The sequence below is a fragment of the Gopherus flavomarginatus genome, chromosome 5 (assembly GCF_025201925.1).
Source record: "Gopherus flavomarginatus isolate rGopFla2 chromosome 5, rGopFla2.mat.asm, whole genome shotgun sequence".
Lineage (NCBI taxonomy): Eukaryota > Metazoa > Chordata > Testudines > Testudinidae > Gopherus > Gopherus flavomarginatus.
This window is the reverse complement of record NC_066621.1, coordinates 53,434,282-53,563,819: the sequence shown is the minus strand read 5'-3', so window position 1 is coordinate 53,563,819 and position 129,538 is coordinate 53,434,282. Positions and strand designations below refer to the sequence as shown.

The 129,538-nt window shown below is 41.1% G+C and overlaps 3 protein-coding genes and 1 long non-coding RNA gene across 7 annotated transcripts; 1 reads left to right on the top strand and 3 right to left on the bottom strand.

Moving 5' to 3' along the window:
- Positions 1 to 22,805: 22,805 nt before the first annotated feature.
- Positions 22,806 to 28,202, bottom strand: LOC127052721 (uncharacterized). The gene is made up of 3 exons (XR_007774875.1): positions 28,122 to 28,202; positions 25,405 to 25,477; positions 22,806 to 23,774 (listed from the first exon to the last, which is right to left on the bottom strand). It is a non-coding gene; the product is annotated as an uncharacterized LOC127052721 (long non-coding RNA).
- Positions 24,212 to 41,814, top strand: LOC127052720 (L-lactate dehydrogenase A chain). The gene is made up of 9 exons (XM_050956626.1): positions 24,212 to 24,224; positions 28,367 to 28,403; positions 33,907 to 34,041; positions 35,205 to 35,322; positions 37,906 to 38,079; positions 38,598 to 38,771; positions 39,946 to 40,063; positions 40,641 to 40,764; positions 40,998 to 41,814. Exons 3-9 carry the CDS (start codon positions 33,916 to 33,918, stop codon positions 41,160 to 41,162), a joined length of 999 nt encoding a protein of 332 aa, XP_050812583.1. The 5' UTR covers positions 24,212 to 24,224; positions 28,367 to 28,403; positions 33,907 to 33,915; the 3' UTR covers positions 41,163 to 41,814.
- Positions 41,815 to 43,990: 2,176 nt separating this feature from the next.
- Positions 43,991 to 94,984, bottom strand: TSG101 (tumor susceptibility 101). 2 transcript variants are annotated; one of them, XM_050956624.1, is made up of 10 exons: positions 94,843 to 94,982; positions 86,492 to 86,576; positions 83,834 to 83,899; positions 82,999 to 83,162; positions 81,271 to 81,397; positions 74,392 to 74,458; positions 70,813 to 70,907; positions 51,776 to 51,978; positions 46,889 to 47,128; positions 43,991 to 44,295 (listed from the first exon to the last, which is right to left on the bottom strand). In XM_050956624.1, exons 1-10 carry the CDS (start codon positions 94,882 to 94,884, stop codon positions 44,206 to 44,208), a joined length of 1,179 nt encoding a protein of 392 aa, XP_050812581.1. In that variant the 5' UTR covers positions 94,885 to 94,982; the 3' UTR covers positions 43,991 to 44,205. The 2 variants fall into 2 exon arrangements, with proteins under 2 accessions (XP_050812581.1, XP_050812580.1); XM_050956623.1 differs by lacking the exons at positions 43,991 to 44,295; positions 46,889 to 47,128; positions 51,776 to 51,978 and adding an exon at positions 65,279 to 68,162 and having other exon boundaries at positions 94,843 to 94,984.
- A 792-nt stretch (positions 94,985 to 95,776) lies between these two features.
- Positions 95,777 to 115,345, bottom strand: UEVLD (UEV and lactate/malate dehyrogenase domains). Of its 3 annotated transcripts, none has more exons than XM_050956620.1 (12): positions 115,254 to 115,345; positions 113,817 to 113,901; positions 112,037 to 112,102; positions 110,136 to 110,299; positions 108,552 to 108,687; positions 107,455 to 107,579; positions 106,357 to 106,462; positions 104,935 to 105,105; positions 103,779 to 103,952; positions 101,051 to 101,138; positions 99,878 to 100,001; positions 95,777 to 98,744 (listed from the first exon to the last, which is right to left on the bottom strand). In XM_050956620.1, exons 1-12 carry the CDS (start codon positions 115,293 to 115,295, stop codon positions 98,577 to 98,579), a joined length of 1,449 nt encoding a protein of 482 aa, XP_050812577.1. In that variant the 5' UTR covers positions 115,296 to 115,345; the 3' UTR covers positions 95,777 to 98,576. The 3 variants fall into 3 exon arrangements, with proteins under 3 accessions (XP_050812577.1, XP_050812578.1, XP_050812579.1); XM_050956621.1 differs by lacking the exon at positions 115,254 to 115,345 and adding an exon at positions 114,248 to 114,959; XM_050956622.1 differs by lacking the exons at positions 95,777 to 98,744; positions 99,878 to 100,001; positions 101,051 to 101,138; positions 103,779 to 103,952; positions 104,935 to 105,105 and adding an exon at positions 105,117 to 105,965.
- Between the last annotated feature and the right edge of the window lie 14,193 nt (positions 115,346 to 129,538).

Genomic DNA, 129,538 nt, shown 5'->3' with positions numbered 1-129,538 from the left:
AAATTTTTCCTTTATCCTATGGGTGTGGCTCTAAACCCTGCCTAGTGGCTGTAAAATCAGACTTCCTATCTGATTAATGCTGAATCCAGCTTATCTTGATATGACTGAGCATTTACACTTCCTGGCGCATGCAGGGCATACAGAGCATGCTTATGCAGGCAGCCTCATATGATCCACTCTTAGGAACTACTCATCAAATGAAAAAATATCCTAGAAAACAAGTGGTCTTTTCCTACCAGATTTCAGCAGCCAGGCACAAACATTGCATGGGTGACAGCAGAGAATGGATACTACATCAGGGAAGCAGGGCTCCCAAAGTGTTCTGATTTTAAAAATCTAGCATGTCCCTGCATGAACAAGGCACCTGGCAGTGCTGTGTTGTTAGAGGTGTATTCCGTAAGGGCGGAAATGGAGACTTCATCAAATTATCTTGCTTTACTCAGAACTCTTGCTGTTAGCCCTATAAATTTAATACTCCCAGGAAATTGAATCCTTCAAGATTTTTCTGCTTTCTTGTGAAAGTTAAGTATCCTAGCAGGAGGAAAGTCTCTCGCTGCCACTTGTTAGTCCATGCTAACTAGAGATTAGTCACTAGAGTGAAACACCAAGAAAGACCAAAGAGAAATGGCTGAAGAGTTACTAGAGGAAACAAGAGAAAGCCTGTTCATTCCTATCTGTAAACTCAGTGCTACAATACACTGGAGCGAAATCTCAGGAATGTATTTGTAAATGCTACTTTATCCCTAGTGCAGTACCATGCTCCTAACAGGGCCTGGATTTCAGGAGCAGACCGATTGGCTGAGGATGGATGCTATTCTGAGACCAGCTCCATATGGTCAGGCTTCATTAAATAAACTGAGGCTCAATGGCTAACGGCAGCTATGAAAATTTGGGATTGGTTTACACAGGGTCAACTGACTCCATGTTTGTCCACACACGCCCAGCCAAAGGAGCTGACTCCTGAGCAGGCTGCTGACAATCTCACTGTTCACAGGCCACCCCATCTGCGTAGGAAGATTCTCCTCCCAATCCCCCTCATACTGTAGGTTGAGTAGCTAAGTGCATTTGGAAATGTCCCATACTCCTGCATGGGAAGGGGGTGGATTGCTAGGGGGAAGTCATGGGCAGGCACAGGGTATTGACCATTCCTTCAAGACGGGAAGGGAGGGAAGAGCTAGATGGGACCCTGCTAAATCTAGGATTGAACACAATCAAAATCATCAAAGTATCAGGGGACCAGAAGTCATCCTCCTGGGTGAGGGGACAAAGGGCAGGCACTGCTCAGTTTTCCCCCACATTATTCTGGGGAACTTAGAGGGGCGGTCACCTTTTGGGGAATGACCAGAGACTGTGGACTTGAGAGGAGCCGCAGGAGTTAACCTCCACATGCATGACACCCATGTGCTTTTGCAGCAGCTCTGGGACCTCTTGCCCTGACTCACCACCCAGCACAGGCAGCATGGCACCACTGCTTCTTCTGCAAGCTCTCCTAAAGAAAGACTCCACAGCCTTAGGCTAAGTCTACACTAACAGTAATGTTGGTGTAACGTACATCACTCAGGGGTGTGAATAAGCCACCCCCCGAGTGATAAAGTTACACCAACCTAAGCGCTAGTGTGGACACTTATGTCGGCAGGAGAGCTTCTCCCACCAACATAGCTATTACCACTTGCCAAGCTGGTTTTATTACATCAGCATAATGCAGCTACATGAGTGCTCTTACAGTGGCACAGCTCTATCAGTACAGCTGTGCCACTGTAAGTTTGTAAGTGTAGACATGACTTAAATCATCATTAATTTTTCTGGAATTACCTATAGTGCTCAGGGCAGGGGAGAATGGGACAACATGTCATCCCCATAGCTCCCTCCAGCCTCAATTCCCCTCCTCGCCTCAGGCAAAGTCTTAGGAGGAAGAACTGTGCCAAGCTGGGCTCTCTGTTGTGTGCTAGGGGGGAGGGAAGGAGGAAAGCTGAATTCAGATCTAGGAGACATGATCCACCCAAAAACGTATGAGAAAACTAAATCAGTCCTTTACTTGTATCAGTAACTGTTCTATTGTATTTGGAGACCATCCAAAATCTTTAGTGTTGCTACAGATTAGCTCCATGCAAATATTTACCATGTCATGGTGTTTGTGAATTTAAATATTTAATAATGTATGGTCCACTTACATAACCGTTTATACATTCCTGGGGCAAGACACTGCTCCCAGTTTCCCCAGCGCATATCCAGAGAAACCCTGCTGATTTCAGTGCATGGCTGTGTACAGCAGTTTTATGCACCGATGGAGCTGGGCTTGTTTTCCATACCCAAGCCAGGGATGGTGATGGTTATGAGGCACTGGCCTATATTTCTGAAATGGTTTATTCATTGGAGAGGCAACCACGCAAGCAGGAAGAGCTGAGCGATACTGACTTTGCACACGTTCCACTGCCTGCATCTCCACGTATGTACTAGCTTGGGGAACAGCGCTAGAATCTGTGGAATAGAGGCCATCACAGACACAGCCTCTTCCCCTCCCTCCCCCCTTCACATTTCTATTTCAGCTTTTCAAACAGCAGTCGTGGGGGTGCACCGCAGCAATTAGCAATGTCAATGGGACATGTGCCAGCCAGCTTCAAAGGGCATCCAGGGAGGTTACATATTTTCAGTGGTTTTAGAAGCTGGGTTCACCAAGCAGCCTTTTGCCACCCACAGACAACTCAGAATCAGGTCAATGTAAGCAGGCGGGGAGGACCTCTGGCCTGACCCCATCATTCTGCTGGAGGTCATGGGGAGACACCAGATGTGCAGCTAGGCACGTCAATCTCAATGGCACAAGATCTGGGCATGCTATAGATATGCATTCCTCACACAGAGATCTCTTACAAGCATTGCTCTCTGATGGGGATACTGCTCGTTGCAATATACTTGTGTACAACAGCTCATGTCCTAACTGGTCACACTACTCACGTGGCTAAGTGAGGGGTCATTTCATGCACTGTGGAAGCAGGTGGCACGTTGTGCTTGAGCCTTGTGTGCATGTACAGGCCACAGAAAGCAAATAGAAACACACAGAATCCATCACACAGATTTGCTTACGTCCCAGATGGACCCTTCGGACCCTTTATTATCGACTCTTGTCTTATACTAAATGGTACAAACTCTGTCCCCCAGATACACAAAATTAAAGGGTTATTCTCTTGCCTTCAGCTGCTGTGAGATCTCCCCCATCCCTCCCAGCTCTGACTCAGCACTCGACTCAGAAAACTGTCTCCTCCTATCATGTCAAACCACTTCACTTCCTCCCAAGAGATGCTGCTTCCCAAAGCGATCATTTGGTGCAAGGAGGAAACACTCTGTCAAATCAGCTGCATGTGCATGAGAGACAGACAGACACACACATTACAGAGATAGTGCTGCGGCTTCATACAAAGGCCGTGCTGCTTTTTAACCAGCCATCATCAAGCGGTTCAGTTCTATTCTCATTCTAGTCTCATTTTCTCCCTTCTCATCGTATTTGAAATAGGGTGACCAGATATCAAGAGTGAAAAATCAGGATGAGGGTGGGAGGTAATAGGCACCTATATAAGAAAAAGCCCCAAATATCATGACTGTCCCCATAAAATCGGGACATCTGGTCACCCCACATTGGAAGTAATAAGTAGCTGCTCATCAGGCATCAGTGTGTTTCTTAGAGTCTGATACTATATTAGGTACACAAGACACTTATTGTGATATCTAACCAAGAGCTGGATATCCCTGCACACAGTCACAGTCCTGTATAACTTAGGAATCTCAGATACTGTTGCTAGACACAGTGGACAAATCATTGGCACTGAATATATTTTGATTATAGATGGGCCAGACACAAAAATCTGGATCCAAACTCCCACAAACATTGCTGGTTGGCCCATTCCTGCTTTCCGTTCCTGTAATGCAGTAAGTTACTTCTTGGACTTGCTATTACGGCAGCTTCAGGTGGTCACTGAGCAGCCACAAATTAACAATTCTTTCAGATGAATAGACTGGACAAATATTTCGCATCGTTTTCACATGAAGCTTTTCCAGCTCATTAGCTTAACAACAGCTCCTTACACGAGTGGAGAGCCCACTTCAGCAAATACTGTTCAAAAGGCATTTGCTCTCCACCAGACCCGGATGGACAGGATAATACAACTGTCCCAAAGGGCTTTTCAAAAACAGCCTCCCATGGCGCACACTGCAAATCACACTCCTATAACTTTGCGCACTTATTTGTGTCTCTGTGGTTTCAGTGCGGACGGGTTCCATTTTGTGCCAAGTGCCTTTTTCTACCACTGATTTCAACAGGTGTAGGATCATGACCCAGGTGGGAAGCGTGGTGCTTAACTACCCTGTTTCAATGCACCCATTAATTATTAACTCATTAGCTATTTCCATGTAAGCACTTCAGGAAACACAAAGCGGTTAAATAATTTGACTTCACTTAGTATTTGTTAAGCTGATATTTCCATCCACCTGTGATCATAACACGTTATTCATAACCAGGAAATGGCCTTGGTGCGAAGTTCAAAACCAATTAAACCTCTATCGTTTGATCCAATGGGCTTTGTAACAAGTCATTAATGACCTTTCTCCTCAAGCTACAATTTAAAATATTTTGAGGATTAGGGGCATTGCATGGGAGTTTGGGCAGGACATTTACGTTTTCTGTAAAACAAACATTTTAAAGCCACTTCTCCAAAAACAAAGTAAATCAAATTCTAAAAACACACTCTTACAAAAATATATTTATGTACAGGCATTTCCATTGCACACACCACTACAGTATCCCCACACCGACAAACTACCTTCACATGTTAATGTTTGGATTTATTTTGAAATTCACAGCTCAGTATGATGGCCAAGATTTTCAAGTGTGATTAGTAATGTGGGGAGACAGCAAATTTGGGGCAACTGATATCTTAATGGGACTTGATTTTCAGAGACTGCTGAGCATCTGCCGTCTCAGAATCAGACAAAGGTATCTCAAGTTAGGCACTCAAAAGTGAAGACTGAGTCTCTTTTGAAAATCTTGGCTGGAAATACTCTCTCCCTTTTCCTTAACCATGATGACATAAGCAGCATAACTGTAATAGTGAAGCAGGTAGGGTGATTATGTGATCACTTTGGGATCCGAATTCTCCTCTTAAGTCCGACAATAAGGTGCTGTCCTGAGTCATGTGCACAACTCTTCTTGGGCCAGATTCATCCGTGGTGTAATGCCAAATTGACTTGAAGAGTCAGACCAGGGATTAATTTACCGCATTGACCTTAATGAGAATTTTGCATAAGTAACTTCTGCAGGATTAGATCTTTAATACTACTCTATTTTATTTCTTTTTAAGCTGAACTAGATGTGAAATGTCACAGATGCATGTACTGTATTTTGTACAGTCCCTGAACCCATCAAAAGTGTACATTAGCAACAATTAACCTGTTTGCAAGCAGGCTGAAGCAAAGCCATAGAAATGTGAAAGTCTCATTTCTAGCGGCCACTGATGGAGTTGCAATCCATAGTAATTTACAAGGATCTTAAGGCAGTGGTGCTCAAAAGTCTCACAGACACCCTTACCAGTAATGGAGTCTGTCCATTCCACCCTCCATTACTGCACAGTTGGCTCAGGAGAGGAGCTTGGGCTGACAGCAGAACTAGGGGCAGAACTGGAGATGTGGGGAGGAGCTGGGGCTAGAGTGGAGCTGGTCTGGGGGGCAAAGCGGAGCTATGGCTGGGGGTGGAGGTGGAGCAGAGGCTGGGCTGGGAGGTGCTCCCTCTTTGCTCCTGTAGGGACTGGCACAGGCCCTGCTGCACATGTCTAGTCTCCCCTCCTTCTCCCCTGAACGTTCCTCTGCACCCCAAACTGTGGGGCCTTAACACCCATTTCAAAATAAGACATTAATTATTTGTAAACTTCCAAGAAATTCCACTTAAAATTGTGCAGAGTCAAAAAGCTTAGTCCAAAATTAGACATTAAACTGCTTTTAAGTTGGTGAGAAATATAGATCAAGATTTTTCATATCTTCTTTGGTTTTTTGACTTTTTTTTGACCTACCTAATAACTAAATATTGTGCACTCCTGCTGCTGCCCCTGCAACACTTAACTAGCAAGCAACATTCCAGTGATGTTTTGGGCCATCGGCCTGCAAGACACAACCCATCACAGCCACTGAGTACAGACCTTGCCACATACATCCAAGCAGTAGCCGAAAACCACACTGTACGGTGCCATTGTTGCAGCTTATCACATAACCTGATTCCTGGAGGAAACACAGAGGTTTTCTCCTCTTCATTTTCTTTACTGTTTCAGTGCTACCATCTCATGCAATAGTTGTTTTTGTCTTAAAGCTCCAGCTTCCAGACTCAAGTGAATATGTAAGGAACTCAGCTTTCATTTGAAAAAACATGTCTAGCCTTCATGGTGCTGGTGAAAAGCTTAACAACATGAACTAAGTGCTTCCTACAGGTTCAGAAACCAGAGACGCAAATAAAATGATCCCGAGCTTTTTTATTATTTTTACATCTCTCATGATTTTGAAGCTAATCTCATGATTTTTTGCACAGGACTCTTGATTTTTGAATGCTCGTGGCACACAATGCTGCTCTTTTACCTTGCAACACTGACTAGGCATAGAAAAATCCTCCTGTTTCCCATGAGCAAATTATCAGTTAGGCTCTTTGGACAAATCACACAGGGAAATACAGCTGCCGGCAGGCCTGACAAGGAGGGAAAAAGAGAACAACTGTATCAGGGCCCTGAGTTCAGGGTAACCCCCAAAATATCTTAACTGGGGTGAAATGGGAGGAGGTGGAGCCCAGCAAACGTGAAGTACCAAGCCCCAAATTTCGTTCAGTGCTCTCTGCAGTGGCTCATTGGGGGGAGGAGGGGAAGGAGGAGGAGCTGTAGAGGCACAGTCCCAGGAATGCTGGGAGACACTGTGCCTGACTCAGGGTATGTGGCTGCCATGCCACAGTCACCAAAAGCGCATGGTGCCCTTGCTCCTGCATGAGGATGGCTGGGCCTGCTCCCTTTGGGAGGTTAGTGCCATTGCAGTGTGCGTACTAACTGCATGGAGTCCTTGTGCTTTCAAAATGCAAGGCCTCGGACTCCCATGCAGGGCTGTGAGGGGAAGGATCTTTGAGCCCCTTACACACCTACGTAGGCCTGGGTATAGTTGAGCCCAAGTCTCTAAGAACTCCGTCTTCACTGCTAAAAGAGCTCATCTTTTACTTCAGGATAACTAGTGTGTCTGAGCTACTCCTGAGTAAAAACAGCATTTTTAGCAGTGAAGCCAGGCCCTAAAACTGTTCCTGGCCACAGTTCATCGCACCCTCTGCTTGTTCACACACAAGCTGCTATCTCCTGGCTTCTCACAAGCAGGCAGTGCTCTTTTCAGTCTAGTTCAATTCAATACCTAATTGCAGCTCTCCAGAGCAGTCACACAGTCCTTCCCCATGCCAAAGTATATTGCAAAGAGGTATCATGCAGCAGAGCCACAAAAATTACAATACAGTAGATGCGATCAAGTAATACCGTAACAGTAACTTACTACTGACAGACAGCTTGACCTTGATGTGGTATAATCAAAGGTGTCAATGGAACCCCAAAGAGAGGATGCAAACAGTGCCGCTGTTTGGGCTTGATCTTCTCAAAGGGCTTTCAAATGAGGATGGCCCCAGCATTAATGTACGCCCTGGCCCCCCACACTATCTGCAGGCACGCATACACCTCGACCAATGCAGCACTCAGGGCCAATCAGAGGAGGGTCAGGAGCGCCCTTTGGCCTGGGCCTCAAGCTTGAAGGGGGCCTAAAATTTAGATGCGTGTTAATTTTTTTGGCATTTGATAAGTTTCGCAACTTGTTTTTATGCGCATCCCCATCAGACCATAATGTGACACACACTCAGCTTAGAGCTGCAAATTTAAGCAAATAAGATGTGATTTGGTAAAAGACAAATTTTTTTGTTAACTGATATAGATTTTGTCCTATTAAAGAGTTTAAAATGTTCATAAATATTAATAAAAATATATTGGTTCTGATGGCACAAGATTAGACGGTGATGAATGTGTCCTCTCAGATCAGCTGATTATATAAACAAACCACTAATGACTGGTGCTGGATTAAGTGCATGTTGAAAGGTAGAGAATTGTTAAATTTTAGTGTCTTTATAGTTTTATGTCTAGTTGACTAAGGAATTATTTGTGTGTGAGAATTCCTCATTATTACCTGTTGATCACTGATTACTCTCGCCCCTCGCTCCACCGATATGGTCACAAGGTGCCCGTTATCTACTGGGTAATGAGCGTTGGGATAGGGCGGAGGCTCGATCACTGGATGTCCTCGGGAGGGGTGACAAGTGCCCTGAAGGTAGCAATGGGGATAACGCAAACAATGAGTTGTGGGGTTAAAATTGAGGGTTTATTGAATGGGTCACAAGTGAGGATGAGGAACAACTTAATACTAGTTACAACTTGGGCCTACAATATAATACTAGAACAAATAATAAAAATACTGCAATTACAAACAGAAGCTGACTCTGGTACCGCTCTAAGTCCCAGTAGTTATTCAGGTCCTTCCAAGGGTTAGTAAAGGTGCTATTGGTGCTATTATTAAGCATAAATGCAATTACTCGTCTAAGTGAAAAAATGCAATAAGACAGTTAAAGATTGCCGTGAGACTCTGGTCAATCCCCCTTGCGTTCAAGGTTTCCTGGTCAACGGGTTTCCCCTAGTAGGAGCCTTGGGGCGGCTGGGATCGGCTTTCGTCTCCGGCTTACAACACGATTACAGGCTCAGTTAGTTAGCAGAATTAGCAGCTAGGCATACTTACACACACAAACCACAAACGTTTCATTACCACCGGCAGACGGGTAGGCTTCTGAGAACACGGAGCCGAGGGAGACTTCGAGTTGATCAGGCTCAGTTAAGGGTACGGGCTTCTGCGTTTCTTTCTCCCTGCCCACCCTTGCACGGTGGACAATTTATAAGGGTAATGACGTGTTCAGTTTTTTGGCCAGGTTTCTCCTAATTAGGAGATTTACAGGTGCCTTGTTACCACCCTCGGAGGGGGGGGGTTCCCTGGAAATGGCTGACCACAAAATTTGCCTATCCCCAATGGTAACTTTCGGGTAATGCTTCTCGCTTGAGAGTACGTGCATGCTCGTTTCCTGAACATGGAGGCCAGGGCAAAACTGCTTAGGGCTGCAGCACTAACATAGGCACTAACATTACCCTCACATGGTAGCTAAAAGAGGTGACTGGTTGGTTGGTTGAGCCCTAGCTTGGTAGCTTGGCCATCATCATAGGTTTTCTTCTCAAAAGATCTCAGTGACGAGTTCCTCCTTCTCAAACGAATATCTCCGTGAACTCTAAATTGGATTGCAAGCCGAAGGAATTGCTTTGACAAATACTTGGACTCTCTGGGATGTTTCCTAATATCACAATTGCATTGCATATTTCTGTCAGTTTGCCTGCATCAGTGGCTTCAGGTGAACGCACCTTCAACGTGTTGAAGCAGGTAAAGAACTATCACCATTCCATTATAGGATAAGAGCGTTTTAATGGGCTTGCCATGCTTAATATCAACTGTGGCATTGCACGAAAGCTAGCTTTTCCTCCGTAACTAGTGCATTTGCACAGAAAGGCTAGAAAAGCATTTGTTAAATAAAAAAAAAAGTTCAAATTATGTCTCACTTTTTTTGGTGCCTTATTTTGTTTTCATGTGTTGTCATTTTTTATTTTTATTATAGCTAGGGCCTGTCATAAACAGATAGTTAAGGGTTAATGTCTCTTTCACCTGTAAAGGGTTAACAAACAGTGAACCTGGAACACCTAACCAGAGGACCAATCAGGAGACAAGATACTTTCAAATCTCGGTGGAGGGAAGTCTTTGTTTGTGTGTTCTTTCTTTGTCCGTGTTCTCTCTGGGTTCTGAGAGGGACCAGACATGTAAGCAGATTCCTCCAATCTTTCTGAAAAAATCTCTTCTGTTCTAATTTTATTAAGTACCAGGAAAAAGGCAAGTTTAGTCTTTTGATTGTTTTCTGTATTTGCAAATGTGTATTTTGCTGGAAGTATTTTAAATTGTATTTTTGCTGGAGGGAGGCTTCTCTCTAGTCTCTATAAGCTGAAAGACCCTGGAATATACCATCTTGAATTTACAGAGATGATCTTTACTCTTTCTTTCTTTTATTAAAAGTTTTCTTTTTAAAAGATCTGATTGATTTTCCCCTTGTTAAGGCTCAAAGGAAATTGAGTCGGTACTCACCAGGGAATTGGTGGGAGAGAGGAGGGGCGGAGGTGGAATTCCTGTGTGTTTTAAAATTCAAGGAGTTTGAATCACAGTGATCTTCCAGGGTAACCCAGGGAGGGGAAGCCTGGGAGAGGCAATGGTGGGGGAAAGGGTTTACTTTCCTTGTGTCAAGATCCAGGGGATCTGGGTCTTGGGGTCTCCAGGGAAGGTTTTGGGGGGACCAGAGTATACCAGGCACTGTAAGTCCTGGTTGGTGGCAGCCTATTAGATCTAAGCTGGTAATTAAGCTTAGAGGAGTTCATGCTGTTATCCCATCTTTTGGACTCTAAGGTTCAGATTGGGGATTTATACCATGACAGGGCCCTCAAAAGCTGGAAGTGGCCCGGGCTCCTCTGGACCTCTGAGAGGGCTTGGCAGCACCCCAGCACTAGAATTGCACAGTACCTTAAGTGTTGCATTTGGGGCCGATCCTTCCTACATAGCAACTTACTATGGCTGCCTAATGTGTGTTCACTTCCACCTTTTGTGCATTTAGGAGAGTAGAGGATCTTGTGACCTTCTGAATAGTGCTGCTGTGTAGTATCAAACATGTAAACATGCTTTAATGCCATGGGCCCTGCACATATTTATTCATTGTTTAAAGTTCAGGCCTGTATCTGCCAATGTTCACATGCTCCCTTTGGAGGAGAATAATTCCTGCTTTTCCTTAACATTCACCTGGCTGCAGAAAAGCTCACGGTCTACACCAGTGGTCCCCAACATTTCTGTTGCAATAGCATATCCATATTCCCAGAAGAGTGTGGCGAGCACCGACAACCAGCCACCAAAATGCTGCTGAGAACCAGCATCATCAAGAAGCATTGCCGCCGAGAAGCAGCGGCATGTCAGCATTGCTGCTTCTCGGTGGCGGGTTGACCGGCTCCCTTGTCAGTAGGCGGGTGCACATAAATGCCCTGGTGGGCGCCGTGGCACCCACAGGCACCGCATTGGGGACCACTGGTCTACACTGTCAGCAAACAGAAACACTGGAAATGGTCACTAAATAATACGCAGCATGCTCCACTGCAACCGTGCCTGGCTAGATCCAAGCAAAGCATCGATAGTATGGCACAAAAGCAGGCAACACACCTGTGGTTTGGAGCTTCCTTACAAAACTAACATACAAGCCCAGGCTAAAATAAGAGGGAGCTTAGGCCAAGATCTGGAGCTAAGGGAAAGATTTGTGGTTTCAGGTGGAAGCTACAGGAATCTCACTAGCATGGCCTGGCACAGCCTGGAAGGTCTGGCTTTAAGTGTCAGGGTTTAGCCCTGAAATGAAAACTAACAAAAAATGTGCATGCATGCGCTACCCCTGCAAAACCTCCTTCTAAGTCTCAGCTCTGGTGATGCGCCCTGTCAAAGCTCTATCAAACAAGACCTTGGTGCAATAAACCCTTCACATTTCAAACTAAAGGAGAGTTTGGGCTGCAGGATTTGGATCCAGATACTGAACAGCCAAAAGCTCAGATACCTTGGACATGGAGCACTGAATCAAACCCTGAGATCAGAGCCCATTTGCAAAGAGCCTATCCACATTTGGATTCAGAGTTCCCCTGGAGCATGGGGCTCTCAGATCAGAAATTCTGTTCCGTTTCAAGACCATTTGTAACTAACTCCACTCAGTACACAGGTTTGCTAGGAACTCAGGCTGCCAGAAGAACCCTACATCCTTTTTGCAAACTGAAGCAAAACAAAGGTAGGTTAATGATGGTGTTTGTGAGCGTGCTGGCTCCCATTCATGACGGTCTCCACAATATTCAGGCAGGCTCATTTCTGACACACTTCCATTTTCACAGCCTCTGCCCAAATAACTGAGTACAGTGAGGCTGAAGATGGCATTGCTGGGTACAGGACCAGAATGTGCATGTTCTGCTGTGTAACCAGTTTAACTACCACAGGACTTCAGGATCTGGGCTCAGCCAGATGAAGTCAGGAGGTCCTACGCACCTTGCTCAATGCACAGACACATTGTTCAGCAAATGTGTCATTTGTTCTGGGTTAAAGAAAAATCCCTGTTAGTTAAAAAGCACACACAAACCACCACCAATGCTGTTCATGAGTCATTCTCAGACAGCAACATGTTAAATAAACCCATTTCACTTCAAGCTTCCTTCACTCCTGTTTAATCACATGATCCAGGAGACAAGACCCACGCATTTCCCTGTGTGGAAATATCTAACCAGCATGGATTTCAGGAGCCGAGCAGAGACCGGGGTGGGGGGCAAGTTTGATGCATCTCACTGTAATATCTGGAGCATGTGCAAAGTGAGTATTTGACCGTTTTGAAATCTTCTCTTTTCTAAACTGGCTCCTGCTTTAAATGCATTTAGCTCACTTTGCCTTGACGACAGGGACTCTTTGTTTTCTACCAATGCAGCATTCCGTTCCCTTTGTGAAATAGGATGCACATAACCTTGTTAACCAAGAGGAGTCGAGCAGGGTTTCATTTGCACAGAATCGCTGAATTCTTTGCTTTCACATTTGCTTTAGTATACTTCATTTATATGTTTAAAAAAAAAAAAGAAAAGAAAAAAAGCATCCTACATCAGATCTGAATAGGAAGCTTTATAAAGGCTCTCTCTGTAAACCTCCCTACCTGCACTGACACAGAGAGAACGTTTAATATGACAAGCTGAAATTCATCCCTAGTTCTGGGACCAATCAAAAGCTCGAATAACCTGAAAACAGATCAATATGAACTGCTAGCTCCGTTTTAAATATAAATATTTCTTGTGCTATTGTCCACCCAGTTGGCAAGCCAAGATTTAATTCCTAGACAACAAATCTCATCTGAAATATTTTCATAAAGGTAGACACAGGGCTGCCCAGAAGATTCAGGGGGCCTGGGGCAAAGCAATTTCGGGGGACCCTTCCATAAAAAAGTTGCAATACTATAAAGTACTATATTCTCGTGGGGGCCCCTGTGGGGCCTGGGGCAAATTGCCCCACTTGCCCCCCTCTCCTCCTGGGTAGACATGGGCTTTCTGTTTTACAAAGGGAAAGTCCCCAAGCAGAGAGTAGTTCACATGGGCTGGTCTGAAAATCCATTACACAGACTTGTTGGTCCTAGGATTCCCTCTACTGAATTGTATTTGGTAGCCTCTTGTGTTTCCTATCACAATAGAGTTATTTGCCATGACATACAAGGCTATCCTAGTGCAAAAGATGTGCTTTTTCTGACCTTCCAAGAGGTTATTTTTGACTTCTCTTATACGCCCAAGATCCCTTACACAGGTCACACACTGAATTAACTGACCTTTAAAAAACCTTTGCCTGAGGGGTCTGAAACACGGCAGATGATTCATTATTCTCCCTTTTAAAATATGTCCTTCTCGCATTCAAATCCTGCAGCCACCAAAGCCATGTGCATGAATATTTTATAGGTTGAATATTATAGATAAATGTCAACAGGCAAACAGCAGATTGCCTATGCGGATACATTTACTGCAGTACAGATAAGCAGCAGCAACAAAGATAAGTAACCAAAGGCCCACCCGATGGTAAGCACTGGCTCAGAGGTATGGAGTGCTCTCAACTTTCAATACTCTGCACCTCACAGGATCAAGTCCACTACAACACACAAGAAAACAGATTTGTGCATTTGATGTACTTCCCTCATCATAATCATGCACAACTAATTAGAAACAATGCAAGAACTGGTGGACGATGTCAACCAGATATATGGACCCAGGTCCAGAATTAAACAATTGAAAATAACAAAATACACCTTACCCACATGTGCCTGAATAGGGAAATAGGCTTTACATTGCTTTCTGATGGCCAGAGGCCTGGGCTCTATTTACCTAATGGCTGGAGCGAATTCTGGAGTCAATACACTCTCCTTACCTCAGTTTGCAGGGACTAAGTGTAAGGAGATCAGTTGATCCAGCTGCCACATTTGTAGGTGGGAAGGAAGGTGACTAGTCAAAGATGACTAGATGACCAGGAGCCAAGGCAAGGGACTTTACAGATCAAAGTCAAAATCCTGACAGTTTATTTTACATCTGAGTCCCATTGAGGATCCACAACAATATGGCACTAAATTGTGTCTGTAACTCTCCTTCCTTCTAACACAAAAACATTAAATATTAAAAAGCTTTTAATAGAACATTTAATGAATCAAATGCACCAGCATACACAAAGGGGCCCCAAAAGACAGAAAACAGTGACCAAATCAGGGTAAAGATGTTCAGAAACAGAATTAGCACCAATTAGCAAAGAACATTCCCAGCACACATGCATAAGGTAAAAACATTCCAAAGACAGAGTTTCCACAAGGCCAGACCATACTCCACAGCATGGAGCAGCAGTACCAGCCAATCAGGGTATTGCTAATTTTTTTTTGTTTTTGAACAATCACACTTATATCTATTTTAAAATATATTTGCATTCTTGGCATTGCCACACCTTGGTTGTTAGTGCAAGCACCAGCCAGCTGCTTAGTACATATGGATGTGGTGAACTGTATGTAAAACTGAGAGAAAAAGAACAAATGTAAAGAAAACAAGTTCTATAGATCCTGATCCTGCCTGGGAGCGAGTGCCCACATTTCTAGCCAAGACAATGGGAGAAGAGGGTGCTCAGTTCCTTTAAGGAGGTACATCCCAGATCAGGTCCTAAAATAAAGAAATCTAAAATCCTGTCAATGGTAAGATTTCTCTTTATGAGTCTGGAGTCAGATGTGCTATTTCCCTTGCGTAACGGTCACACTCATGTTATTAAGCAAAATTTATCAGGTCTTGCAAAGCAACATGGCTACACTGAACTTGTTCAGTGTGATCTGGATAAAGGCACAGGGGCCTGGGATTCAATGACCTCTGAGTTCTAGTACTAGATGTACCACTGACCCACTGTATATCCCTGGGGAAGCAGCAACTGTTCTGTGCCTTAGTTTCCCCATCAAAAAACTGAGGACAACAATCATACTTAATTACCTAGAAGGGTAGGGTCAGAGGGTTAGTTAATATTGTGAAATGCCTTGAAGAATGTAAGGCATTATATAAGTGTAACCTTGGGCAAGACATTTTGCCTCACTGTGTATCTGTTTCCCTCTCAGCCGTTGTCTTATTGAGATTTTAATCTCTCTGAGGTAGTCTCTCTTTTACTAGCACTGTGCCACCTTGATTTCAGTTGGGGCTTCTAGGCACTACAGTAAATAAAAAATGGCAGGTGCTAAGTATCAGTATCCTAGTACTTGTGATGCAAGCTAAAGCTAGTTAGTACCTGTCACCTGCTTACAGTTTGTTACTGATTTCAGCAGTGCTGCATGATGAGCCTGAACCGACAGATGAAGTCATAGAGAAAGCAATCAGTCATGCCTCACCCCAAGCTCCCTGCTCTGGCCAGTGCTGTTTTCCTCATTTGAAGACTTCCATCAGGTTAAATGATGAGATTGTGCACAATATCCAGAGCCGTACAGACAGATCTGTGCCTCATCCCAGTGAAAAGTATGGGAGAAGGGCTGTAAAAAAAAGCCCCTTTGTTGAGATGGATCAAAACCACTGCCCTCTAGACCTGAGCTGCCCCAAATTCTGGGCAAAACTGGCAGGGGATCCACATCTGAACTCTGTGGCTAACCTCTAGATTTACAATGGGCAGAACCAGATCTCTTAACTCCAAACCCTTGCCTCCCCCAGACTATTGGGAAAGTTCAGACCCCATGGCCTGCCCACCTCAAGCCCATACTGATAGTTCATATCATACACTTGCTGATTAACTTAAAGCCGGTGTGTCTCTGTGTAGAATAGCACAAAACCTCATCTCTAATTATTTACATAAAGCAACACTAGGTAGACGCAGCAGAAAGTGAAGGTGGCTTGACCAGTAAGCAGAAGGCTTTCTTACTATCTCCTTGTCTGGCTGGTTCTCACTCAAAGGCAGCAGAGCTGTTGAAGGGACAGGGAAACCCTTCCCTTGAAGATGGCTCCATTTTGACACTAGGCACCTTTTTTTTATTTTTTGCCAAGAATATATGCACTATGATTGATATTTAGCTGCCTTTTTTGGTTAGTTCGTTAGGGCAGGGACTGCCTGTGTTCACACAGACCCTAGCACAGTGGGGTCCTAGTCCACATTTAGGATCCCTATACGCTAACCATTCAAATAAATAGTAAGTAGCCTTTGCATACTGTTTCTCCAGAGCAGAGCCTTTAACTATGCCTTAAAAAGGTTCTGTTACCTGATGAAGAACCAGCGAGCCTGCTTCTCCCAGCTTGCTGTTGAAAGAGCCTGGCTCTGTGAAACAATCAGCCACTCCCTAGCCATTACTGCTATTAGGGCTGAGCCAGGCCAGCTGCAGCGCTTTTAAAGCACCTCAGGTGTGGCACTGAGCTCTGGAAATGAGGCTAGGATGACACCGGCACTACAATGATTTAGGGTCTGTAACGATATCTGTGATAAAGAGAACACTTTGAGCAGGTATGAATAAAAGCTATAGAGAAGTTACTTAATAGCTCTGACTAGCTTGTCTCCCATTTATTTTTGTAGTGACTTGACCATCTGTCTTGTGTCATGAAAAAGGGGTTATAAGTCATGCAATGATCTTCGCTATTTTTTAAATGCTGATTTCTAGGTGATTGTTGCCACTGGCAGTAATATTCTGCACAACAGAGAACAAATATTAGTGCCATTGCATGCACTGGGCCCAAAATGGCCTAAATGGATTGTTAATCTCTTTCCAGGACTCGGTGCACTGCCTTCCACCAAAGCTTGTAGGCATGTGAAATGCCCCCAAAGGCATCCTGCGGAGATGAAAACTAAGAGCTGCTGAATGTGATTACGAATATTAAAATAAGGGAAACGGGTTTCTTTCCTCCCTGTGGAGTATAGGGAGGCTTGGCAAAATTCAATTTTAATTTTTTAAATAATTTTGTTGGATAGGATGACCAGACATCCTTTTCTCAAAGGGACAGTCCCCTATTTAAGCCCTCCTGCAAGTGTCCCAGCTTTTTCTTTAAAACCAGCAAATTGTCCCATATTTTCTATTTCCCCTGCATCAGTACTGGTGGGTCCTGCTGCTGGCTGGAACCCTGCTCGTCAGCCGCCTGCCCACCTGCAGGGGGGGGTGTGTGTGTCCACTGGCTGATAGTGGGGGTGGGTGTGCAAGGCTGCTTGTGGGGCAAAGCTACAGCCACTCCCCCTGCTGGTCCATCAATGCAGTTCCCACGGCATGCCAGCTCTTGGCCAGCAGGGCTTTACCCCAGCATCTCGTTTCTGGCCAGCAGCGGCTGCACGCTGTGATGGCTGGTGAGTGTGGGCAGGTGGCAGCCAGTTATGTGTCGCCTCTGATGCCCACCCATTGGCCCTTTATGTGCTCCCCTTCTCACTGTCCTCTCCCTTCTTTGTCCCTTCACCCCTCCCAAAATCCCCCTGCTCCTCCATATCCCCACCAGCGGGGCAAGTCCGGCTCCCAGCGCTGTGCGGAGAACCAGACCCTGGTCTGACCGCTCAGCTAGCTGGCTCCTTCCTTTCCCCTGCCTCTGGCTGAGCTGGTGCCCCTGGAAAGCTTAAGACCCTCCAGGCCAGGGCACTGGCCCGGAGGAGCTGAGCACTGCATGTGCCAAAGCCCCGCACAGCACTGGCACAGGGTAGCCTCTCTGCCCCTCAGCTAAGCTCTGAAGTGGTGGAGGAAGCAATTTCCAGTTTGTTTGTGCCCTGATCCTGCAGGCTCCACAGCACCCTCTTCACCCACTCTGGGTCCTCCCCCTATCAGGGAGTGCAGGGCTGCTTCATTGCCTAGGCACCTTCCCCTGCTGAGCCACCTCTCTGGTCGGTTTGTTGAAGACCCTGCAGTCAGGTTCCCTGGGCCCCGGTACTCAATGCATCCTTAGGGCTTAACCCCTTCCTACCCATGCTGCAGCTGGAGGTGGCTGGCTTATGTCAGTGGCCAGCAGCAGCCTGGAGGTATTAGCTGCCTTTCGACACTGTGCGGGCAAAATAACCCCAACTATACATACAATATGATGGGGGCTAATTTAGCTACAACAAATCAGGAAAAAGATCTTGGAGTCATCGTGGATAGTTCTCTGAAGATGTCAACGCAGTGTGCAGAGGCAGTCAAAAAAGCCAACAGGATGTTAGGAATCATTACAAAGGAGATGGAGAGTAAGATGGAGAATATATTATTGCCCTTATATAAATCCATGGTACACCCACATCTTGAATACTGCATACAGATGTGATCGCCTCATCTCAAAAAAGATATAATGGCACTAGAAAAGGTTCAGAGAAGGGCAACTAAAAAGATTAGGGGTTTGGAATGGGTCCCATATAAGGAGAGATTAAAGAGGCTGTGATTTTTCCGCTTGGAAAAGAGGAGACTAACGGGGGTATGATAGAGGTATATAAAATTATGAGTGATGTGGAGCAAGTAAATAAGGAAAAGTGATTTACTTATTCCCATAATACAAGAACTAGGGGTCACTAAATGAAATTAACAGGCAGCAGGTTTAAAACAAATATTTATTTCAGAAGGTAGAGAAAGCTACTGGGGGGAAGCAGTTCTAGACTTGATTTTAACAAATAGAGAGGAACTCATTGAGAATTTGAAAGTAGAAGGAAGCTTGGGTGAAAGTGATCATGAAATCATAGAGTTTGCAATTCTAAGGAAGGGTAGAAGGGAGTACAGCAAAATAAAGACACTGGATTTCAGGAAGGCGGATTTTGGTAAGCTCAGAGAGCTGATAGGTAAGGTCCCATGGGAATCAAGACTGAGGGGAAAAACAACTGAGGAGAGTTGGCAGTTTTTCAAAGGGACGCTATTAAGAGCCCAAAAGCAAGCTATTCCGATGGGTAGGAAAGATAGAAAATGTGGCAAAAGACCACCTTGGCTTAACCATGAGATCTTGCACGACCTACAAAATAAAAAGAGTCATATAAAAAACAGAAATTAGGTCAGATTACAAAGGATGAATATAGGCAAACAACACAGGAATGCAGGGGCAAGATTAGAAAGGCAAAGGCACAAAATGAGCTCAAACTAGCTATGGGAATAAAGGGAAACAAAAAGACTTTTTATCAATACATTAGAAGCAAGAGGAAGACCAGGGACAGGGTAGGCCCACTGCTCAGTGAGGAGGGAGAAACAGTAACAGGAAACTTGGAAATGGCAGAGATGCTTAATGACTTCTTTGTTTTGGTCTTCACTGAGAAATCTGAAGGAATATCTAACGTAGTGAATGCTTATGGGAAGGGGGTAGGTTTAGAAGATAAAATAAAAAAAGAGCAAGTTAAAAATCACTTAGAAAAGTTAGATGCCTGCAAGTCACCAGGGCCTGATGAAATGCATCCTAGAATACTCACGGAGCTAATAGAGGAGGTATCTGAGCCTCTAGCTATTATCTTTGGAAAGTCATGGGAGACGGGAGAGATTCCAGAAGACTGGAAGGGGGCAAATATAGTGCCCATCTATAAAAAGGGAAATAAAAACAACCCAGGAAACTATAGACCAGTTAGTTTAACTTCTGTGCCAGGGAAGATAATGGAGCAAGTAATTAAAGAAATCATCTGCAAACACTTGGAAGGTGGTAAGGTGATAGGGAATAGCCAGCATGGATTTGTAAAGAACAAATCGTGTCAAACCAATCTGATAGCTTTCTTTGATAGGATAACGAGTCTTGTGGATAAGGGAGAAGCAGTGGATGTGGTATACCTAGACTTTAGTAAGGCATTTGATACGGTCTCGCATGATATCCTTATTGATAAACTAGGCAAATACAATTTAGATGGGGCTACTATAAGGTGGGTGCATAACTGGCTGGATAACCGTACTCAGAGAGTAGTTATTAATGGCTCCCAATCCTGCTGGAAAGGTATAACAAGTGAGGTTCCGCAGGGGTCTGGTTTGGGACCAGCTCTGTTCAATATCTTAATCAACGACTTAGATGTTGGCATAGAAAGTACGCTTATTAAGTTTGCAGACGATACCGAACTAGGAGGGATTGCAACTGCTTTGGAGGACAGGGTCAAAATTCAAAATGATCTGGACAAATTGGAGAAATGGTCTGAGGTAAACCGGATGAAGTTCAATAAAGACAAATGCAAAGTGCTCCACTTAGGAAGGAACAATCAGGTTCACACATACAGAATGGGAAGACACTGTCTAGGAAGGAGTATGGCAGAAAGAGGTCTAGGAGTCATAGTAGACCACAAGCTAAATATGAGTCAACAGTGTGATACCGTTGCAAAAAAAGCAAACGTGATTCTGGGATGCATTAACAGGTGTGTTGTAAACAAGACACGAGAAGTCATTCTTCCGCTCTACTCTGCGCTGGTTAGGCCTCAACTGGAGTATTGTGTCCAGTTCTGGGCACTGCATTTCAAGAAAGATGTGGAGAAATTGGAGAGGGTCCAGAGAAGAGCAACAAGAATGATTAAAGGTCTTGAGAACATGACCTGTGAAGGAAGGCTGAAAGAATTGGGTTTGTTTAGTTTGGAAAAGAGAAGACTGAGAGGGGACATGATAGCAGTTTTCAGGTATCTAAAAGGGTGTCATCAGGAGGAGGGAGAAAACTTGTTCACCTTAGCTTCCAATGATAGAACAAGAAGCAATGGGCTTAAACTGCAGCAAGGGAGATTTAGGTTGGACATTAGGAAAAAGTTCCTAACTGTCAGGGTGGTTGAACACTGGAATAGATTGCCTAGGGAGGTTGTGGAATCTCCATCTCTGGAGCTATTTAAGAGTAGGTTAGATAAATGTCTATCAGGGATGGTCTAGACAGTATTTGGTCCTGCCATGAGGGCAGGGGACTGGACTCGATGACCTTTCGAGGTCCCTTCCAGTCCTAGAGTCTATGAATCTATGAAAAAGGAAGTTCTTCACACAGCGCATAGTCAACTTGTGGAACTCCTTACCTGAGGAGGTTTTGAAGGCTAGGACTATAACAGTGTTTAAAAGAGAACTGGATAAATTCATAGAGGTTAAGTCCATTAATGGCTATTAGCCAGGATGGGTAAGGAATGGTGTCCCTAACCTCTGTGTGTCAGAGGGTGGAGATGGATGGCAGGAGAGAGATCACTTGATCATTACCTGTTAGGTTCACTCCCTCTGGGGCACCTGGCATTGGCCACTGTCGGTAGACAGGATACTGGGCTAGATGGACCTTTGGTCTGCCCAGTAAGGCCGTTCTTATGTACTTTAGTAAGATTTCAAAATGTGTGGAAATTTCCAGAAATGAGAATTGCATCAGCTAAGCCCACCTGATGACAGTGCAATCCCTCCCCCACTGCCAAAAAAAAAAGTGTTAAGATTTCAGCCAGCACCTCATTCTAATAAGTAGCAAGAACTCTAGGTCTTTGTAATTGGCTCTGCCACAAGGCTATTTTAATGGATGGGAACAGATAAAGAGACTAAATTATTTGGGTGCATAGAAATCTCTTAGTGCAAGCGAAGAGGGGATCCATTTTTAAGCCTTTGGTTCTCTTTAGGTAGGACAAACCTTTGAAGAGGAATATTGCAGATGACTGAAGAGCACAGGGGCATGTATAAACGTGATTATTTTATGCACGGTACAATGTATTTCACCCTGCTACACATGTAACAATTGCTAAAGGTCTTGCTCAGCCATACTTTGTTATTTCTGGTTTTAGGAACACAGGACTGAAAGGGACCTTTTGGGACATCAAGTCCACTCCCTGCCATCACATAATCAACTGAATGACAGTAAAAGACATTTCAATCCTTTTTATCTCTTTCACTCAGTCCATTTTAGGGTCTGGTCTAGTCTAATCGACTTAAGGTATGTCTAAAGCACCTAACAGCTTGGCATTTAAGTGCCAATCCAGAACCCCTTTATAAAAATAATTAGCAATTGTATAGGTTTACATTTTTTAACTATTTTAAAACTGTTAATTAAGTAACCCTCAGACTATCACAAGGAGGAGGTAGTTAAAAATTGTGATGATTCTATATGATTTTATGAAAATATGCTAATGAGTGTGAATGTAAGTATGCTTCATGCAGAAGGTCTGTTATAAGGTATCATTACATATCTTATAATCTACTGAGTGTGCTCATCCTATTTGTATAAATGTACCACTCTTGTATCTGAAACTAGAAATATGAATTATAACTCTGAGGGCCTATTGTAATTAGCCGAGGTGTAGGCCATTAATGGTAGTTTGGAATCTTGATGACTCCCATCAACCAGGACAATTGACTGCAGATGGCTCTGTATTACATACAGTACTTGCAAGTCTTCCTGTATATGTGTGTGCTGGCAAGTGAGTAATGAAGTCTTACAGTGACACGTGATCATGTCACTTGAACTGGAATCCATCTTTAACCTAGTGCTTTCCCATTGAGAAGGGGAAGAGGGTGCGGGTGGGAACCCAGAGGGACAAAGGATTCCCGCCTTATGCAAAAGATAAATGAATGAGTGGAAAAGAACAAAGAGGAGCAGCCATCATGAGGGATCCCCTAGCTACCACCTGAGCTGGAACAAGGGCTGTACCAGGGGAAAGGATTGTGCCCAGATTAGGAAGCCATCCAGTCTGTCAAAGAGACTTATGGAAACATCTTTCAGGGTGAGATTTTATTTGTATTCAGTTTCTTAGACATGGACTTGCGTGTTCTATTTTATTTTACTTGGTAATACACTTTATTCTGTCTGTTACTACTTGGAACCACTTAAATCCTACTTTCTGTATTTAATAAAACCACTTTTTACTTATGAATTAACTCAGAGTATGTGTTAATACCTGGGGGGGGGGCAAACAGCTGTGCATTTCTCTCTATCAGTGTTATAGAGGGCAAACAATTTATGAGTTTATCCTGTATAAGCTTTATACAGGGTAAAATAGATTTATTTGGGTTTAGACTCTGTTGGGAGTTGGGCATCTGAGTGTTAAAACAAGCACACTTCTGTAAACTGCTTTCAGGTAAACCTGCAGCTTTGGGGCAAGTAATTCAGACGTTGGGTCTGTGCTGGAGCAGACGGGAGTGTCTGGCTCAGCAAGACAGGATGCTGGGGTCCCGAGCTGGCAGGGAAAGCAGGGGCAGAAGTAGTCTTGGCACATCACTTGGCAGTTCCCAAGGGGGTTCCTATGCCAGCCCATCGCAAATATTATCTTCGTTTTACAGATGGAGAAACTGAGGCAGAAAGATGAAGGAATTCATCCCAGGGTGCAGAACAAATTAATGGGTAAACTAGGATGTAGATTAATAGATTCCTAGGCCAGAACAAACCATTGTGATCGTCTCATCTGGACCTCCTGTATCACACAGGCCATGGAATTTCTTCAAAATAATTCCTAGAACAGATCTTTCACAAAAACATCTCATTTGAACTCAGAATGTCCTGATGCTCAGTCTCCTGATCTTTCTTCAGAACACGCTGCCTGCTTCTGCAGGCAAAACCCAATGGAGTTCATTGGGAGTGCAGCCTGAGCAGGAACTTCAGAATTGAACCCCCAAAATGACCCTGTGCATGTCATAGCTTCATGTCTTTTCTCATCTTGGGGGTGGGATCAGCTTTGAGTTGGTTTCCCTGCAAGAAAAAGGACAGATGCAACTGACAAGAGACACCAAGATTGAATAATACCTTAAACTCTACAGTAAAGTATCAAAATGGACACAAAACCTCTTAATGCTGTATAACTGTTTTACCCAGAATACTGGAAACATCTGATGTGACGGTTAGTCTAAAGCCATGTTCTTATGCATAGTAGTGAGCCTTAGTTTACAGTTAAAGCTACCTCATATCACTCACTGAAAAAAAAAAATTCAGACTGAAGAGAATGTGGTGTAGGTAATTTCTGTTACTTAATCAGGGCCTAACTCAATGTCCATTGAAATAAATGGAAAGACTCCCATTGTTTTCAGTGGGCACTGGATGTGCTTCTAGCCCAGGGGAGGGTGAACTATGGCCTGGAGGCCACATCTTACCCTTCAGACATTTTAATCCGGCCCTCTAGTTCCTGCCAGCCGGGGAGCAGGGCCGGGGCTCCGCGTGGCTCCCGGAAACAGTGTCATATCTCCCACTGGCTCTTATGCATAGAGGCAGCCAGGGGGCTCCACACACTGTCCCCGCCCCAAGCGCCGCCCCCACAGCTCCCATCGGCCAGGAACCATGACTAATGGGAGCTTCAGGGGCATCGCTTGCAAACGGGGCAGTGCGTTGAGCTGCCTGGCCGTGCCTCTGCATAGGCGCTGGAGAGGGGGACATCCCACTGCTTCCGGGAGCTGCTTGAGGCAAGCACCACTGGGAGCCTGCACCCCTGATGCCCTCTCACCCTCCGAACCCCTTGGTCCCAGCCCAGAGCACCCTCCTGTACTCCAAACCCCTCATCCCCAACCCCACCCCAGAGCCCATACACCAAGCTGGAGCTCTCCCCCTCCCCTGCACTCCAACTCCCTGCCCTTCTTCAGCGCCCCTCCCGCATCCTGAACTCCTCATTTCTGGCCCCATCCCAGAGCCTGTACCCCCAGCCAGAGCCCTCACCCCCTCCCACACCCCAACCCCCCAATTTCATAAGCATTCATGGTCCGCCATACAGTTTCCATACTAAGATATGGCCCTCAGGCCAAAAACTTTACCCACTCCTGATCTAGCCTAACAATTTCAGCCACCCTATTTTTATTTTAACTCAAGGGGGTGATTTTTGAGGCTTGTGAAAATGGAGAGAGAAGGCCAGTCATGTTAGAGAGAGGACAAGCTTCCCCCCAGAGATATGAAGGATTTCAAAACACTTCAGTAACTTTATATATACACACACACACACACCTCACAATGTGCAGTGGAGGGCAGCGGCTAGGCAGGTAAGGTATGGGGGCCAGGAGGGGAAATGCGGGCCTACATCCAAATAAGCAAAGTCAGCCATTTAAAAGGATGACTGAAAAAGATTTGGTCTCCTGTCCTTGGAAGGGAGAATAGGAGAGAGACCATCCAAGTGCAGGAACAGTGTCCTTCATTAGCTCATTCCATACTGCTTGCATTGGCATCGGCCTCCTTTGTTTGAATCTCTCTGAGGCAGAAAATCAATGTCAATCATGCCTGAAGATTTCTCTCCTCTCAAGTGTGCCTGGTGGTGCTCTTGCCCCCACAATACACACAAGAAAAATGTTGGTATTTGCCACCTTACTTTCCACCAAATAATTTAGGGGAATTAAATACTAACCTCATAAAACCAGCCAGGTTTCAGCATGTCATGGTGTTCAATCTGCTGTATCGCCACCTTGGGCTTGTCTAGACTAGGATAAAAACAGTATCTATTTTAAAACATGTTAGCTAATCTATGTTAACTCAACTCTAGTGCAGACAGGGCAAGTTGTTTTTTAACCTGTGTTGGCTGCTTGAGGTGAAGAGAAGGAGTTATAAGCAAGAGAGATGATTTTGGTCTTTGTGGCAAATAGAGATTCCGCGCAGGTGCACAGAGCTGATATCATCGCAAAGGAAACACCGGGGTATATTGGAAACTATGCCTGTTTTTATTTTGCTTGGCTTACAGGATAAAAAGTGCACAAATAATAACCTTTTCTTTTTTGGGAACCTGGAGTTCACCTCAGCCCATTAAAGTGTTAAATAACAGCTTGCCCTCTCTGCTCTAGAGTTTTAAATCATCTAGCCAAAGGGGTTTTTAAAAATACCCCTTTTAGCTTAGTGTCAACAGGCCCCTAGTCCTACTGCCAAAATCTTCAACAGTGTATATGGGAAAAAATATTCTTTCCTGACCAACTCTCCTCCAGATGATAATTTTGTACCCTGAAGCATGACGTTTAACTAACTGTATTATTTTATAGACCCTGGTGTCTGGCACCCAACTCCATTTTGGTATGTGAAAAAATGCTAAGTCAGCAATGAGCTACTCAGATGCATACAAAGTTGCTGAAAGGGAAGATTCCAGGGAGGCATAACTAAACTTCCTGACCCCTCCTTCCAAGTCTTTTGCTCAGGATGCTCTGTGAACTGGGAATAATATAAAATGACAGCACGGTAATAAATCACTTTGTTTTTCCTACATTCATTCTACAGCAGATTTACTCCTCTCCTCACTAGCGCTTCCCCTCCCACATCTGCCACAATTATTGCAACTCCTTTGCTCCCCCAAGCCACACGTCACAAGCACCTGACAATCCTGATGCATCAGCAATGAACAAAGCATGTCTAGTCAGGGCTGGCTCCAGCTTTTTTGCTGCCCCAAATGGTGAAGAAAAAAAATTAAAAAACAAAACAAAGAATTGAGCAGCTGCCGACGAGTGAAGAGAGGGAGTGAAGGCCCCGCCCCCGAATTACCGCCGAAGACCCAGACCTGCTGGCCCAACAACGGACAGAGTGCTGCCCCTTTCTGTTGGCCTCCCCAGGCACCTGCTTCCTTCGCTGGAGCCAGCCCTGTGTCTAGTGTTACAGCCTGCAGGTTTTAGTATCTAATCTGACAGACGTATTTACAGAGAGAATGGACAATATTTCGTTGCTCTTCTGTCTCTGGATTTCATAAGTGTGCAGGCAAAACTCTTTCCTCCAATTGTGTATTTAGGCATCTATCAATGTTTGTGATGTTTTTCTCACCTGTGATTTTTCTCTGAGGCCCTATTACCATTCACAGCCATACCACTTTGGGCTACACTTCTCACCAGGTCTCCAGAGCAGGACTAGGCCATGGCAGCAGCTGCATGAGGGTCTTAAAGGAACCCCTTATTTGAGGAAATGGTGTTGGTAAGCATAAAAGCCATGATGGGAGGTTCCTCCCTCCACTGATAGTACAGAATTTAGGAGAAAAACATGAGTTTTGCATAGAACAAGGTAAACTTGAAGCTACAGAGACTGGCAGACTGCCAGAGTCAGGAACAGTTGAGAGCGATGCTTAAAGGAGACTGCAGATGCTGCACATATGGGGAGAAATCAAAATAGCAGTACAGCTTCTCTTAATTTGTGAGACTAACTGCAACAACCAAAGAGGCAAACCACATGAAGCGAAATTATGAAGTGGGATTCAATGGCATCACTATTGAATGTGGGAAGATGTGGTTAGGAAATATGTTAGCGATCACATGTGAGCATGTTTTTAACACTCAGTTTCGACGGAGACAGCATTTAAAAACATTATTTGGTTGGGAGTCCAACTGTTGAGCAAAACCAGTAAACACACACTTTTAAAGGTGTGAAGTCTGGCTACATTAGGTGCTAGCAACACACCTTTTAAACAGCACTTAATACATGCTAGCTAACGTCTTAAAAATATATTTTTCCTAGTCTAGACAAGGCCAACGTAGATCCTGACCTACACAGCTTAATGAAAGAGGGAGGGTCCGGGAAGGCATGAAAACATGGTCTTTTCTCCAGAATGCTAATTAATCACTGACATTAAATAGCTATTAACAAAAACAGACACATTCCCCTTCCCAACTCAATTACTCAGGTTTCAGGCTACTGTGCTATCCTAATTTCATTAATTCTTCAATTATCATAGAGCTTTCCAAAGGCAGGCAAGGCCTGCCTTTCTATCCTCCTTATATATAGATATATATCTCCAAAAGTCAACCTAAAAATCCTTCCAAGTCTCCTTATTCCTCATAAAGAAAGCTCCCACCCCCTTATGCAAGGGACTTTTAACTTGGTTACGGATAATGGTTGTAAATATTACGTGCCTCAGTTTCCCCCATCATAAAATGGGGCTAATTCACTTAGCTCCCAGGTAATCTTCAAAAACCAATACTCCTGCGCTGCACGTCCCCTCAGTGTGTGCGCCGCATGTCTCCCGGGCTCCTGGCCTCTGCATGGAGCGAAGGCCCCTTTGCAAATAGCCCGGTTTCCATGCAAGGCGGTAGAGCTCCCGGAGCTGCCTGGGCAAACAGCGCGGGGGTTCAGTTAGCCCCACGCCTCGGCTGGACTCTGCACCCTGCTAGCGCCGCGCGACACCGGCGCTGCCCTCCTGCCACACAAGCTCGCGCAGTTACGCCTGCCCCGCATCCCGAGGCGGCAGCACCAGCCTAGCCGTGCAGCTGGGCACGTCCTACTGGGGCTCTGGTGAGCAAGTCAGCTGGCCGAGCTCGCTCCGCCCTGCTGGCCGCACGTCAGCCGCGGAGCCCTATTTATACCCCGCCCCCGCGTCCCCCAGCAGTGGTACTGCAGTGGCGGCGGGCTTAGCACGGTGCGGTCTTTGCTGGCTAGATCGCCCAGGTAAGCCGCGGGCAGCCGGCTGCCGATGCGGGGGAGTAAAGCGCTGCAGCATCCCCTTGGAGCAAGGGCAGCCCCCCCGTGCAGAGACGCGGGGGCCGCTAGGATGTTTTTTTGGAGGGGGAGGTGTTGCATAATCCTCCGAGTCATTTTTATTTTTTGTTTTGGAGGGGGGGGTGAGTTCATACACCACTGGCTCATCGGTTTGTTTGGGGGGGGGGTAGGTGGGCTCTGTGCTGCGATTCCTGGGTCACGGGAGTGGTGCGGCTCATATAACCCCCTGGGTCACTGATTGTTTTGTGCGGGAGAGTCGGCTGGGTTATAATTCTTCTGTGCTCCCTGGGTCACTGCGATTTGGGTGTGGGGTGCAGAGAAGGGTTACGTAGCGCTAGTAGCGGAATTGCTTTTAGGGATAGACGAGTTTAATTTCTAGACCACTGTAAGTTTGGGGGTGCAAGGGTTCGTTATACAACCCCTGTGCACTGGGAGGGTTAGAGCAGCCCTAGGTAATAGCATTTGGGGGACGTTGTGGTGATTTTTGGCTGCAATCTCTGGGTCGCTGTGATTTCCAAGGTGGATTGGAGCAATGGGCACCCTGGCTACGTGCCCCGTGTTCTGAGTTCTTCCCCAAGCTGCAACATCCGCTTAAATAATCGATTGAGTCGTTGCTGTGGAGCTGTTACATGCAATTACCTTTTTTTTTTTTTTTTTTTTTTTTAACTTTTGCTGACCTTCGAGCCCAGTCAGGATGCTTCCTTGCTGCGTGATGGGCATGCCCCTGGGGATAATGGTACCACACTCGGACTGCAGGCTCCTGCTTACCTGATCCCCTATATGGGCTTGCTTAGGGTCTCTGAACTGCAAAGACCTGATCCTGTCTGAGGACACACCCGAGCACTTTCCTTTGGGCAACCCAGCATGATGAATTCTAGAAGGTGAAGGTGGGGCTAGCCTCTGCCTGTGGCTGGTGAGGAGAAGTGAAATCTGTGCCCAGGATGGGAGTTAGCTTGACTGGGCCTTGCCATTCTTCCTAGCATAGGAGATGGCTCGGTAGAGTAGGCATGCAAATGAAAGGAGGGTTACTATTGCATGGGGCAGCAGACCCTGACCTCTAGTCAAGCAAAGTCAGAACACCACTGCCCTTTTAGCACACTCTGAGGACTAATCCTCCTCCTAGCCGCCACCACCCCCTCCTCTAGTCACCACCAGCTTTGGCTAGAGCAGGACTGAACACACAGAGGATCTGAAACAGCACTAGGCTGCCTGAGGTGGTGCTCGGGCTGATCTTACCTAGATGAAACCAGGGAACCCCCACCATGATCAAGCAAAGCTTGCTGCAGACAGTAACACTGCAAGGGCTTGTAGGGATCAGTCAGGGAGTGGGTGGATGATGGCGTGTGCCTACTCCTAAAACGTCAGAGAGCTGTCCAACCTCTGAGCCTGGGCTGGGTGAAATTCGGGGACTCCCACCACCCCCAAGTCTGCCTCTGCTGATAGGGCCCTTTGCCATGCTCTGCTTCAACAGCCTTGGCTGGCATTCCGGTTACCGCTCCTTGGCGGCGGTGTGGAGCCCAGCCACAGCCATTTGCACTTGGGTCTGGCAAGGCATTAAGCTCTGCAACCTGACAGCCCGTTCTGTGTTGGATTCCAGCGACAATACAACATCCCACTGTGTTAATCTGATGCTCTGTGAGGAAGAAATACAGCTACGCAAACATGACACAGTGCAGGGGGAAAAACCCAATTAATATTTGTGGTGACATTTGTTTAAACAAACATGCCCAATGTTTCTACCATTGTGAAAAACCAAACAAACTCCCAACCAGTGTGTTTTGGGTCAGTATCTGCTGTCTTGGATAGCTATTTCATTTGATCCGTGAGGAAGGGAGCCAGCGCTGTTAGTGAAGTCTGAGACATGGGAGTCCTCGGTTAATTCTCTAGAGGTGGGCATTTTATAAATTACCACTGCTTTCTTATTACATGGCATTGCTTTCTGTAACTTTTTTGAAACCTTGTGGTGATAGCTCTGCTTTTAGCTCCTAAATATGCACTAACATCATTAATTTGCCTCGTGCTTAAGGAGACCCTTTGAAAAGCTTGTGGTTGTGCTTTGCAAGATGCATTTTGCTGGAAACGCTTTACAATCCTAAAACACAACCTGGGCACAGAGGCCCATATCAAATAGATACAATCAAGTATTGATTTCACCTGACAATGAATCTATGCACTTGCTTTCATGCTGTGCACAGATGCTTGATTCTTCATGACTGTCCGTAACTCCTTGGGTGGAATAATATCCCTCAAACGTATATTTCACGGTTGATGAAATACTTCTGTTGGCTCTTGATCTAAACATGATGTATCATTTTCTGTTTAACTTTTATCTTACTGAGGACCTGGCAGATGTGGAGATGCTTTAGAGCAGCAGTTCCCAGTCTTTACTGGTTCATGAACCACCTTTTTAAAAATTGGTTGTGATGTGAAGGGATGGAACATAGCATGGTGTGGGAGCCCCTGCTTTAAAGGACAAATCTGGCCTGTGGAGAAAATGTGGGTCTCTCATGTTACGCAGTGTGCTGGGAAGCAGAGATGTTCCATATCAGAGCCCAAGACTCTGATCTCTTTGCCCACTGAGCCATACAGCTACAGGCAAGATATAGGAAAACTGGCATTATTAACTTCTATTGTACTGCATAGAGGCCCTGAGGGGCCTTTCCTGCTAGACTCTGTACCACATGAACTAAAGACAGCCTGGTAGAGCTTACACTTATCATTTCTCCAATGCCATAACTGTAACCTACTTTAGACAGAGGAGACAGTGTGACCCTGCTGCTTATGAGATGCCATGTGATAGGAAGATGAAGTGACTCAGTTCCTTAGTCCTCATGTCATACTCTAAAACACCTAAGTGAGAGAGTCTGCTGTTTGTTTAAATAAAATCCCTATTATCTTTCCCTGTTTCTAGATTTCACTGGGCAAAACCTGTCCCACAGGCATAACACAGCAAGTCCTGTTTTCCCTCCCCATACATCTGGGCAGCTATTTTTCCTCACTCCCCTGGCTGCACTGAACTTGGCTAAGGGGGCAAATGGCAACAGTGGCTCTCCTGAAACTTAGAGCCTAAAGAGAGAGGCTGTTGGGCCACAGGGTGCCATTTCTGAGTCTGCTGGCTGGGTGGTTCCTCACTCCCACGGATAACTGCACCCTGCCTCTATTAGAAGAGCAGCAGGAGCCTACCACACTGGGAGCTGGAGTCAGTCCTTGTATCAACACCAGCAAGATTGGATGGGGTCTGAATTTGGAGGGGGGGAAACACCAAGGTGACTCCAGGCTGGAGTTTGAAGACCAGTGCTCCACACTGGGGTGCCTTCCTCCACAAACACCAGTTATTACTGATGCCAAGTGGAAGAGGAAAATTTCCGGTGCCTATCTGTACATACTGAGAACAGTGAAGTGCCTTTCACTTCCCAGGGTTGGTCAGGATTGTCCTGCCTGCTTTTTCCTCCCCTTGATGGGGGAGAGAAGCAGTTTATTTTGAAGTGTATGTAAGTGCCTCTGAAAGGGGCCAGAATCATAGACCCTAGCTACTGAATTCCTTCATCCACAGGACAAACAAAGCCATAGCAGTGTAAACTTGCACCTCTCAACGCTGACCCTGAGGGACATGCTGGAGCAGGGGGTTCATTGTTCTGGCCCATTCTGTGCCCTGTCTTTGAGGGATGATAGTGGCTTTGTACGGTTCCTCTGAAGAAGCTGCGCATGTCTCTCAGATATCCATGAATAAACATGGGGGAGGGGAATACTTTCAAAAGCTTGTAGGTCACTTAAATGCTTTTGAAAAGGTTGCCCTATATGTTACTGCTTATGTCAGTGGAATTTGAAATTGTGTCCTAAGCCTCTCCTAGACTGAGTTCCCACATCCCAGCCAAAGATATCCCCCATAGCCTTAAACTACTAGCAATTTGCTGCATTGGATTAAAAGTAATGGTTAACATTAAGGTTGTTTTCCAATGGGGATGTCTGACATGCTTAAATAAAGGAACCAGCCCCATAAGCTGTGGCTCAAATTAAGTAATATTTTAAAGACTTTCCCACCAAACAACTGACCATCTTTGTCAATCAAATGACATGTGTGGACCATATAGTGCCAGGTACCTAAGCAGCAGGTATGTGACTGAAGAATTGGATACATTACTAATGGTATATTTAAAACAATGTTCATGAATGCTCATGCTGCCTCACCAGACTCTGACTCCTATCTCTCTTGTGATACAACATGCAGCTGAAATAGTTATGAATGCAGAAGCCATAGGGAAAGTATTCTGCTTGTACAGCCAGAGGTGCAGTTTACTCCTCGTGTAAGAATAGTCTACCCAGGGGACAAAAATTAACTGGCTCATTAATGAAAATTCCTCAAATGCACCTTAAAACTAATTAACAAGATAATTTAGGGAGTCTGGTCACCCACTCCCACTTTCATGACTGGGAAGTCTAAAGTGAGCTTGAAGAGGTCTTTCCTGCTTGTATCCTAGAACTTAAGATATGGAAAGGCCCTAGTAGGTCACTTTAGCCTATGTCTACACTATAGCAGCTGCACCGATGCAACTGTGCCACTGTAGCACTTCGGGTGAAGATGCTCTAAGCTGCTGGGAGAGAGCTCTGCTGTCAGCTTAACACCTTCCTTCACAAGCAGCTGTAGTTACGGCTGCAGGAGAACCTCTACCACTGACATAACGCTGTCCCGACTGGCGCTTAAGTCGGTTTACTTGCCTCTCTCAGGGGTGTGAATAATCCACACCCCTGAGTGCTGTAAGTTACACAAAAGTAACTTGTAGTGTAGACCTAGCCTGAGTCTAGCTCTAGTACTAGCCTGACCTACCTTATACAATTAGGTCAGCATAACTACATTGCTTACGGGTGGGGAAAATCCAGGAGTGGTGTAGTTAAGAACTCTTCTGTCAACCTAGCTACTGCCTCCTGAGGAGGTGGATTTGCTGCACCCTCCCATCTGTGTAGGTAGTGGCTACACAGACAGGCTATTGCCACACAGCTGCAGTGGCACAAATGTAGCATTTTAAGTGAAGATCAGCCCCTTGCTGCTGGTGCAGTAGAATACCTGTTGCCAGACAGTGCTGTACTCTGAAACCCAGAGACATGATTTTCTTTAACTAAGAGAGTCTTCTCTCCCAATATTGGAACACGTTACTGGAGTGCTACATCAACTGTACAATCACTGCCCATAACACCTTATTGGGGCAAATCCTAATCAGCTTGCATAGTATAATTAAATCAATTTATAGTTATTCGTGACCCACAAATTCTCAACGGGAATGTACAGTTTGGGCCTCTCTCCTGCAAGCAGCATCACCGTCTTAGTTATGTGGTCACTCTTAACTTTCTTGCTTAGTAACAGGATCTATGATTATATGCACATTGAGTTCACTTCAGAGCTATAGTAATAACTCATATGCTTAGAGAAATTACATAACACTGCAATTCTTTTCAGCAGTACAAGATGTCTGTTAAGGAACTTCTCATTCAAAACGTTCACAGAGAAGAGCACAGTCATGCCCACAACAAGATCACTGTGGTTGGGGTTGGCGCAGTCGGCATGGCTTGTGCAATCAGCATCCTGATGAAGGTGAGTGTCAAGGTTTACCCATCCTCCATCTGGGACCAAAGAAAGCTGTGGAGAATAGCTAGAAATATTAATTTATCTGGCTGTCTTTTGCACCTTGTAAATGCCAATTGGAATATAGCTATTCACTTATCTTAGCTATACATGAGCTCACAAATAACATTTACTATTAGAATGTTTCTCCAACAATTGCCAGCTTTCTGACTTTCATGTACAGAACCCCATGTTTCTGATCTAATTGGGACCGGGGCCAGATCAGATAATGGAAGAATCCTATATAGTGAATAGGAAAATGTGAGGCTGCAGTGCCGTCTAGTGGCCACAAAGATCACCCGCTTCTGGACCTGTGCGTGCTGGTTGTTTGGTTAATACTCAGCCAGATAATGGAAGGTCTGATAAATGGGGTTCTACTGGTTATCTGCCCAGGGTGGATAACTACAGAACAGAATATATCTGGATCCCAAACCTTTATTTGTACTACTAGAATGCCTAAAGCTGTTTGGCTTTAAACAAGGAGAAAATTGAGCTGTTGAATTGTTTATTCCACTGTATACTGGAAATAATTCCAGTTTAGATATGAGAAATGCTGGACTGAATGTAAATGTATGTATTGCACAGAGTATGCAGTGCCATTTCTAGAAGTAATCTTTTCCTGGAACTTTTGGAGGTCGGAGACTGGTCTGTTGTAAATCTGAACTGCATTCTCCACATTGAATTACCAAACCACTTATTGATCATACCACAGATTACACCATGCTTGCTTTTTCATTATTGTAAGGCAGTTGTTTTTTATAACTGCTAACTGTTGGAGTATGCTTCATAAACCATTTCTTATTCAGGTTAACATGCATGGAAACGTGTACTCCACGGTCTAGTGACACTGTGTGAGGTGCAATACAAATAAGAAAATTACTGCAAGTTTCAATACTCCCCCCGTGTGCCCCCCCCCCAAAAAAAGCTATGACATTGATAGAAGTTCCAGCTAACTAAAATATTTGGTTTAGAATGAGAGTGTTCTGATCCTGACCAGCAACAGTTGGCTAACTACACTTAATTTATGCTGTTGCCATCTTTCTAAAGTCTGACTTAAAATGTTTCACTGTAATCTGAATTCAGAAATCCAGCACACAGATTTGGTCTTTAATCATGCTTCTGGCCTCCTGTAGGATTTGGCTGACGAACTTGCCCTTGTTGATGTCATAGAGGACAAGCTGAGAGGAGAGATGCTGGATCTCCAGCATGGCAGTCTCTTCCTTAGAACACCAAAAATTGTCTCTGGCAAAGGTTAGTCTTGAGGGTTTATTTTTTAAATACAGTTTCTAAATGGAGACCATCACTTCAGATACACAGTTGCTCATCCAAGTGTTACTTGATCTTTAAGGCTTAGTATTAAACAGCAGGTTCAATCTGTTTCTGTTCATACAGAACATAAGAATGGCCATACTGGGTCAGACCAGAAATGCCAGCTGCTTTAGAGGGAGTAAGCAGAATGGGCAACTTCATGTGATTGTCTCATCCAGTCCCAGTTTGTGGCAGCTGAAGGCTTAGGCACACCCAGAGAATGGGGTGGTATCCCTAACCATCTTGGCTAATAGCCTCTGAAGGACCTATCCTCCATGAACTTATCTAGTTCTTTTTTTAACCTAATTATATTTTGGCCTTTAACATTCCATGACAAGTTCAAAAGGTTGACTCTGCACTGTGTGAAGTACTTCTTTATGGATGTTAACTTGCTGCTTATTTAGGAAACATGGCACAAACTTCAGGTTGGTGGAAATCTAAGTCTAGAACTCAGTCAATCAAGTGTAAACTCCCCAAGCACAGGAACAGCCTAAACATGGAGTCTCCATTGAAGATCAGCCTTTCACACTAATTAATACGCCTCTTCTGTCTGACTTACAGAGGCTCACAATACAACCACTCAAATATGTCCTTACAATGTGAACTACAGATGTCAATGCACACAGCAACTCCCAAACACATTCTTGTAATTCTAATACCTCATGTAAACACACTGGTGAGCCAGATGACTGAGAAATGCATAGCTGGAATCATTCTGTTGACATGGAGACCCTGACACCAGTCAGCACCTGGTCTCTCAGCATCTCTCACACCAGTCATGATTTTATAAACCTCCATCCTATTCCCCTGCCCTTACTTGTCTCTCTTCTTAATTTCTCCTCATAGGCAAGTTGTTCCATATCGCTGATCAGTTTGTTGCCCTTCACTGTAGCTTTTCTGGGGGGCGAGGGGGAGAAATAGTTCATAGCTGCCAAATTTGAATTTTTAACTTCTCATTAAAGCTTGTGGAGGTGGACACTCCTGTGTTCTGGAATTGGCCACTGGGGCTAGAACTTGCATTATTAAAAATAAAATTCTTAAGTGTTTCAGCTTACCTGTATGAGCCTCCTAGATCACTTTTTTTTTTTTTTTCTCTGCAGCTGGGTAATCACCACCATGACTTGTGTTCTTGTCTACCACTCCTATTGGCTAGAAACAGCTCAGATCATGGCAGTTTAAATTTCACAGTAGCTAGTGACTATGGCAAGTGTTAGTGCATAGTTTAGTGATTTCTCAGCCAAGGAGTAATTTCTTTATCCATAGGCAGGTCCTCATCAGAACAGAGGCACTTTGTGTAGTTTAAAAAAAAAAATTGTAATACGTCACCCCATACTGACACTAGCCAGAGACGCATGCAAGACCACTACCTAGACCTCAGCTATTGTCCAGATAGGCTTCTCTCTCTAGGGCTACCATCAGCAGCAGTGCACCCAATATTTCCTTTAAAGAAAACACACATTCCATGGGATGTAACATTTGAGTCTTTCCAACAGGGCTTTCTTCTCCCTCCTTCCATTGTTGGAGTCTCCTGTTATAGCTGACATGAGTCCTTGTTTCAGTGGCTTACATTCACCCAAGAGCAATCAATTAAGGGATCTGCAGCTATAGCCACGTGGCAGGCAGATGTGGCCATATGTTTTTGCCACAGCCTTGTGCTTTCTTCACTTGTGCTTCTTTAGCTTTTTCTGTATTGCTATTCTCAGTAGCTTTTAACCAGAGACCAACAGGTCTGTCACTATCCTGATCTATTCCCAGCAGCTTCCCATGTGTTAAGGTTGACTTGAACAGCTTTTAGAGAAGCTGTGGGAGTGTTTTAATGTGTTAGCCTCTCAGTGTACATGCTCCCATTTTCAACTGTCCATAAAACATGGCTGTGAGGAGTTGTGTATCATCCATATGTATGAGGTGACCTGCCAAGTGATGTTGTACATGTATTATCAGGGATTCAATGCTAGTCATGCAGCACTGGTCCAGGACCTTGTTTGGTATCTCATCCACCCACTTGATGATACATGGGAGAGACAGACAGCGCATGTGAAAATGCTCTAGTTGCTTAAAGTGTCTGCCATGGTGTCTCCACGTTTCATAGCTATAGAGAAGAGTACTCACCACACTCCAACAAAGAGCTAGTCAGGAGAAGTGGTTAGGGCACTAGCCTGAGGCTCAGGAGACCTGGGTTCAATTCTCTGCTATGCCGCGCCCCAGACATCCTGTGCATGGATAGAATGGTGCTTCCCTATCTCACAGGAGTGTTGTGTTGACACATACTCATTTATGTCCCCCATTACTATAGCATGTATAGTAATGGCATAAATGAGTATCAGAGAAACTTATGCAGCAACACATTGAAGCTGATGTAACTCTCTGCATAGCAGAAGATAACTGATTATCAGGAGAGCACTATATTCCACTAACTATAGCCTCTCAGCACCTTCAGACTTACGAACTCTAACTTGAGGATGGTAGGAACTCTAGGCTTGTTCTGAGCTTTGTGGAAAGAATTAATGTTTGACACTTTCTTTGTAGACTACAGTGTGACAGCACACTCCAAGCTGGTTATCATCACAGCTGGTGCACGCCAGCAAGAAGGAGAGAGTCGTCTTAACTTGGTCCAGCGCAACGTGAACATCTTCAAATTCATCATTCCCAATGTTGTAAAGTACAGCCCTGACTGCACGCTGCTTGTCGTATCAAATCCAGGTCAGGCTTGTTAGGACTGCTTAATAAAACCCTTGGTTCCCTGGCTCTTATGGAATAGGGCAGCATGTTTCAGAGAGGGGGAAAACTGATATAGTTTACTGGGCTGGGGATTTGAGACCACTTGCCTCAAGCTCCCAGTTCAGCCCAGAACTTGAGGATGATGCAGTGACCCTCCACTTTAAACTTGCCTGTAACTGCTTCTTTAAAGCTCTTGAAGCAGGACTGTGTGTAATGGAGGCTGACACTTCTTACAGATCAATTAGTGTAATTTAAGCCTCTGTCATGCAGCTAAAAAGGTGGTTTTGCTAATAAGCAACTATATATATTGAGACAGTATATATCAGTTCTCTGCTCTATTCAGCATATTTAGTGTAAAAAAAAAAAAAAACACAACAAAACTTGCAGATAGAACCCTCACAAGAATCAGTTGGAATAGACTGTTTGTCAAACAAGGCATTAGAATTTTTTCATTAGTCTTTCATCAAGTCCTTTTACTAACCTGGCTATTGTATTAATAGTTGATATTTTGACCTACGTGGCCTGGAAGATCAGTGGCTTTCCTAAACACCGTGTTATTGGTAGCGGCTGCAATCTGGATTCTGCTCGTTTCCGCTACCTCATGGGGGAGAAACTGGGCATCCATTCTCTAAGCTGCCATGGGTGGATAATTGGAGAGCATGGAGATTCTAGTGGTACGTATGAAGCTCTTATCTTTAGCTTTATTCTGTTTGTGGCTTGTTTTAAAAACCACAAATTATGTAGTTGGGGGTCAAAACTAACTCTACCAAATTCCCAGGAAACACTAATATCCATTTTTTTTTTGCAAATAATTGCTTGTTAGGATCTTCACATGAGGCAATTTAAGGAAACAAGCATTGCCTTCCTTAACTTAGCTGTGGTATGCAGTAACAGATGATCTATATTTGACTTGGCTTTTCTGTTAGAAAAGGTCATTACTGTAACCCAAGAAGGGCCAAAACGGGCAGACTAAATTCTCCCAGAACTCTCCAGCAGGGAGCTGAAAGACTAGGAGGGTGAAGCTCTTCCTGGCAAGGGACTATTGAAAAATGCTGCTGTTGTCAGATATCAGAGGGGTAGCCGTGTTAGTCTGGATCTGTAAAAGCAGCGAAGAGTCCTGTGGCACCTTATAGACTAACAAACATATTAGAGCATGAGCTTGCGTAGATGAATACATACATCCGACGAAGTGGGTATTCACCCACGAAAGCTCATGCTCCAATATGTCTGTTAGTCTGTAAGGTGCTACAGGACTCTTTGCTGCTACCGGCCTTAGACTTTATTTTAATTCCAGTCATTGAGTCTTCATGCATTTTTGCCCCCACCCCCACCAAAACCTTTAAAGAACTTCAGTGCAGGTCTAGGCCAGGAATACCTAGGAGTGTTTTTCTTTTGTTCAACACACCTTCAAGTGATTGTTGAAACAACGTTGTCTAGGAAGGGGAGACTTCAAAATTCCTTTCCCTTCTCATCTCCCCAACCCCTCATGAAACTAAATAGTCCCTTATTGTCAATTCATTCCTTGACTAATTTAAAAAACCCAAACTGACCCCCTTTAACCTTGAGATGCCAAAGGTAAAGAAACAGGCTTAGATCCTCAGACAGGACTAGGTTCACAAGACTTATTTTAATCCTGTAAGATATACAAACCTTAATTTTCATTATTAAAAAAATGAAATTCTTACACCCAAGCCGCAATGGCACTTGTATAGCAACAGATTCACTCTACCAAGTGTTATGCTAATTGTCAGTTTATATTTGGGTGGAGTGAAATTAGGATTTGTCTGGTGGATTGATAAATGCTCTGTACTGTGAAGTAACTTGTTAATTTTTGTGTATTTATCTTAGTACCTGTCTGGAGTGGAGTTAATGTTGCTGGTGTCTCCTTGAAGGCTCTGCACCCTGACATAGGAACTGATGCAGACAAAGAGCACTGGAAAGAGGTCCACAAACAGGTGGTGGACAGGTAAAGAGCAATTTTACACTAGAACAAGTTGCTTTACTCTTAAATGGCACAGAACTACAGTGCGTAATGTCAAATGGAGCAAATGTTCTCTAACTAGCTATACTCAGTTATGGTATTACACTGATACTGCAGCAGATTTATAACAGTAACAAATGTGAAGATACAGAAATGATGCAACTTAATAGGGATGCCTTGGTAGCTAACATTCACCAGTCTAATGGAGAAAACAAGTTGTTCATTTCTGGTGAGCTGCAATCTTGTATGCCCAAGAACTCTTACATAGATGAGTAATGAACCTCTAACTTTTTCAGTGCGGAGAACCCAATACTTTAAATCTGGTTAACAGGTACTTCGGTGCTTGACTGAAACAGAATGGGTGGAATTTTTAGAAGTGCTTAATCCTGTAGAAGGGCACAAGTCCTGCTGAAAGTCAGTGGGACCAGTGCTGCTGAGTTGGGTGATATATTTTTTTTGGCACTCATCCATCGTTTTAAGATTTCATAATCCAAGTTATAATAAACTTCAGTTTAACCATTTTGTTCTTAGAAAATGTAAAGCAAGTTCTTTACCTTTGCAGTGCCTATGAGGTGATCAAGTTGAAGGGATACACGTCATGGGCTATTGGTCTCTCTGTGGCAGATCTAGCTGAAACTATTATGAAAAACCTAAAGAGGGTGCACCCAATTTCTACTATGGTTAAGGTAAGCAGCAGCTTGTTAACACAAGAATGGTGGCAGTTTCTCTGCTTTGAGAATCTAATTTACAGCTGTACATATTAATATCCAGAGCAGCCAAATTTCACAAGAAATTAGGCAAACAGTTTAGACCACTGGCTTAAAGGAAGTAACAGGATGGGCTAATACTTGAAAATAAAGTAAACCAAGTTTATAAGACACCCACGTAATCTAGTAATATCCTTCTATTTCCTTTTCAGGGCATGTATGGAATACATGATGATGTCTTCCTAAGTGTTCCTTGTGTGTTGGGATATAATGGCATTACAGATGTAGTGAAGATGACTCTGAAGAGTGAGGAGGAAGAACAGCTACGGAAGAGTGCAGATACACTTTGGGGAATCCAGAAGGAACTGCAGTTTTAATTCTTCTGTCCTAGCACTTCACTATACAACAGTATAGGGGATTTGTCTTTTGCACTTTTCAAGTAGGCCAAGTCCTTTGATGTAGGTACTGACTAGAAACATGTAAAGCTAAAATCTATGACCAACTCAGTTTCCTGAAATTAGAGTATGAAACTATTCTGTGGCTTTCTTTTCCTATTCACCAAAACCAGTATTGGTAGCCAGAGGTGGATCACAACCTAGTCATTTACAGTTAAGTGGTGTAAAGTAGATCTAGCACTCCTTGTAAAACACCATCACTTAGCAAAATCCTCTGCCTTTCTCTTAAGTCAGTTCAGAAGAATATAACTGGTTTCACAACTGTGTAGTAAATGTAGAGACCAACATATTTCTTGTATTACAAAAGATGGGGGCAAACCAACTCTGACCAACTTTCTCTGACTGATAGATTAAAGATCTCAACTTGTTGCAGGTCCAAATGTATTGTTTCCTAACTGCTTTGGAATCTGTGCATACCTTTTCTGAAGAACTTAATTTTTGTGTACTATACTGGAATAGCTGTAAATCTGGTTCCTAGAAATGTAAAAACCCAGGACTTCCTATACAACAAGTAAAGGCCACTGCAAGCATTCAACTGTACCAGCCCTAACCCCAAATAAACCATGAACTGCTACTTCTTTCCTTGTCTAATTTTACTTTAGTGCTCAAACATGGATCACACAAAGTTGCCCTGTTCAGAGTTGTCCCTCTGAAGCACAGCACTAGCCTCTTTCAGAGGGAGGATACTGGGCTAGATTGAAGTCAGCCTGATGCAAAGATGAGTACACCTCCACAAAAGCTTGATATTTAAATCCAGCTTCTCAGGATGAACACACCCCCTCTACCATTTCTATAGCCCCATTATCTCAAACCTTTAGCTATTTAATATTCAGTTAAAGTGGGGTTTCTTTTAGTAACTTATTACATAAAAATCCCAGTAAATGAGCAGAGACTACAGGGGCTCAGAACTCTTGAATAGCATGTCTTCTGTATTTTGACACCCACGGTTAAGACTAAAACACTTGAAGGTGTTGAAGTGCATGCGTGCTATTAACCTAAAATAAACCAATGCAAACTCCATTCCAAAGGAAAAACAGGATTTTTTCCTTACCTGTAACACTGAACTGAGAGTAACTCTGCCATCTGTGTTAATGGGATCCATCCTCTCTCCACAGGTGGTTGACAGGCAAGTGAATCAGAACAAAAGTATGCCATACTGGGAGTCTCTGCTGCTAGTGCATACATAGAAGCAGGCTAGCAGCTTCCCTAAAACTTCATGCACTAATAGAAGCAGTTAAACCATACAGAACAGCAATAAGAGTAATCCATTCCCCCACTATAGATATTCACTGAAAATCTTATTAAAGGGAGGGAGGGGAAAAAATCACCTTTTTGTAGGGAATACCTCCAAGTACTCTCTACTAATAAGGGCCCTAAACTGTAGTAGCAAGCTGACTTAAGGAGGAAGGAAGATACATCTTGACTGAAGAAAAAATAAATTGGATTGAGTTACAGCCTTTAACTTAAACAGACCATGAGTGCAGGATCCTTTGTCCCACTTTAGGTCCAGAAAGAAAGTAGGGAGGGATACACAGCTCCTGATTAATGTGAAAGCAGGGCATGTTTCTCAGGACCAGCTCGTTGGAGGAAAAATAATTACTGGAGATTTGGAAGGGGGGAGGGTGGAAGCAGTTTTTGTAATTGTGTGACAGTAAAAAAACTTAACCAAAACTGCCATCTTGAATGAAAGAAAACTTCAAGGAATAGCAGCTGTAGGTCCAACTCCTGAATAATAACAAAAGAATGACCGTACCGGCTCAGACCAAAGGTCCATCTAGCCCAGTATCTGTCTACGAACAGTGGCCAATGCCAGGTGCGCCAAAGGGAGTGAAGCAACAGGCAATTATCAAGTAGCTCAGGTCATCTGCATTAAAACTCCTCATGGAGGTGTCTTCAGAGTCAGACTCCAAGGATGAGGAAATTTCTCTTCATCAGACTCTTTTGGGAGATGCACATTGGTTTCTTTGGCCACTTACAAGAGGAAGGTTATTTCATTTAGCATAAAAACAGCAGGTTGCTTAGGGAAGTGAGTGCTGCTTGTTTTGGGCCCTTTAGAGTATGTGATCTCTGCACTTCATCTGAATGGGAAAAGGACAGGGAAAATTTGTTTTCCATGAAGGATTTGTTGAGGTAGCCCACACCAGCCCTAATCTAAGGAAACAAATGACCTCATCAAGTTGTTCAGACAAGGTAGTGGCAATTAGTCACCTGGGAAAAGAACAGGATCCATTAGTATGGATTATAGAAAGCAATTTGCACCATAAACAATTTAAGGAAATAGATTTTGTTTCAAGCTTCCATGAGGTGATTCTGAGTAAAAGTGTTATGTACCTAAGCATAATTTTTAAGGTTAACATTCCCTATTTTGTCTGTTTTTACAAACTGCAAGACAGTGATATTTGATGTAATATCTAGATAGAATGGGGGAAAAAAAAATCACCCGTTTTTGCTATGGTCACCTTGCAAGAAATCTCATTTCCTGAGTGACAAGCTCTAGCACAGACAACAAGCCTTTACACTGGGCATCCTGCTCTTTAATTTATAATAAACTTAAATGACAACAGCTATACTTAAAGCTATAAACTGTGTTTATTCTTCCTAGTTCTGGACACTGAAGAAAACATGTTTCTAGGTCTCAGCACTGTATTATCAATATGCATGTTTGTTAGGGAAATAAAGTTGCACAAACTAGGAAGATGTATTGTTTGCAAAGGAAGTATATAGTCTACACAAAAACATAGGAAGAAAAAAACTATGCAACAAGTTTTATTTCGCATTAATCCATCAACACAAAAAAGATTACAAGGAATAGAAAGTGCATTAATAAAAGCTAGTCTTTACCAAAAAGAAAATATATTGATTCAAAATATCTTACACTTTTGAATGGTGTAATAACTTATTCTGGTCACCTACTGATTTAAAGAAAGAGTGACTGTTTCATAAGGAGCCCTACATCCCAGAGAGGTCAGTACAGATCACTGAGTCCAGCAGTCTTTCTTGCCTTCTGCATTAGCGCCCTCAGCTGGAATTGCTTGCGTGACAGAAGACGTACATGCTGGGGAAAGAGAAGATACAATTTAGTGTAACCATCAACTTTATGGCCTTCATTACAAAGAGATTATCTGCAATCCAAAATTTTAACACTTTGCATAATCAGAGCCAAATGTGATTTTATTTTTGGAAATGAATATTTAGACTTTCAGGGCCACATTCTGATTTGAGTAAACACAGTAAGGACCTCAAAATATGTCCCAAGGTAAAATACTTTACACTTTCTGCAAACTGCAACACACAGTACACAGAACTTTCTTTGCTGGAAATAGCAATCAAATTCAATTAGGTATCATCCCCTATAGTTTATTTTTAGTGAATTAAGTATCTGGTAAAAATGTATTCAGATTTATGGAGAGTATAACAAATTAAATTGAATTACTGTAGATTATCATTGTGCCTCCCATGAGACACAACAATACTTGTCTGAAGCTGGAGTGAAGACCACACTGGTGAATGCAACAGCCAAGCTGCTTAAGGACCAGATGTTAAGCCATTATCTGGTCTCTCCATCTATGGGATACTAAAGATGAATCCCAGATTTGAAGTCTCAGCCTAAACTGGAATGTCAGTGAATTTCTATTAGAGAAAGGAATTGATAGTATTTATTTCCTGATTGATTGCCTAGGAGCAGACTACTAGACTTTTGAGTCCCTTAGGCGTTGTATTTATGAAATATAAAAGGAGTGAGTATTAACTAAGATGGGCACACAACAACTAGCTTTAAGAGTTAAATAGTTTTATTGAATCAGTTTAATTTTAAGCATTTTTAATACTTTGTTTCAAAATCACAGGATTTATTCAGCTGCAAAATAAAGGTGAGGAATCTTTTTGCCCACTGCATGGCATTTTTTATCCTGATCCTTAATTAAACATTTAGCCTATCAACTTCCCTTTAAATGCTTTGACCTATAAGTGAAGTTAAGATAAGACTATGATCAGCAACTCCAAACCCTCTATTTTCCTTCCTGCACCCCAAGACAGTCATTAAGTGGGTTGGCAAAACGTCTGGTTGCTCAGTTAACTGGTCAAAATCTGCTATATGTCTCCCATCTAATTTAGAAGGATTTCTTATGCACAGGGCCAAAAGATGTTTGAAATACTTGTGAATTATAATTCCAAAAAGTTTGGATCAATATTTCAATGCTACCTGTTAGGTTATAAATGAAAACAGACTCATAGGGATGAGGCCTTTTTATTGCACTAGCCATTAAAAAATATCTATATTACCATTCCATGCCGGAGATAAGTTTTTTAAAGTGTATCAGTGTGGTGTTAGCTACCTTTTTATGGAATGGAAAGCTGGTCAGATTTGTTACAATTCCTGTTTCTAAGTTGAGTGACGGCTTATAGGCATACCAAATGCAGAACACTACAATTTTAGTGTACCTTTATACCACTGGAAAGCAGAGAGATACTGAAAAAGAGAAGTGACTTCAGTAAACTATTTCCTAGATTTAGGCCTCCCCAAGTATGCAACTGGCTCCACATAGGTGAACCTCTGAATCCTTCACAACTTCACCCCATCCTTCTTAACCTAGTAACTTACTGTGACATATATCACTTCTTTTGCTCTGCCAGTGTCCCAAGCCTTTAATGCCCATCTGTCAGCTTCTCTTGTAAAAAGCCTCCAGGCTTTCTCCCACATGTACCTTGTCTTCCTGCAAATCCCTCCCTTAAGCCTCACCTCTGCTGTAATGCCTATAAAACCCAGCCTGATAACCACAGCTAAGCAGGTGACAAGCTGCAACTGTCCTCTTCCCCTTCTTTCCCTTTTCTATACCCCACCTATAAAAATAGATCACTGCCACATTGAGCTAATAAGCTGTGTCAAATCTTCACCATACTCATAAATAAATAAATCTATAGGCAGGCAGTGGTAATGAGCGGATTCTTTCATAGATGTGGCTTCTGGGTATCTCTTTGTCTATCCATACATATGGTTTGCTTGCGTCAGAATCAGACAGATAATCTCCAATAGCCAACTGAAGTCAATGCCTAAACCAGTGTTTTTCAGTCGGTCCTCTTTCAGTATCCGGCTATGTCTTGATCCAAAGCCACACAAGCATTTGAAACTCTGCTTGGAATAGAAAAATCCGATTTAAGGAAGAAAAAGATGAACACGGTGGAGCATGAGGCTATGGGTAGTGAGCTGGTGGTCTGTGTCCATTTCTGTATCCACTCTACGACAAACTCTTAGTTAGCCATTTCAGCAAAGGCACCAAGTCTAGAATGAGGGTGAAGACTGAGTGAATAACTGCTCACCTTTACACTTAGTTTCTCCACAATCTGGGTGAAGGTGCATTGATAAAGCAAGGCGGGCACACTGGCACAGCCACTATTACACCTGACCTAGTAACACAAGACTTTAGTCTACAATGCTGTTAACTAGGGACTTTTCACAAGCACTGACATTCCTTTTATTAATTGATGTTCTCTTTTTAAAAAATGCAGACATTTTTAAACCTACTGGTTCCCCTTTGGCAAAAAACACCCAGCAACACAATCTCGGGACAGACACAGGAATTTTTAGTGCCAAAATGTTAGTCAAATACCTAATTTTCAATGCACATTAAAAAATGTCTTGAGAAACTTACCTTTAGAAAGACATCTAGGTCAATAACCCCACGTCTCAATGCTTCTCCCAAGTAAAAGATGGTGTCTTCAATGGCATTTTCCTCTGCATATAAGTTCAGAATCTGTTTGTAAAGTGGTGCTGTTGGAATGATAACTTCATCTATGTCATTATTTTCTGACTGATTTTCCATTTTCTCCAGTGCAGAACTAAGTTCTTCATCTTTCTTCTTCAGAAGATCAATGTTCTTATCGACTTCAGCCTAAAAAAATATTTAAAATACTTGCTCTGTTAAATGACAGGTTTTAGAATAGCAGCCGTGTTAGTCTGTATCCGCAAAAAGAACAGGAGTACTTGTGGCACCTCAGAGACTAACAAATTTATTTGAGCTACAGCTGTAGCCCACGAAAGTTTATGCTCAAATAAATTTGTTAGTCTCTAAGGTGGCACAAGTACTCGTGTTCAAGTACTCCTGTTCTTTTTGCTCTGTTAAAGTTCTGAGCTCCAGAGGACCTCTTAAATTTTACTTTGATACACATTTGAAGAACTCTAGTTACAAAGAAAACACTGAAAAATGCTCCTTCCTTTCTGTAATTTTGTCCTGCTTTCCTCACTTTTTCTTAGGTCCCTCTTAGTTAAAGAAGCAAAATCCCTACAAGTTTCAAAATAGGGATTACACATATATCTGGATAATATCTTGGGCATAAGATACTTTTGATCTTGTAAAGTTAACCCACAAAAATAGTCATCCCCTTCATTCAAGATAACCTACAGTTACGTTTTGCCAAGATCAGCCTATAATTGTCCAGCTCTAACAGGTCCAATTCTCCATTCTCCAGTGCAGCAAGGCTCTCTTGCAGACTCACTAGCTCTGGCTCAACAGAGACCCTGTGGAGGCAAGATGGCAAGCAGGGGTTGGGGAAGAGATGTAGTTCAGAAGACATGAGTGGATGAGCAAAAATGTGGGTGGCCAGAGGCATAATGAGATATTAGCAAGTATGATGACTAGTTTAATAGGGATGTGTGGGCATGAGGGATGGAAGAAGCTTTTTGTTGTGAGGGGTAGAGGCCGTTGGCTTGAGGGTCCAGGGCTATGCAGGGAGACTGAGGTAGGGATGGAGTCCAGTGCCTCTATGCCATGACACTGGAGACTAAAATGCTCCCCAGTGCTGTTGCCACAGTGCACCAAAGAGCTGAGACAGTGGCAAGGACTGGGAACTGACTGTTTTAATACTTTAATGCTGAGGTACTGGCACATGAATGGCTCCTTCTGCTGTTACTGCCGCCACAGCTTCCTGGTATACTAAAGCAGCAGTACCAGGAGGAGCCTCTGATGTGCGGAAGTCTCAATGCAGAGGTTCCGGGCCCCATTCCCCCCTAGACTACTCTAATCCCCTCCCCTCCTGAAACTCCCGTTTAATCTCCCCGTGCACCATGGACAAGCACCACAGGTAGTTGAAGGAAGGTGAACAGCCACACAAAGTGAGGGCATAGTGTGAGTGAGGTTAAGAGCATAGGAACAGCCATACTGGGTCAGACCAATAGTCCATTTAGCCCAGTATCCTGTCTTCTGACAGTGGCCAATGCCTGGTGCTTCAGAAGGAATGAACTGCAGAGGCAATTATCTAGTGATCCATCCCCCGCTGTCCAACCCCAGCTTCTGGAAGTCAAAGACTAGGCACACACAGAGCGTGTGGTTGCATTTCTGACCATCTTGGCGAATGGCCATTGATGGACCTATCGTTCATGAACTTATTGAATTCTTCTTTGACATCACTTATACTTTTGGCCTTCACAACATAGCTGGCAATGAGTTCTACAGCTGACTGCGCGTTATGTGAAGAAATACTTCCTTTGGTTTGTTTTAAACTTGCTGCCTATTCATTTCATTGGGTGGCCCCTGCTTCTCGTGTTATGTGAAGTAAATAACACTTCCTTATTCGCTTTCTTCACACCATTCATGATTTTATAGACTCCTCTTAGTTGTCACTTTTCCAAGCAGTGAAGGCCCAGTCTTTTTATCCTTTCCTCACATAGAGGCTGTTCCATACTCCTAATCATTTTTGTTACCCATCTCTGTACCTTTCCAATTCAAATGTATCTTTTTTGAGATGAGGCAACCAGAACTGTATGCGGTATTCCAGATGTGGATGTACCACGGATTTTTATAATGGCATTATGATATTTTTCTGTCTTTTCTATCCCTTTCCTAATGGTTCTTAACATTGTTAGCTTTTTTGACTGCTGCCACACATTGAGTGGATGTTTTCAGAGATCCATAATGACTTCATGAGCTCTTTCTTGAGCCATAACAGCTAACTTAGATTCCATCATTTTGTATGTATAGTTGGGATTATATGTTCAAATGCACATTACTTTGCATTTAACAACACTGATCGAGATCTGCCATTTTATTGCCCAGTCACCCAGATTTGTGAAATCCCTTTGTAACTCTTCACAGTCTGCTTTGGACTTAACTATCTAGAAAAATTTTGTATCGTCTAAAATTTTGACACCTCACTGTGTACCCCTTTTTCCATATCATTTATGTGGAGGAAGAGAGGGGACACAGGATCAGAGAGATGGAGGGAAGAAAGGAATTCCACTGTAACCATTTATTGGTCATCAGAAACGTGATGTGCATGGGATGGGGAGCAAGGTAAAAAGTGGGATGGCGGAAGGGGGCCTGGAGTGGGAAAGGTAGAGGGGAGAGAAGATGAACACTGAAGAACCACCTAGCATTTGTCCATTTTAGGTTAATGCTGAATTCATTTAATACAACAGCCTGACATATAATCAATCAATCAGTTTTAATATAAACTGTTATTTCTAATATAACATTTTGAGAAGCTTCCAAAAATATTACCAAATCTTATTTATGAACCAGGAAGAACTAGATTAACTGCCGTATATACTCGTTCATTAGCCCATTCGTTTATAAGCTGAACCCTCAAGACAGTTAGGTAAAAACAGCAAAAACTGTATGACTCTTTCATAAGCCGACCCTATATTTCAGAGGTTGGAAAACTTTGGCTCTGGCCCGTTAGGGTAAGCTACTGGTGGGTTGGGAAGTTTTGTTTACTTGAAGCATCTGCAGGCACGGAGCCCCTCAGCTCCTAGTGTCCACAGTTTGCCGTTCCCAGATAATGGGAGCTGTGGGAAGTGGCGCCACTATTTGTGACAGTTCAAATGCATATTCCTTTTGATATTTTATAATAAAACTTTGGAAAGATTCGATTTTTAATTCCAGATCTCTAGGAAGCTTTTGTGCTATCTTTGTTTGCTGATGAAGATAGAGACCATCACGGTTCATGAAATGAGTACACCAACCCGCTGACGCAACAAATGTTGACACCTTTACTGACTTGTATTTGTTGTCTTTTGACATTTGCAGAGCATGCAGACCAATTCCAGTTCTAGTGACAATGTACCCATTTTGTAGACATTCAACAACCCAATTATTGAGATCTTTCTCTAGCTCAGGAAATGAAACACACCTCATTGGACATTTTTTCTTGTTTCATGGCATGTCTTCTAGTGTTTTCTTTTTTCACCATTCTCTTACTTGCTTCTCATTGATACAGAATTCACGAGCAGCGGCGCAATTGTTGTTTGCTTCTGTATATTCAACAACTTTAAGTTTGAAGGCTGCATAATAAGACAACCTTTTTTTTTTATTTCACCATTGTTCATTTTAAATACTAGTATGAAAATAGATTATTATTATTATTGTAGTTATAGATTTTGTAGGACTTTATACAGGAATGTCACCTGCTTTATCACTGTCAAATTATTATTGTTCTTTGTTTATTTCAAAGAAGCCCTGTAAATTGGCATGTCTGTAGGGATAAACAGGTTATTTCAATTTTACTAGAGATTCCATCGATTCTGCACGTTATATTTTCATATTGGCTTGAGACTTATGAGGGCCACTTCAAGCCAATCTAGTCCACTAAACAAAGCCTTTGCAACTTTAAAAGGCTGCAGTATTGACATCAATAAACGGGTCGGCAAACTTTGGCTCCCGGCCTGTCAGGGTAAGCCACTGGTAGGACGTTTTGTTTACCTGGAGCGTTTGCAGGCCTGGAGCCCCTCAGCTCCCTGTGGCTGCAGTTCGCTGTTCCCAGCCAAATGGCGCCACTTCCCGCAGCTTCCATTTGGCTGGGAACAGTGAACCACGGCCACAGGGAGCGGAGGGGCTCCAGGCCTGCAGACACTTCAGGTAAACAAAGCGACAATGTATTAGATATTCAAGTCAATGATTCCACAGAGTTTAAAATCATCAAATTTTGGTGTAGACCCGTTTATAAGCCGACTCCTGCTCTTTGATGTGTCACTTTTTTACCAAAAATATTGGGCTTATGACCGAGTATATATGGTAAATTTTTATTTTTTTGTAATGTCATACACCTGCCAGTTTAGTTGACATAGCTGCAATAATAATAATGTCTTGTATAGCACCTGCTTATTGAAAACGCTAACTAACTAATCTTCACATTCTCTTTGTAAAGATGGGTAAGGTAAAGAAGAGAGGCTAAGGTGACCTGTACAAGACCACGTGAGTCAGTGGTAGTACCAGGATATAGTAAAAATTGTCTCCATTACTGTTCAGAAGTTGGAGGCAGAAAGTTATACACATCCCTACATCAGCATCATCTTCAGGAATACACATCCTTCAAAAAAAGGAATTACAGTTTCCCTAGGGCTAAATAAAATAATAAAGTGGATATTCTGGACACTGAGTTGACTAGTCTTAACTCCATTTCTACCTAAAAAAAGGTGACATTTTAAAACTGACATACTAGAAGCCTGGAAACATCCACTATACTCAAAACAGACTGTACACATATATGATTCAGTTCACTACTGGAAATCAAGACATACGGCACTGATTTCTCAATCAGCTTACCACTTCCTGGTCTAAGCGAGTTACCATCTCTTCCAGCTTTTGGTGACCTTTTTTCAGGTCCTCTTCTGTCCGCTTCAAGGCATTGAGCTCAGCTTGTGCACGATCCATTTCCTCTTTCATCCGCCATCTCAGTTTATCACTCACAGCTGAAATGAGAGAAGCTCGAATGGTATCCTCGCTGATGGTACCATCTCTGCTGGGACCTGCAGAACAAAATTCACAGGCACAAAATTATCTCTCACTCTTTTGGACAGCTTTGTTACAGGGCCATTTGATAGAAAGTGATTGAATTCCTGCACCTTGCTTTAAGAAAGTAAGATATGAACATAAAATTAATTTTTCCACGTCAGTTAATTTTCAGAAGCAATGCAGAGGCCATAATGAAATGTAGAAAACCATATAGGAATTAAATTTAAAGGTGTATCCATGCACTCAGCTCACATTAAAATCTAGCCGTGCTTTCAATCCTAATTTTAAAAAGGGGCTGCCCATCTCATCACCAGTAAGTGCAGCTGAGACCCACAAAAAGTTAGTTTCAGTCTCTAACAGAAGGCTGAATTTATGGCAAACTCTGAAGGAGCTTAGTATAAAAGATAACATTCAAATATGTAACTATTATGACTGTCTAACAGCTGGCCTATTAATGTGAATTGGTCTTCAGATATTCTGTAGTTAGAAACTTTCTATCAACAAGGATGGAAAAACCTAGTAAACAGCCAGAAGTAAATGGATACACCCCACATGTGATATTTTAAACTTAATTATGAACAACACAGCAGACTGCTTTTCTATTAGAATAGACCCTTTGATTGGTGCTTTCAACACTAAAATAAGGAGGAAAGAATGAATGAGCAATAACAGAATCACATCCAAGACAAATGTTGGTTTATTTTTGATACCTTAAGTTATACACAGATCATTTCTTGAAACCTTTACGATTCTGTATCAGTACTTTTAAATTTCCTATATCCGCTTACATAGTAGATTCTCATCTCATTCAAATATAAATCCAAACATAACATTTCATTTATGCACAAAAATGTTCCCAATTGAAAGTCTCTTTCCTTATACGTAGGTAAAGAGCAGTCCTTAAAACATTACAGTCACAAACTCCCAACGTGCTTTCTAATCTGCAGTTTCCCCCATTGTCTTCATGCAGATTAGACGGTCTTGCACATGTCCTTTTGATTTAACATGGAATCTTTATACATACACATTCTCACACTTGATTTAACTGAAACATTATTTCCATTAACACTACTAAAAATGTTTTCATAAATATTTACATGCCTTTAGCACCAGTTATTCATGTCACAATAACATCAAAACCAACAAAAATTAGTAATAGTACTTTAATATGAAAATTGTATTTTACCTTAAACATCAACTCAAAGTGCCCCACAGCTTTCATATGCAGCCATCCATCCTTTTTCTTTCTCCCTTGATCTTTAAAATTAAAACTCTTCTTTCTGAATTACAATCTTTTCCAGGTTACTAGTCTTTTTTTCTTTAAGATGATCTGTGTATGATTAACCTATTTGGGTGACAGTGAGCATCCATAAAAGACATCATGACACTGGTGTGATTGGTCCATTCCAAAATTCAGCTGTTTTTATAATCTCCGGTCCACTGAACAACAAAGTAAACTGTTGTAAATTTCTGTCTATTCTTCCTAAAGTCTCTTGGCTGCTTTGTTCTATCGGTTGCTGTTTTATTCACTGGTTAGGGTATCCAGTTCCACAAGCCCCTTTGGAACACAGTCTCTGGTCCCAGTCTTTCCTTCCAGTTTCCTCAGATTTCACTTTCTGGTTTCGTCGTCTCTTGTGAGGACATGACTATTTATTTTCTCTAGTGATGTATTCATTTTTCAGGAGTTTTGCATCTCACCTTCCACATTTCTTTACTTGTTCTAGTGGCTAAATCTGACTGAAGGCAGGTGCACACAAGCTTCTTTACTTCAAAACTTGATGGTCAGGCACTGATTCATTCTCTTTCCTCCAGATGATGGAAAAGTCCAGTATCGCTCTTCGACTCGTTGGAATTTGCTGTTCACTATTGCAGCCAGTTTCTGACAAAGTTAAAATTAACAGTCCAACATAACATTCACCATGTTCACAGCTCCTCTCCCAAGAGTCTCGCCTCTTCTCTCTAAAAACGTATAGCTGAGCACATGTAAGGAAGACTGGGTAACTACCAACCAGAGTATTTCCTCTCCATAATGAGCTACATGTCAGTTAATACTCTTTGATCGATTCTTAACACGCACAGGCATATACACACTCGTCACAAAAGTCTACACAGCACTGAGTTTTAAAAGTTTTCACAATTCATTTTGTTGATCACAAGTATATATCTGAACAAAACTTCCCAAACATTGGCTCTATTTAGTTTTTCAAAATATCTTAAAAGAAAGCTCTTGAAAATGAAAAAAACTTAATAAAGCAATAATGATTGAGAGAGTATGTTTTTTTGGGATTACCGACCAGTTGGAATATATGCTGAGAAACACTTTGACCTCTAAGATCAATGGGTTAATCTCCAGGAAATGCCCTGCATTCACATCACTACTGTTATTTTATTAGTATTCTTTTCATTAACAATGTTTGTAAACTTAAGCACAAACATATTACAAAAGAGAAAAGCATAACTATATACAATTGTTTGGATCTGAATATAGTCCAAGATAAAAGTTTGTATGTTGCTCCTTTATATTCACCCCAAGCAAAAAGATCAAAACTAGTTTAAGTAAATTCTAGAAAGCTACAAAGGGATAGTGAGAGTCAAAACAACAACAAGCAGGAACAAGATCCATAGTGTATGGGATATAAAACAAGTAGTAGCCTTTCATAAACTATTAAGTTACTCAGACATACAGAAGAAGAGGTACAATAAATGAATATATAGCCTGAAGTTTATACAGCAGTCATTCAAAAGTTGCTATAATTGGAAAAGGATGAAAACAACTAGGCCTGGGATGTTACCTTTCTAACTGCAGGCAACAAATGTAAGATATTACATTAATGCTAGGACCTGGGATTAGACTATTGTTTTTTGTTATTACTGAATGCCATTTGTGTGTGGGGGAGGGGAATCGTCCAAGATTTCCTTTACACCCTACAGACATGTTGAGCATATGATGTACATGCATTGTGTAACTGCCTTTCCAGATAATTACTGCTTATATGTGTTCCAAATTGTAGCAAAGCTTCCAATCATCTTAATTAAAAATACAGTTGATTAAAAAAGCCTGTGTTAATTCAGGATTTTGTTATTTAATAATCTTATGGAAGGACTGTTGCTCAGTCACAAGACAAAAATCATTTTCCAACTGCAGAAGACTGTACAAAAATGTGAAATGTAAAACGTCAGTAGATCTTAGATAAATGTATTTGCAAAAATCAAACCCAAAAAACCTCTAAACTGAAAAACAACATATCATGAAGCACAACTGTACTTTTTATAGTTTCCTCTCATTTAAGTAACAACGAGATGCTGACTGGTTATTCTGTGTATTCGCAAACAAACATATATGTGAACGAACCTAGAAACAGGGCATTTGCTGACGACTAATTACTAGATGGGGCTAATAGCCTAAAGTTTTCTCTCTGGTCCTACTCTTCCCAGCTGATTTAATGATTATTACCATCGTTCAGCTAAAAATGTGTGTGGGGGGGGAAGCCTTATGTCACAGAGGATGCATTTTTAGCTACAACTCTCCTTTGAAAAGCAGCAGTTCTTACCGTAATTAACTGTTGTAGATCAGGAGTAATGTTAATCTTATATTTCAGTAGACTAAGAATATGTAGCAGTGTTATAATATGAAGTAACCATTCAGGGTCACACTAGGTATCTAATATTAGGTATTTACTTATAATAAAATTACTTAATATCTAGGAAAGTTTCAGAATATTTTCTCCTGGCTAAATTATTTTATTTGGCTTTAGCAGATAATCACTTTTGCTTTATACACACATTTAGAGAGATAAAGTCAGACAACTGTAAGAAGAATCTGTATAAGTTAATTATACAATTAACTTCTATTGTAATTCAGTTAAACTGGCCTAACTAGTCTGGGAAAACAAAAGAATATGGCTAGCTGCAGCTTGATTGCAGTTACTCTAATTCATAGGTTTCACCTGATACATATAATGTAAGAAACATTGATAGACTCCTACAGATTACTGGGTAACTACACTCAATTAGATCCAAAACCAATTTCCATATACTTTGCAAAAAGGTTAGATGATATTTCGAAAAAGATATTTTCCTTTGTAGCAAGCTGGTAAGTGCTATGTAATAATCATGATAATTAACTTGGGATGGCTAATCAACATTATTATTATTAAACAATATCAAATCAGATTACCACAGTAAAGTGGTTACTAGCTACACCTCTACCCCAATATAATGCTGTCCTCAGGAAATTGCGACGTTATTTATAGGTGAAACCGTGTTATATCAAACTTGCTTTGATCCGCCGGAGCACTCGGCCCTGCCCCACCCCCAGCACTGCTTTACCGCATTATATTCAAATTCGTGTTATATTAGGTAGCGTTATATTGTGGTAGATGTGTACGTGTGACCTGTAATTTACAGTTACTAAGCAAATACTATTTTCACATGGGATTCAATACTAGCAAGTGTGATATAAAAACTGTGATCATGTAAATCAACTCTCTGCCAAGATTTTCTTAGTCACTTTCTTTGATTGTAACATTAAATGCATTAGCCGTTTGGTGGATTAATAGAATTTTTTCTGCAGATCACATTTTCAGAGTGAGTAGCTATATGTCCTCTGCTAGACTAATTAATGTACGTATTAAAAAAAAAAGTAAAACTTTTCAATTTGTTGCAGCAAAGTGTTGTATGTCTACAATGCAGGAAACTTCAGTCTCTCCAATTTCATGTTGATATTCCTGCACTAAAAAAGTAATCATTCCAGTCTCCAGTATAAATCATCTATTAAAGAATAATACACAACTTTGCAATCTCTCTTATGCTTCTGGTTTACATGTAATTACTTTGAGATATACTAAACCTCAACTGCAGCAACAGGAATCACTGTAGTAACCTGCGTGGCTGGACTCTGCAACCTTTATATGGCTGAACTTTGTACAGTTTTGAAGTCCTGTCACTGCAAGGGAAACTTCAGAAAAGAGAGAATACCCAAGGAAGCCATTTACATAGGGATAAAGGCAAGTTGTTGAAATACAGAAGTTGTCAAAACATCATGCATATCATCCTTTCAGTGTATAGCCAAACCAAATTTTCTCAAAATCACGCAAATCACAAAGCAGAAAGAATTTTGTGAATTAGGCTAACTCCCTCAAGAGTCACATACTTCTAAAGACTAAAACTGAGAATATGTTTGGAAAGAAAGGTACATCTTCAAGATCACTTCCTTTACTTTATCACTATGGGCCTTTTGACTGATGACTGTATATCCTTTCAGATTCAGTCAAGGGATTCCCTAATCAGCTGAAATTCATCTCAGGGTAGCAGTGCAAGGCACATACCTTTCCCTCCTCAGCATTCCCTGCCCCTGTTAGCCAAAGTGAGCCAGTAACTAAGACCTAAAATGAAGCCTACTTTTCCAACACAGTGGTCCAGAGGGGAAACACTGTTTTAAACGCATAAACTATAAAAAAAAACAAACAATTAAATCTAGAGTAAATCAAAATAAGAAAAATGTTAGTGATTTTAATTTGTGGTTAGTGCATATCAAGTTACATCAAAGAACTTACTGGATTAGCCAACCGTAAAATAATTATTAAATAATTAAGTAAAAGGTGAATAGACTGCAAAAATTTCCATATCAAAATGCATCAGAAAATTTCTTCCTAATTAAGTGTGCAACACTTTCAATCCCGAACACTTTGTTGTACAGTAACTACCCCAATCAGTATTTCCTTACAGACATTTATTTCTAAAGGCAGAAGTGAAGAGAACATGAGTTCTCTGTGGATGGTCCTAAACTCTGGAATTCATTCTCAACTGTTCTGACAGAGTCTAAGATTGCTGAACTTGAAGGCACACAGCAAAGCCCATCTCCAGTTTCAAGCTTTTGCCTAAGGATAGGGTGGATACATCTGTGGTAGTTTCTTTGAAATCTGATCTATTTTGCACAAATAGTAATTTTTTTAAATTAAACAAGTGATTGTAGTCATGTAATTAAATATATCTTGTGAATCAAAACATAAAAAGTGTAACAGAGGCAGGATTGGGACAACAAAGAATGGCTGAACTGAAAGGAAAGGAACTGACCCACCATAACATTTCCAGGTGTTTGAGGAAGAACTAGAGTCCAGGATCCTGGACCTATACTGGCAGCACAAAACAGACACAACGCCATCTAAACTGATTGGTGAAGGATTCTTCCAACATCTCCCGCTGACATGGAGTTACGGAGGAGTGTCCAGTGCCACACATCTCCAGCCCCTGCTGCAGTAGGTGTGGGTCAGGGAAAAGCGGGAGTGGCCAGGGTATATCTATGCCCCAGAGATCCCCAGCTGCCAGAATAACTGATTAGGGTCACAAGCAGCTGAGCATAAATTAGAGCAGTCTTAAGGGTGCTCTAATGTATAACAGGGAATAGCCTGGTCCTTGACTGACCTCAGGTTCAGAGGAATTGTAAAGATGACATAAAACCAACTTTCTCTATCCCCAAGCTGTAACGATGGCTAAGTGTATCCTCTTGATTAACACGTTAAATTAATCAAAACATTCCAAACAAAGTTTTACAAGCAACTAAATGGCTCTCTCTCATACCAGTTTCTAATCTTGACTATTTCTCAGAAGCCTTACCCTCCCATACAAAAACAGCCAATTCTTCCAATCAAGAATGCCATTATAGTCCATGCAAATCAGCATTCAGATTGTGTGCAAAAGGAGTACCATAAAATTATCTGATCTCCTTCATAAGCAAATCTTGTCTCTAAATAATCAGTCTTTGAACTAGTACTTTGTGCTGAACCTTTTAAAATCAGAACTCTTGAGCCTTTATTTCATTTGTCAGCATCTCAGACGTAACAAAATCCTCAAGATAGTGCACATCTTTGTTGCGTCACAGAATGGATCCTTTTCTGAACATATTGTGTGTTCAGACTTATTTCTTTTTAAAATAGTTGGATTTTTATAGCATGGTTTTACTTGAAACTGTTTTGGCTATCTCTCTGCAATAGCATATGACAGTACCAGAAGAAAGTTTAAAAGCAGAAAATAAACCCACACAATTACAAGCTAATAGTTAATGGCCCAATACCTCAAGCAAATACTTCTGCTGTCAGCCATGTACTACAGAGAACACAAGAACAGGAAAGATTGCCCAGATGCAAGATCAAACCTAATCTGAGATTTTGAACTCTTGATTTCAGAGCATCAGAAAATACTCTAAAATGGGTATATCCAGATATTATTTACATCAGCAACCTAATATATTTTTCACATTGAGTTTTGCAGTGTTAACTCCAAAGAAGAAGAGACCTGGGTTTAGACCAGCATTGATCTCTACAGCTTCTGTGTCTTAAAGTTATTGATTAATATCCGGAATGTTGTAGGTAAAGACAATGGCACAAGTAATGGGCCAAGACGACTTACTCTGCACCACACTGACTATACTTGGGCCAAGAACTCAGTGTATCGCTACCTTTTTTTTATGCACAAGAGAATAACTGTAAAAGGAGGTCCTCTTCTGGGATGCATGTATTATTTAAACTTTTGGAAAAGGTTAAGACTGAGCTGCTACATCTGAAAATAATAAGCATCTACTCTAAAAATGATATGAACTATTAAAATTTAAGCCAACAGAAGCTGGAAGGCTTAACAGTGTATGTATTAGCTATGCTTTAAATCAGGTATTTGCATCTTTGTGCCTGTGTTAGCTAGCGTCATTTAGTTTATGACACTACATCTTCCATAACTGTACTCTAGCACACTTACTTTGAACTTCCTGGTTTTTCTAGTAATTTTGGCTTTAAAACAGCATTCTTTTTACAAGTACTCTGATGTTACGGATCAGTAAATTTCTGGGGAGTAAATCAAGCTTAACTATATTATTAGTATTGGAAATTGTTTGCTTTTAGAATGTTTTCCGAGAGTTGCTCAATGAAAGTCTACATGGAATTTAGGAGCTCTTCATTAGTCTATGTTGGGCTTAGAAACTATACATTAGGCCTCTGCTGTCTGTCCCCCATTCTGCTGCTACCCGTGCTCCCACAGATCTTAGAAGCTATAAACCAAAGCCCCTGGCTCTCCCCTCATCCTTTTCTCTCTTCTGCTCCCAACACAGAATGGCTCCTCCCAGCCAGTTATTTCAAAGCCTGAAGTCACCCAACTGAAACAAGGATAACTGAAAAAACCCATGCAAACCTATATCATCAACTCACCAAACTCTGCTAAATGAGTCAAAGGTACACAGCCTCATCCAGGTCAACAGAATAAAGATGAATCACGTATCTTTAAGCCAAGTAATTTTTAGTTACAACAAGCAATAAAAGAGAGAGTGTAGAAAACTTTTCAAGAAGTAAAAACTTCATTTTTAGAACTCTCTTCCCTTCAATGAATCACCGTATCTACCCCATAAATACTAGAAAAACGTATGGCATATCGTGATGTGTTTTACAATCACACACGTTCAAAAGTGGTTTAAAACTACTGAAAAAACGTTCCTTAAAAATGTTATCACCAGTATTTCTGATCATTAATTTTTCATGATAAAAAAATTATAACAGAGCAGTGACAGATTTTATATTTTCCACCAAGCAGTAATGGACTCTTTTAGCATGTGCTGCATGTTAATTGTTCTATGAAGGATATGTGGCACAAAGTTTTAAACCTAATGGCACCTATTCAGAGCCAGTAGGTAATACTGTTTTATTTTATATATAAAGTTTATACAAGCTTCTTGTACAATTCATCTATTAATAGACTAAATACTCCTAGTGTAGAAGCTGATAGATTATTAAAAAGATTACGTTGCCTGGTTCATAAAAACATATATACATCATCAATTTAGGTGTCATTTCTACCTCACGCCACTCAGGCACTTTACTGGTCCATAAAGACATCTACGATATTTTGTTAAAAGTTGTAAACATCTATCACATGTGGCAATGAAAGTATGTGAAACAGAACATAAACCAAAAGGAATTTCTCAAGGAGGTTTAAACATTATTAGCCCTGTAAAGGTTCCTAAAGGAACAGAAGAGTATACTCACTACCAGACAACTGTAATTATGAGAAGTGAATTGTAGCCACCCAGACACTCATATCATGAACGTGAGAGTTCACAAGATTCTAGTCACTTCTTTTATATACAACATAAATTTATAAAGCAAAACCAAAGTAAACGATCAATACTAGCTGTTTTCTGAAAGTCCTTTATTTAGGACACTTTTGTACAAGACATTTTAATAATAAACTAGGAGGGAACTATCAGGGAAGACATCTTAATCTTAAAAATGGAAATTCAGACGACAAAAAATGTTAATGAAACACAGGAAATGGTGGATTTCTACTAACTCCTTGCACATGTAAGGTTTCATATTGAAACAATCTCAATGTGACTCCTTACAGAGCATGAACCTTTAGCATTTTCTGTCACTTCTATAATTAGCCCATCTTTGGGAAGATTTTATGGCACATAGCCATTAATCCCTGGGAGCACTCAGATACTTAACCTTTACTATGCAGAGTCTGGTTTCACAAGTGACCTTACAGCAACTTCAGACCCGTAACAGAATCAGAAGGATAATGAATGGGACAAGACTGAAAAAAACCCAAAAAACCCTACTTTGAAGAAATGGAGATTAAGTTCACTAATCAAAAAGCCTATTTAAATGTCATGGTATAACAAATAAAATGATGTACACTTGATTCCTAATGACATACTTTATGTTATGCTTATAAGTGTGACCTAACAGGACATTGTAAGTCTTTCATCTCTACAAGCCTCAACACTGTAGCAGCAAGAAACAAAAATTCTTTATGCAAAAAATTAAGATTCGCAGTTCCTTCCTAAAAATGACTTGGGCCTATTTACTTGAGAGACCACCTCTGTTCCCCTGCCATTTGGCACAACTGTCCCCGCCAGCCTGTGAGAATATGCTGAGTTAAGTGTTGCTTTGGATGATATCCCAGCCAAGAGGGGGGAAAAGTTTAGCAGGGAGGAGCAGACTACACTCCCTGCCCTGGCAGCTGTGTTCCAAACCCTCCTTATTGAAGGTGAGGGCCAGGAGAGGCTCTAGCCTTTTTGCTGCCCCAAGCAAGGCAGGCAGGAGGTCCCCGGTCCTGCGGATTCAGCAGCTTGCCTGCAGCAGGTCCGCCAGTCCCGCGGATTCGGCATACCCGCCGCCGAATTGCTGCCAAATCTGTGGAGCTCCCGCAGGCAAGCCGCCGAAGGCAGCCTGACTGCTGCCCTCGCAGGGACTGGCAGGGCACCCCCTGCAGCTTGCCGCCCCAGGCACGGGCTTGGAGTGCTGGTGCCACCGCTGGTGAGGGCTGCAGTGGCCAGTCCCAGTGCTGAAAGCCCTCTTATCTGAGGAATGCAGGGAGACATTTCTGTGGAATAAGCAACTCCTTTACAAGGAATGGTTTTCCCCAGGAGAGACAGAGACTTGGAGTATCAAAAGACAGTTAGTGGTGTCCAAGAAATATTATCTTAAGATCTTAAACTTCTCCGAAGATATCCCTTTTTCAGGGCATCTGAAGATCCAGCATACAAAAGACAGGCTGTAGCATAATTTTTACTGCTCTGGAGTTTGAGGCATTCAAAAAATACTCAAAATATGTGATTCTTACCAGAAGGTGGAAAAAGCTCAAGAACAGTAAAGCAGCCAAGAGGTCACTACCTAGAGTAGAGGAACCTTTTTTGAAGCTGACCATGGATATTGTGGGACTTTGTAGTAAGGAGACCCAGACTGGAAAGAAATTCATACTAGGGGTGTTAGCAGGTAGCATAGTCTATCCTGCAGGACTGCAGCTCTGTCTTCCATAGAGGCAGAAACAGATGCTGATGGTCTTTTGCCAATTTTCAGCAAGGTGGGCTCCCCCTACCGCAAGTTCCTCAGGGATTCTTATTCATATTAACCCTTCATCAGGGCTTATGGGAGAAACATGTGGTCAGACACTTGTGGACCTCTGCACATCACCCTCAAGCCAAAGGACTGGTGGAAAGATTTAACGACACTTAAAATAATGCTGAAATGGTTGTAGATCAGCAGTCACATGATCAGGACAAGTGTCTACTGTCTCTGCTATTTGCCTATAGAGAAATTCACTAAGAATCCGGTTTTCCCCTTTTGCATTGCTCTTTGGAAGGAGGGTGTGGAACCCTAAAACCGAGCGAGAGCTTAAGACCTTTCCTGAGGGGGAAGTTTAGGAAAAGGTTCACAGAACTCCTGGATTTTGCTTAGGATAATCTATTAAAAGCCTAAGAGAGAAAGAGAGACTGTCTGGTATGAGCACATGGCACAGGCCAGGTCACAAGGAATAGGGAACAAAGTTATGGCACTCATTCCAATGTGGCAGAATAGACTCCAAGCTGCCTGGGAGGGGCTCTTTAAAATCATCAAGCAGCTCAGTGAGATAAATCACATTGTCAAGCTGGTCTAAGGCAAGATGCATGCAAGTGATCTGACTGCTCAAAAAATCCTACTCTCTCATTAAATGGTGGTGCATATACAGCTACTAGTAGCCAATGTTAAATAGTTGTCAGTTCATGCATAACCAAACCTGCAGTAATCAATCTAGCATAACATTATTCCCATCTCTACTGGCATGAAACAGGCAGATTAATTGTGGATCTACTCAAACAACTGTAGTGGAACTGGCAGACCACTATAATACAGATACTGTATAGAGAGTCTGAAAACACAGCCTTAAAATGAAGCACTTTCTCAGCCATAACTATAATGCAGTTAGTACACTGCAATGAAGAGCAAAAATCAAGTGTGATTACTTCGAAGAGCAATGTGAACTAAACTTTTGAACCATGCCAAAAAACATTATAAAAGATGGAGGGGAGGGCTCAAGGGACCTTTCCTCCCATGGCAAGTCTTGCACAAGTGTCAGGGCAATCTCAGTCCCATGCTTGGGGAAGCTAAGGGATTGTTGCTTCCCTGCGCCCTGGAGGGTGCTTATCGCTCCAGAGGATGTGCAAGTCAATGCAACACCCCCTCTTTGCCATGTACTCCAATGGTGAACTTCCCCTTCCTCTCATGTATGCTTATCCCCCATGTAGAAAACACATTGTTCCATTGGGGTGGGCGATGTGGGCCACAGGCTGGGAGAGGAAAATTGGTCACACCATCCTACGGGATAGTGCAGCCTCTGCACTCCTCCCTCTCTGTACCAAGAAGAAACTGTGCATGCACGAGGCACAATCCCTTTCTGAGCTCTCCCTAGGATGGGGCAGCAATGCACTGTCTTGTCTCCTATTAGGAATCTAATAGAAGGATGCTGTTATGAAGAAACTATTTGATCACCCTTGGATACGAACATCTCCAAAGCAACAAAGGCTAATGTAAATCAAATACAAAATTGCAAATTCATGTTCAGCATGTACGTCAGCAAATTTCCAATGACTATCTTCTATCCCCAGATCAGCTTCAAGTGTACACATTTACGAAAAGAATATATCAGCAAACAGGCCTATTGAGACAACTACATATCTTCATTAACATGAACAGAAAACTCAGACCATATATTTTTGATAAAACCAACGAAAATAAGAAAAGATGCAAAAGAAACTAATCCCAGCAATCAATACGTTAGCACCATCTTTTGAAATATTGTCTCCCTTGACTAGATAAAAAGGTTACTTACCTACAGACCAGAACAAGAACTCCAACGGAATTCTGCAAACTAAGAGAGATCCTGCAGAAGAAGTTTACATGCACAGTGCGCATACAAGCACTGTCAGGCAAACCTGAGCAAAAACACCCGACAAGACAATGGTTTCTGCAAACCAATCTCAGTAATTCCATGAATACCACCAAATGGAGAGAATACGAAAGAGAAGAAATCCTGACAACATATATTCACCACTGCTATCGCGTAACAGTAAACAACAAAATTTACAATTAATGCTATGCACCTTAATTACTATATTTTGACCGAAGGCTGAAATATATAAACGAACAGATATTCAACCGCAATGATTACTAAATACCAACTGACTGCCTTAACAAAAACTATAGCAACAAAGTCATATTCAGTCACAAATACATGTTGATCAGGCTGAACTATCTGTATTATAAGCTATTGCCTTTTTTAAAAGAAAGTCTTAAGTAAGGTATTTAACTTTCATGTGCTTTTAAACTTTTTGAACTCTACAGACTAAGTTAGAAACGGTTATGGAAGTAATTTTAGAATGTTTTAGTACCCACTAACATTTCAACAGGCTGTAGTTAATAGTCACAAAGACACTATTCTCAAAAAGGAATTTGCAAACTCACATCCTTCCATGTCATGTGTTCATTAAAACACCACAAGATGACTAGAAAGTAAAGGCTACAACTTTATTTGTAAAACACAATCACCAAGTTATACAAATTAAATGCATTAATCATCAAGATCGTCCAACATCAAAAAGGTATAAATATGACTGTAGACCTCGTCAGAGAGTAGGTATTTCCATCGGGGAACATTCTAATCCAAGTGTAGGGTACAAAACGTACCCATGCCATACGTGCTGGAAGTGCTTCTACGTACGTATTGAGCAGAACCTTTCCCAGTGCGTGAAGGCGTCAACCCCAGTTCCTCTAAAGGCTATAGATTTGCACAGGAGGGAAAACTTCAGAGGTATTCAAGAACTGAGATGAATACTCAAATAAATCTTTTCCAATGTCCCTATTGCAAGCTTCACCAAACTAACTTTTAGGCTGCACACTGTCCTATATTCTATTACTTTTGCCTTAGAGTCCTGTATACAGAGTGTGGTGTTTTCTATTAAACTGCAGCTTCCTTATTCCTCCTCCAAAAAGTTGGCGAGGCTGGGAATTTGAGTAATGTAAGGCCAGAATAGTGGAGAATGAACATTCCTCCACTCCTAATACTCACCTCTATCCTGTCTCTGACAAGTGTCCTTTTGCAGGCAATTCCCTCCATAACCAATATCTTTCTGGAAGAAGACTTGATTAAAGAGAAAATGGGGAGAAGGGGCTCTTGGTAAGGTTAAAGCAGTTCCTTTCTCAAGTCCTGTCAAACAGGGATTTCCAAATGCAAATTGCTGCATCAAGGAGTTATCAAAATACTGACAGGAGTCTTCATTTAAGAAAATAAAACAGGTTCCTTCAGTCCAAAACTACTTTAAATACAAATTAATGAACGTTATGTAATACATATCTTGACAATGGGAACTGAGACAGGAGAGAAGATGGAGATTTTTGAAATATTAAAATTCTTTTCTACAAAATTTAATTTTTTAAATCTTAACTACACGGAACAATATATTTGCTAACACATTTCACAATACTTCGATTTTTTTGTAGCTCAGCACTCCCAACTAACAAAATTAAATTATAGTGCTGGTTGGCTATATGCAAAAAGTAAACTGTAAACCAGGCCCAAAGCTTTATCCCTACAACAAAAATATAAATATACCGCAACAATTACTGGAAGGAAAATGCTGCAGTTTTCTACATGATCACTAAGTTAAAGAGACACTGTCAAGCAGTTTATAGCAATTTAACATTAGAAAAAACCTGAGTTTCAAGTGAATCAGTAAAGCAGTTTCAAAGAAGAAGAAAATCCACAATATGAGAAAGTTTTAAAAGGCCTCAATTCTGAAGGAGCAAAATAAAAGCAAGAATGCCTCTTACTGGTTCTGGAGCATCAGACACTTTTGCCAGGGCTATGTTGAAAACATCAAAGATATTGGGGCAAGCACAAAATTGTTAATTTTATGCTTTGTTAGAAAGAGGAAAACTGTTGGAAAGATGGAAAAGGACAAAATTGGTAAGGAAAGAATCTGTTTTCAAATATCTTAAAAAACCAAAAATACTATAACAAATTCAAGTCTTTAAAAATAGTTTGTTGTTTATAAAAAAGGACATTATGTCAAGAGTCTATACTTTCACAGTAACAAGACTGAACTTCTATAGTAACTGTCAAATACCCCTCTGAGGTAATTATTATGTATTTTACAGACAGGTAAACAGAGGTATGGAGAAGTTAACTGACTTATTTCCATAATAAATCAGGGACAGAGCTGGGAATAGAACCCCGAAGCCTCAACTCACAACATCCTGCTCTGCCAGACAACCTACCTCCCCATTTTACATACCTTTAAAGTTGCACACTGTGTTAGAAAATGTCATCGTGAATACGTCCATATAGTTCGTATTACTGTATCTCTAATAATGAAATGCTTCAAAAAGTTCAATTATACGTTAGGTCCAATCACAAAGCTGCCTACTACTGAATGATTTTACACAGAGAAGATAGTGTATTTAAAAAAGAGATAAAAACTATTTGGCAGTGTCCCTTTAAACAAGTTACATAAATTAATCAAATTAAGCTCAAAATAAAAAGTTAAATAGACCTTGCAGAACAACAAAGCTTAGCATCTGGGAATAACATTTCATTTTAATAGTGGGGTAACAAATATTATGTGCCAGAAACACTATTATCAAACTCCGAAATGTATTCAGCAACCAGTACTGCTTCTCCCACATGAGAGATGGCAACTCCAATCACTACCAAAGTATCCCCATATCATTAGGAATCCTCCTATGGTGTATTCCCTACCCCTGGTGAGGTTCCTACTTGTCAAAAACATGGCCAATAATGTCAAACTTCCTCCAAAGTCATATCAAAGTCTCCAAAACACTCAGTAAATCCAGGTTGAAGACATCAGTACCACTTTGAGATAAGAGGACACCATCTAGATGGAATAAACCCGGAGACTCTGGTACAAGGGAATCGTGTCTGATCACACACCCTCCGATAAACTTCATAAAGTTGCCAATTTCCCTGTTGACTTTTTTTCTGTTCTTATCCATGAATCTATACGTCTCTTCTTGGTTCCATGCCTTTCGGGGCACAATGTTTGACCAGACCAGAATGACATTCTTGAATGTGTGCTTGATAAAGCCTAAATCTTTCTTAATTCGGATGATAAGATCCACAAATTTTGTTGTCCCCAGATCATTTCCTCCCAGGTGTATCACCAGCACATCAGGATCTGGCAGACGCCTTCGTGCATGAAACAGAGTGGGTATTAACTGATCCCACATCATGCCGCTCTTTCCTATCCAGTGCAATTTGGCATCCTCCACTCGAATGCCCAGTTGTGGGCCAAAGCTTCTTACGAGTGCCCGTTTTTCTGCCCAGAAAACATACGAATGACCACAAATCCATACCTGCTTCTGCTTTCTTCTGGCATCTGCTATTAAGAGAACACAAACAAATATTAATGCTTTGGTCTGGACTCCACCTTTATAAACTGCATGTGGCTTAACAGCCCTTCAGCTCCCTTAAACATGGCTCACTCTGCCATACTCCATACTTTGGAAAAGCCAAGACCACAAGTGAGGCAGATGCATAAATCCTAAATGTGTCATACTCAACCATAATCTGGGAGACCAAGTCTTCTTCCAGTATCTGTTTAGACAAACATGTTCCCTCCACATGCATGAAGAAAAAATTACCTTCCTTCAGACGTCTTTGCTGGTAATTAGTGCCTGTACTGGATATAAAAATCTACAGAAGGTAATCCATGTTCATGTCTCTTTGGAATGGTCCCACAATGGCAAATATATATTCTTTGTGTCCTATAGGGATGAAGGTCTTGAAATACACTAGGTCAGAGGTTCTCAAACTGTGGTTCGTGGACCACCAGTGGTTCGCAAGCTCCATTCAGATGGTCCATGGATAGTTCCCTCTAAAGGTGCATGTCTGGGCAGCCGCTCACGAGCGACTGAAGGACCATCCACCTAATTAGAGGAGCTGCAAGGCGTGGCTCCACTAATTAGGTGCCTGGACACTGGAGAAGATGTACATGTAAGATGAGGTGGTGGCCTTGGGGGGACTAAGGGGTACGTGGGAGGGGGCAGTGGGGTAAGAAGAGGGGGTGGGGGGAATTTGGGATGTGCAGAACTGCGGTGGCCAGAGAAAGAGGCAACTTTCCCCAGCTCCAGGGCTGTGGCTGCTGGGGAGAACAGCTCTGTGGCTGCTGTGGCAGAGGAGAGACCCTCCCCACCCTCCTTCCCAGCCCCAGCTCAGGGGCTGCTGTGGTGGGGAAGAGTGGGCACATCCATCGCATTAGAAAGGTAAAACTACTGACATGAAAATATGAGTTGTGTGCTTTTATTTGTAAAACAAAATTATCATTAAGATTTTTTTAATATAGTGTTTTAATCCAAAGCGGTTTACAATAGCTACTTAATGGTACAAATGACATTTGGAAAGATCATTAAGTGGTCAGCCGAGACCCTCAGCAATTTTCAAGCGGTCCGTGAAAAGAAACGTTTGAGAACCATTGCACTAAGTCTTGCCAGAGCTTGAGAACTTTGCAGCCTTACTAAACCCCAGAACACCCTCCGCCCCAAATAAATACTAGCTTCATTGTTATTTTGGGAATACTCTTGTAAACTTTCCCCACAACTAACAGAGGGCCCAAAACAACAGATGTAAGGAGACCACTCCTACCAGACAGCTCTCTTTTTCATGGAGCTCATCCCCTCTTGCTAACCTATGAGACTAATATCAAATACTGGAAGTCATTCAGCTTTTCAAAGAATTGTAGTCCTGATAGCTGAGGAAGTACAAACACATAAGCATAAGAGCCAGCCTCCTGGGTACTGCTGCTCAAAAGGTTCAGGGCAAGAAAAGATGATCAAGTAGCCCATGCATTAAATCCCATGCCAACTTGTACATATCCACCCCACCCCCATCTCTTTCTTCATTCATTTGGCTGATGGACTGCATTACCTTCAGTTGCCACATCATCCCATAGTTTCTGAGTCTCCTGGTAACCAAAGTGAGCACTTTTGGTGCTGCCAATGCAGTCTGACATTTAAAGTGGTAATTGCTAGAGCTACTTCAGAGGCCAGAAATACTGCAACAAGGATGTAGATTGGCATATGGTGCCTTCGGAAAGAGATACAGTTTAAGCCCTCCATTTAAATGAAATATGCACCCCCAGAATGACACTGCTCATTTTCAAAAAATAAGCCTCAAACACACCACAGTCCCAATCCTTCACCATGAATAATATAGTTCCCATAACAAAGTGAAGAGCACAAAAGATTTTACAGTGCAAACAAATACACATCTTGTGTTGCAAGACAATAAGGTCAATTGCTTACCCTGAGTTATCAGATTAGATTTACATTTTCCTCAGGTACCTCAGTCAAACCAGTTTCAAGATATAATTTTGTTTGCCCAATACATAATAAATATACATGGGATATACAAAAAGATACTGCATTTCTAAATAAAGAGCACAAACATACTTAAAACTTGTTTGTCGTTTCTTGTTTTTAATTACGGTACTTATTTTGCAGGAGACAAAGGCTGTAAACATATTACAAGTGATTGCTACTTCACACACAATGTTTGGAAGGGACTGCTATCAAACTAGAGTTATAGCTCTGTATCTCCATTTACTAGATGGTTCTCTCGGATCAAATTAAATGAATCCAATAGATAACTAAAATAAGGACAACTACAATTTTTAAAAAACAAATACACAGAGCACTGCACATGCAATAAAAATATCACATTTTATCAAATGGGGATAGAAAAATGTAGGGTGGCTATATGCATTGTTCTTCAAAAAGTTCACAAATCGGAGACTATGAATAGAAGGAAGACAAATTTACCAAGTTTCTGACTGGAAGAAACAAAACGCAATGGATATTTTAAAATATATGTTAAATGGTATCTCTGCTTAAAAGTTCAGGTTTTAACTACCATACAAGTACGATGCAATTTACATCTGCTTCAAAAATGTGATTTTTTTCCCTGTCTACTTACGGCTGGATCCGTTGCTTTCTCTAGAACTCAGAAAGAGAGATACTTTCAAAGTTACTCACCAACAGTAGTCACAGGAGGCTGAGATGGGTAGTGCTGACCACTTGTTGTTGCTGGAAATGGACCACCAGGTGGATAAGGATAGCCCGGGTAGCCACTTGGTAAAGAAAGTTACATTAACATTACGCAAGAATTTGCGAAACGTCCATGTACATCAACTTTACACTGTTTTTCAGTGTTAAACTTTTGATTCCAAAACTTTTTACAAGGTTATCATACTAAAAGAAAGAGCAAGTTTCCTTTTCAAATATAAGCCACTTTTACAAGAAAAGGTACTGCTTCAAATTACAGGCCAGTAGAGACTTTACTTTCTTCTTCACAGGATATGCTACTAATTTCGCTTAAAGATGTCTCACAATTTCTCATATAATTTAAAATATCATAATATTTGTATCTCTGACAAGTTATTTGCTGGTCAAATGTCCTGAATGTTTCAAGTTCCCTTCAATTGGATTAATTTATTTTACAATCCTGAAGAACCACTCTTGGAACCATAAATATCTGAAGAAAAGGTATTTACATACTAAATTGTATTAGAGTTTTGATTGACACTATCATAGTAATTAACTGTAGTACAGCAGTTAAACACAAATTAAAAAGTTAGTATTTTTGTTGTGTAAAAAGCTAGTGTTAAAAGTTTATTTATCATGTAATAAAATATTATTATATTAAGGTAAAAAAAATCTTCTGTCACAGTACCATTAAGAATTTTTGTGGAAGGAGAGGGAGACAAAAAATACACAGATATTATTAACAAATTCATTCATCAAGGCAATTGACAGTTTGGGCAGATGACATTTAATCTGTTTTCATTTACCCTCAAAACTGAAACTAACTATTATCATTGGAAGTGTAAATGTTATGCACTAACTGCCAAGATTAGGCCTTACAGTTACTATACTGATCTGTACCTATCACTTACTTGTAATAAACAGTATTTTAATTATAATTTAAAAAATAATATTAGAGACTATTTCCCCAAAATATGATAATTTATGGCTCTTGACCAAGAGGGACTTTTAAAACTGGGTAATACATGAATATTTAATAAAAAGAGGCACACAAGATATTCATAATGATGTATTACAAGAGGAATTTAGCACATTTATTTTCTGAGACTGAATTATCTTTTAGGTCTTTTTAACATGCAGTAAGCCAGGGGTGGCCAACCTGTGGCTCCAGAGCCACACGCCGCTCTTCAAAAGTTAATATGTGTCTCCTTGTGTAGCCACCGACGCCGGGGCTGGAGCTACGGGCGCCAATTTTCCAATGTGCCAGGGGATGCTCACTGCTCAACCCCTGGCTCTGCCACAGGACCTGCCCCCACTCCACCCCTTCCCACCCCCTCCTCTCAGCCTGCCATGCCCTTGCTCCTTCCCCTTCTCTTCCCCCTCTCCCCCAGAGCCTCCAGCATGCCACGAAACAGCTGATTGGGAGGTGCGGGGAGGGTGATGGCTGGGCTGATGATGGGCGAGAGGCACTGGGAGTGGAGGGGTATGGAGGAGCTGATGAGGGGCTGCTGACGTATTACTGTGGCTCTTTGGCAATGTACATTGGTAAATTCTGGCTCCTTCTCAGGCTCAGGCTGGCCACTCCTGCATTAAGTGCTCATTGGAGAAGAGCATTATATCAGTCAGAAAAATAAATTCCAGTCTGCCAGAAGCAGTGACACGTGTGCTGCTCCTCCTAACAAGACACTACACTGTACTCTCTGCAGCACAATTTTTTTGATACAGTTATTCTATACTGTAGGAGCTCATCACTTGCTCCAAGACAGAAGTGAAATACGAGCAGAGCAATAATAAAAACAAACAAGTATTTCCCACCCAAACAGATGGAAGATAAATGACTGCATGGCATACATATGAAAAGGTTTACATTCAGTGCCACCCCATGCTCAAAAAGGGAGTGAATGAAAGCCCTCTGAAGTCAACGTGAGTCTCAATTTACTTCAATGGGCTTTGGATCATATCCAAAGTGCAAATTTTATATCAATACAATAAACTATTTCCTAATTCCTGAATTTAATTAAAATATTTAAATATTTTCAAATGTTTTGCTTAACAATGAATAGTTAACAAAAAGAAAGTTCCATTCTGATGACAGTTTGGAATACATAAATCGCAGCCCTGCAGATGAAATCATGAGAAAGGCAGGAGACACTAAAAATTGTAAGGCTAAACTGTTAATTGGTTTATAAAATATTTAAGTATTAGATTACAAATTTCAAACAATAAAATGGACTTAACAACTATGAAAACCTCCTGTCTGTGTCACACCCTCAAAATACTGAAATACATTTATTGGGTCAAAGTCGGCTTTCTACATAAAGTTTATTAATAACAGCACCATTCTCAATTAGGGACATTTAGAAACATGGACATATTTCTTACAATGAACTGTCAAAACAATTTTAAACACATTTATCTAGCTTAATATTTATTCTTTAGGTTAACATAAGTAATTACTTCAATTTTCTTTTAAAATTCAGTAACCAAATCCCTATGGTATCAAGTTTACTTATACTGGGTAGTAACATAACAAGAAAAAGGCACCATAAAATAGCCAGAGACCCCTCTGTTAGCAGAACTTTTAGAGTATAGATTGTGACAGAGGTGACGTTAAATACACTTACTTAAAAATTAGAATTTGACTGTTTAGCACATTTTCAGAAGACTGAACTAATGTGCAAACTACTTTTTCCTCCAACACTTAAGTCATTAAAAACATTACAGACATCTCTTATCTTGTGTTATTCATGGCTCATTTTGACTTTATATTGTTTGTGGATTGAGGGGAAAGAGAAGCGAACAAGGGGTATTCTATATTTGCCTAGAAGAGAGGTTTAAACAAAAAATGGTTTCTTACTTGAGCAATCAATTGCATGAACTGATATTGGGCAATACCTTTAAAAAGGAATAGAGTGACCTATCCCATTAAAACTGATCTCTTATATAGTTCAACAAGAGGAGCAATAATCCAGCAAGGAACACTTTGTAGTAAGCAAATTTTCTAACTAAACCTAACAATTGTATATTGTAATCAATTAGCACTAAAAGGCTTAGCCCTTTTCAAACTTTTCCTCTGCTATTGACAAGGATTGAATCCTCGATTTCTGAACACACTACCATAATACACCTCTACCCCGATATAATGTGACCTGATATAACACTAATTCAACTATAAAGTGGTAAAGCAGCACTCGGGGGTGGGGGGGAGGGACTGTGAACTCCGATAGACCAAAGGGGGAGGAATAGCTCAGTGGTTTGAGCATTGGCCTGCTAAACCCAGGGTTGTGAGTTCAATCCTTGAGGGGGCCATTTGGGGATTGGTCCTGCTTTGAGCAGGGGGTTGGACTAGATTCTATGAAAGCAAGTTTGATATAACACGGTTTCACCTATAACGCGGTAAGATTTTTTGGCTACCGAGGACAGCGTTATATCAAGGTAGCGGTGTAATTTAAAAATAAATCCAAGAATTCAATCTCCATCAAAAGAAGAAACAAACAGGGTGTGGGATTCTCAGAAGTAGCACCAGCACAGCAGATCCCCTTCAGTGACTGGATATAAAGCATAACTTACCTTGGGTTAGGAGGGTGTCCTGGTGGATAGGGAGAGATTCCACTTGGCATGCCTGGCATATAGGATGCTAAACAAAATAACAATTTTGTACCAGTTTTACTTTTCAAGATTTTGTTAAATGAGGTAGACATATTTATGCTATGATGAGAGATATTTCAATACACTGTTCAACCATGAACATAATACAATGCCAGAATCAAATGTCAGTAAAAAAGAAAAAAAATGTAACTATATTTTTTTCATGTTTATTCAACATTTATAGACCACGCTAGCTTAAAAAAATTCATTGACAAAAGCCAGAAAATTTTATGCAAATTCATTGCTTAATAAAACAAAGCCTGGCCAGGTTATCTAGTGGCAATGCAACCTGCTGCTGGGGGAACCCTCTCAGAATCAGCAGGGGCTGGGAGGCCTGAAAACGCAGTCTGACACACCACACTGGCACTTTCCTTTAGCTGATGTTCAAAGCTGTGGTGGCAGAATCTAGAGGCAGTCACATACAACTCTCATCAATCAATGAAAACCTGAGGAATAATTTTTCTTTCCATCATTTAGTCATTTGATTTCATACTAATGAGGGAAATATTCATCCCTGTGCTTTTTTACTTATACAGAAGTCCAACGCTGCAAATTAGGATATACACAAATTTTAAGTACATTCTTACACCGTATGTGTTTGAAAAATCACTAACTCATTTATACAAGTCTACTTATAATATGAGCTATTATAGGGATGATAAAGAGTTTGTGCCTTCAGATGCTCTCCAGACAGGCTCCCTCTAGTAATTATATTCATACAATCAGGCATTAAGATACCTGAATACACTTTTATCTTTAAATTAGGGATGATCCTGCACAACTATTTTAATTCTGCAGACATCTCTTTAGTACTGAGATTACCTTCAGCACAGAATTATTCAGTAGCCTTTGCTACTATCATAAAGTCTGCCAGCCACCATTTCCATTATAAATCCCTATTTTCAAGTTCATCCAACTGTGTCATAAAGAAATTGAAAAATACCGTATAAGATTTGTCATTTGTTTTCACCTCATTTCACCAAGTGGGAATCAACAGTGGTATAAGGAAAATGATGTTATGCTTACGAGATGAGTTATGAAAATTTTTAGTCTTATACGTACTCATATTTCACTAGCGACAAACAATACATAAAAAATGTCTATTTTAGTTTGAACCTGTTCATTTTAGCTATGCCTAGTACTTTCCTTTCCTAATAATCATTACAGGATTGCAAGTGAAGCAATTATTTATGTTATGAAACGATGCACTTCTCACTGTTTGATCCTAATTTAAGAATGAAGAATCTGTACTTCCATTCTTGTTTGTGATGGCTTGTGTAGCCAGAAACTCAGATGCTGTTTTCATCTACACTGGAGTACGGATAAGCACAGAGCTGCACCTTCCAGCATTGTTTTTCCTTAGCTTCTCTCTCATAGTTTGAAATATACTCATACACCTAACAGCACTCAGGTAATTAATCCCATTTATCTGCATCTTCCTTATAGACTGGTGGAAGGGACTCTTAAAGAAGACAATTAGTTGTGATGTAGTACACAAACAGCTATGTTTCTTGGGAGAATACATTTGGATAGTGGACGTGAAAAATACTAGAGCGTTTCTATTAGGTACAGTCATACTAGAAGCAAGAGAATCTGAATCATCATCAACCACCACCACAAACATTCCTTAGTAGAAAGAACGAGGAGTACTTGTGGCACCTTAGAGACTAACAAATTTATCTGAGCATAAGCTTTCATGGGCTAAAACCCACTTCATTGGATGCAGGCAGTGGAAAATACAGTAGGAAGATATGTGCACAGAGAACATGAAAAAATGGGTGTTGCCATATGAACTCAAACAAGAGTAATCAATGAAGGTGAGGTATTATCAGCAAGAGGACACAGACTAACACAGCTACCACTCTGATTCCTTAGTAGAGGTACTTTTCCAATAGAAAAGAAAATATATTCCAGTATCCCTTTCCCATCCATTCGCTGCATCTTTTTAAGTTACTTAATAGAAAGTAAAGCTAATTCAACATCTGCAGTTGAGTTGCTGTCTCAGAGAATTCAAGAAGTAGGTGTTTCTCTTGGCCATATTGAAATCCATGGTTGCTTTATCATTCATGGTTGTCTGCATAGAGTTTATCACATTTTTATTAATGAATATCAGAGTTAATATAGGAAAAGATAAGGTAAGATATTAGAAATTATGCTCACAATGAAATTACCAAAAACCAAATACATGTGTAGGTAGAGATTTTCAAAGCAGACTAGGGAATTTAGACACAGTCAATAGACTGCTCTGAAAATTTCAATCACATTTTCTTGTTTACTTGTCCTAGTATTATTGATATGATGTTAGATAATTTAAGAGCAAAAAGCAATTTTCTTCTTTATAAAAATCTATCCACTGTATAATCCCAACTTTTCACTAAAAAGGTTATATTTATTTCATAGCTAGATTATAGTTTCAAAATTTATAATTTATTCAAATGTTTCCTTAAAAGAAAGTTGTATCCAACACACTCAGGGCAGCATACTAGCCCTATCTGATTTATTTTTTTAAAGTCAGAATATTTCAGAACCTCTTGCATGCAACCAGTATACAAGATGACAACAGCAGTATAAGGAAAATACAAATCAAATTTCCAACCTTTTAAACACTGTTTCAACTAAGAATTTATGTTTAAATGTTTAAGCAGCACTTTTCTGAATGCTGGAAACATTGCATTAAATAGCTTACTACTAAATAAGCCAAGATTAGAAGTGCATCACCAATTTAAATAATTTGAAATTATCTAATTTTCAAAAACTCTGGTCCTTATACAGTACCTCTTAAATAATAAGTCCAGATCTTTAAAAAGTTTTATGAAGTTTCTCTCAGTCCCCTGGTGAGAAACTGACTGGCTGCCCCAGTGAAACAGACTATTACAAAGGGGCTGTTAAAGGCATACAAAAAACAAACCTGAAAAAAATATTTTGCTAGTTTATTAAATTATAGTAGCCCAAGGTATTATTTGCAATTATAGCAGGTAGTTTTCAGCTAAATCTGACTTTCAAGTTGACAATTGCCCGTTTAAGCATAGTGACAGGTTTCAGAGTAGCAGCCATGTTAGTCTGTAAGCATAGTATAGTTCATACTCTTCAGTAACTCTAGACTTGCACTGACACCTACTGTTAAAAATTAAAGTAGTTCATGCGGTTTGCTGAGTTATTGAACATTCTTACTACAGGTAGATCAATGATGCCAACTGACCCAGGAGAAATCCAATCTCACAGCTTAAAAAACTCCCAAAACTTTTGCAGAAGGAAGGATGGGAAGGGGATGGGGAAATGACTGATTTATGCCATCTTGAAAACAGGTTTCTAACGTCTTAACAGATCTAGCAGTGTCTGATTTAAGGCATGGAGAAACAGGAAAAAAGTAGATATACTGATATACTGTACTCTCTAATCTTATCTCAAATACTTTTACTGATTTTTTATATTTATGCAAAAATCAAAACAATGTGTTACATTTTGCATTTTTGGAGTATTTTTACCATTGACAAGTCTATTCCCGTACAAGTCAGACACTACGAATACAACAAAACATTACAAAATATGCTCTTGAATCAACATAGCTTCACTTATTCAGACCTGAGAAAGCATCTTTAACTGTGAGTTAAAATATCTATTGTCAAGTTATGCTTAAGAGAAACATTCTGTTTTAACTGCATCGGGGGATGTCCTAAGGAAACTAAATTATAAACTCAGACCTGCATTGTCACTAAGTCTTGAAGCTGATGAAAAATTCAGAGCAAGAGATACAGTTGGGATGGAATGAGAGAAAAGAACAGAGAAGTCAGTTCATTAATTAATTTTATTAATATCTTCCCTGCTACTTAGTCAGTTCTGCGGGTGTGACCGTTCCAGAAGAGAAACTGCCAAGGAATTCAGGTCCCTCAAATGCAGTATTTTCAAGGAGTCTGCTAATCCTAGTGGTGCTACTATAACCCCTCCCTTCAAGCTAGAGAAGCCCATCTATAGATTTACATTCCTTCATTAAGTTGATGGCACAAAGGGATGATTTCCAGTATGACCTGAGACTTCAGAATCCCAAACATTCTGTTAGTTGCACAGGCATAACTCCCACTGAAGCAAATGAGAGTTGTACATGCTAATGGTGATGAGATAATCAGGTCCCTTGCAATCAGAATGACACAATACGAATAATTTTAATGTCCTATGATAATTGTCTCCACGGGTGAAACTCAGCAATGATCTGTGCTACTTGGATACTATTTAAACATGAAATCTTAATTCCCGAAATTCAAATGTTGGAAAACCAGAAAATGCAGAATGAGAGTGAAGGCCAAGTATACGAGAGCAGGTCTGTGAAAAGGCACCCTTCCCCCATTAAACGATCTCAAAATACTGCCCCAACAACATACTCCCAACTACTCCACTTTCATGTCCCTACTACAGGCCTTTTTAGGCAGCAGTCCAACAACAATGGAGACTATGATCTCTGCTGATATGAACCTTGTCAGAAAGAGAGAGAAACTGATTCAGGGCTGGAGCTTCTAGCTCCAATCCTAAACCAGCAGTGTCAGGCTCTTCCTTTCTATTGTAGCAGGCAGCAGGTAGGGGGCACATGATGGGAAATGGCAAGGAGTGGAGCACAGCAGATGAGGCTGGTCTGGTAGAAGTCTGGTCCCTGAAGCAGCTTCCCTTTTTGGTGAAGATCATGGTCTCTGAGAGACTGGATGCTTTGCAAGCAGATACTGTTATCCTTAAAACACTTATATGACCCCATTACCATAGTATCTTGAGTGCCTGACAATCTTTAAAGTATTTATCTTAGCACCACCCGTGTGAAGTAAGGAACTGCTATTATCCTCATATTAGAGATGGGACACAGGCAGATAGAGACTTGCTCAAGGTCACACAGGAAGTCTGTGACAGAGCAGGGAGACCTGGGTTCAATTTCCAAGCTAATGTCCTAACCACTGTGTCAATCCCATCTCTCTAATAACACCAATCAGCTGCTGGAGAACACTTTTCCTAGGGAATGGTGAAGAGGGAACTGGGTTTCCTTTGAGCAGGCTGGGACAGGGAAGGCATTTAGAGCAAGGCTAACTGCCATGGGGGGGTATCTTAAAATGCTGTCACTACCCCCACCCCATCTGTAATGCTCCTATTTTGTTCCCTCTGCACTAGAAATGTCCTTCCACACTCTGCATTGCTGCCCTATGATCTCCACAGCCTTCCATAGCAAGCCTGGTCCCACAAACCAGGAATATGACCTGTTAAACTGCAGATGGTTTGTTGGTTGGGGCAGCTGCAAGCAGAAGGGACCTGATCACTGTGCTTCCTCCTGGCAGTGCTTCAACTACCAGTTCCCCAGCTAGGTGTAGAGGGGAGCTGGTTCCTTAGAGGCTGTGAGGAATGTAGCTCCATACTTTCTTCGATTATCTGACTACAGTCCAAGCCTGTGAACTCCCTGGTTGACCAACTAAAAGTCTCAGTTTGGTGAACCAGAAGGTTCTTCAAACAAGGGCTCACCGCAGAAGACCTGCAAGCAAGCAACCATAGAGGCTGGTGGAGTAATGGAGGTCGGTGGTAGACAGATCCCATCCTCTAACAATAATCTCTCCCAGTTCACCTGCACATCCCCCTTTCCTCCTCTGGTCATGCAAAGTTTTGCACAATCTTCCTATAACCCATCACATCATACCTATGAACACAATCCCCTATTAATATCCCTAGCAATTCATTTTGAATTATTTTTTATATTCCCCTTTCCAATGAGATTCTACATATTTCCGTGTTCCTATAGTCTCTAAATTTCTTCCTCCTGTATTTCTTGCTCTGTTTTCGTGTGTGTTTAAGGTCCTCACAGGTCTGAATCCTTCCCCTCCCCACCCAAAAAACATGAAACAGCCTAAAAGTATTAGGCTGAATTTGGCCCAGAACTCTGACACCGCCACTCGATGAACAAGTATGGGTCTGGTTTGTTAACCTCTTCCCCTCAGTCCTGCTTTTGGTTTGACTCTTCTTTAGTTGGTCTAATCTACCTCTTCATCCTATGTTTGATCCTCTGCTTGTGCAATCTTTTTGCAAACATTCTCATCCACCCCATCCTTCTGACATAGTGTAACAAAACAGTTTAGAAAGCCTTTAAAAAAAAATAGACAGTGCTTAAGGTAAGAGTTTAAAAGGAAGAACAACTGCTATGTGAAAGGAAAAAAACCTCAAAATTGAAGGGGAAAAATCAACAGAGTCTGAAAATCTACAAGGCAATACTGAATTTGAAAATGATTAAGAAGCCAATAAATAGAGAAAGGACACAGGTACTGTTGTCCTGGATCCTGGAGAAAAAGTTTTTAGAAAAATTATAACAAAAAGAATCATAATTGTCAAGACAGAACATGAGCAAGGCACAAAAAAGGTTATCAGAGGAAGCTGGTATAAGGTAAGAATGAATGCTGGCAATGTCTACAGATGGCAACAAACAGTCAAACTTAATAGTTTAATATGATAACACATTTCCTTCCATTAAAATATTATGAGAGCCAAAAGCCAAATGGTATTATGGCACAAAACAAAAAACTAACAGTACTAAAGAAATTGGGCCATCAGCTTTCAACACTGCAGAGTACAATAAATCATTTGTCAAAATATTGCATAAGGCAGCAAAAACACTTGAAAATGAATTGAAAATTTATTATATTATATATATAAAAAAATAAATTTTCAATTATCAAGTGTTTTTGCTGCCCTATGCAATATTTATGCGCACACACACATATATATGCACACACACATATGTAAGTATATGTATAAGTAAGTGATATATATATGCACATCACTTACTATTTGGTGGTCCTGTTGCTTGGTATGGTTGGTAGGATGATGAAATGGTAGGCCGAGAAAAGACTGGAGGTTCCTCTCCGAACACCACGATCATAATTTGAATCAATCCTATCAAGTCTGACTGCGGCTATGAGGGAAAGCAGATCAAAAGCTGTTTTTTTGTTGTTGTTGTTTTTGTACTAAAGACAGCTTAGTTGACTACTAACAATGACTTAGTACCATCTCATCACATACCACTGATCAGCTGAATATTTTTCCCTCCTATTTATAGACCCAATCTAGTAGATTCCAATTTAGTCAACTTGTCCTACTAGCATGATGTTAAACAATCAAGAGGGAACACACAGCAGGAGTAGTGCTGATACCGAGCTGAACTCTGGACAACGTACAGTTCCACATGAATTACAGTACTACAATGACTGAAGAAAGACTAAAACTACCATAAACGTTTAGTTATTTTAAAAACCTAACCAACACTGAGTCATGAAAATTAGATACAGAAGACGAAGCATTCTAATGGTTCCAGCCCACATAAGGTGCAGTCTTTCCTCAGTTTGACACAAAGCACAATAGTTAGATTGTTGCAGGTCATTAATGAGGCCATTAAAAATCACTCTTGGAGTAGCAGTGTCTTGTATTCAATAGCCTGATTTTCACTGCAAACAATATAAAAAGATGATCAATTACATTCAGTTTACAGCTCAATGTCAGGTAGACTTCAAATCCAAAGTTACCATAATGTGACTTGGAGGTAAAATTGTATCTTATTCCTAAAAGTATGCTTACCCTTATTGTTTCAGCGGCAGTATAAAAAGCAGTGTTTACTCACATTATAGTACACAGAGACCAGCTAAAAGTCTCAGTATTAAGTGAAGTGTTCTCCCTAATGAGGGCAGAATACCAAATAGCAGAGACGGACAAATACTCACAAGAGGTATCAGAGGAGTGAGCGGAGACCTGAGGATATGCTAAATTTTGCCCTCCCTTTTACACATAAAGCAGGAAGTTCCCAAAGAGCCTTTGCTGCTGTTTCTTAAATTAAAACTTTCAACATGAAAATACACTCCTTGCTTTTCAGGCAACATCTATAAAACAGTGAGTGCTCTCTGGAGGAGAGTTCAGAATATAAACAAGTTATAAAAACAAAGCCATTTCAAATGCCATTTTTTAATCATCTTTTCAATAGGTTTTGCTATGGTTTAAAAATTTGGACTGTTCTACAAACAGTTCACCTTCATAGTTTCACCTTAAGTTTGTCACAGTACTATAATTTAGTCCCAGGGACATCCCTGAAAATCCCTACATTGCTTTCAATAACTACGCTCTCCCTACTGCTCTCTTAAGGACCTATATTCAAACAAACCTGTCAGGAAAGGAAGCTTACATGGATTCCCCTTTTGAAACCACCAACGCTGTGCTCCTTAACTAGCCAGAAGAGCTGCCATCAAGCAGGCATAGCTAGCTGGTTAACAGTGAAAGTGATGTACCGAATTTATTAATTTAAGGCAGTAAAAGTGACATTCAGACAACAGTTTTTGATTAAAAGTTCCAATCCAATGTCCACTGAGTGTCAATTATCTTTCTGATAATGTGGTGTTTGATGAAAAGATCACCGCTGTTTTATTGTTCAAAGCCAAAATGACCAGAATTAGTAAAGAAACTTGATATAATAATATAGTGGAATTCAACAGTAATCAGTCTGAAGGATTTCAGATTAATCATACTTACATGTTTCCACTCATGCAGATAAGGAAGATATATCTTTCCATTTGCATCAACATGCTTCCCAGTTTTAATTGTCATCGAACTAGTTGGTTTAACAAAACAGATTGGGGGATTGAAAGGGTAGGTATCCAGTAGCCACAGACATATTGGGATATTGTATGTGTTACCTAAAGAAAAGTTTAAAAAGGTCTGAATTTATTCTTCCTCCTCAGCTCATTCTGACGTGAGATTTTTAAAATACTAATAACTACTCATGACTAGATTACACCACTATCGTGAGATCACAAAATGAATGCATGAACCAAGATTTGAATCACATTGAAGTATGAGTATCTAGAGTAAACTGAACTTCACCACATACATATTTAATGAAGAGTTCCTGGCTTAGCCATAAGCTCTGCCATTATAATTTACCACTAATAAAGTGTTTTACACAAATGCCGGCCCCCAACATGACACACAGAGTTCCTATCTCTAATTTATCCTTAGTCCCACTTGTGAGTTGTTTGAAGCCCTCCCCCTCAGTTGGCTGACAGTAAAAAACTGTTTAAAAATAAAAATGTTGTTGAGTACTGACAATAGCACTACTGTGAAATAATGATGTTGCTTCCCACACTATCAGATAGGCAGAGGCTGCCTGGAATAATCAAACAGCCATGAAACAAATACAACCTGTACACTGGAATTCCATAACACTGCAGAACAAACAAATCTTTCAAATGTTACATAACACAGTAAAGTCTTTTTTAAGAGAATAGTGATGATTAAAACTGAACATTCTACAAGCCAAAATAATCTTCCAGATGATTTGAAAACAAAAGAAAGACATGATGCATACCTCTATAAGGCACAGGAATGGTTCCAGTGAGGCTCATCAGGTCCCTGGATGAGCCATCATTAAAAACTGAAAGACAATACACAGTATTAAATGATTTTTGCTGAGTTAGCTTTGTGTTCCAGTTACCTAAACCTTTTTCAGACTGTGTGACCTAGAAAAATATTTATGCTGTTCTTAAAGAGTGTCTCTTTCTTGACTATTACATATCTAAAAACTGGTAAGTATTTATCCATAGCTGATTAACACCTAAAAATAACGATTTTGAGAGATGGGAAAGACATTAGGAAATTAGATTTCCTATCCCTACAAATGTAGGACTGTCTCCTATACTCAAAGCCCCATGTGAAGATGCATCCACATAAATTACCACATAACCCTATTCTGAATATAAGCTCTCTGAGGGAAAAAACCCACACTAGTTCTTATGATTGCAAAGATGTCCCTCAAAATATCAACTGAATGCAAATTCAATGCACCGTTGTCTGCATGCTTTTGTCTACAGACATCCTGAAACAACAGTTCTGAAAGACAAACTGCTTGTGCATTTCAGTAGGGTGGTAAATCTGAAGCACACTGAGGATACCTTATATGTCAACACTGTTAACTATTTCCCTGTGGGTAATTTCAAAAGAAATATCAAGCTAATGTATTTAATCATGGTTGGACACAGTGGCAGATACTGGCATGGTGAAGAGGAGCAAAAACAGCGCAACAGTTAGCTGGTGTCAAGGTTTGCTGAGGAGTGAGGAATACAGCCCCTCTTCCCTCTTTCAAATTTAAAGTCACTTTCATGCCTGCCCAAAAGGTGTGGAGAGAGATGCCTCTTCCTCCCCAGTTAAAAGCTTCAACTGTACCCTGATTGCCAAAAAACTAAATTGCCTCGCATGCCTTCCCATGTGCCCAAAGTGACAAATGCCCCCTTCCCAAGATTTCCCCCTGAAAACTTTTACAACACACATATATTTTTTCAATACATAAACCTGCAGCAGACTGAACATTTGGGGACAGCATACATTTAATGTACAACCAACAAGGGAGAGGTCCTGGGCAAAGCAGCACTGAGTAATTCTTGCTGCCTTAACTCTCAACATAGACAGATGCCTTGGCTACACTGTGTCTTCACTCTTAATAGGTTATCAAAAATGAATCTCTCCAGTGTCAATTATCTTTCAGATACAGTGGTGTTTAGAATTGAACACAAAAAATTCCACAGGTGCAGTCTCATCAGAGCAGTTTAGAAAAGAACAAAGTACCTTTATGCTGCAGGATATAAGCCTTTCCATTTGCAGCTCAAAATGGAATTGACATTTTGAGCACCATATCACAATACAAAATCATGTCTAGAGTTCTGTTCACTTTTCTCCCTTCAGTCTCTTTCAGGTTCTCTCTCCTGGGAAATGTTTTAGATTACTTCCCCCAGCTGTTGGTTTGCATTTTTTTTTTCAATTTAAAACTCGGTTATTTTCTGCCTGCTTTTAATTGCTCTAGGTCTCTTTGAATATTTCTCCCAAATTAGAGTTATCTGTGAATCTGTTTACTCCTTCATTTTGATCTTGAGCAAAGAACTAAACCCAAACCTCAAACTAGTTCCTGAAGTGCTCTATGGAACTCTCTCAAACTTAATACATTCCCATTTACTGCTACAATTAAAAAAAAAGTTAACGTGACAGCAGTTAAACCACTGATAGGTTAAGCAATTACAAATATTTACAACATGCATTACAAAAACTTTGAAACTGCTTTCCTACACAGATGAATGTAGACCAGGGGTAGGCAACCTATGGCATGCGTGCTGAAGGCGGCACACAAACTGATTTTCAGTGGCACTCACACTGCCAGGGTCCTGGTCACCAGTCCGGCGGGCTCTGCATTTTAATTCAATTTTAAATGAAGCTTCTTAAACATTTTGAAAACCTTATTTGCTTTACATACAACAATAGTTTAGTTATATATTATAGACGTATAGAAAGAGATCTTCAAAAAAAATTACAATGTATTACTGGCACACGAAACCTTAAATTAGAGCGAACAAATGAAGACTCGGCACACCACTTCGAAAAGGACGCCGACCCCTAATGTAGACTATTATTTCTACCCTAACAAATGTCAAGATGTTTCACTGCTAACAAGACACTTTTGGGGGGGGGGGGTGGTCGACTTACTGCTCTTTATAAATAAATATATCAGAATATCTTATACTACAATGGAGCTGAATTTTCCATCTTGACACAGATTCCAATAGGGCAACAGAATGACTATTGAGCAATACACAACAGTACAAGTCTGCAGGATCAAAAACTAAGCTGTAAGGAACAACGCACTTATTGTCAGCATTAGAGGGGAAAAAATTCTTGTGTACATTTCTTTTTGAATAAATGTTCTCTATAGGCATGCTTTTCCCCCCAAGGAAGATGCGATCCCATCAACAGAATTTATTTAACAGAACCTCAAATTCTATACTCTAGTTTCAGTTCTCTCCCATAAAAAGCTATTTAACGGAGTATAAAACAATAAAAATAAAAACTTATTACCAGACATAGGCACCAGTTGCCAACTAAATTTTACTAATTGCAAACTTTAAAACTGAGGAAATGCTGTGTAAATACACTACATATTTAAATCAGAAACAAGAGAAGACTTTCTTATGCACAAACTCACCATAGGCATCCATTACAGGTTTGAGGTCTTTGTACTGGGTAATAACACTGGTGGTTTCCTGCACCGTCAGATCTCTATACTTATACTGAAAAACAAAAGCATTTAATGCCTGTGCAGCCTTTAAGATACAAAGCCATAAGTTCTATAAAGTTTTGTCTTGCATTGGTTGTCTTGGAGACAAGCAAATTGGTCAAAAATTGCATTTGCAAGGCTTGAAGTGAAGCACTTATCTACAAAAGTCAAATCCTAAAAAAAATTTAAAAATCACCTTATAGTTTGCAAAAATCATGTATGTAATTTTATGGTTAAAAGTTCAGATTAGTTGTAAATCAGAAGAGTAGAATCAAAGCTGTCCCATGTGGAAAAGATCTAGCAAGTTATCAAATCTACTTTCCCACTATATTATGTGACCATACAAAAGCTTACAACATTTCTTCCCATTAAGGCCTTTCTATTTGTAGTATAAAGCCAAACAAAACAAAAGCAAAGGAAAATTAATGGGAAAAATGTTAAAAATCATATTTGGGGCTGGTGGTATTTGTGGTTTTAAGAAATCTCTCTCAACCTGCATAACAAGCATGATGGATATAGCAATCCCATGCAGTGTCTTTGGGGACCATGCTGTTCTAAATGTTTTGTATTACAGTGGGCTAGGGGGCTCGCATGCTACTCCTGAGGGAATCTTGGGACAAAAAAATTAAAAATTCTGCGCACAGTATTTTAGAATTCTGCAAAATTCTGCACATTTTATTTGGCAAACAACACAACGTAATCATGCCATTTTCAATTATTTTGGTAATTTATTTCAAAATACCTAGCAGCAACTACATCTGTAACAATACAGACAACAAAAAATTCAGGAAATTTTTTTGACAAATAGATTTCTTACAGGAATATTAATACAGAACTCTGAATAATAATTCATCTAAACAACAATACAGAAAGGTATTTCCTGCACCCCTCAAAAGTAGTGCAAAGGCTTGGGGGAGTCAGGGGTAATGGAGGAGCTGAGCAAGAGGGAAAGAATTGATGGGAAGGAGTCTGAATGTGAACCTGGAGGGTTGTTGGGTGTGGGAAAAGTATGGAACAGGGTTTTTGGTTTGTTTTTTGAAGGGAGGGGAGGATTGTTAGGGAGCCTCCCCATGCAGACCCTGTGTCTCCTAGCTTCTCTCATTCAGTCAGGCACATCTGCCCTGTCCTCATGTGCCCTGGCACCCCCACTCAGCCACCCCCCCTCCATTCCCACGTGTCTGTGGTCTACTAGGTTGTCATAAGACAGAGGGTAAGTTTTTAAGCATGTGTATAGAAACTTTTATTTTTTTTTTATATCATCTCCTCTGTGGTGCTGTTACTTTAAAGGTGCTTGCTTAAAAATGGCTGTGTGGTAACTTGTAACTTCTGGCAATACACTGTTCATTGCCCTCAGAGACAAAGCAATTCACAGGCACTGGGCTTTCGGTGGACTGGTTTTCTGAGGATACCACAGCGTAAGGCAGGGAGATGTGCAGCCTTAGAACCCTCAGCCAGACAGGAGTGGGAACAGGGCCCCTACCCAAGAGAGATCATGTCTGGGAACTGGAAACATTAAGTGGGTGTCCTCAAGGAACCTGGCAAGAGGAACAGAGGGTGCAGTTACCCTGAAACCACAACAAGTACTTGAACTTTTTTTTTTGATACTCAGCTATTTAACATTTGTAACTCATAAAATATGTAAATGAAGCTCAACCGTGTGACGTGAAATATTTGTTCAACATACAAACTTATGTAGAAAGTAACCCTATTCACAATTCCTACTAGGACAGCAGATGCGCTTTGCTGCTATAACATACGTATGTGCAGGGACATAGTGATGAAGACCACAAGAAGCATGTTGCCACCTCATTTCAGGTTGTGCCAGTGACAGCCCGATTTTCAACCAGTGCTAGGGGTGCATGGATTCAGGAGAACTGCTTATAGTGAAGGTTCAAACTGAGCTAGAGGCAAGTATTTTTATGTGTAAGTTCAATTTTTATTTGATGTGTGTAAGTGGCATTTGTAAGGAATACAGGAATACAGGGTGAGGCAGTGGTCCCCAACCTTTTTCGTCTGGCAGACACCAGACGATGAGCCACCAAGGACCGTGACGGGGTAAAAGCATCCACCGAAATGCAGCCAAGAAGCGGAAAACCCAAGGGGCGTTGCCGCCGAAGTGCTGCTGAGAAGCAGTGTCATCAAGAGGTGCCACCGCCGAAATGCCACTGAAAATCAGTGGCATTTCGGCAGCAACGCCTCTTGACGTTGCCGCTTTTCAGCGGCATTTCAGAGGATGCCTGTCTGCCGGCCAGTACACGGGCACAGACAGATGTCACGGGCACTGCGTTGGGGACCACGGGGTGAGGAATCCCCCTTTAGAGAGGGGATAATGTGGAGACAGGGTGACCTTAGTCTAATTGTGAGTGGAGGCAAGGATATCTTCTTACAAAAAAGTCAAGCAGAAGAGATGTCTACAAAGAGTTGTGGGCCTGGAAAGGGTACAGGTAGTCCCAGGCTCCAGGAGCACACCAAGTAAGCATAACAGCAGTAGTACTGCTGTCTCCTGGCCCACCCCTTTTGTACAGTATGGATGTACTCTCATAGCAGCAGGGAGAAGCTGATGGCATGGAGATCTGTAAAAATAGGCAGTCTACCATATAATTCAAAAGTTCTCAAACTAGGGTTCATGAATCACCAACTGTCAACAAACCATCTACTCATGGGCAGCAGAAAGCTAGCTTGGCACATGATTGTGTCTCGTTTCCAACTGCTAACCTATACCAAGGAAGGTATACACTACTTTTCTAATATTCTTCCATGTGAACAATTACAGTAATTGGTGTTCATATAACATCCCTGTAGCAATGTCAGGGAGGTATCCATGCAACTATAAATGGAAGGGGAGAGTCCAACGCTACGAAAAAGTTTCAGAACCCATGTGTAAATACCACAAAGTATTTAGTGAATACTATTGATGTTCAGCAGTCTGAAATTAGTTCAAATGTAGTCCCTGAGTAACAAACTTGTTATCTAAAGCAAAGAGGTATCTCCGGTCCTATAACTGCTCATACAAGTAACAACACTGAAGGACTACCTTTTTCTTATATCCCATAACAAGAGAATGCTGGATATGCAACTGCCAACCAACCCGAATCATATCTTACAAGAATAGAGATGGTAATTTCCCCTCTATTCACAACCTTTTCTGAGGAGAAGCTGTGACCTTGGAATTCTTTCCCTCTCTCTGAGCCACGGAAAACACCAACAGATATTGAAGAAAGACTCTGAATACTTATTACTCCTTCCTTCACCCTCTGGTCCACACTGCTTTGGATCCTTATTGAGCAGAACCCATGATCAGCATGGATGCATGTCCTCTGGAATGGTGGTTGAAGCATGAAGGGACATACAAATCTTTAGCGCATCTGGCACACAAATATCTTGCAACGCCGGCTACAACAGCGCCGTGCGAAGGCCTGTTCTCGCTTTCAGGTGACGTTGTAAACAAGAAGTGGGCAACATTATCTCCTACAAGTGTAAATAAACTTGTTTGTCTGAGCGACTGGCTGAACAAGAAGTAGGACTGAGTGGACTTACAGACACTAAAGTTTTACATTGCTTTATTTTTGAATGCAGGTTTTTTGGTACATAATTCTACATTTGTAAGTTCAACTTTCATGATAAAGAGACTGACTGCACAATAGTACTTGTATTAAGTGAACTGAAAAATACTATTTTTTGTATTTTTACAGTGCAAATATTTATAATAAAAATAAAGTAAGCACTGTACACTTTGTATTCTGTGTTATAATAATTGAAGTCAATATATTTGAAAATGTTGAAAACATCCAAAAATATTTATATAAATAATATTCTGTTATTGTTTAGCAGGGCAATTAATCACAATTTTTTAAATCGCTTGACAGCCCTAGCTATGCTTGTCAGATAAACATGAATGTGGGGAGACTTGTGTTTGCAGAGTGCTGAAAGGTGTTGTATGTGTACAGTACTATTTCAATCCTAGTTTTTTCTATGAAGATGGAGAAGAAACCATTTATTATCACGAAGAAATCTAAAACATCTTAATGACACACTGCTTAGCTGACTTGGAATGGTGCATTTAAAACAATGAAGTCTAGTTGAAGACTTATATAATTTAATTCAGAGTGTTATATCACTCCAATATGTATTACTCTTTATAGTCATTTCAAGTTTCTGGTTTGACATTTAAGGATACTTGAGGGGGTGGGGGGGGGGATTTTTCTTTTTACGCCGCACACAGAAAAGTAAGCTTTGGCAAAAGTTTGATTGTTTTCTTAGATTTAAAAAATACTGTTGAAGTGACTGCTTTATTATCCTGGTTGTTCAATAATTTATCATTCCTTACTTTCAAGAGATATGCAAATAAGGAGTGGCTACTGATGTTGCTATAAACAGAGCAAATGCTGCAACAGTCATTCTCATGCGATTTTTAAGATTATTCAGACAACTATGGAATACCGACAGACTGAAAAATACTGCACAGAAAAGAATGATATTTGAGGGAATATTTTGTGTTTCTGAAATGGAATTTCTCCAACTTTGAGTTATTTTCAACTACGCTGTCAAATTTAAAATAACTTCATTCAGCTACATCTCTGCAATTATGTAATATATTTGTGCCCTTTATTTTCCTTTTCATTCCAATTTGTATTAAATAAGCAAACAATTTTTTATCTAATATTTTATGGCCCTTGAATAATGGTTCAAAATATAAACTGTTAGTTTGAATAATGGTTCAGAAAGAGTCTCCAAAATCCTTATGAGAAAATAAGCAGCTATTGACTTCTAAATGTATTATCCTGAGCAAATATTTAGCTCTTATATATAGCGCTTTTCAGACTCAGATTTCAAGCCACTTTACAAACAACACTAAATACTTCCATTATAGATCAGGAAACAGAGGCACAGAGCCTAAGTGATTTTCCCAAGCTCACACAGTAAGTCAGTGACAGAAGTAAATACTTACTTGCAGAGGAAATAAATCTTTATGTTCACTTAAATTAGATGTCATTTACTGTTACAGTTTTTGAATATTTCTCATTAGAAATACCTAAAGATCTCCTCCTTATAGCCACACATTTAATATCTTTTCTGCGAAAAGTATATCTTTTCTGTGAAAGCAAGTCCAAAGAAGTGGAGAGAGGCTGAAGAAGACTATTTTCATCTGCTAGTACAGTGGTCCCCAATGTGGTGCCTATGGGCGCCATGGTGCCCGCTGGGGCATTTATGTGTGCCGACCTAGTGCCCAGCAGGGGAGAGAAGCCACGGCCCCACGCCTGACGAGGACAGAGAACTCAGGCTGCAGGTGCGGTTTTCTCTGTTCCCGGCAGGCACAGGGCCTGCCTAGTGCCCAGCAATGGAGAGAAGCCGTGGCTCCGTGCCTGACAGGGACAGAGAACTCCGGGGCTGCAGGTTGCGGGCGCCGGTGTTCTCGATCTTAGGCAGGCGTGGGGCCCGCCTAGTGCACAGCAGGAGAGAGAGAAGCCAGGGCCCCCAGCCTGCTGGGACAGAGTACTCCAGGGCCACAGGTGCCGGTGTTCTCTGTCCTCGCAGCTTCTCTCCAGCTTCTCTCTTCTTTTTTGATTCATATATTATGTAATATTATATATGATGTTTTTCGTATTATTTAATGTACAAATACAAAATAAGCCTTGAAAAATTGTTGGTGCCTGCCACACACTTCTGAAAACATGAATGTGCTACTGGCCACAAAAGGTTGGGGACCATGTGCTAGTAGGTGAACAGCAGTTTTCACTGAAGTCATATGCAGCAAATCAGGATGAATTTCTTTTATGTATATGATCTGATTAACACTGTTCCAATCCTCTGCATTAGGGGTTTGGAACGGGTCCCATATGAGGAGAGATTAAAGAGGCTAGAACTTTTCAGCTTGGAAAAGAGGAGACTAAGGGGGGATATGATAGAGGTATATAAAATCATGAGTGATGTGGAGAAAGTAAATAAGGAAAAGTTATTTACTTGTTCTCATAATACAAGAACTAGGAGCCATCAAATGAAATTAATGGGCAGCAGATTTAAAACAAATAAAAGGAAGTTCTTCACACAGCACACAGTCAACTTGTGCAACTCCTTGCCTGGGGAGGTTGTGAAGGCTAGGACTATAACAGCGTTTAAAAGAGAACTGGATAAATTCATGGAGTCCATTAATGGCTATTAGCCAGGATGGGTAAGGAATGGTGTCCCTAGCCTCTGTTTGTCAGAGGGTGAAGATGGATGGCAGAAGAGAGATCACTTGATTGTTACCTGTTAGGTTCACTCCCTCTGGGGCACCTGACATTGGCCACTGTCAGTAGACAGGATACTGGGCTAAATGGACCTTTGGTCTGACCGTTCTTACGGCCGTTCTTATAACTTCCAAAGTGAAAAACAGAAACTCACTACCTCACCAATCACAATTTCTTTCTCAGGAAGTAAAACAGATTACTTTCCTGTTTTTTTATATACAGTCAAATTAGATCTAATTTTGTAGAAAGCTCATAAGCGTAACTTCAAAGATGAAACCCTGCCCAGACCCCTCTGAAACATGAAGCAATCAATATTGTGCACGCAATATGAAAAGCCTTTAAATATTACAATACAGTGCAACTTTCTAATGACAGTATCTGGTGGCAGGGACTAGCTCAGTAGGACTTTAGTGTGGGCCTCAGCTTCAACATTTAGGAGGAGCAGCTTTTCTTGCAGACACTTCAGTAGGTTTTCTTCACTGTTACTGAAGGCACCGAGCAAGTCCTTGTGTGGCTGCCAATGTGTTTGTTTTCCTATGTTAACTTGCAATACATAAGTGGTCACCTGACAATCTCAAAGATGTTCATCTGTCAATTTGATTGACCACGGGTAGTAAGTGACCACAAATACAGGTTGACTACATGTGAATTGATAAAGGTTGTCTCAAAAATCTAAAAAATGTTAATTACTGGCAGTCTCTGGTTTCTACAAATTTACAACCGTTAAGTTTATTAGCACTATTTTCTCAATTTTGTACATCTGAAGGATATGCACAACTATTACAACCCATTAAATATTGGTTCAATCATAACTGCAAAAATCAATTTTCAAACATAAATGTCTTATTTTTTGCTAAATATGCATGGTACAGAGAAAACCTTCCACAGTCGCCAATGTAATATAGAAATAAGTGAGTATTTTGATGTTAATTTGGAAAGCTCTAATACTGCAGTGCAAATATCCCACTCAGTACAGTTTTGTTCCATTTTCTGTGTAATAAGAGCCTCTGTTGTACAAGTGGTTTTGCTGGTCTCTAGCATGGTGGTTTTAAAACCAGTTTTAGTGAGGCAATAAGGGAACACAAGGCAAGTACTGTCTTTTTTCTTTGTATTTGTGCAGCGCTTGGCATAATGGGGGTCCACCACTAGGGCTCCTAGGCAATACAGTAAAAAAGTAGTTAAACCCCGTTTAGCTAAACCCAACCACTATTTTAAAAGCCCTCTTAGAAATGGCGATATCACCACACTTGCTAGTCTAGTTACTATAATACTTTACATTTATATAGAATTTTTCAGCCAAGGAACAAAACACTTAAACACGTTCTGCGGAAATAGAAGCATAAAGGTAAAAACGATTTGCTCAAGGTCACAAAGAAAGTCAGTAGAACTAAGTAGTCCTGACTCCTCAGGGGCAGTTTAAGCCTATGGTTTGTTCAGCAGTTAACAGGAGGGCAGCGGCCGGACTGATGTCAAACTGAAGTGCTCAGAGCCAGCGAATTCGACGGGGAGCTACAATTATTCTTCTCTCAAGGACTCTGAGATCAGGTTTCCTTGAGCCACAAGCAAAGGGGGTGGTTTTTCCAGCTACTGGCGATGGACGAAGGCAGCCAAAGCAGCTAAATTCTGCTGACTCCTACATCACCTCGGCCCCAGGGGCGGAGACCAGGCAGGGCCGGCTCCTGTCCCAGAGACACCTATGCGGCCCCCTAGCCCGCCGTGGGGTGCTGGCAGCGGCAGGACTCGGCGCTGCATCTCCGCACGCGGGGGTGGGGGGAGGGGCGGCTCGCCGTACGCGTCGGCCGGGGACACACCAGGGGTGGGAGACGAAGCCCCGAGGGCTCCCTACACAATAGCCGGCGAGGGCGGGTCTCGTCGGGCTGCTCCGGGCTCCACCCCAGCGAGACGCCCAGGACGGGAACCCCCGGGAAAGGGTCGAAGGGGGACGGACCCCGGCTCTAGAAGATATTCCGGGGGGCCCAGAACGGACCGGACCAGGCCGCCCGCTGCCGGGGGCGCTTCCCAGGCGGCAGAGTCTCGGGAGCGGCCGCTTACCTTGGCGAGCATCTTCTTCAGCTGCGTCTCGGACAGCGCCATGGCCGCCTCGCCCCCCCGACTCGCCGCCGTTACCGTTGCCGCGGCGCAGAGGAGAGCGCGGCCTAGCGCGCGCCTCCGGCTCCTCCTCCTGCATAAACAGGAAGCTCACCGCGTTCCACGCTTCCGGCAGGACCCATCTCCGCCGGCCCTCACGTCACTTCCGAACGTGGCGGCGCTCGCCCTCGTCACGTGACAGTGGGGAGTACAGGTAATACTGGCCCGCTGCCAGGGATGAGCGCTTCGGAAAGGTCATGTGACTTACAGGGGCGCAGCAGGGCCGCGAGAACTGCTCGCGAGCCTGCAAGAGGTGGAAAGTGGTTCATGGGCAGCACGTCTACAAGCAGCTCCAACCAGCTTAAAAGCGACTTAGCTGAACCGATTCTGAACGGTTCCCTTGCAGGGACCTTGCCTTAAAGAGTGTGTCCACCCTGCAGCAACAGCAGACCGGGCCTCACCGACAGGGGCAGCACCACCCAGACTGCAAGGGGACCAATACCTCCAGCAAGTCCAGTTCACCTTCATCCATGCACCTGAGAACAAGAGGTGCCTCCAAGTCGTACTCACAAGCCCTTGCCAGCCACAGCACTACTACAGAGTATCATTTGGGCCCTGTTCTTACTGGGGTAGTCTATTTTTTTGTCAAGGTCCAAATTTCTTGGACAAGAAGAGAAGAAAATAATAATTAAAGGTAAGTATATACAAAGATTTTAGGGTCTGTTCAAAAGTCTAGTGGACTAGATTTGGGCCACACTTTGCCTCGACTACCTCCTCTTTAAGCCACAAGAGCAAATCAGGAGAGCAGCCCCTTCTGTAAACACCTGTGCATGCTAAATTCTACACAGAGAAATGAGTCCGTAAGATAGAATAGACTAATATATAGACAGCATAGGTGTCAAGTTCTGTATCCTTTATTATACCACTTTATAACAGCATACAGAGGAAGCTTATTGCTGACAGCTATAAGCAACAAGACATTTCTCCCATTCACTACAAGGGTAGTTACAAATGGCATTTTGTTTGATTTGTGATTAATATTTTAATACAAGAGCATAATTACCATAACATAGTATTAGAGTTAATGAGCATCTCCTATTATCTTGGTGCATGATGATTTTCTTTAGCTGAGATTCTTTATTATGGTACCTTGGACAGCGCATGATCACTATTCAAGTCCTATTGTCTACTGCATTTTTTATTAATTTTTCTAAGAACAGCCTTCACATAAGTAATTCATTTAGAGGCATAACAAGAATCATTAGATCTTGAGAACCACAAGGCACGAGAGTCATGATTTAAAACAGATTTGAATGAAAGTACAACAACTCGATACTTCATGACACCTTCAATGCATAAGAACCATACTTTAAATACAGAATAGTAGGAAAACAGTGCAATGTACGAGTTGCATGAATTCAGTATATCTGAACCTAGATATCAACTTTAAGAGTTTTGTTTTAGTATACTGGAAATGGCTGGCCAACTAAAATCCCCATTTTAGAGGCCCTTAATAGGAGGCCATATCTTACAAGTACTTCGTGCATTTAAAACACTATTTTTCCCACTGTTTCTGAAGAACAAGATAAGTGTCATACAATAGATGCCTTTTAGTGCCATTAGTCTAAAAGTGACTATAGACAATTTCCTTCCTACAACAATGTAAAGTGCCATGTAATGTATTTTTAAAGCTGCAATCTCTTATTTTTAAATAAAAATTGGAAACTTATGAACAATGGTATTTAATATATTTAAAAATTATGAGCACTAAGTACCATTTATCCCCAAAAGTGCCAATTATAGGAGGACTGCAGCTTTTAACAAAATAAGATACAGCATTAAGGTACAAAAATGATCTATTCTAGCTAAATGTAGCCCTCTTTATGAACAAGTTTACATGCACACTTTAAGAAAAGTTAGTTATTGCTCATTCAGGATGATTTTAGTAAGTTAAAAAGAAAACCAGTCCAGCTAGAGACTAGAGCTCAATTATGTTTAAACCACCAGCTCAACTGTTGCATCATAATAATCACTATGTACAAAACATCACTGATTAAAACATTAAGAAATTTTCAGGCAATATGAATGGCGATCCCATTAAAGAAAATGTTGTTTTCCTATTTTTGTTCTCAATCCTGAGATCACTCAGCATATCACAAGTCCCACTGAGGTCAATGAGCTAAATCTTGCTCCCATCGATTACAATGGAAACTGGACTTGTAAATGATACATATTCGGCCCAAAAGGTTGTGAGGGTAGTAAGCCTCTTCAAGACTGGGCCCTTTCTGAGGTATAAGTGTAAGGCACAAGAAGTGTATCATCAATCTAATTCATTCATACATTGTATCTTTACCAACATAAAGCTTCAATGGTATTTTAAGAAATACATACCAGCACTTTAAAGAGTTAGGTCCACATTTTCTCCTTTACTGTATTTGGTATTAGTATTCAATTTACTACTAAAGTCTACACACAAGATGAAAATACTACTTTTCTTTTAGGAGTGTAACATAATGAACAAGCAAAGATTATTTACGAAGTCAATAAAACTACTTTTATCAACATGCGTTCTTTTTTGGTTTATTTTAACACTAGTATCCTGCTTTTTCTGTACACCCCTCACCCTTGTCAGCCAGGGGTGTCTCCCTACTCAGATTCAGTTGCCTTTCCTCACTTTATTCCTTATGAGCCTGATCTAAAGCCCACTGACATCAATGGACTTTGAATCATATTTCCATGAATTAATTATGCCCCCAAGCCTTATTTACTTCTATAGTACTCAACTGTCAGATTGTCCTTTATTCCCACCTCCCCGCACACAAACACCTTACTACTGTGTACAGTATCTGTACCAGTGCTGTACTTGTTGGTTTACCTCTATTGTTTAAAACAAAAAAGTTATTTCTAAAATATAGCATAAAAACACCTAAAGTGTCTGTAAAACATACAAAACAATTAGAAAAGAGAAAAATTCTAGGAAAAAAAGCTCAGACAATTAAATGAACATACAACAGCATTCATATACAATGCCCAAAAGCTCAAGCTCAAAGGTGTATCATTAAAAAAAAATTTCCGTTTTTCCTAGCAGTGTTCTAGTGTCAAGTTCAATTACATGAAAACAATAAAGTGCTTTACCTTTATCGTGTCTGCTAAGCATGAGGATCATTTTAGTCAATGCTTTACTGCACTGAGTAGCTGGAGTGCAATGATGTTCTAGTCATGCCCCCTACATTGAAGGTTACAAGGGAGATGACATACTGCTTCTGTAGTGGCTCTACACCATGCAAGGATTCTCCCTACACTAGAGACGCTTCCAAATAGATTGTTAAGTCAGCTTTATAACCTATTTGTCCCAGCAGAGGGCACAACAGAAACATAGTGAACGTGAAAATCAGGCCTACATGGTGCATAGCTTAGTAACAAAGACTGCAGGAAAAGTTACTTAAATTTTGACAAAAAACATAGTTGTACATTATCCTCTTCGTTTTGACTACAAAAGCTACAGGATAAAAAAAAAACCTTTCCATTTTGAGATGTTCTCTTTGTTTCATAGTTTAACTAATGCTTTGAAGGAGTGACGCAGTTGTGAAAGGAAATGATAATTCTTCCGTTTGCAGAAACCTATATCTACCAGGGAAACATTTTTCTTTAGCAAACCCAGCATTTTCATGAGCAGATATTGGATGATTCCATTGTGTTTAAAGTTTCAATTGCTGTTGAAGGTCATGAATCGATGCTGCACTGCTTTGCAGTTTTTTTGCCACCACCTTATCCTCCTTCAGTGGTTTGATAATTTCTGTCACTCCATTGGTTCCAAGAACACATGGCATACTTAAAAATACTTCACTGTTTATATTGCAACACCCCTGAAATAGTGAAGACAAAAGAATGTACATAAAAACAACTCTAAGTACATTAATCTCCATTGCCCATGCCCACTATAAAATACAAAATTATGTACGTTAACAAATTTAAATAAGCAAGGATAATTCATCACAAGACATGCTTTGTTTAGCTGACAAGCATAGCTTAGTTTGTTATTTATAATACTGTATAGCAGATTAAATATTCTACTTCTTTTTTAAATTTTAGTAATAGGACATCAACATTCTGCAACTAAAATTAGTTGGAATTTTATAAGTCTTGTTTAACATAAAATTAGATTTTTGTTCAAATCTTGCCTAGTGTCTGTACAATTTACGTTCATCTCAAGACACTATTAGTCACTCCCATACCTGAGTAGCTATTTCACATAACAAGTGCTAAAATGTTCCCATGATGAGAGGAAGAAATTAAGTTTGTGTACATAATGAAACACAAATAAGCCTTTGTAATTTCAGGCACAAAATGGATCAGTCACCAATGCAGGAAGTTCACAGACTTTGTAAAGCAAAGTTATTGTTACTAAAGAAAAATGTTTCCATGCTGTGTTCTAATATAAACAACATATTGCTTTAATTAAGCTTTTTAGAACAAAGTTTAATTAAAATCTAGTCTGAGATTCTGTTGAGTCAAAAATAACCATATCCTCTCTTCCCTGATCAGAAAGTGAGAAACTAGAAGAGTTTGCCTCCTGATTTGACAAATACAGTAGTGAGAAAATCTACATCAGATTCTTGTAAATGGAGTTAAAGACGTTTGGCCTTTGGGGAGATCTGCATTCAACATCAAGCACTTTGAACCATGACATATCTAGCTGTTATTCTGCCAAAACTAACTGTGGTAATAGCCTTCATCAGTGGTGAGCTGGATACCAGTGCACATATTGCATCTCTCAACTCCTATATTTTCAAAGTCCACTACAGAGTGCAGTAATTGATTTTTGCTCATTTTCAGATGGATCCTAAAAGCTAGGTGCCTGTTGTAGGAAGAAAGTAACTAAAATAGTTTGTCTCAATAATGGCTGTTCAGGACTAAGGTCTATATATGGCTACAATTAACATAAGTAATAGGATTAAAGGCACAATAGAAAAATATATGAAATTAAAACTATATTTACCTTTGCCAGAGTTGATATGGAATGAACCTTTCTTTTATTTTTCAGTATACTTTCAATCAGATCAGCTATTGACAGCCCAACAGACCAGGACTTTTGACCTTTTCCCTTAAGAACTTCCATGGCTCTACATAACAGAGAAAAATGTGGTTTTAGAAATGTCTTCAGTTACCCATGTTTTGTTCAACACACAGTATTCCATAAACATACAAAAAGTATTACATAGCACATGAACACTGCTGTCTACTTCTCTAGAACTTGCTTTCTAAAGCAATTCTTCATTTCCCAGTTCTATAAAGATCACCATTTTTTAATTCCTCCATGCAAATGGTAAAATTTTGCTAACTTAATAAAAGTTATCATGGCAGACATTTTCCTAATGTCTATGAAAAGCAATGTTAAATATATACCCTGTTCACTACAGTGTATTCTTGATTAAGGAGTGCTTTGAAAACCTCAGTGAGAAGGTACTAAATAAGTGTCATGTATTAGGATTATGAACAGTTTAGCCTACTGCATCAAATAAATGCTGATGCAAGGCATTTTAGTGTTAGTGTTGCAAACAGTTTCAAGGAGCACACATTTATTCTATTAACATTACCACTTAACTATATTTAGCTACTGGAAAACAAAATTCAGAACTAAAAAATAGTTTTTCCCTATATACCCTAGGTCAGTGTTTCCCAAACTTGGGACGCCGCTTGTGTAGAGAAAGCCCCTGGTGGGGGCCGGGCCGGTTTGTTTACCTGCCCTGTCCGCAGGTCTGTCCGATCACGGCTCCCACTGGCTGGTTCGCTGCTCCAGGCCAATGGGGGCGGCGGGAAGCAGCGGCCAATATGTCCCTCGGCCTGCGCCGCTTCCAGCAGCTCCCATTGGCCTGGAGTAGCGAACTGTGGCCAGTGGGATCCGCGATAAGTGGGACCTGAGGACGGGGCAGGTAAACAAACTGGCCCCACCTCCGCCAGGGGCTTTTCCTACATAAGCGGCGTCCCAAGTTTGGGAAACACTGCTCTAGGTATACCGATGACCTGAAAGATTCAAAGCAGACTTGCTCATAGTAATAAAGAAAAGTCATATTATTGAGAGATTCTGAATTCTGCAGATTGGGGAAAAACACCTCTACTATTCTGGTAACGGGTTAGTGTGAATTTAAGTTTACTGTTGTAACAGTGTTACCTGTTCGCCAACTGCTCCTGAGAGTTATCATTCATTACTCCTTCAGTTTGATGACATGTTACTAAGTTAGAACCACGCCATGCAGGCACTAAATAAAATTCAAAAACTTTCGTCAATGTTATAATATATTGGAATGATAAAATTTTAAACTGATTTTCTGAAGTGCATTCTGCTACAGGCTCTGAGCTCAGTTTGGTGTCTTTTTGAGGTTCTAAATTCCATGGCAGAACTGGCCTAGAGAAATTGTTCAAAAAGAATGCTCCACATAAAGATTTAACAGAATTTGTTGTTACGCATTAGTAAGTACACTGTGTAGAATGGTGGAATGTGGCTCCTGTTGTCAAAGTTAGACACATATGGTAAAAGATTGTCTCATTGGTGCAAAGAAAGAAAAGTTTTATCTTAAAATTTCTCAGCATCTCTGTTTTTTTTTTGTTTTTTAAAAACAGCTTCACTCCCATCTCCTTTCTTAAATTTTAATATGCTTTTACAACGTTACCTACAACTTCAACTTTTGGATTTCATCTTTCCCCGCCCCCTTAATGCATGATGCTGCTACCAGCGTGGGTGGGTATGCGTATAGGCAAGGCTGATGATTATTATTGGGATGACAGCCTTATATAGCACAGGAAATAGCTATGTAAGCTTGCTCACGCTGTCTTGTCAGCATATCTAAACCCTCTAAAGGGACTAACTTTAAGGGCAAGAGGCTAGTTCAGTCTCCATTTCCATTTAATCTCTGTTTAAACCACACAGAAGGGGAACGGTAAGTGTCATGAAAAAAAATCACATTTGGTATGGAAACTTATCTGCCAAGAACAGGACTGAATCCACTCATTCATTTTACATATGCTGCCAGATAGTAGTTTCCTGTCAACTCAAGTTGGCTCTGAAGCAACTTAGAGGTGAAAGGTCCATACTATATTACCAATTCCCTTAAAATCAACCAATTCCCACTATCATAATTTCAAACAGGAATATTGTCGAAAGAAAAATAAATTTTGGGTAACACCTTTATGTTCAGTCCAATTATTGCAGAATTTGCGTATAAATATTTTCCCTCAGACTTCGCTGTAAAGTAACAGTGGAACAGTGGTAGAGTGCATTTAATTTGGCAAGCATGATGAAAGGCAATTCTCAACTCAAGATCTGAATATTAGGTTCTTAGCAGACAGTTATCCAAACTACACAAAAAATGATCACAGAAACTATTATATTCACTTTCAGGAGAGACCTTCAAGAATGAATGAGCATGAAGACCAAGCTACTCTCTCACTCTTAGATGTGTCCTGCACATCAGGATTGGCAGAGAATAGAGGGAACCAATGTGCCTCAATGTGTAATGCATCTGATGTGGTATAATGTTTTCAGTTCTTTTTAACTCAAAGACAAATATATTATTGTTTAGCCTAACATATAGAAGGAAAGCTGGGAATGACAAGTCAGTTAAAGCCACCTGCTACAATAAGCTATCAAGGATAGTTTGAAGTGTAACAGAGACCAGATTCATGAAGACTGACAAACCTACTGTACAAATTAAATCTATTATTGCTTCCTTATAAAGCAGTCTTTTGTATTTCATCTGGAAGTCATGACTTAAATGAGCCATACAGTGAAAACACTGATAGTGAAAGTTGTTCTGTGAGTCAAAGGTATAATAAAAATGCGTTACTGACATTTTTAAACAGACTTCTCATTAAAAGTTACTCTAAAGACAGTACATTTTTTTCTATCTCCCCTCCATGAAACACCATGGCCTATCAATATCTTTAACATCCAGGCAGCCGAGTTCACCCCAAAGTTTAGCTGCGATTTCCATTCTTCATATATACTGAAATCTCCATTACAGAATGCTTTACAGTTTACATTTATGATATGCCCATATTAGTTTTTTGGTTTTTTTTTAACCTAACTGCTTTTTCAAAAAATTGATTTCATTCTTCTGAGGACAACTTTTGGAAGGGGAAAGGGAGGTAATCCTCCTCTGAAGAAAAGACAACCTCTGCAGGGTTTTCAATTTAAGAGGACAAAAACCTGACACATAACAGAAAGGTAGCAGTAGCTGTGTTGTGTAGGAGCAAATGCCGCACAATCGTGAATTAAAGTTTGATGTTTCTATGTGGAGTAGCAGTTTAAGCAGATGTGATAAAGAGCCTAGTTTATTTGTTTTTTTTAATTACTTTATCCTTCATATGGTCACTTTTTTTAAATGTAGGGAGAAGCTAAATCTCACTGTATCCAGTTTGTAAAGAGCACTCAACTCAATTCTATTTTCCTCCTCTAGACCCAAAACTCCTGGGTTTCATTCTTGTCTCTGCTGTGCACTTTGGGAAGTCAATTACAGCCAGTTTGCAAAGGTGTTGACCAACCACAGCTACTGTGAACATCCATATGAGTTGGGGGTCAGCACCTCTGAAAACATGGTATTTTCTGAAGAACTGACAGCCCTCCACGTACTTTTACCCCCATGCATTCCCTTCCCTGAAAAAGGGATCTCCCTCTTCAATATCTTGAATGTAATTTAGTGTTATACCAATAAACAATCAAAGCTGTACTTCCATACATTTCTCCCCATTTGGGGGCACACAGAGAACATACTTGTTTGCTCCCACCCTGTCCTAGAATCTTGGGGGACACCCTGTAAACACTAACACTCTCCATAGGATGTGTCTTTTCCCCCCTTTCTAGAACAGTTCAAACTCTAAGTCAAAATCATGTATCTGTTTACCTTTGTCTTCTCCTCGTTCACCGATAATCCAAGCCTCTTTTCCTATGGTCTGTGCTTTCAACAAGTTTGTGATAATATATTGGAATCTCTCAGTGTCTAGATTACAGCCAATTCCGATAACTCTGCTTTTAGGAAATGCACTCAGCTTCCATGAGACATATGTCATTATTTCCACTAAACATGGTACAAAAGTATGTTGCGAACATACAGAATTACTCCCAAAATTCAACACAACAGCAAACTATAATTCACACTCAAGAAACAAGAGCCTGAACATTTTATAACTCAAAGTATAAGCATACAGGACAATAGCAGCAGCTTACTCATTTCTAAAACAATGAGTCAGGCATTGAAAATAATCATGTCATAGCTTGAGTGAAATATTAAGAAAACATCAGAAATTCAAACAATTTCTCTCACCATGACCACCCTCCCAAAAAACCAAGCCCTCACCTTCAAGGTTAGTTCTTTCTCCATTTGGCAAATGTCTCCCCTACTTTCCTGTTTTGCATGGAGCAAAAGGTAATCTTTCCAATTGCTCTAACATGTTATAGTAACATGTTTTAAGTGTGCACGGATGGGCCGGTTCATGTCTACTTCTTCCTTCCCTACTTACTTAGTATTCTGACACAAGATCATGGAATTATGATAGCTTTATAATTATGAATGTGTCTCCAAAGAAACAATGGGCTAAGTATTTACTGGTAACGTAAGGGGCTATCAACCAGAAGTTTTGATCATATTGTGTGTATATATCCTTACAGCATAGGTGGAGAGAGAGAGAGAATCTTGTTACTAACACATTTGCAAGGTGCTCTGACTACAGTAGATGGGCATATCTTAAGACTCTAGATAAAATGAGGTTTAAACAATAGACAAAAGCAAAACATATGCAAGAAGACTTCTGATATAAAAAATACTATCATTTCCCCCCCTTATCTAAACTATGACTAAGACAACATCTTACCAACAGCCTTTCCATATAAAGAAACACATGGATATAGTGGTTTGCCCAAGTCTGAAGAGGGAGTCCATCTCAGAACTGAGATTAGAATTTAGGAGTGCTGACTCCCTGCTCAGTAGAGTACGTCAGGCAATAGGATATTCTTTAAATAAATCAGAACAAAAAAAAAATACATGTAAAATACCAACAAACCTGGATGAGATGCAACAAGCAGCACACTATTTTGACTATAATGTGCTACTGCTGGGACAATTCCTCTGAATAGATCCACGTTGCTCTGTATGACACCAAGGTACGACTGAGCATTACCCAGAGAATTAACAGTGAGCACGACCACTTTTGAATCAGCAGAAGCAGAAAAATCTGATAAACATAAAAAAGTTATTTTTGAGGGTTTTTTTAAAGTCTCATTTTATCAAATTAGAGATATGTTAAGATAGACTTGGCACAAAAATGTTTTAAATGACCCATACTAAAACCAGTATATGTAGGTTCAATTCAACACACAACTATTTTGTTTGCCTTTCTGCAAGAACTTTTAAGTTAACAGCTTTTTTCCTACAGTAGAATTGAACTAGAAAGATATTTTTATGTATCATAATCCCCGATCTACTGTGTTGAAAGTATATACAGAGCTTTGTTTTGGAACTGCTTTGCCTATTACATAAGGGTACTTTGCATCCTTCTACAGTACCTTAATCCAAGGATCTCAAAATATCTTACAAATAGTTATGCCCCATAGAAACCATGTGAGGTTGATGTTATCCCCATTTATAGATGGAAACCAGAGAAACAGGCTGCAATTTGCCCACAATCATACAGAGCTTGCTGCATAGCTTGGAAGACAACCAGGAATCTGGACCCCTAGGCTCCTACTCTAACAACTGGACATTGCTACCATATATTACATTAGCTTGCTAAGAAACTAAGAAGCAAAAACTAACATCCTTCTCCTGCCATTATTTATTTGGATCTCTAAAAAAGAAGTTCTCTCCTTTTTCCAACCCCCATTTAGCTAGGTATTTATACTGGGGCCATTGCTATAGTATCAGAGCACTGCATCCTGATAATCCTGGATTCTTGGTGAAGATCTTTATCTTCATTTCTTTCTTTCACACAGGGGCTCTGTTCTTTTTGTCCTTCCAGCTCAGAGTCAAGGATGCTGACACTGTATCAAAGAATCTGTTCTGGTGGCTTGGCATGAGGTGGAAAATGGACAGCCACTAAAAAAAAAAATCTTAAAAAAATATATCTAGTAAATGAACTGAATGCAGCTAGAAGGTGCCTGATTGATAGCACAAGAGATCTAAACCTCTAAAAACAGAACAGATTAGAGTATTGGACAGGAGCAGTACCAGCTTCCCTGGACCATGCCACCCGTATATCACAGTCTTAATCTGCAGCCACCACTTCAGGAGGTGAGAAACTGTCAGAAGATAATGGGTGTTTAAAGACCCAAAATGAATTTAAAGGAATGACCCAGAGGTTAAAGTTTCTATCACTCCCTAGAGTGATCTGGTTCCCATAAAGTAAATACATATTTAAGTATACAGCTAAATAAAAATACAGAACATACAGTAATATGTTCCACTACATTATAAAAAAAATTAGTACCTTTGCTGATCTCTACATTTGGCAGAGCAAAGATATCCAGGTCCATTGTTCCTCCTTTTGCTGCACCTTCTGAGAGGTCCAAGAGAACTACCTGGTCTGCAGCACCCTGTACAAATATATATATTTCAGCTCTACGACAAATAAAATGTAGTTTATTCTGATAAAAATATGCTTCTGAGATTGGATCTCACTTTAAAAAGGATGTTAATTGTGTTGCAAAAAAAAAACCCCAAAACAGCCCACACCCAAATCACCAATGACTGTGTAATGTTAAATGGAAAATTGGACTTCTGTGTTAGTAGTTTCATTGCCAAATAGTATATTAAACCACATACACAAAACCCATTTTAGGAGGGCTGCACTCAGACATTCAAAGTGAAGGCCAAAACTCTGACTATTGTGCTCAAATACTGACCATATATAGAAATGCCCTATATTGTGAGAACTCAACAATATCTAGGGCACAATCTTGACAATCTCCCTTAACTACAAATGTATGTGCTTTGAAGAATCTGTGCTCAACATTAAGATGTTTTATAACTAACAGCTGACTGTCAGACCCCATAAAGGATGATTAAAAATAACTTTTACATATTTCAAATTTAATTTAATATCTTTAAATAGGAAAAAGGTAAACTAGAGAAGCAACATCACAAATCATTAAAAGTACTTAAAATGAAGTCATTGTTTTGAATTTTAAACACTAAGAACTAGGTTGGAGATCATTATAGGAATAGCACTAGAGCGGGGTAGGCAACCTATGGCTCGGGTGCCAAACGCGGCACACTAGCTGATTTTCAGTGGCACGCACACTGCCCGGGTCCTGGCCACCAGTCCGGGAGTCTCTGCATTTTAATTTAATTTTAAATGAAGCTTCTTAAACATTTTAAAAACCTTATTTACTTTACATACAACAATAGTTTAGTTACATATTATAGACATAGAAAGAGACCTTCTGAAGAAGTTAAAATGTATTACTGGCACGCAAAACCTTAAATTAGAGTGAATAAATGAAGATTCGGCGCACCACTTCTGAAAGGTTGCCGACCCCTGCACTAGACAATTTTAATAGCTATTCTATTAAAAATGAGAAAGTACCTTTGCTGCAATTGCTAGTACACAAGCAATGCCAAGGTCTCCTGCTCCAATTACAGTAACTTTGTTAAAGCCTCCATCTTTTTTCTGTCCATCCACCACAGTCTTTGAATTAATGTCAGTTTCACCTAAAATTAATAAAACCAAACAATCACAGCTGCTGGTTTTATAAGACAGTGTAAGCGCATGTACTGTATGTGAAAGATAATGCCCGAGTATGAGCAATCAAATTACTGTGTTTTCTCCAATACACTGATCAGGCTATGGAAACTAATTTTTCAAGGCTTCCATTGAGTAAGACATTTTTTCCACAGAATTATATTCTTACAGTTTACATTTAAATTAAGTTTTTCATCAGCAAGGAAAAAAATTCAAAGAGATATCTTCTCTATTAACCATCCTCCCCCAGCTCTGTACTCAGCTCTGCCACTGAAATGCAGTGTGACCTTGGACAACTCATTTAATTTCTGTACACCGTCCATTTCCCCTGCTACTCTTTGTCTATCTTGTTTGTTTAGACTAAGATCTTTGGGACGAAAACTCTCTCTGAACTGGTTTGTACAGTGTCTGGCCTTGAATACATGGAGCAGTAATGTGGATTACAGTGGGGGGTTACTTCTAAAGCTCAATAAAATGTTGCACATTAATTGGTCCATGTAAACCCCTGGTGGTGTGCACTAGGATTCCCTAGTGCTATGTTAGCACTATTTGAAACAGTACTAACATTAAAGCTCACTAAGCAATATTTAGTGAGCTACATATAGGTAAGCCATCTAGTACAATCTTGGTTGGCAACTGTAGGCATTACCACAATACAAATAATAATAATCCCTTTGATGCTACTACATGCACCAATGTATACTACTGCAGAAAGTGTTTTTAAAAGATTGAAAGACGGTTTTAAAGTTCATTATCCGTAAGAGAACATGTAAATCAGCTATGCCCTCAGAAAGGTAAAGGAAAAATAATTAGTTTTAGGAAAACGTAAGCACTACAGGTTTTAAGTAATATTTATTGTCCACCTTGAAAAGATAAAATAAAAATAGCTAAAAGCATAGATAAAACTGATATTGATTCAGATCTGCTAAAAAATTACATACCTGTAGTTATCTTTGCAATATAGGATAGCAGTTCTAACTGCTTGGCTTCATCAGAAGATGATACTGAATACAGAGGTAGCTCTTCCTCAAACTTTTCAATCATTTCTTTGATTAATCCAATGATAATTGACTTTGGCTGGAATACATACGTATAGGAGAAGACTTACAATCTTTACTAGTAATCATGATAAAACAGCATGCCCATAAACTGCAGCAATTTATTAGCAGGTATCAAGAATCCCTGTATACATTTAGCCCAACTATAAATATCAACCTTTCAAACCAACTTTTAAGATAGAGGAAAGGAAGCACTGCCAGTGAGTATATTTCTATTTTATTTTTAAAACCTTATTAACACAAATATAAATGTGTAACTATGGGAGTATGCATTAGAAAAGTGGAGAACAGAGAGACTGAATTAAAGATACCAAACACCAACTCAATTGGACATATGAAAGCCTCTGATACAGTAGCATCTATAACTAAATACAGGTTAAGGCTATATCTACATGGAGCACTTTATCGGTATAGGAATAACCTTACTGGCAAAGCACTCCCAGTGTGGATGCAGCAAACCAGCAAAGCCTTTGTTCCAGAATAGTAAAACTAACTCCCACAAGCAAAACAAGCTATACCATTAAAAGAGTTTTCTCAGTATAATTGTGCCTACACTAGGGGCTTCTGCTGGCACAGCTCTGTCGGTCACAGATCACAGATATTCACACCCATACCAGCAGAAGCCTGTAGCAAAAACATAGCCTACTTCACAGAAAGAAAAAAAGCAAAAAACTCATTAGATAAGATTCAGGCTAGGTGCATCAGAGCCTGATCTTGCATTCTTTATTTGGACAAAGCTTTCATTGAGGTCAATGGACTTTTTAGCTAAATAAGGACTGGGCATGAATCAGTAATTACCAGGTACAGATTCCCATTTCATTAAGTAGGAAAATGACACGCATCACCCCTTCTCCTCCCCCTCTAAAACTCAATAGCTTTGTTTTACTTATCTTAAAAAGTCAGCTGAAAAAAACAAAACAAAAAAGATTTCATTAAATTATTTTTTGTGGCTTCACAACCACATGTTTAAAGTAACCTATGTACTGCATTTCATAAAAGATATCCACTTGGTAACTAAAGTTGCTTTTGGACTTTCTATATACGTCACTCCCAGAAAAACAAACAATCTCCATTTTGCAATAATGTCCATACCTGAGACAAAGCTATTACATCAGTTACTGTAATTTTACTGAAAAACTGCACTTGCTAAATATAACCTCATCTTACACAATTCTGGACATTGTTCACAGCACTAACAGATGTTTGACACATTTTCTTTAACTGGTTTATTCTTCTTTCTAACAGAAACAACTTTAATCCCCTTTTTTCCCCTCAGTTGAAAATTATTTCCTTATAATAATATCTGACAGGCTGAAGGCTACTACTTAAAGGGAAACAACTTTCTGCTTCTGTCTGTATAGTCATTGACTGTACATTTAAGATTAACCAATGTAGGCAAAGAGAAAAAAATGAGCATTAATTTGTATGTAATATAATGTATTCTTCCTTCAATTTGTTTTTCCTTACGTGGCTCCAGTTTTGTAGATAGGGCAAGTATATCCTGCCATGTGCATCTACATGTTTTCCCACAGAGATTTCCATGTTTATAGTTGGTTTCAGCAAGCAAATGGGAGGAGCAAAAGGATGAGAATCCAAAATCCACAAACAAATTGGTATGTTATAGGAATTACCTGTTAGACACAGAACAAAAAGCATTATGACCTCCGCATTTTGAAGGCATGCTGAAAACATGATTGCGTGTTCAGTTTTTCTTAAAATATAGCACTTTATTTGCTTTGATTATTTATGCTATTGATCTACACTATCCCTACCAAACCTGCTATATTAAGTATCATTGATTGAAATCCTGTCAGATATAAAGCATTTCTTTTACAGAGCTCTGCCAGCAAATAAGTCTGTCAGATCAAAGGAACTTCTTAGAGCAATCTATTTACTCTTCTAGGGTTTATATAACCTTGGAAACAAAGAGCTAATGAGGAGGAGACTCTATTAAGTGCTTTATGATTAGACTTCAAAGATAGCAAGTTCAAGGAAGAGTCCTAATTATCTGGGAACATTGCATATCCAAGCACAGGGCATGAAGACTTTACCCAACACCCACCAGCCTGAGGACTAAGGGCTCATCTCCACAGTCTTGCACTTAGTTAACTAAATCACTTTTCTAATATGTAGTTAGTTATTTCAGGGAAAGTCTATGTGAGGGCACTCTTATTTTAGAATAAAAGTGGCTAATGTTGATTTAGGTAAATTGAGGGCTTGTCTACATGGTTAGTGTGTGGCAAGCTAGGGTATGAAACTGGGAGTATGTCAACTTTTAGGGTATCCACACTGCCCTGCAGTTTGGACTACAAAGGTTGCAACTCCTCTGTGTAGATGCTCCAGGCACAAACTAAAAGGTTTCTGGTTCACATTAATGTAATCCTGTTTGAAGGTGGCCACGTTGCCATTCCCACTACTAAAGCCAATCTGAGCAATTTAACCTCAGAAATGTAAATGAATAAAACATTGGTGTACAGAATTTACCTGTCAATCAACTTTACTTAAAATATTTTTAGAAGTGATCTCACACTCCAATCCTTTGGCCGATAGTAAGGAGAGGCGCACTCTTCCTTTCCATTTTCTCCCCTCTCACCTCATGGCCTCCTGCCTACTGCAAGAGTGAGGAGAGATCTCCGCTACTCTATCCTTTCCTCAGCCTTTGTTCAAGTTGTTCCCACCACCGCAGACAAGGGCTCTAGTGCCACCCACTGCTGTTCCTCAGAGCTTCTTCCTTCCCCCAAGACTCTGGACCAGGGATAGTCTATTTTTTTGTCAAGGTCCAAATTTCTTGGTCAAAGTATAGCCCAGACTCCAGAGAAAATTTAAAAAAAATGATAATAAGTAAATAAAAAGATTTCGGGGTCTGTTCAAAAGAGTGTGGCAGTCCAGATTTGGCCTACAGGCTGTCTACTGATTACCCCTGTTCTGGTGATTAGCAACTGCTGCAGCTTGACCAGCTATGAACAGCAGCAGAGGCACTGGAGCTGTCTATCTGCACATTTAGTTGGCACTGGATCATTTTACACTATGTTCACATATGGAAATTATCTTAAAAAACCAAAATAAAACAGTTATAGCTTTGACCCCAGACACTGATGACCAAAGCAAGTGGATTTTTCAAGCCCAGTCCAAGTTATTCAAAGAGAGATCTTAATCCAACTCTTGTGTGGTATATGGAGACTCTCCAGGTCACCCATCTTTGCAAAGGAAATAATGATATTTCTGCCTTCTCGGCTGTACTAAATTAGAAGCCTTTTCCAAGACTCTACGTGACTAATCAGGAAAATATACTGTTAAATGTACACAATGTCTTACCATGGTATTTGGCATTGGTATAGAAAATACAGTCTATCAGTTGTTAACCTTACCGTGATATTTCACTGGAATAGTGCCACTAAAATTCAAGAGGTCTTTAAGGGATCCGTCTTTGAAAGCTGAAATTGAGAACAAGTTTGTTTTTTTTTTTAAAGTGGTTAGAGGATTTTTGTTTTTAAAAATACAAAATTCTAAGTATTACCCATACTGCTTCATTCCACATTTAAATAACTACTGATTCCAACTCTAAGATGTATGCTGAAAATGGACACGTTCCAGTGAAATGTGACTGCAAAGATTATTTCCTTGTACTTAGATCAGGGGTGGACCAACTTTTTGGACTGAGGGCCACATCTGGGTATGGAAATTGTATGGTGCGCTACGAATGTTCACAAAATTAGGGGTTGAGGTGTGAGAGGGGATGAGGGCTCTGAGGTGGAGCCAGAAATGAGGAGTTCAGGGTGTGGAAGGGGCTCTGGACTGGGGCAAGGGGTTGGAGTGCGGGGGGCGGTGAGGGTTCCAGCTGGGGTTGCGGGTGCAGGAGGGTGCTCTGGATTGGGACCAAGGGGCTTAGAGGGCAGAAGGGGGATCAGGACTAGGAAAGGGGGTTGGGGTACAGGAGGGAGTCAGGGGTACAGGCTCCAGGTGACGCTTACCTCAAACAGCGCCTGGAAGCAGCAGCATGTCCCCCCCTCTGGCTCTTATGCAGAGGCGCAGCCAGGTGGCTCTGCATCTGCATGCTGACCCATCTGCAGGCGCCGCCCCTGCAGCTCCCATTGGCTGCAGTTCCTGGCCAATGGGAGCTGCAGAGCCGACAACTGGAGTGGGTACAACATACAGAGCCCCCAGGCTGCCCCTACGCATAAAAGCCAGAGGGGGGACATGCCGCTGCTTCCGGGAGCCATGCAGAGCCACAGAATATGCGGAGCAGGCAAGCCCCAGATCCTGCTCTCGGGTGGCAGCTTGAGGGTTGGATTAATATGTCTGAAGGGCCGGATGTGGCCCCCCGGGTTGTAGTTTGCCCACCACAGACTTAGATCGTACACACAGTAATTAAACTCACACAGGTGACCATCCCCCCTCCCTTTTTAAAAAAAAAAACCAGAATGTTACTTTATTTGTTTATTCCTTTGGTATCACTCTTTATTGGAAGAGTAATGACAGCTGCAAAACTAAGGAAACTTTATGTGCGTCTTGTTGACCTTCTCCATTGTGGTCTCAAGTTACAGTGCTTTATCAGCTTGCATATCCCTCCCAAAAGGGGCCTCTGCTCTTCTTCATTCTCTGTAAGGCTAGCGTCAATAGGACTTTTCTTCTAGCTGGGGGAGATTCAGGAAGGCAACTCCCATCTTTTCATGTACTGCGTGTATATATAGCTGCTACTGTATTTTCCACTCCATGCATCTGATGAAGTGAGTTTTAGCCCATGAAAGCTTATTCCAAAATAAATTTGTTAGTTTCTAAGGTGCCACAAGGACTCCTCTTTGTTTTTACTTTAACAATGTAAATCCATCAAACTATGTTTAAATTTGCTTAAGTGAACTGGAACAGTAACATGGAATCCATTAAATTACCAATTTGTATAATCACTGATGTGTTATAATTTATTCATTTTAAAAAAAACACTGATTAGTTTGGTGAAGGTAACTTACAACAAGTACTGTAGGAAATGAACTACTGAAAAAAAATCACATGATATCAAGTTAGGAAGACAAACTGAAAATGACAGTAATTTAGATAAATTTCAGTGTAGATAGAGAACCTATGAAAAGTCAGAGTTCCACACAATCATCAACTGTCGAAAAACACAAAGTAACTAGATCAGATTCTTACTGTATGTATTCATGGAAAATCTGAAGTTTGGGTAGATCTTAACAACATTCTTCAGTTCTTCTATGGTCAGATCCCGGAATTTATACTGTACACAAATAAAAGGATGTTTCAACTTGAAAGGACTACCTCTTTGGTTGCACAGGATAGGTGGGGAAGAATAAGAGAAGAGAAGGCAGGAGGAGGCAGCTAATAATTACCTATAACAAACAGTTTTGCCATTAAATTAATTCTCAAACAGATTGCTCCATGGCATGCATAATCTTATCTGCATACCAACATCTTCAATTATATATTTCTAAAATATATATGAAAAAGTTGAAGCCAAATAATTACATTGTTTGCTAACAGCAAACTCTATAATGGCTTTCACATTTTAAAGGGTTTTCATAACCATTTTTTCACAAACATATTAAAGTGCCTGGAAAATTCACCTTTTGGATTGAAATGTTAAGTGCTTAGTCTCCATCCGTAAGTCAATTATCTTGGAGAGGTCAAGCAAAATCCATACAGCGGTTGAGTTGGGTGAGGGTAGAGGAAAAACCCAAACATTTCTTTAAAAAAATAAATTTTAAGGCAGATTTACAGCAGGAACTGCTAAAGTTTGAAATGTGGTATGAATATAGTTATTGGTGAGGGCTAATATCTTTTCAAAACCAGACCTCAGATATTTCCTTTGGACCATTCCCTCTCCATAAGCTGCCCTCCAGATTCTTTATCCTCCCCAACAATTTTGCACATCTGGGACTGTTCACACTTCCAGGATTTCGATACTGTGCTCCAGATCATGGGAAATTTGAACTGACACCCCAACGCTGGCACCTAAGCATCATACAACTGCAGCTCAACTTTGGTTCAATGAACTAGTAGCTACACTGGAAAAATGAGAAAATAGTACACTTGGGCATCCGAGTGGGGGCGGGGGGGGGCTGAACAGAGGGTGCACTCAGGGAGGGGTGAGCAGGGATGCAGATGCACTAGGGCAGGGGTTCTCATTAAACTGAGGGTTGGGACCCCACAGAGGGTCAGGAGGTTATTACATGGAGGAGTCACAAGCTGTCAACCTCCACCCCAAACCTTGCTTTGCCTCCAGCATTTACAGTGGTGTTAAATATATTAAACAGCGCTACGTGAAAGGGGTCACCAGCAGATAAGTTTGAGAGCCACCGCACTAGGGAGGCTGGGAGGTGATGCGGGGTGGGGGGTGGGTGATCCGGCGGTGCGCGTCCACTCTGGGGTGGGGGTGACCCGCAGTTCCCCGCCCACTGATGCCCGCTCCCTCCCGCCGGCTCCCGGAGCGGCACAGGCCAGAGCCCCTTCGCCTCGCACAGGCGTGGCAGCGAGCCACGCGCCCCCACCCAGCCCAACGAGGGGCAGCGCGTGGCTGCCGGGGCCAGGCCCTGCCGCCGGGGGAGGCGGGAGCCCGGCGCGCGCGCGCACCTTAACCAGCTGCGTCCTGAGCGTCTCCTCGGAGAACTCCATCGCGGCGGCACCTCCGCGCGCTTCCTGCTGCGCCCGGCCTGGACGGCAGCCGCCAGGAACCAACCCCCCTGCCCCACCCCTGGGAGGCGCGCGCGCCGTGGCTCCGGCCGGTCACCTTATGTTCCCGGGCGGGAGCGATCGGCTGGTCCGGGCCAGCGATCCCGGCCCGGGCCAGGCTACCGCGGCTCTGCCCACGCAGGCTGAGTTCGGCCCACTCGTGCCAGGGTACCCCGTCCCACGCAAGCCGAGCCAGGCCCAGGCGAACCCTGCCCTGCAGGCTGGGCCTCCCGAGCCAGGCCAAGCCGTCGGGGTAGAAGGTGGCTAAGGACTCTGCCATGTTCAGGCTGGACACGTGCTGTCCAGTCCACATCCTAAGGGCCCAGCGCTGCCAGGCTTGGCCTGCAATGCAGCCCGAGGCTGCCAGCTGCAGCCAGAGTGTGGGTGCATGCAGCTTTCTGTTCCTGGGACATTACCTTGTTCGAGGCTCCCTCTCTGATGCTCAGCTAGTTGAACTCTGCCCACACTTGGGTACTGGACACAGCTTAACTGGAGAAGGGTAACTGGCACACTGAAGCCAGCCTAATAGTCCCCCCGCCCCAAACAGCAGATGTCAGAATACAGCCAACAAACTGAGCACCAAAGAACAGCAAATACCACCTTTGCCAGTGTTCAAGGATATATAGCAGGGGTGGGCAAACTATGGCCAATATCACTGGCCTGCCAGCTGTTTTAATCCAAACCTCAAGCTCCCTCTGGGGTGCACGGTCTGGGACTTGCCCCGCTCTGGCCCGAGAGCAGGGTCAGGGGCCACTCCATGCGGATCCCAGAATTAGCGGCATGGACCTCCTCTGGCTCCTACACCATAGGGGCAGCACAGCAGATTCTGCTCTGCCCGCTGCCCCTGCCCCAAGTGCCACCCCTGCAGCTCCCAGTGCCTGGGAACCGAAGCCAATGGGAGCTGTAGGGGCGGTGCCTGCAGACAGGTCAGCATGCAGAGCCACCTGGCTGCACCTCACATAGGAGCCAGAGAGCTGCTTGAGCTAAGGCACCTGGAGCCTGCACCCCTGAGCCTCTCCCTGTGCCCCAACCTCCTGCCCCAGCCCTGATCTCCCTCCTAGCCTCCAAACCCAGCCCAGAGCACCCTCCTGCACCCCAAACCCCTCCTCCCTAGCCTCACCGCAGAACCCACACCCCCAGCTGAAGCCTGCACCCCTTCCTGCACCCCACTCCCCCAGCCCCGAGTCCCTGCCTGCGCCTTGAACTCATTTCTGGCCCCACCCCAAGGCCCGCACCCCAAACCAGAGCCCTACCTGCTCCTGCACCCCAAGCCCAATTTTGTGAGCATTCATGGCCCGCCATACAATTTATATTTCCAGATGTGGCCCTCAGGCCAAAAAGTTTGCCCACCCCGATATATTGGATGCACACCTGTCATAACTATAAAGGGAAGGGAACAGCCCTCCTGTGTACAATACTATAAAATCCCTCCTGGCCAGAGACACCAAAATCCTTTTACCTGTAATGGGTTAAGAAGCTCAGGTAACCTGGCTGACACCTGACCCAAAGGACCAATAAGGAGACAAGATACTTTCAAATCTTGGTGGGGGTAAGGCTTTTGTTTGTGTGCTCTTTGTTTTGGGACTAAGAGGGACCAGACATCAATCCAGGCTCTCCAAATCTTTCTGAACTGTGTTAGTTTTATCTTTGTTTTCTTATCTTGTAAATGTTGCTTTTTGCTAAGAGGATTCACCTCTGTTTGTTGTAACTTTGAACCTAAAGGGGGTTCCTCGGGGCTCTATGAATCTGATTACCCTGTAAAGCTATTTTCCATCCTGATTTTACAGAGATGATTTTTACCTTTCTTTCTTTAATTAAAAGCCTTCTTTTTAAGAACCTGATTGATTTTTCCTTGTTTTAAGATCCAAGGGGATTGGATCTGGACTCACCAGGAATCGGTGGGGGAAAGGAGGGGGGATGGTTAAATTCTCGTTAAGATCCAAGAGGTTGGATCAGTGTTCACTAGGAACTTGGTGAAGAAGTCTCTCAAGACTATCCAGGGAAGGGAGTTAGTATTTGGGAGTGGTGGCAGCAAAAACAGATCTAAGCTGGTAATTCAGTTTAAGAGTTCACATGCAGGGCCTCATATCTGTACTCTAAAGTCCAGAGTGGGGAAGGAACCTTGACAACACCCTGCAAGCCACCAACTGCATAGCAGAAATCCTGTCTAGACAGTGGTGAACACTCTACCATTATCAAGAACTCCCACATCATCATCAGGAGGAATTGTCTAGATGCCTTTGGGCTCCCACCTCATCTTGGGAACCAGCTTAATAGATCCAGGTGTGGTGTGGTTCCCTGCACCAAAACAGACCATGCCTGGGGCATCCAGGACAGGGCAGGCCACTGTGCATCTGTGGAGGATGCTGCACACAAGCTGGATGGTTGTTCCCTTTGTTTTGGGCTCCTGGAAAATCTTTCCCAAGGTGAACATTGCTGACTCAGAGGCTATTGACTGACTCAAGACCATTTAGCTGTTTTTTTTTGCTTTTTTTTTAAAAAACAACCTAACAACATTGCCTTGCTTTTCTTGCCCCCATGTGATTGATTTTTTTATTACTTTGGCTGGTGAGAAACAGATAACCAGCATTCCAGCGCACAAACTCAAGAGCATGAGACCTAAAAATCCATTTAAAAATCAAACTGGAATGCTCAAACCCACAATACTTGTATCTTCTCTGCTAGATAAATAGTATTTGTTTGGTTATCTGTTTCTCACCAGCCAAAGTAACAAACTTGGTAACACTGAGTTTGTGCACTCCTTATATAACTACTGGTGAAGGGGTCATTCTGGAAGTCCTTGGGCTCACCATCAGAAATTTATTAAAGGGGAACAATGAAGGGCAACTCCCAGGGGTTGTTATCTTTCTGCTCCAGGAGATAATCCAGAATATACACTTTGCTAGTGCACTCACACCTATCTTTCATCATTACTGCAGCTGGGAGTCTGTTTATGGGGACAAAGTACATTCCCTCTCTCCAATAATATCATGATTCTGTAGGGTATAAAATAGGAATATTGGAAAGCTTACAGAAGTTACAAAATGAAATTGGTGTGGGGTATGTGGAATTCACTAGGCAGAAGTCCTGATTGCAGCACTAGATGCACCCCAGCCCTGGAATCTCTCGGCTGCTTATGAAACTTGTATTCAGAGACCTTGCAGATTTTATAAACACCCTTATGGAATCTGTGGAATAGTCATAGGTTCAAATATTCATAGTGAATTTCTCCAGATTAACAACCCAATCTTCCCACTCCATCCGCCCTCAGCCCCGGCCAAAGTATTCAAGGCTGTAGTAGTCACTGAGGCCAAATGAATAAAACCATATTTGGAATTTTTAGACCAAGCTGTATTTCATATTTCATGTTAAAAATAGAAGACTGTGCATAGACTTAGGACTTGCATATCTCAAAAATGCCTTGCCCCAATTAACCTCAAACTGTCCAGAAAGTATTGTCCTCTATCTAGAGGCCACATGATCAACATTTCAGATTAAAAGGGGTTTGGGTTATTTGTGTTTTTTGTAGAATTTACAGGGGGATCTCAAGAGTTGTACCTATAATGGAAAGGAAACATCCCCAAAACAAACAATAAACACACACTCTACCAGAAAATACACTGCTGCATACACATCTCCCCCTGGGGACAGGGAAAGAGAACAATTAATGACAGATGCTAGTCATGTCCCTTAATGCAATACCGGAAGATGCTCAGATATGATGGTATGAAGAATGTGGAATAAGAACCTATCTGAAATAGAATCTAATAATGAATGTAGAATTAAAGCACTGAATACTCAAAAGAGCAACAGTCTCAAATCTTTTCCCAGTGGGTGTTTTCCCCTATAGAGATGCTAACATGGATCCATAATATCAGCATAATCCTCCCTGTTACCACTGTTAGATGAATCCAAAGGCTGGTCAAGTCTTGCATTGACTATTGCTACTTGGTCCATTCTGGTGCCAGAGTGAATCCTAAATTCTATTCCCAACCTCATGATCTTCAGCACCTGCTTCAACCATATTACTTTTTCCTTGTATCTCTTCACTATTATTCTCCTCTTACTGCTTTAAATTCAAGTCCCTTACATTCAAGGTCCTGCAAAAATGCAGGCCATTTGACCTGACATAGCAAATTTCTTCCTCCTCTCCTTCATGCTTATTGTTCCATTCATCTCTTTCTCAAGCCACACCTTCTTCCACATTGCTATGCTTTGAACAGGCTCCCACTTTCTTATTTGCTAAGCAACCTGTCATTTCTCGTTCGTATCTTTACATAAAACCTACTTCCCTCTTCCAGGAACCCTTTTTAGTGATAAAGTGTTTTGTTCTGCCTGTGTCAGAGTAAGCTTTTGGAGGAAAGAACAGTGATATTATCTGTAGAGCACTGTATAACAGCCCTATGTACATTAAAAATAATGCCCTTTTGTCATCCCTATTACCATCAGTAAAAAACAGAACACATCATTCCTAGCAGGTGCAGAATCTGCATCTCTCACAATGAGTAAGCACAGGCATTTGTTAGCAGGGTCAAATGCTTTAGGGACTACTCAGAGATTAGTAGTAGAGGAATATATCTTAAAATAACATGAGGGAGTTCTTGAAATGAATAGCTTAGGGCAGAATCAAATAATTTAGATGTTTCAGGACGCAATCAGGATGAAGATCTCTTTCTTTTCAGAAATACTATTTTTTTTTTTTAACAAAATGTTTCTTCTGGTGCCTTCCTGTTTAGTGATCAAACTAATTTCTGGAGCAGAGTTGCTGTAGCCCTGGCACCTGTAACTGAACTCTACTCCTGCTCATTGCTGTCTGAGCTGTTAGCAAGAGTGCTACTTATCAGACTGTTATCTCTAAGCAATGCTCTCTTTTTAATGCTGACAGACGCCATTTCATAGAATCATAAAAACATAGATGGAATGAACGTATTGGATCTTCTAGTCCATCTCCCTGCCACTGCATTTGCCCACTGGACATAAGTTCAGGGTTCAGCATGTCTGCAACCAAAATAAATCCAGTTATCAGCAATTTGAAGGAAAGTACAGTAAACATAGAGATCTCTGAATAGGTATTCCCCACCTCCCCATTTATTTTCTACAGTTGCCACTTTTCTCTGTTTTAGACTATCTTGGAGGCAGGACCATGGGCCTGATCCAAAGGACCTTGTAGTCAGTGGAAAGACACTCATTGACCTTAAGCTCCTAGTCAGACTCTCCCTAATAGCCTGCATAAGATTCCTTGCAATTTCCAGCCAAGAATATGTTGCACAGGAAGCACTCGTTATACATAACCCAGATACCATAGATAGGTCCTGGGGGGTGAGGGGGGGACAGACAGATCATGTAAACTACAGAGAACCCACATTCAGACACCTGCTGGCTGATAACAGATGCATCCAAAAATAGCAAATGCCTACTTCTAAGCATACATTGAAATTTCCTATGCTATAAAGAGCAACCTTGAGGAAGATCATCAGTCCTTGGGATGAAAGAATGTTCTCCCCCAAAAGACAGGCCCTGAGAAAATTAATAGTTCTCTTGCTGCTCTTCTGCTTTCCAGTCCTTAGACATGCTGCTAGACTAAGCCTTTCAGTTATATCTGACTGTGTAATGAAAACAAAGCATAGAATATCAGCTACTAGGCCATGTTTAAAAAATACTCAGTGTTTAGGAAGTTCTTTCCTTTTGTGTTGATGGTACCATAGCATATAAAGTATTGATTTGCCTCTTTTGTTCTAAGCCTTTGACTGATAGTACACCGCCATGGATCTTTTAGCTATCAGAGGAGCATGCCTTTCGGAAAGCCAGTCCCCAGAGTCTGAGCACAAAGTACAGACTTAAAGCCAATTTTGGGAATCTGCATAGAGTTCTGTAATATAAATGCCAACAAATTCCATTCCTTGTCTGATGGCATATACACCCCCCTTTATCTACTAGTAAACAGCAAGATGGATCAGAGCGCAACAATGAATCAAACTGGGTAATTTCATAGTAACATATTCCTGCAGGGAACAGAACCTCCTTGCAAATCAGACATTTTGTGCATCCATCATGGCAGTTGGGAAGGGCAGTAGCCAAGATCAAAGGAAATGAGGAAAAAAGACCAATTCAGTTTTATAGCATATACAAAATTAGCCATCACAGCTGTTATTTTGCTGATGTTATTCTGTTTTCATGCTCTTTGGACAACTGTTATGTAATGAATTATGTCACAATTTACTTCAGTGTACAGTTCCCTTCAATGCAAAGTCCACAACTGTACAGCCACCACGTAAAACTGAACATGCTGGACTGCTTAAAGTCAGTTCTTTGAGAACTGGCATTTCAGCTTCAACCACTTAGCACATAACACTTGTCTGGCAAAAGCAGTGCATCTTTAGTAGGGAACCCCTGTGAGGAATTGTACAATGATTGTAGTTTTCTGGATGGTTTTTGTTCTGGGAATATCACTGAAAAAGAAGTTGCACCTGGCATCAGGTTGGGTGAGTATAAAACCTAGTGTGAACCTGTAGTGAAATGTTAGTCATCCCATACTAAAACAGATCAGTGGTGCTAACAGCATTCCATATTTCAGATATTAAGCACTTCTGGCGCATTTTACTAGATGACAATTCAAGCCCTGGTTTTGGCAGACCAGGAAGCAGATCTCTTCAGCTGGTATAAATTTCCATAGTTCAATGGACCAGTGGATAACATATACCAGCTGAAGATCTGCTTCCTGGTTCTTCCAATTTTCTCCATGAATCAATCACCAAGTCCATATGGAAAGGAGAAGTAATAATCCATTTTAGAGCCAAACCTGAATGTAGAGCTTATTCTTGAATAGGACCAGCAGCTTTGAACATCTGCCCCTCATACATAATGCAGCAATTAATGAAAGGAGTTGCCTGAAATACCAACTACTATGTACAAGTATATCAGGGAAATTAATGTAAGTTTGATTAGTTTCTAAAATGGGTTTGAAGAATGGTGACCTTTGGCTAGCTCCCAAGACTTTGTTGGCGAACTGCCTCAGAAGCATAGTGTGGTTCAGAGAGCCTCAGATAGCTTTTACTCAGTGACTAATAGCAGCAGATAGGTAGCAGTTGGTGAGTAGGGCAGACCAGTCCGCAGCCATCTCTCTCTCTCTCTCTCTCTCTCATGTACTGTTCTGACCACCATGATGCATGAGGCCTTTGTGACATTGATGTTAGATTGTGTCAAAGCATTCCGTTGTGGGCAAAAACAAACAAAAACAAAAAAACTAGTGCAGAATATAGCAGCTTGATTGTGATTGTCAGTGGCTGATGGCATTCTGTCTGTGTTAGTCTCACTGTCTATTTACATGGACACTTAGAGTTTAGGATTCTGGTTTTAACTTTTATGGCATTTAGCAGCTCAAGTCTCAGCTATTTTAGTTTCCAGCTCTCTCAATTCAACTCAGCTCTCGAAGGTCCAAGAGCTGAAGGACAGCTGCATTTAAAAAATAGGTACTGTCTGTATCTTTGTCCTGACAGCTAGTGTTACGGAATGCCTCATTTTTGACTTGAGAACAACTATGAAATTAGTTCCTTTTAAGGAAGGTTTCAAAACCTTTTGTTTCAGAAGGACTCTTAGCTCAGAGCAATAGCATATTGATTTTATTAATGTTTCCTACTGACTGTTTTCATCTTGTACAATTTAAAAAACGTAATCTTTGCTTCACAATAAAAGTGGCCAGGAAGCTTTAGTAGATATAAATACCCTTATTACTATGTTAGCAGGCTTTGAAATACCCATTTTTGAGCTTATATGCATAGGCTTCCAGGACATTCTGACCTTAAGTGATCATAGAGAACAGAGTAGTAATACTATAGTCTACTATTTGCATAGTTTATTTCCTGAAAAGGCAGTATGCGAATGAAAGGAAAGATCCTGTTCTGGATAAGGCTGCTAGGCTACCATTGAATAAATTTGTATTGAAACTTCAATCTGCATTGACTTTGAACTCCAGCCAAACCTTTCTTGAACCTTGGGGATGTTCAAAATCCACCTGAGCTTTATGGCTCAAGACTTTATCTAGATATAATTGATGAGCAGTATCCTAATACTTACTCAACAGGTCATATTCCCATCTAAACTCTCGTATCCACTCCTTAATATTGATCATCTTGCAAGCAGACTAACATCGTTCTTCAAATATGATACGAGAATCCTCATCTTTTCTACTATATGGTAGAATACTTGATTAATTTAGTTTTATTTCTCACATCATCTCATTGGCTAGTTATTATTGCTAATAGCCCCGTTCTGGCAATTCGAGCAGATGCAGATTTAGGAGAGGAGCTCCTTTGGAGTAAATGCCAGAAACATGTTGCTTTCTGAAATAACCATTTTAAGGAGAGGGCAAATTAAAATTGCAGGCTTGACCCTCAACTGGTATAAATATGTGCAGCACCGTTGAAATCAACAGAGCAATGCCAATTTACCTCATCTGACCATCTGGCTGTTCCTTTGTAGCAAACATTTTCATCTGCATTCCGTAGTCTCTGAAGCCGGTTCCAGGTTAGTTTGAGAGATCCAGCATTTCCCCTGCATTAAGCAAAATAACTCCTAGTACAGTGGTTTTCAACCTGGGGTCCGCCAACTCCTGGGGAATCTGCAGACTGTGTCTAAGATTTTCAAAGGGGTCCACACCTCCATTTGAAATTTTCTTTTTTGCGGTTTGCCAATGTAAAAAGGTTGAAAACCACTGTCCTAATAGAATATTTGACTATTACATTCTGAGGGCATTCACTATTGTGCATGTGTTTGTTTATAGACTCATTCTGGCTGGAAAAAGAAAAATGATTCACACAAGAAGCAATGAATGCAGTCCTGCCACTGACAACTTAATGCAGAGTTATTATTGGTATCAAGAGCGAAAAGGGCATTCCATTACAAATGCAGCTCTGCAGCTAAACACACACCAATGTACAACACCTGTTGGTGGTTTAAAGAAAAGCTATCCAGGCCATGTCCAGTGACTAGCACCTAACAGTCCTCAACATGGTCAAGCATATTGTTCATGTTGTTGGTTTCACATAAAGCAATTGAATGCCACTGTGTCATAATTTATGTAAAAGTTGCTCAAGCCCTTAGATTTACACCCCAGCACTCCTTGACCTAGAGAGCCTGGGAGATGTGGGGCTCCATACTGACTGGACATATTCAGAGGGTATAGACAACTGTAACCCGCTATAGAAAAGAGAGTGGAAAAGATTCCTCTCTCATCTCCAATTTCTGGGGGAATATTTAGCTTTGTATTATGGTATGAGCCATGATAGCAAGTGAAAGTTCATATATGGTTTGTAAATGTAGCAAATAGAATGGGGCTGGGGAAAACTTACTCTGCAGGATAGAATCCTAAACTGCCAAACACACTGGTCCCAATCCAGCAAAGCACTTAAGCAGGAGAAGGCCTGATTAAGTCAATAGACCAGAGGTGGGCAAACTACGGCCCATGGGACCATCCTGCTTGGCCTTTAAGCTGCCGGCCGGGGAGGTTAGCTCCTGGCCTCGCCCTCACTGTCCCCCTCCCATGCAGCCTCAGGGATTCTTTTACACATGCATGACTGGTATTTAGAATCATAGATTATTTGGGTTGGAAGGGACCTCAAGAGATCATCTAGTCCAACCCCCTGCTCAAAGCAGGACCAATCCCCAAATAGCCCCCTCAAGGATTGAACTCACAACCCTGGATTTAGCAGGCCAATACTCAAACCACTGAGCTATCCCTCCCCCAATTCCATGCCTTCAACTCCTTTTGGCTTTTTTTTATTGCAACTACCTTTTCAACAAATGCAAGTCCCAGCCTATGCAGAACATCATTGCTCACCATTGCATGCACAAAAGTGAGACTGGAAGGTACATAAGAACATTGTAAGACAAAATTTAGTAGATTATTAAATTGTTAGGGAGATTTTTTTGGAAGCATTACAGCTCAGTTCATAGTGAACATTTGTTAAAGCGGGGTGTTACAAGTCTCAATGAAATAAACTTTGTCTGCTTTTCATGATACTCTGCACAGATTCAAGACAACTGAAAATCAAGTTTGAATTTTAACCAGTTCTTTGTAGTTCACAAGTGTTTTCTGTGAAAGGAATACATACTGGATCAGGTACTGGTAGAGGTACTTTCTTTGAGGCCTCACACAAAAGTGTAAGGCATCTTAATTAGATGGAACATGAGCTATAATTTCTCAGATGCTGAGGAAGCAGCAAATCAGGCTTAAGGAATTGCCTACAACTCTAGAACACATTATCTTCAGCAACTATCAGTCTTAAACTCATTCAGTGTAACTACGTACTGTGAAAAAAGGTGAAATCTTTACCATATTTTAATTTTGTTCTCACAATATTAATCTCAATCCTCTACTGAAATCTGCATGTCAGAAACCTCCAGCCATGTTAATCTTAGAACTATATTGAAGGTAAAGAATCTCAAGAGTAACAGGGCCAGCTCTAGTCTTTTTGCCGCCCCAAGCAAAAAAAAACCAAACAAATCTCGAGAGCGCAACTGCAGAAGCAAAAAAAAAAAAAAAACAAAAACACCTCCCTGGAATTGTACTGCCCCAAGCACCTGCTTGGTTTGCTGGTGCCTAGAGCCGGTCCTGAATAGTAAGTGACCATGATTTGGGAAATGTGTTAGCAGTGATCTTGATACAACATTCTCTATGAGCTCATTCTCTTGGGGGAGAACCCTCTGAGGATGCGATGTAATGTCCAAGTTAAACTAATAGCAATGGAACTGAAATTCCAAGTTACTACTAAATTTGGATTTACAAATACTAAGATTGCATGAAATTTGATTGACAGTCTCAGAGAGTGAAGTCTTGGGGATAAATGAAGACCAGGTTAATACAGGCAGAAGCAGCACCGACTTCTCCAAAGAAGGGGGAGGTTAGTCTCTTTGCCCATCCTGTCCTTGATCTCTCTGTCCTGGGCATTCAGCAAGGTGGTAGTTGATGTTGTGGTTTATGTGACCTGGACTATAACTAAACATTTTTACCGCCTCAGAGCCATCATTCAAAAACTGCTTTTGCTCACTACCAACCAAGGCTGGATTTAAACCAATAACCTCAAGATGCTGTGTGTCCCAGTGCCAGTCCCATGACACACCCAGTCCCTTCCACAAAATGTTAAAATAAAACCTATCCGTCAAGACTCAATGTGCTAAATGCACCAGCTAAATAGGTTAAGTGGTCCCCACTGCTGACATCACAATCATGGAATCCCAGCTGGTGCATAAAGATAGGAAACAGGAATTTGGTAAGTAAACATTTTCTGCAAAGATGCTTTATTCTAGTTTCTTTTTCATATTTTTTAAAAAATTACAAACCACACATTCCTGCGCTTACCAAATCCCTCAATTAGCTAATTTCAGGCCCCAACAGGTTGTGATGACAGTAGCATAGTGCATGCTGAGACATCAGTTGAAATGCAAACCAGCTCTTATTCTGCTTACTCTGAACATTCAGCACATGCTTCTGACCTCGGCAGGCTTCCAATACCACATTTAAAAAGTGTGGTAACACAGGAGTGCTGGAGAGGGCTGCTTTTTATTACGTGGCCTCAGCCATATAGACTCAGACGGGACCATCATGATCAGCTAATCCGAACCTCACCCGCTCCTGTAATAGACCCCTAACCTCTGGCTGAGTTACTGAAGTCCTCAAATCATGATTTAAAGACTTCAAGGTGCAAAATATTCGCTGTTTACACTAGTTTAAACCTGCAAGTGACTCGTGCCCCATGTTGCAGAGGAAGGTGAAAAACCCCCAGGGTCTCTGCCAATCTGACCTGAGGGAAAATTCCTTCCCGACCCCAAATATGGTGATCAGTTAGACCCTGAGCATGTGGGCAAGACCCACCAGGCATAACTCAAGCAATTCAAAAGACCTAGTGTACACAGTACTCGAAACCACCAGAACCCAAGATCCTTTGTCTGATGTATATAAAATGAGCAGAAGTACAGTGGCACCAAATGTCAGAAACTATAACACTGCCACCAAATTTGAGCAATTAGAAGGCTTAAAACCCTAGCTTGATGAGTGCAAATAAATTCACAGGTGGCCCCCTGTGCTTATTAAAAGAAAAAGCTCTAATTCTCTCTATAATATCAATCTGCCGCGAACATGCAAATATGCAGAACATTTTGAAATGGACTTGGCTACTAGTCTCACTGCACATGGAGCCAAGTCTGCTGAAGCATTCACCCGCACCACAGCAAGCAACAGGGCAGCCTTCAACAAATTTAATCCACAGGACAAGTCCATCCAGAGGGGGGAAATAAGCACTAGTAGCCTGCTTTTCACCAAAAGAGGAAAATGGAGGAGTTGGGCACAAACAGCACCTGAAATGCATGGGCTGACCTGAAAAACTTACCAATCTAGAGGAAATGGTGGTGGGGGAATCAGTTGGGAGAGAATGGAAACAGTTCAGCTGACACCAGTGCAGAGAGCTGTAAATGAAGTTTCCAAAGGCAACCTGAGCGCCAGATCCGTTCTGGGGAAAGCCGCTGACTGACCATAGCCATAAAAAGACAGCCACAGGCAGGGAAGGCTTGACATTAAATAGGCCCAGTTACCCCAGGAAACTAATTACATCCCTGCACAAAGACAAAATTACAATGTAATATGCTCAGTGTAACCAAGAATCTAGTGATCAAGAAATCTTACAAATTATTTTAAATAAATTAACTTGCAGTTAAGCTGCAGAAAAGGAAACAAAACCTGGAAACCCACAGGTTCAAATCAAAACAAGGTATTAACAGGACACTATTCAATGTTAAAATGGCAAAATATGACCTCCCCTGGAGTAAGTTTCTGCTTCTAAGTGTACCCCCAAAGCACTAACCCATTCTGTTCTCCCAAAAAAGGGAAGCAGATGGCCTGATTACCACTACCTTGCACCCTGTGTATTCATTTACTCTCATGTAGGGAGCGTAAATTGCTACAAAATCAGAACAGTACTGATTTACACCTAATTTTCATAAAAGTGAACAACCATGAGGGATGAGGCAATGGAGAAACAGCCTCCAAATCTTTTATATTTCAGAAGCTGGTCCATTACAGGACAAAAGCTTTGTCATAATCAGACCTGAAACTGTACATGGCTCACTGTTCCTCCACTTCCCCTGTGGGCACCATTTTGTTAGCAAAACTAGGCAAAAATTCTCATTATAAATACATTGGGCATAAGGATGGAGTCAGCGCTGAGTGGAGGGATGGCCTGTCCCTGTGCAGTCTCAAAATTTGCTTTCCTGAATGGATGAGTTACTCTGCTAGATTTCCATACATTCAGGTAGGCTATATGAGCACTTCTGATCACTTTCTTCCCCTTTAGGGCAACTGGGGCTCACCTAGTATCTTGTAAGGAGTCTAGGAGGAAAAAAATAGCATAAATTGTATATAAATTAATGCAAACCAATGACAAAGATAAATAAAACGTTTAATACCTGTAATTTATTATATACATAATATGCAAAACTTTTATCTGCACTCAGCATACGTAAAAGTATACACTTTCTTGACAGCACCCAGAAAACAGTTAAGCTATGTATGTTTTTACCTGATCTGTCACATTTTGTAAAAAGACACTGTGCACAAATGAAACCCCCAAAGAAAATTATAGGCTAAACCAGAAAGCATTCAATTATGCACTGACAATTCAATATCGCATCACATGTACCAGAATAAATAAAAGTCAAGTATATTCACCACAATTTAATCACTAGTATCTCTCCATATATATTCTCTCTCTGTTTTGGTCTCCTGCTGTATTGGGAAATATGTTTCAGATACTAATTAGGTTTCAAACTGAAAAAAAAAAGTTTTCCTGCACAATTTTGGGGTTTACACAAAAATAATTCCAGATTCAAGTGAACAGATTTCTATCTACTTTGAAAAATTTCTACTTTAAAGCACAGCACAGAATTGCACACTAAGGCTTCCTGTGATGCACTACCCTGATCGCCTGAGGACAGTGCTGTGATGTATAAGCACAGCTGAATTGTAAATACAAAACATTTTCAAAAAGTCTAATACAAAGTGGCCTTAATTTCTTTTAGTAATACAGGTAAAGAAATAGTTACTGTAATTGTGCAGTCGAAGCCTGACCTGGAAAGATTTTATGAAAAACTAATCATTTCAGACTATCAAGTTTAAAGATCTGTCATCTGTGAGAGCA

Coding starts and splice junctions, on each gene's coding strand:
- UEVLD (XM_050956620.1), bottom strand. CDS start 115,295: ATGGAGTTCTCCGAGGAGACGCTCAGGACGCAGCTGGTTAAG. Junction 110,300..112,036: donor TATTCCAGTGAAATATCACG/GTAAGGTTAACA, acceptor TGTGTCTAACAG/GTAATTCCTATAACATACCA. Junction 107,580..108,551: donor TATTGCAAAGATAACTACAG/GTATGTAATTTT, acceptor TATTAATTTTAG/GTGAAACTGACATTAATTCA.
- LOC127052720 (XM_050956626.1), top strand. CDS start 33,916: ATGTCTGTTAAGGAACTTCTCATTCAAAACGTTCACAGAGAAGAGCAC. Junction 40,064..40,640: donor CACAAACAGGTGGTGGACAG/GTAAAGAGCAAT, acceptor TTACCTTTGCAG/TGCCTATGAGGTGATCAAGT. Junction 40,765..40,997: donor CAATTTCTACTATGGTTAAG/GTAAGCAGCAGC, acceptor TTTCCTTTTCAG/GGCATGTATGGAATACATGA.
- TSG101 (XM_050956623.1), bottom strand. CDS start 94,884: ATGGCGCTGTCCGAGACGCAGCTGAAGAAGATGCTCGCCAAG. Junction 86,577..94,842: donor TGAAGAAGATGCTCGCCAAG/GTAAGCGGCCGC, acceptor TTTGTTTTTCAG/TATAAGTATAGAGATCTGAC. Junction 83,900..86,491: donor ACCTGTAATGGATGCCTATG/GTGAGTTTGTGC, acceptor ATTGTCTTTCAG/TTTTTAATGATGGCTCATCC.